Source organism: Ochotona princeps, chromosome 8, assembly GCF_030435755.1.
Source record: "Ochotona princeps isolate mOchPri1 chromosome 8, mOchPri1.hap1, whole genome shotgun sequence".
NCBI lineage: Eukaryota > Metazoa > Chordata > Mammalia > Lagomorpha > Ochotonidae > Ochotona > Ochotona princeps.
The window spans coordinates 15,492,949-15,635,736 of NC_080839.1; the positions used below are offsets into that span (position 1 = coordinate 15,492,949).

Sequence of the window (142,788 nt, forward strand, 5' to 3'; positions counted from 1 at the left end):
AGCCAGACTCCAGGGCCTATACCTGGGCTGCTGTCCGTCTGTCTGCTGGTAATGGTAGCTCACAGCCACGGCTGAGTGCGGGCACAGCAAGTACTGGTTCTGGTCCCAGCAGCGGCGCATGGCCTGGGTGATGGCCGCATCCAACACCGACACAGATGTCACAGCCTCTGAGAGCTGAGTGGATCAGAGTGGTGGCAATTGGGGTTGTGGCCAGTTTGGGGAGGAGACAGCACGCCTCTATATAGTCTTGTTCTTCAACCAGAGGGTAGAGGCGCTCACATATTTCTGGGGCCTGGTTTTGCCTTGCTTTGTTTTAAGGATTTACTTATTTGAAAGCCACAGTTACAAAGAGAGAGATCTTCCATTTACCAGGTCACTTCCCGGTGGCTGCAGTGGTCAGGTCAAAGCCAGGAACTTCTTCAGGGTTTCCTACATGGATGCAGGGACCCAAGCACACGGACCGTCCTCTGCTTTCTCCAAGCCATTAGCAGGGAGCTGGATGGGAAGTGAAGCAGCTGGGACATGAGCCAGTGCTGATGTTCAGGAGGTGGCTTCACCAGCTACACCACAGTGCAGGTCCCATGGTTCCTCTATGATTACTGCCCCCACTCCTGGGGGTGGGAACTCCTGCAGCACCTCCTCAGGAAGTTTTCCTGCTACTCTCAAAAAGGAAGACTCCTTTCTCCATCCTCCCCTGGTGTGGCTGCCTTCTTTGATCAATCTTTGAGAAGGGGGCCTGGCATGGTGTCAGACCAGGTTAAGTCTCAGCCTGTGGTGCCAGCATCCCACATCGGAGCCAAGTCGAGTCCCAGGTGCTCCACCTCCAACCCAGATCCCCGCTAATGTGTACAGGAAAGCAGCAGAGCATGGCCCAAGTCCATGGGTCCCTGCGATCACATGGGAAATCTGGACAAAGCTCCTGGCTCCTGGATTCTAACTGGCCCAGCTCTGGCCAATGAGCCATTTGGGGAGTGAATCAAGGCATGGAAGATCTCTCTCTCTCTCTCTCTCTCTCTCTCTTTCCTTCTGTCTCTATAACTCTGCCCAAAATAAATAAATCTTTTTTTTAAAAAAAGATGAAAATAATCTCTGAATGTGTTTTGCATGCTTATGGTAAGCTAAACACCCTGTATATGTATGTGACTATCATAGAGAACATGTGATGTTAGAAACTGTTTGTACTGCTACCTTCCCCCAGTAGAATTCACAAAAGACAGGCATGCATTTTGTCTTTTTATGTCCAGTACCTGGCATAGGTCCTGGTTCATAATGGATGAGTGAATGAATGAGGGAATGAATGAAGGGCATTCCAGCAAAGGGGGTGTCCCCTAAATGTGCAGCCAGGAAAGGAGTAAAGCAGAGGACCTACTGTCTCTACTTCTCTGTAACTCTACCTTTCAAATAAACAAATAAACCCTACAACCAATAAAACAAAGACAGAAAAGGGGCCGGCGTTAGGCCACCACATGTGACACCGGCATTCCATACAGGTCACAACTGGTGTCCTGGATGCTCCACTTCTGATCCAGCTCCCTAATCATGTGCTGGGGAAAACAGAAAAATACGGTCCAAGGCCTTAGGCCAGTGCACCCACACAGGGATGGTGTTACGGGCTTTGGCCTGGCCGAACCCCAGCTGTTGTAGCCATTTGGGGAATGAACCAGCAGATTAACCTCTCTAACTCCGCCTTTCAAATAAATAAATAAATAAATCCAAACCAGAAGATCTCATGGGATATGTTAGGGAAAAATTCTTGGTAGTCCCCCAAATCCTACTTTTTAAACATAAAATACCAATAACTAGCACTAGCTGGCATTAAAATAAAAGCAACCCTTCCAAATTAGACCTCTAGCACTCCAAGGAAATTAAAAAACAAAAGCAAACAAACAAAAAAACTCAACACACCAGGGGCTTCTGCTCATGTTGGCTGGACCAAGCAGCTCCCAGCTGTCCAGCTGCACTATTACAAGCTAACAATAGCAAAATCTTGTAAAAGTTACTGACAAGACCTATGCTACCACACTCTCTACAAAGTGCCTCAATGCATTATTTGACTCTAGTCACACAGCCCTGTGAGGTGGACTTTCCTATTACCCTAGGCTACAGCTGAGCAAATTGAGGCACAGAGTTCATGAAGTGGCTCAACATCTTGCCACTGGCTTAGGTTCAAGCAGCTGGAGCATGCTCCCTTCTGCTTTTCCTCATGCCGTGTAGATGTGCCCATCTATGCTAACTGTGGAAGCACCCAGTTCATGCCAGGTAATCAAGCAGCAGGTACCCTCTGCTCTCAATCAGATCTCCACCCCCTACCCTTGGATGTGGCCATGTCATTTCCTTTCTCTGGACTGGTTGGGTAGTAACTGACCTTACTGTGTAGTTCCTTAGGGAGGGTCAATCTTTGCGTCTTTTCAAACTGCTCCATGAGTGCTCTTGTCTCTTGGCTGTTGGAGCCAGACAGCAGCCAGAAGATCCTCTCCATGTTGTAGGGAACCTGGGTAGACAGGCAGAGTTCCCCCCTCCCGGGGACAGAGGTGGTATGCAGATCTCAGCCTTGTTAAGCTCCAGCTCCACCCAGCCAGCAGCTGGGCAAGCCTTGCCTCCCTTTGCCCACCCTACCCCACAGGCCCACCTGAATGTCCATTGCTGAAGCCAGGGTTGGTGTGACAGCCTCAGACAGAGAGAAGTCCCCCTGCTGGACAGCCCTGTGGATGATGTCATTGCGATTCACTGCCACCACCAGGCGGATGGGCAGCCCCATCTTCTGAGCAATGCACCCCGCTGAACGCAAAAGGGGAAGAATTTTAGAAACAGAAAAGAATCAAGTGAATTTGATTTTGTTAATGTTAAGAAACTTTTGTGTCTTTTGAGGCTTTCTGTGCTTCCAGATCTCAACAAATTGAAGAGATAACTGAGAATGGGAAAGATATTTGCAAATAAAGCATTTGATAAAGGACTTGGTCCTGCCTCTATGAAGAACTCACAGTTCACTCAGCAGGAGGCCAACAGACAGCAAAGACAGTCCCCATGGGTACCAAGGGACAACTGCAACTGTGCTGCGTTCTTCAGTGGCACATGTCAAAATTTTTAGCTGGTGCCTGAAGCTCAGTAAGTGGGTGACAACGTTAATTATTGTCCAAGGAAATGATCCTAATGCCAGGCAGCCACACAGCCCTTTAGCCTTTCAAAGTTCAGAGGCATTCACACCTGTCAGCAGTCCTGAGGGATGTGATAAGCCCTGTAACCTCCTTCCATCTACAGCTGAGGAGTTGAACCTAGGGGACCACCCCATAGCCCTTCAGCTAGTAAGGGGTGGGAGTTGGAGGAACAGAACTGGGGCCACAACCCTAAGTCCAGATCTCTCTGCCTCACACAGTGTCTGGGCCATGGCTCTAGGTGTCCCAGAGTGGGAACACCTTGTGCCAATCCAGCCATGTGCCCTCACAGCGGGTGGCTGCCCAGGGCAGGGGCTAAAGTCCATACTTCTGGGATAGCGCACTGCCAGCCAGACACAGCAACTGACCCTTGACCTCGATCACCCACACTTGGCTGAGTGAGTGAGGCACCAGGTCAGGCTGTCAGAACTCACAGGAACTAATCCGTGACTTCACTCTGCGGCCAAGAGCCCAAGATGTTCCCCCATGAAGTTAGGGGGTGAAGTCTTCCGGCAGAACTTCCCTTTCCCACTGCAGCCAAAGGACAGCTGGAGGGCAGCAGGTGCTTTTCAGGAAAGGCCCCGATTTGCTTACCTGCGACATTCCCAGCAGCCCCTGTTGGCACAACCACCTCCACGGAGGGCAAAGAGTGCGTGTCCAAGGAGGTTGCACACTGGAAGTAAGCAAAGAAGTGGTGGGCCATCTGCACCAGGATCCGGGACCAGTTGATAGAGTTCAAGCTCATCAGATTGTGCTCCTTGGCAAAAGGCACGTCGGCGAACACAGCCTTGATGGGCTCATCAAGCTCGTCGCTGTTTCCCTCCACTGTCGGGAAACGTGGGTGAGGGGGGTTATAGATCTCAGGGGACAGGAAGAACCCCACCTCTGCAGTGGCCACCTCCTGCTTGAGACAGGCCCTTGCAGGCTGAGCCCAGCATCCTGGGACCCTCACCCACTCATGCTGCTTCACTTTCCAGGTCTGGCCAGGCTGACTAGACTCAACCTCAAACACCTTGAGGAGGGCTCAGCTCAATTGGCTAGTCCTCCACCTTCAAGCCCTGAGATGCCATATGGGTGCCGGTTCATGTCCCAGCTGCTCCACTTCCCATCCAGCTCCCTGCTTGTGGCTTGGGAAACCAGTGGAGAAACAGCCCAAAGTCTTGGGACCCTGCACCTACATGGGAGATCTGAAAGAAGCTCCTGATTCCTGGTTTCAGACCAGCAACTCTGGCCATTGCAGCCATTTGGGGAGTCAAGCAGTAGATGGAAGATCTTTCTGTTTCTCCTTCTCTGTAAATCTGCCTTTCAGATAGATAGATAGGTAGATAGATAGATAGATAGATCTTTACAAAAAGAAAAAATTTTGCGGCAACTCATCTTTCCCCAGAACATCTGCTGTTTCTTGAGAGAAGATGTAGCTAGAACCATCTCCAATGTTCCTATCAGGACATAAAATATGATAAAAAGTATTCCTCTTCTGGGATCTTAGGGAAAGAATTTCTCTTATTATTCCCTGCCCTCTCCCCACACTTTTCTGCCTAGGGCAAAGAGGTATTCACCTGATGGTAAATGAGAAGGTAGGAGGCCAATGTTGTACTCCATCGACTGGACAGAGCTTAGGGTACCAACAGTCATTGTTCCCACATGGTTGGCCCTCTCACCCTCATTCAGACCACAGGGGGCTATTCTGCCCTTCTCTCCTGTATGCTAGGTAAGCTTGCATGGGCAAGATTGCCCTCCTTGATGCTAAGTATGTACAGTGGTTTCATTTCTAGGTGAATTATCAAAGAAGTTTGTGGGTGAATTAACTGTCCACTAGTTCATCTTATACACACCCCGCTCCACCCCCAGGACTACATCAGTCAGCAACCAATCCAATATTAAGTTTTATCTGATAGCTGGGTTTATTTCACCAAAAGACCCTCATTTGTAGAAGAGGGGGTTGAAATTCACTGGCCCAATCACCTATTTAGGCGTTTAGGTTATTCATCACTCTGTCCTTCACCACTGTGTAGCAGCATTGGGGCTGGGGAGCTGACCCCTGATCCACACGTGCACCTCTCATGGCCTGGTCCAGTCACGGCGACCCTATTCCTTTGCTAAACTAACCCAGTTAATGCCTGGCAGTTCTATGGGGTCAAGGGTTGGCTCTTACATGGGCCTGCTACTAAGTTCAGGTCATTGGGACCTACTGGCATTCTACCTCATGCCCCATTTTTTTTTCCCACCAAATTCAGGCAAGAGCCACAGGAGGAGACAGATTTGATTACCTTGGACAGTCTTAAGATTGGGGGAGGCAGAGCAGAGAATGGGAAGAACGTAAGCTCATGAGGGTCATGCAGAGACACAGAATCAGTAACTGAGAGCACACCACACCTCTGCATCAGAGCTACAGAGCTGCAAAATATTCTTGTTTAGCCTGATCACCTTGGGTTTTCTGTTACTGTCAGTCAAAAGCATCCCAAAGAATACCATTATTGAACACTTAGTCCTTGCTCATTCTAAGCCCAAGATGACTAAAAGACATTGATGATTTTATAAACCCAACCCGTGACCACACACACAATAATCCAGTGGTTGATCCCTACTTTCTAAGTGGGAATAATTCATAGCAACAAACAATGAATACCTACTTAAACAATACATCTCCCTTGAAGCTATACCAGGAAGCTCCAGAAAGGAGAGGAATTTGGATAGTATTGTTTACAAACAGAACTGATTTATTCCAAATCCAGTGCCTTCTTGAAACTCAGAACAAGTGTGTGTGTTTGCTATAGAGAAGAAATCGCTTTTCATTTGATAATCTTAGAAAAACAAAGCCCACGCGGGCTCCTGCCCTGGGCACCCACATACTCACCCGCAAACACGTGGACATTGTCCTTGAGCACTGTCGTCATCTGCAGCTCCTGGATCCTGGAGCAGTGACCCTTGGGCAACAGGACAATGATGTCCACGTTCTTTGCCCCTTGGACGCTCTCGATGGCAGCACTCCCTGTGTCCCCAGAAGTTCCTGGATGAACAGAAAGGGGAGCCCGCCTCTTCAGAACAAGAAGGATGGAAAGAGAAACACAGATGCTGGCAGTAAACATCTTGCTTCAAATACTTGGAGGATGGGGCTTAGATTTTACACAGGGACTGGCGTATGGCAGACAGAGTAAGCTACAACCTGTGATGCCTGCATAGCATATGAACACCAGTTTGAGTCCCGGCTGCTTTACTTCTGATCTAGTTAATGCGCCTGAGAAGGCACCAGTCTCCGAGGGACTCCATGGAGGGAAGCTCCGTCCTACGGGTGGGCACCCTACAGCCAGGGTGTTATGGCACTCTGCCACTTGGGTCCCCGACACGACACACACCTACAACCACGGTGACATGTTTCTGCCTCTTCTCCAGGAAGTACTGCAGGAACTGCGCTGTGCAGCTCAGGGACAGGTCCTTAAATGCGTATGTGACCCCATGCCAGAGCTCCAAGACATTCAGCCCGTCCCTCAGCCTGGACAGATGGACCACTTCTTTGTGACGGAATCTGCTGAAGGCATGGTCGATCAGATCTGTGCGGGAGGCAGAGGAAGAGTCAGGTTGAAAGACATTAGCCTGTGCTCAAGGTCTCCACCAGTGGAATTCTGAGTTTTTACTTCCTGCTACCAGATAAAAACAATACTCGTTTTTATCTTAGTGCATGTTATGTATGAGTATTAGTAGGGTCCATTGCAATGGCTTGGTGGCTAAATCCTTGTTTTGTGTGCGCCAGGATCTCATATGGCACCGGTTCATGTCCAACTGCTCCACTTCCCATCCAGCTCCCTGCTTGTGGCCTGGGAAAGCAGTAGAGGATGGCCTAAAGCCTTGGGACCCTGCACCTGTGTGGGAGACCCAGAAGAAGCTTCTGGCTCCTGGCTTTGGATCAGCTCAGCTCCGGCCATTGTGGCCACTTGGGGAGTGAACCAGCAGACAAATCTTTACCTCTGTCTCTCCGTCTCTCCTTCTCTTTGTAAATCTGACTTTCCTATAAAAACAAAACAAATCATTTTTAAAAGTACAAATAAATAAACTTAGAAAAAAATCTGTGGACCTGCATGGCGGCATATCATGCTAAGCTGCTGCCTGAAACCTTGGCATCCCAAATGGGCACTGGTTCAAGTCCCAGGCTGATCCATTTCTGAATCGGCTCTCTACTAATATGCCTGGGAAGTAACAGGATGGACCAAGTGCTTGGCCTCCTGCACCCATGTGAGACCCAGAAGAAAGTCCTGGCCCCTGGCTTCAGCCCTCCCCACTGTGGCCATTTGGGGAATGAACCAGTCCTTGCTCTGTCTTTTCCCAGACCTTGTAAGTCAGAATCTACTTTGCAGAAAGACCCCAACAGCAATTCACAGGCAAACTGCAGTTTGAGCTGGTTCAGAACATTCTTCAAGTCTATTCCAGAATTACCATTCAAAGAAATAAAACTGTAACCAGTCTATGCTAAAAGAAAATCAGATAGCACTCTGGAGGCCCAAGTGCTTTATATGCAGGAAGAAAACACTCAACATTTAAGATTGTGCAGTTTGTGGTCTTGAAGAAGTTCTTTCAAAATTAAAGAGGCTCACGGAGACTTTATGATGGACCATATCAATCAGGGGACAACCTCATCGAGCGAAACTGGCAGCGATTCATAACTGGAGAACTATTAACACCACTCGAGCACATATCTCAGAGCATGCCCCACATCCGGGACTTGGGGTGGGCGGGAAACCGGGTGGGGCTTCTCCCTCAATATCCCCCTTTACCTCAGATACATGATGGAAACAATATGGACATAATGATATTATCCACTTCCCTATCCCCCTGAACCTTTTTTTTTCTTTCTTTAACTGTAATTAACTATGTAAAGATTGTCAACAACAACACAATAAAATAGATTAAAAAAAAAAAAAGACTTTCACAAAAAAAAAAAAAAAAAAAAAAAATTAAAGAGGCTCTATGCAGACTATTTCAGCATCCTTCACACTGGAGGAGGGAACTGGGAACTCTTCTGGGATATTTCCAAATCTACATTTCTCCCCTCGTTTTGGGAAAAGTCACTAGAGACTTCCTAGAGAATGGGCAGTGGATTCTCAACTGCATGAGGGCTGGCTTGGGGGAGGGGACTACTCACCATTTAAGTTATCCCTTGGGATGAGCTCCGGGCCAATGAAGAGGGCACACAGCTCCTTCACCAGGCCCTTGTAAGACAGCGTGCTCCACGCACGCAGGGTCTCTCTGTCCAGGCGTGGGAGCTCCTCGGGCATGAAGAGGCCTCCATCAGGTGCATATCCAGAGAAGAGGGTCCCCTCAAAGTCGACCCGAGGGGAGATCCCTCGAGTGCTAATGTACCACATGGTCCTGGAGGGGACAGTAAAGAAGCACCTGTTCTCTAAGTTACCAGCACCCCATAAGACAAAGCTGAGGTACACACAACTCCACACAACCAGTCTTGAGTCCAATCACTCACAGGGGTGGGGCCCTGCCCATCTCAAAGTCTCACACCAGCTTCTCCTGGAACTGTGCAAATCCTAATGCCTCCCCAGATGAGGCAGCTCTACTGCCCCATTACCTGGGTGGGAGAAGAGAGGTGGAGAAGACCAAGCTTGGACCTCTTATTGGAGAGAAAGCTAGCCTTGGTATGGGACAAGACAAGAGCCCAGGAGGCAACCGCCATTGCCATGTCCCTCTTGGTACGCAGAAGACTAACACACCAGCTCCTATCCCATCTCAGGGGTGTCGGGGTCCACTTCTGCTCAGCTAACAACTCCCTTTGAGAATTACCTGGGAGAACTGCCTGTAACCTTCTCAACTTTGGTAGCTTGTTACATCAAATTGGAAGCATTAAAACAACAACAACAACAACAACAAATGCACCTCCCTGAGATTCTAGCTGTGTCAACTGAGACTCACTCCTGAGGCAAACCAAGGTGCAGCCACACCAAGACAGGACTGACCTGCTTTTCAAACTGAAAGTCCCAGGAAACCACTCAGCCCCAGGCACACTAGGGTAGCTGACCATCCTGGTTGGTAACTAGTCCTTCCCTACAGTGAAATCCTAAAACACTCTAGACGTGTTGCCACACTGTCCTTAGAACGCTCCTGTCATGGCCAGTTGGGCCTGCATGGACTCTGAGCTTTCTGGTTCTTGCATGGGGAGCATGGGGACCTTGGACCTAACCTCGGCCACACATTCTTATCAGCTGGGTTCGCAGGAGCTGGGTGCCAGGTCAAGGGGCAGCACTGCTGGCTTGCTCTTCTCTGGACCACGCTGGTACATGTAGGTACTCCAGTTTGGAAGCTCCTCGGTTAACTCTAGGGATGAATTTGAAATCAACGAAGCTCTCAGGATCAGTCTGGACTCTCAGGCAGAGGCTTAGAGGGGAACCCCTGCTTCCGGGGACACACAGGACCATCTGGTGCTCCCCCACTATAAGAAGGACAGGAGTGGGGCCAATGTGGTGGCTCAACATGCTAATCCTCCACTTGCAACACTGGCATCCCAAACGGTTGCTGGTCTCTGTCCCTGCTGCTCCTTTTCCCATCAAGTTCCCTGATTGTGGCCTGGGAAAACAGCTGAGGATGGCCCAGAGCCTTGGGACCCTGTACTAAGGAGACCCACAGGAGCTCCTGGATCCTGGCTTCAGATTGGCTCAGCTCCAACTGTTGTGACCACTTCGGGAGTGAATTATCAGACAGAAGATCTTCCTCTCTGTCTCTCTTCCTCTTTGTGTATCTGCCTTTCCAATAAAAATAAATAAATCTTTAAAAAAAAAAAAAGGAAAGGAAAGAAAAGAAAGGAAAAGAAAAGGCGAGAAGTAGTACTGAGCTAGAGAAATTCTTGCTGCTGAAACTGGCGCTGACACCCACGAGCCTGGTATGAGTCCTATGTGGGCTGCCAGGTCCCCACTCAGCCACTTACAAGTCCAAGTGCATCCAGTTTAGACTGAGACAAGCTTAATCATCCACATCAGGAATCTTTCCAATGTGAAGGGATACTTTTAACCCTGGAATGAGCCAGAATGGTCTCTGATAACTGGGACATGTGGTCACCCAGCATAGGAGACCACAGCAAAAAAAAAAAAAATGAACTCAGGGTGGCTCCCAAAGCCAGCCCCACTGGATGAGCAATGAAGACACAAGGTTTCACAAAGTGAACAGAGCCAGGGCCTCTCTGTGCCTTCAGTGAAGACAAGGGTTTCTGTGGCAACGGTGAAAGTCAGAGCCAACAGTCCAGGACCTTGAGTATGGCCATGCCACTTGGCAGGACCACAACAAAAACAATGTGACATCTGGGCAGCCGAGCTGCTGCAAGGAGCGAGGGCAGGGCCTGTGGCTCTGGCTCACTGGGTCAGATGATGAGTCCCTGTTTTGTCCAAGGGCTGGCAGGGCTAACATTCCCAGGACAACGCAACAATCAGAGTCCTCCTGATCCTTGGACCCCACATCCAAGTGCAGATGGAAAATACATCCCCCTGCATTCCCGCCACAATACAGTGCTGCGATGCCCACAGCTTTAACTGACATGGTACTGGGTGTGGCAAGTAATCTAGAAATGATGAAAGCCGATGGGAGGATGGCAGTGGGTTATGTGCACTGTGGTGGTGGATATAATACCATCTATGGACCTTGGCGTCAAAGGGGGTTCCTGGAATCTGCCCCACCCCCATTCCCAACTTCTCACCCTGGTGCACGTCCTCGGATTCCAGTTGAGGTCAACCAGATAGAAGCCTGGAAGAACCTGCTGCCCAGGACAGGGGGTGCTGAACCAGAGAACCAGCTCCCCCGGCCCCCACTAGACTGAGCTGATGGTTTTATCCGCTTGGCTCGTCTGGGTTCCCCTAGAAAACCTGGCCAGTACAAGCAGGAGACAAAGGAAACAGGCGCCGGAAGAGGTGTTAGATGCGGGCCAGCACATGGACACTCCCTTGGGTAGAAACTGCGCAGGTCCTGCGCAGGCGTCTAGCCCTTCTGGTCGGTATGCAGTGCGCCTCTGGTTCCACCCCTGGCTGCTCTGTTTCGGGATCAGGAGCTGCGGAAACCTGCCAAAGCTACAAAGCCCGGCAGGCCCGCGGCCCTCCCCGCGGCACCAAGTCCCCGAGCGCGGGACCAGCGAGGGGCAGGTGCGGCACGGCGCGCCCCGGTGGCCCGGCCGGGATCCGGGCGCGGAGAGCGGCGGGGCGGGCGCGCGCGGTTACCGGGTGCGGGGCGCGGACGGCTCGGCTGCGGGCAGGCCTCGGGCGTCCGGCTGGGCCGGCTCAGACGGCAGCCGGGGGCGGAGGAAGGGGCGTGGGAGGCGGGTACCGTGGCGCGCCCTGCCGACCGCCTCGTTCTGGCCTCCTTGGCCTGTACGCCCCAGCGGAACCCGAGCCAGCCTGGCAAACTGCACTTGTTTCTGCGACTGGGGTAGATGACGTCAGCCTCGCGCGGATAGCTTGCCTGGTCAGCAGTTTCTGTTAAGCTCAGACCTATTCTCAAAACAACGGCCTGCTCCCATTCGTTCGTTTACGAAAAAAGCAAGAATTGGAACCGAAAAGGCCTCTAGGTGGGCCCATGCGTCTCAGGATACTCATTCATGCTCCCAGTCAGTCCGCGGAGTCTCGGCCCACGGAGCTGGCAGAGTTTGGGTTGCTGGGTGGACAGGTGCAACAGAGGGTGGGGAGACTAAAGGCGTCCTCTACGAGATCTCTGTGGCCTGTTTTGTGCCCCCCCCCCCGTTTTTCTCCCACTTGGGGCAGTCTCCTGACCTAGGGTGTCTGTTTTTGTCAAGTTACCTATTCTCAAGTTACCGCCCTGGCATCTGCTTAACTTACCCGTGCAGCTCCACGCAGCTGCCATTGAAGGACAGACAGACTGCAGACTGGTCACAAATCAGCTGATGACCTGATTGTTGCAGCACCTGTTGCGTTCATACAATAAGTGAGAGTCTCTTCTGGATTTTATAAGCCACACACGGACCTACAAAAGGTTTTTTTGTCCCTCCTGATGTCCTTCAGCATCTCAGAGGCCAGGGAATGTGGCCCCGGTTGAAAGAAGCCTTGAGATTCCAAGTCTGTCACAGCATATGTGACCAGCTATGCGCCTCCGTAGCCACCCCACCCTAGGGACAAGCCTGCCCCGAGGCGCTACTGGCAGGCCCTGTGCCAGCCTCATGCCCAGCTGCAAAACTTCCTGGCTGTTCTGGGGTTAAGGGGAGACCCTAAGCTTTCTGTGTTGTCTGATTCCCCAGAACAGAGAGGGACTGCCTGGCATGGTGGGTCAACTGGCTACTGCTCCACCCATAAGCGCTGGCATACCATATGGGTACCGGTTCGTGTCCTGGCTGCTCCACTTCTGTTTCAGCTAACTGCTTGTGGCCTGGGAACACAGCAGAGGATGTCCTAATGCCTTAGGACCCTGCACCTGCACGGGAGCTCCAGAAGAAGGTCCTGGCTTCAAATCAGCTCAGCACTGGCCATTGCAGCCACTTAGAGAGTCAATCAGCAGACAGAAGATCTTTCTGTTTCTCCTTCTCTCTATAAATTTACCTTTCCAATAAAAAAGAAATAAAGAAGGGGGCAGAAGGCCCATGTGATCCCAGGTTTGACTCAGCAGCCAAAAACACTGAGAGCAGCTCAGCACAGACAATGGAAACCTCTACCGGCTGTGGGAGGGCGATAAGTGTTCTGAGCTGAGCCATGCGTCAACGTTTAGTTCTTACAGGATTAAAAAGTACTCCCCCCCTACACACACACACCTCCTTTGTGACCATGTTGGATACAGTGATTGACGTGTGAATTGGGCACTAGATTTTAATTTTTAATTTTATTATTTTTATTTGAAAGGCAAAAAAAAATTTGTCATGGGCATAAATATCCTGGTCTCCCCCTGGTGTGGGGACCAGCACTGTGACATCGCAGGCTTAGCTGGCATCCCGAGTGGGCATTGGTACGTGTCCCGGCTGCTCTACTTCCCATCCAGCTCCCTGCCTGTGGTCTGGGAAAGCAGTAGAGGACAGCCCAAAGCCTTGGGACCTGCACCCGCATGGGAGACCTGGAAGAAACTTCTGGCTCCTGGCTTTGGGTTGTCTCCACCCTGGCCATTGGGGAAATGAACTAGTGGATAAAGACCTCTCTCTCTCTCTCCTTCTCTCTGAAACTCTGCCTTACAAATAACAATAAAAAATAAACAAACCTCATCCTAGGCCCTAGTCTCACACAAAGATAGGACTTCTAAGTGCAGACATACATAAGGGGCACAGTGAGGTAACAACATTTATTCACTATGTGAGATGGTGAACACACATTCACCTGAGTGTGTTGCTCCACTGGGAGGAATATCCACTATGAATGGGCCAGAGGATTGCTCAGGGGGAGGAGGAGGAAGACGGTGAGTGCTTCAGTAGCGCCCCCAGCGGTGGTCCTTGACAAAATTGAGCGCGCACCCCACGAACTGGCCTCTCCTGTGGGGTTGGTGATGGTACCACTACATTCTTGAAGCCTCCAGGAAATTTTCTGATACTTCTTCAATTCCACATGGAACTTAATACTAATATTTTTATATCATCCTCCCCTCTAGGGCTCAGATGTAACAGATGCATCCTGGGAGGGGGATGACTTTCAGTGACAGGTAAGACATAACATTACATTGTGGTTTGCAGGAACTTCCAGCTCACTCTGACCTAAAGTAGCTAGCTAGTTAAACCACATCGGAGGGAGATCTCTTGTCTGATGGTTCACTTTCCAAATGTCTGCAAGGGCCAGAAGCCTGGGCTCCCATGTAGATGGCAGGGACTGGGCTGGTCTGAAGCTGGGAGCCAGGAGCTTCTCCAAGGTCTGTCACGTGAGTGCAGGAGGCCAAGGCGTTCTCTGCTGCTTCCCCATGACAAGAGCAGGGAACTAGATTGGAATCAGTGCCCATATGGGATGTCAGCACCACAGGCAGAGGCTCAGCGTGCTACACCACCTTTTTTGAAAAGGCTGTCAAGACCGTTGAGTGGGAAGAGAATAACCTTTCAATGCCTAGTAATTGGACAACTTAACATTCATTTGAAAATGAGTGGCTAATACCACTATCTCATACCATATGCAAAAATTAGGTTAAAACAGATCCAAAGATCTGAATGTAAGAATGAATAGGCCCAGGATGGTGACACAGCAGGCATCACGTATGGGTGACGATTCCAGCTCCCTGCTAAGGCACCTGGGAAAGCAGCAGCAGATGACCCAAGTACTTGGGCCTGGCCCAGCCCTGGTCTTTGTGGCCATTTGGGGAGACAACCAACAAAAGGAAGATTTCTCTCTATCCCTGTCTCCCTGTCCCTGTAACTCTGCCTTTCAAATTAGCAAAAAAAGAAAAAAAAAAAAAAAAAGAATAGACATAGAAAAATCTTAAAACCTAGGTTTAAATCTTTGTAACCATGATTAGGCAATGGTTTCTTAGATATGACTTTAAAAGTGCAGGCAATATCAGAGAAAATAAATATATTGATAAACTCCTGTGCATCAAGCAACTCTGTTAAGAAAATTTTAAAGAGACAACTTTAAATGAGAGAAAATATTTGTAAATTCACAAGTCTGGTAAAAGTCTAGTTTCCAGAAAATGTAAGAAGTTCTAAAGGCTCACTAGTAAAGACAAGCTAATTCCAAAGTGGCCAAAGGGGTTAAATATTTCTGTAGCAAAATGAAAAATGGCCAATAAGCACATTTAAAAATGTCCAATGTTATTAGTTACTAGAGAAGTTCAAAGGCAAATGAAAACCACAGTACCACTTTAGAAAAGAACAGGGAAGCATTGTCAAAGATGAGGCAAAATTGGAACCCTTACATGCCACGGGTGGGGATAAACACAGAAAACAATTTGTCGATTCCTCAGATCATTAATCCTAGAATTCTTATGTGATCCAGCAACTCTGTTCCCAGGCACATACCCAAGAGAGTAAAAAGCATACATTCACACAAAACAGTGTGTATGATGGGCAGGAATGGTGGCCCAGCAGATTAAAGCATTGTTTGGGAGGCCTGTGTTTTATGTGAGAATGAAAGTTGAAGTCCTGGCTACTTTGTACTTCTCATTCAGCTTCCTGTTAGCGTGCCGGGGAAGGCAGCAGTACTTGCGTGCCTGACACACACATGGGAGACCCTGAAGGAGTGCCCACGAAAGGCTACAGGTCGTGTTGTTCTGTTCACACGACATGTTCAGAAGAAGTAAAACCATAGAGACTTACTGATTGTTGGGCAATCGAGAAGAAGCCCGGGATTGTTCCTAGAAATCTGGTCCTTGTGAGCAGTGCTGATTCAGAATAATAAACAGAAGGTGTGAGGATAAAGAGACGAGAACGTGTATTTTATTGTAGATCGAGGCGGTAGTAGAGGGGTGTCTCGAGTACTACCATCCCAAGCTTAAAAAAAAAAAAAAAGGGAGTGGGGAGGCGGCACAATGGCTAAATCCTCATCTTGCATGGGCCGGGATCCCATATGGGTGCTGGGTCATGTCCTGGCTGCTCCACTTCCCATCCAGCTCCCTGCTTATGGCCTGGGAAAAAGTCAAGGATGGCCCAAAGTACTGGAACCTTGGCTTCTGATTGGCCCAGCTCTGGCCGTTGTATCCATTTGGGGAAAGAAAATCTCTCTCTTTCTCTCTATAATACTGCTTCTTAAAAATAAAATACAATACATTTTTAAAAGCAGAACACATCTGAGAAAAGTACTTATAGTTGTGTCCTTATTTTTATTTCCAGGTCTGCTCCTTGGCCATCTGAGTGGAGTGCATGTGAGAGATGTTTGCCGTTAGGACTGGGTGCCAGTTTCTTTTTGCATGCCTGATTGGTACCAAGCATTGTCCTGTGTGTGTGCAAGTGTCTGTGTCAAGTTCAAAGCTATTTTCTTCATTTAAAGAAGAAAAATATGGCAGCCTAGTCATCCCCACAGAAGCAGAGTTAAGTAAAAGCAGGGTTTGCATGTTAGCATTAGGAGTTTTACGGGCTGCTCTGCCACCATCCCCGCCCCGTCACTCTTCCCTCACTCTGCACACAGAAACGTCATTCCCTCAGTAACTCGGGCTCCTAAAGTGACATTCTCATCCTTCTCTTTCCCTATCCTTCATATCCAACCCATCTGTAAGGCCCATAGATTGTACCCACAATCTATGTGGTCCATTTCCTGTTAATTCCACTTCTCCCTAGCACCATCCCACCATCGCCTATGCCCTTTGACCCCACAGTATTCTCTCCCAGCAGCACAAATGATCCTAACACTCCAGTGCTCAAACCCTCAATGGTTGTCCTCACTATTAGAATTCAGTGCCGGTGCCTGGGGCCCTGCATGGGAGTTCTACAACCTCACCTTGAGACGCTGCACCCACGGATCATCACGCAGCTCTTGGCCCTCCCCTTTCTGGAAGAAGCCCAGATTCTCCATGTCTCTTGGCACCACTGGCCTACTCTTGCAGGGGCAGGATCAGCCCTGAGGTGGCCTTCTCAGGGAAACGTGCCCGGTCATCCTTTGTGCTTCCTCTGACCACCCGGGTTCTGCTGGGTTCATTGTCCACCTCCACCCGCTGCCCCACTGGGATCATCAGCTACATGGGAGAAGGACCCTGCCCCATTCATCACTGTGCCTTCAGTCCTTGGGCCACCGGCTGGCAACTCGAACTCTTAAAAAGGTGTAGGCTTTCGGAAGTTAGACAGCAACTATTCTTTTCTGGGAATCAGATGTTAGGTGTGCTTTCATGACTTCAGAATGGTCTGGGGGTACCCTGAGAACGCCCCCAATCCCATCCCCCAGTCTTTCACTATCATAGCCCTGAGTTCTATCCTCACAGCCCTTTCTGCTTGCTGAGTCAGGTGCAGTTAACTATCTTTCTTCCCTCTGTACTACTCTGGGCATTCCATGAGGGCAGAGCGCTTACCTATGGTCACCATTTCCTTCCCCGCTGGAGCAGAGGAAGGGCCACCAGGGCTCCGATCGGTAACATAGGGGATGATGGTTTTCTGAGCAGCAGCCTGGCCTTTAAGCCACAACATCAGCCCCTAGGTGATGGATAGAATCTTACGGAGCCACAGTTGTACATGCAGTTCTTTCTGGACCATGGTGTCACGTTGCATTGCAGGCTGTGTATCCCAGGTGTACTGCAAGGATGAAATGGACCTGCCGCTTCCCCAAACTCCAGGCAAATAAAGCAAGGCGTGAAACAAGAGCCTTACTCTCCAGGAACTCACAGCCTGAGAAATAGCTGGAGAAATACTAAGACGTGCACAATCCTACTGAGAAGCGTTCCACAGGAGGCGATCATCAGCCCCACAGAGAGGACGGGGCCAGTCAGGAGACCCAACGAAGACTATGTGGAGGGTGTGGCCTCTGACCGAGCCTCAGAAGCTTGGCTCTGCAGCCACAGGTAAGAGTAAATGGGAGTGCGTTTGTATCCCCGAGCACCAGGCAAGCAGCAGACGGTGCTGCCTGGTATCCTCTTCTGTAAGGGTTCCATTCTTTGTTTCAGCAGAAACCAAGGTGATTACATTCACTGCCACTAGATGGCAGTAGTTGGTCAAATGTGCTTGCTGCGTGTTTTATTGCAAATTCCATTGCTAGTTCTGATCCTGGTGCAGTTGAGTGACTTAGGAGTAACAATAGAATTTTCTACATTAAAAATGCACTTTAGGGCCCAGCATGGTAGCCTAGTAGCTAAAGCCCTCATTTTGCATGCACCAGGATCCCAAATGGGTACCAGTTCTTGTCCTAGCTGCCACACTACCCTTCCAGCTCCCTCCTTATGGGCCTAGGAAAACAGTAGAGGATAGCCCAGAGCCTTGGAGCTCTGTGCCCATGTGGGAGACTCAAATGAAGCTCCTGGCTCTTGGCTTCGGATCAGCTCAGCTCTGGCCATTGCAGCGACTTGGGGAGTGAACCAGCAGATAGAAGATCTCGCTCTCCTTCTCTCTGTGTATGTGCCTTTCCAATAAAATAAATACATCTTTTTAAAAATGTACCTAATTCATGAACTTGCATATGGCCTAAGTATTCATGAGCCAAGAGACTAAAATAACAAGGAAATACTTTTACGTAGGATACTATATTCACAGTACACTGAAATTACTGCTTTAAACAGAAAAAGAGGGATGGGCATATGGCACAGCAATTAAGCTGCATCAGGGGCATCCTCATCCCAGACCAGAATGCCTGCTGGAGTCCTGGCTCCAGCACCCATGACAAGGGGGTGAAAACCAACGCTGGACCACAGCGTTGCAAGGTGGGAGATGGCCAAGTCCCTTCTGGCTGCCAAGCTCCCACTGAAAAGGTTATAGAGGCTTCCAAGGTTCCTGGACTCAGAGTGGCCATGGAGGGTGGCTAAGACACACGAGAAGCTGGGTCTCCGCTTGTTGCTTCTCTGCTAAGGAGAGACTGACAGGCAGGTGCAGCGGAGACATGTCAGTCATGCCTGGGAACACCCTTGACAATGGAGATAACACACGGGTGCCCAGATGTGCACCTGAAGACCACCAAATAAGACTCTGGAGCCTTAATGTCAGTGGGGATAATCAGTTGACAAAGCTAAAAGGAATGAGCGGGCAAACAAAGGATGATTGAAAAACAATAATAGCATTTAAGAAAAAGTGGAAAAAAGGAACAAAAGCAAAAATACTTAAAGGGTGTAAGCACTTGTAATCATCTCGTCATCCTTAATGTTTGGGTCCTGAACTTTCATTTGTCCCATCACAAGGGGAGCTTGCTCAACATCTGGGCCGTGCCCTTGGGGACTCTGACCCTGTACGCCGGGGACGTACCCAGACGTTTGAGTGTTTAACCTGCTCTGGGGCTGGGCGGACCCCTTCGGGTAACTCTGCTCTAGATTCCATGATGGGATTGACTAAGGTGCAGCTCGTGCCTGGTCTCCTCCAGCTCCGCTTCTTTTTAGCTGGAGGACTTTGAACAAGTCACTTCACTTCTCTGACTTCACTGTAACAGCTAATGAGGAATTGCATTAATTAGGTCAAGTCTTCTTGAAATCCGGGGGTAGGTTAAGGCTGAGAATCCAATGAAAGCCTTAGAAGAATATCAGCAGAAATTCTGCACAGTTTTGGACCTCCATGTCCTTTATAGTCTTGGTTATAATTTCTCAGGGGAAATGTTCCCCAAAAAGGTGTCCCTGTCAGCTCTGACATTCAGGGTTGATCTGGACCCTGGGGGCTGGGGAGCAAGGACAAGACCCATTCTGGACAGCAGACTTAGAACCCCATCCTGTGGGATTTGGGGTGCTGGACATGGAAAGAAACACATGGCAGAGTGTGTGAGGCAGGGAGCTCAGAGCTTAGTAGGGAAGCCAGACAATGAAGTCAGCTCTTCATTCATACTATGCGGTGGGTCACACAGTAAACAAGATCATGTCTGGGAGCTTCAGGCATGTGAGGGGCACAGGCCTTGCTCGAAGGAAAGGACGTGGGAGAATCGGAGAGCACTTCACAGAGACCAGATGCTAAATGGGTTAAGAATAAGTCAATATCTGACCAAACGGGAATGGCGTTGTAGACCAAAGGAAAAGCTTGTGCTAAGCCAAGAGGGGGAGAGCGAATCACCCACGTGGTTAGAGTAGTGGGTGTTTTAAGGAAAGGGTGGGAGTAGGGAGAAGTGGGTTGGAAACACAGACCTGCACGGTTCGATGATGCTCTATGACAGTGGTTCCGGAGGGCATGTGCTCTCCCAGTTGGGTACAGATAGATCCGGAAGCATCTGTACCTAAACATGGGCTTCTAACTCCACAGGGAGGCTGCTGCTTCTCCTTCTCTTATGTTTTCAGTATCCAGATGAAGGGATGAAAGAAGTCTAGTGGGGGGGGGGGGAGGCAGCAGGCACAGTCGGTAAGACACTGCCTTAGGGCCTGGCACAATGGCTCGGTGGCTAAATCCTCACCTTCCACAAGCTGAGATTCCATATGGGTGCTGGTTCGTGTCCTGGCTGCTCCATTTACCTTCCAGCTCCCTGCTTGTTGCCTGGGAGGGAGGTAGAAGATGACCCAAAGCCTTGGGACTCTGCACCCATGTGGGAGATCCAGAAGAAGCTCTTGGCTCCTGGCTTAGGAGCAACTCAGCTCTGGCCATTGCGTCCACTTGGGGAGTAAACCAGTGGATGGAAGATCTTTCTCACTATGTCTATTTTTTTCTCTGTAGATCTGATTTTCCAATAAAAATAAACAAAATCTAAAAAAAAAACAAAAAACAAAAAACAAAACCCTACACTGCCCGAGACACCCACATTCTGTATCTGGTTGGCGTCCTGGCTCCTCCGTTTCCAATCCAACTTCCTGCTAATGGATATTCTTGGGATCAGAGGTGACGGCTCAAGTACTTAGGTCCCTGTCACCACCTGGGGGACCCAGATTGAGTTCTGGGTTCCTGGATTCAGCTTGGCTCAGCATTGGCTATTGCAGGCATTTGGAGAATGACTCGCTAAATGGGTGATCTATATAGATCTGTCACTTTGTCTTTCAAATAAAATAGATTGCTTTTTTAATTTTTTAAAGGAGGTCAGTGTGGTAGCACAATATACTGATCTTCTATCTGCAGTGCCATTCAAGTCATCTGCACTCATTCAAGTCCCAGCTGCACCACTTACCAGTCCAGCTCCCTGTTTATAGTTCCGGAAAGCAGCAGAAAATGGCTCAAATTCTTGGGACCTGGCACCCATGTGGGAGATCAAGAAGGAGTTTCTGGCTCCTGGCTTCAGATCAGCTCGGCTCTGGCTGTGGCAACCATTTGGGGAGTGAACCAGCTTATCAAAGATCTCTTTCTCTCTGTCTCTGGCTTTTTCTGACTCTTTCACCCTCTCTGGAATGTTAACTTCCAGATTAAATAAATAAATCCTAAAAACTTTTAAAGAAGTCTACTGGAATGAGATGCAGGGCAGGGAACAGGAGATACATATTTTGTAACCCTACATTGTAGCCTATTGTCTCTGGATTCTGAATTTTGGAAACCAGTAACACCATCAAAATAATCTACATCACACTGTTAAAATACAATAATAACAAGGATTATAGGTGATCTCATTATACCACAAATAACAGCAATGACGAAACAAGACAGGCATAATATCAGAACAGTTGGCAACCTCATTCTGCCATGTTCTAGAACCCAGTTATGGACCTAATTGTGGGATCTTCTGATGGGAAATAAGAGGACAGCAAAGTGAGAGAAAATAAACATCTTCAGCAGGTGAGTCCTCTGCTGTGTGCCCCACAGTTAAACCACCCTTTCCCTCCCCAGGTAGATGGCCTCTCCCGCGAGCTGGGAGGAAGGATGAGCTGTGCTCAGAGGCCCTGTGAGAGCACACGCATCCAGGCAGGCGCCTCCCAGCTCCAGCAGCCCCCAGCCTGCTCTGTATCTAAGAACGTGGCCCTGTGACTGTTAACCACCCTGGCCACGAGCTACTGATTCTATTAATCTTAAGAAGATTAGGAAGCGGCTCCTTTGATTGCATCCAAATAGGCTTGGAAATCAGCACTTAATACAGAGCGCTTAGGACTCCAGTCATAGATAGAGCCATAATGGGCCATGGCTCACCCAGAGGAAAGGTCTCCTTAGACTCAACAAAGACAGCCGAAGGCCTGTGAGCCTCAGACCTGCGCAGATCAAAGCACCCCAGCCTTCCTAGCTGATCTGAGCCCTCTCACACCACAGCTCTGCGCTTAGGTGCTTCTGGGTGAGATAAAAACTCAGCACAGCCACAATCCAGATCGCTTCTTGGGAAGATTTTGTACCTACCTAGAAAGCCCATGCTTCTTAGGATCTGAAGGTAGAGGATACAGTTTGGACCACTGGCCCAGGCTGATATGTTTATTTCTCTAACAGCCAGCTTCTCATACATGTAAACACTGTGGGATGCTGTGAGGCCGTCCCCTTATTTATGACCCTGGATATCCTGGGTCAGTCAGCACACCCAGAGGCTCAGTTACTTGATGAAGGTAGGGGAGATTTGCATCCTGGTTGTATCTTCCATACACAAAGCAGTAGGAGGTGCTCATTTGATAATCAACTATTGAAGTAACCAATGGGCTTCAAGAAAGTGGCATGAGTTACCCATTCTCCAAGCTTCCTGTTTCTGCCCCTGCAACTTCTACATAGCAACCCATGGGGTAAGGGGGTGCCTCAAGGTGCCAGGTTCCCCAGTCATTCTTCAAGAATCCTTTCAGCACTGCCAAAAGACAGCCAGAATTGACTCCTAGGATTGCTGCCCTCCTTAGGGGCAACGGCTCCAAGTCATGAACTGTTAGGAAACTAACAACGGATGAGCCAATTCCCAACATGGGGTGATTTGGTTAAACAGGTAAATGTCTGCTTCCTTTACAAATGAGAAAACTGTGGTCAGGGAGGCTGAAAATGCCTAGGAAATCTGCACTCTTTCCAACTCACAACAGGCTACTTCCTCTGCCCCCTGGAGAGTCAGCGTCAAGGCGAGGTGGGATTCTGGAGCCCAGCCCCACCCCTGGAGCTGTGAAGATGTTTGGCGGTGATGACCACACTGCATGGCATGCTTGTCTGTAACTGGCCCACCTGCCTGCGTGGTGGTCTTGTAGGCTCGTCTGAGCAGCACAGATCACTGGTGGATTCGTCAGTGGGGAGGACCAGGGGTCCACCTGCACAGCAAGTGGGGGATTCCCAAAGGGGAAGGAGAAGAAAGGAAGGAAGGACATGCCCCGGCTGCTCCTAAGAAGCTCAGGGAAGTACCTGAACACCAGCACCACCCTCCGCACTTTCCCCAGGCACTGCATGGAGCAGGCTTCGCTAATGAGGCCCCAAATCATATGTGCTCCCACCTCCCCTATAAATTGAACCAAGAGGGCCCTGCGTAGCAGCCTAGTGGCTAACATCCTCGCCTTGAACACACCGGGATCCCATAAGGGGCCAGTTCATATCCTGGAGGCCTGGCTTCCCATCCAACTCCCTGTTTGTGGCCTGGGAAAGCAGTCGAGGACAGCACAAGGCCTTGGGACCCTGCACTTGCATGGGAGACCCAGAGAAGACTCTGGGCTTCTGGCTTTGGATCAGCGCAGTTCCAGCCGTTGTGGCTGCTTCAGGAGTGAATCAATGGACAGATCTTCCTCTCTGTCTCTCCTTCTCTGTGTATATCTGACTTTGCAGTAAAAATACATAAATCTCAAAAAAAAAAAAAAAAAAACCACTTATGTGCTGGGGTAGCAGACAAGGTTGGATTCTACTTTAGGCCTTGGAGACCTAGTCCTGGCAGGTCCCAGCAGGGACATGGCACTCGGCACAACATCCCAGAGCACTGGTCAAAAGAGTCTGTGGCGAAGAAACAACCACAGTTCTGGGGTGCACCTGGAGCCCTAAGAACCAAGGAACTTGCTCTTCCTCGCTGGCTAGGGCCCTCCTGCCTAGCTCAGCTGATCTTGGAGAGCAGGAGCTTTAGGAAAAACCAGAGGTGACTGTCTAGAAACTTCTGAGGCAACGTACAAACCTCATTCATCCATTCCATAGTGGTTACTATGTTTAGGACCTACTACGCATCAGACACTGATTATAACTCTCTGGCCTAGCAGTCAAATTTAATAGGGATAACACCCCTCCAAAAAAATCCAAACCTGAATTGTCTGTACTTGATTAAAACACAGGTCTTGCCTTGCATTGAGAATGGTGATAGGAAAAGGAGGTATAGAAGAGAGCTCCTATCTTCTCAGGAGGTCTGCATTCCCTGCTGTTTCTTAAGGATGTGGCCGCAGGCAAGACATTTGCCTTTGTTGAACCTCAGAGTTCTAAAACGGAAGTCACTGGCTGCACCTGGCCAACAGGTGCTTGGGGATGAGTAAGTCTTGGCGATTCTAATCATCATTTGATTCTAGTTTTCTGAATTTGGAGTCTCCTTGACACAGTCTCCCCAACTTCAAGCAAAAAAAAAAAAACCCTCAACCAAAATCAGGATCAAGCGTATGTCCTCCTGCGCATGCTTGGACAAGGAGTCAAGTGAGGGTGGAGACCCTGACGCTCCCCATTCAGATGTCCTCTTCCCAGCGAACCCTGCCCTTTCTCAACACACTAGGGCTTCACTCTGTGGCTTTGGGAAATGGCTCAGAGCCTCCATTTGCTACGAGACAGCCAAAGAGGTCTCACAGCTTCCAGTTCCATAAGATTTAGAGAGCAGTGCAAGTAAACAACATTTAGTTGAAATTTAATGGCATTATCAAAATCTGTGGTCAAAGGAGATCTGCCCGGGGCAAGAGCTGGATAAATGTTCAAACACACACGCTCCTATCAGGAGAGAAGGTTGTTCACCTCAGCACACTGAGCGGCCATGTGGGTTTTGCAAGCTCACCCTGCATGTGGAGTCCTCTATTCCCCAGCCTGTCCCCTGTCAAGGATGGCGGCATTTCTGTGAAATGCTTATGAACATGTGGCCCACCAGACTCCAGGCCCTTCCTCGTAGATCTCCAATTACTCCCTCAGCTCCACTCTGGGCAAAGTGCTCGCTGGAGTGTGCATAACCAGAGCTCCTGCCAGGAGGCCCAGCTGGTTTAATTCACAACATTTGTTTGGTTCCTATCAGTTCACTCAGCCATTCAACAAACATCCCTGGGGGCCTTCTCAGTGCAGAGACACAAATAAAAACTCAGCAAACAGAAGCCCAGATGTCACCACAAACCAGAAAACCTCCAGGTCCAATTTTGTCATTGTCCTTGTGACTTAACATCGTGATTGTTATTTCCTGAAAGTTGAACTCTTCTCCACCAAAGATCAGTCCTCTGTTTATGAAAAACAGACATTTGGCTTTTTTGTGTTTCTACTCCTTCATCGTGTTTCCCAATATTTTAGAAAAAAAAAATGGACAGTTCAACCAGAGTTTGAAACCCAAAAGGAGATCTGAATTCAAGCAGCTCTAAGAGTCTTCCTTCCGTTGCAGATCAAATGGGGCCTGTGGTGTCTGTGTGTGCTAATCAGAGTCACACCTGAAAGGCACCATCCCTTTTTTTTTTTAAGATTTATTTATTTTTATTGGAAAATCAGATATACAGAGAGAAAGAGAAAATATCTTCCATCCACTGGTTCCCTCCCTAAGTGGCTGCAATGGCCAGAGCTGAGCTGATCTGAAGCCAGAAGCCACAAGCCTTCTTTGGGTCTCCCACACAGGTTCAGGGTCCCACGACTTTGGACCACCCTCAACTGCTTTCCCAGGCCACAAGCAGGGAGCTGGATGGGAAGTGGAGCAGCTGGAACACGAACCGGCACCCATACTGGATGGTGGCGGTTGAAAGGTGAGGATTTAGCCACTGAGCCATCGTGTGGGGCCCTTTCAGGGCACCATTCTTTGAGACCCAGGTGTGGTCACAAATTACATAGAATAGTTGGTGTGGTGTCATCCGTATGAGGCAGTCCCACATTTTAGAGACTGCACGCCTCTGGGAAGCTTCCTGACCAAGGGTCAACAGAGGTTCCTCCAAAATAGAGACATTCCTAGGTCTAGAATTAATAAAGAGATGGCTCAGAGCAGATTTGACCTTGATGGATCCATCTGAACAGATTTCCTAACAGGTTTGCTATTCATTTGGCACTTTAGTCTGTTTCGTGTCACTGTAACAGGATACCCAAGGCTAAGGCTATTTGAGAAGGTGGTTTATTTGGCTCATGGTCCTGGCAGCTGGAAAACCCAAACACGTGATGTGGTACAGGTCCTTGGGCACAAACTCCCTGGCTCCGTCACATGGCAGATGCATTGCATGGCAGGAGTTTATGGGAGAGACGCACGTGTCTGAGAGCTCACATGGTCAGAGGGAAGACAAGAGGCTACCGGTTCTTCGATGACAGCCTCCCTCTTTCAGGAACTAATCCTTTTCTGCCCATTCCAGAGGGGCCAGCATCAATGTCTTCACAAGAGCAGTCACCTGCCAGTCATCTCCCACTAAGCTCCAACCCTTAAAGATCCCCAAATCTCTCAACATCATGGACTGGTGATGCAGCTTCCAGCACATGGAGCTTTGGGGTGCAATGGGGGAGGGAAACCCATATGTAAACCATTGCATTGGGTGAATTGAGTCTGTCTATGAGAGAGTCATGAATCCTCCTGTCCCTCCTTCCTCCACCAAGTGCCTTCCCATTCAGTGGGAATAAGGAGGCGTGAATCTAGGGAGGTCATGAGAGAGAATGACGCAGTCATAAGAGTGCAGATCTGAAGCAGAGGAGTTTAGAGGGAGGAGAAGATACTGCCAGTTGCATCAAAACAGAGAAGCAAGGAGGAGGCCTTTCTCCTGGCATCATCTTCATCACTAGCACACCCATGGTGACCCCAGCTGCACACCTAGGGGCTTCAGCTCTGCTTCTTCTCTCTCACCCACTTGCTCTGTTACAACTAGAGAATAGCTCCCTAACTCAGGCCCTCCTGCTTACTCACCAGGCCAATTCTTCCTCTTGCCAGGGCTTTAGCAAGTGTCTAGATGAACCCCTCCACCCTGCTTCCCTCCTGTCTTTCCTGCTGACTTAAGAATAATAGTCCAGAGTCTCAGATGTCTGAACTACTCCTCTGCATGAGAACATGCTAACTTTTCCACTACCACAATTTTGCCATTTGCATATCTGCTTCACTATTTTATCTCGAGTCAGATCTACAGAGACCCCTGGCCCAGTTATTTGCCAGCATGGCTCAGCTCCTTATCCTCATTTCCATCTCAGAGGTTTGGGACCATTTCACTGGGTCTAGGAACAGAGGCACCAGCCAGCAACCTCCAACCCTGGGGAGGCAGGTGTCGACCCCTTAGTTCCAGCCTAGATGTCAACCTGTTTGAATCCCTGCTGCTTTTAACTCTTTTAACATCTGGACAAGTGTCCCAGTGTTCTTCCTTATTGCAACAAAATACCAGACACAGAGTAATTCGTGAAGAAGAAAGGTTTCTCCATCTCACTTTGCTTGAGACTCACTGGCACTGTGTCCACATCTACTCTGCCTGTGAGGAGGGCCTTCTGGTGACATCACGACCTGGTGCAAGCGTATGTGAGCATGGAAGGAGGACATGGTGAGAATCGAAGGCAGACAGACCCAGGGGCCCGGCTTGCTGTTTTTGTAACAACTTACTCTCAAAGGGACAAACCACGGTCCCACAAGAACTGTTCATCTTTCCTGAGACCCGCACCTGCAGTGACTGAATCACCTTGCATAAGACCCACCTCTTTTTAAAATGTATTTATTTATCTGAACGGCAGAATGACATAGAAAGAAGGAGAAACAGCCAAACGGCCACAATGGCTAAGGTTGGATCAGGACAAATGGAGGAGCCAGGAACTTCATCCTGGTCTCCGGGAAAGTGGAAGGAGATTAATGCTCAAATCATCTTCTGCTGCTTTTCTCAGGCCCGTTATCAGGGTCTAATTTAGGTCCCTGACTGCCATGAGACATGTGCGAGGGGACCCTGGATGTGCCTGTAATCCCTTGAGCCACTCGTGTGCTCAGCTGTGTGATGCGTGTCAGTGGCCTTGAGTTCTCAACATCCAGCCTTCCAGCTTCCTCCTGGCCTACGCCTGACCAATGGTCTTGGAACGTTGGTCCTGGACAGGGTTAGACGAGAGCCAAACCAAACCAAATGTCTGTGTACACTGCTTTGTAGGTAATGATCTCATGGCAGGTGCACACCAACAACACCTGCTAGTCAGGGATGCCAGAGACAGACCCTGGCACTGAGTATGTGGGTGGATGAGAGGTGCCTGGCTGGAGCAGTATTCCTGGATTCTGGAGCTTCGCGGGCAGGTGTAGAGGTGGAAGATATGATGAAACCCACCTGACTGGGCTGGCACATCCACGTTAGTCCCACACTCCTCACAATTGTTTACCTGTAGCCCTGACCTGCTGGGACCCTGCCTTGTGCCTATCCAGGACCTAAGGACTGCCTGGCTTCAAAAGCAGGCATCCCTAGCCAGCAAGCTTCCAGGTACAACGCAGGGAGACAGTCAGCTGGGTACTGAGAAGAGTAAACAGTTAGTGATCTAGACGATTCTGTTGTAAATAGGAATAGACAAGGCATCATCTCCCAGACAGGGGAGAGAAGTGTTCAAGAATAGAGAAAGCTAGAATTGGCTGCCCTCCGCTCAGCATGCACTGGAGTTCAAAAGAGTGGGTCTGCAGAGGAGAAAGAACATCCAGGAATGGGAAGGGAGGAGCCAGGTCTGGGTCACGCATTACCAGCCTGGTTCACATCCTTTCCCATTGAACTCTCAGTCAAGCTGCCCCACGAGCTAGACACTTAGATTGAAACACACACACATGTACACTAGAATATACGTAACCACACCCACCACACTGAAACACACACACACACACACACACACACACACACACAAGACAATCTCTGCTGCCTTCCCAGGAGTATCCACGGGAAGCTGGATCAAAAGTGGAATAACCAGCGCTCAAGTGAGTGCTCTGATATGGGATGGTGGTGCTACAAGTGGTGGTTTGACACACTGAGCCACGACATCAGCCTCTAGAGCTGGGTTTTAAAAAGCTTCCTAGCCCCACGAGGAGTTTGGGCAATGATAACCATTTTCTCCAACCGAAAAATGGATAGCTGTGGTAGCAGCAAGCAAATGCTGTTGGGCCTCATGGCCAGGACATGAGAGCAACACTAACTCCCCAGACCATCTAGGACCTATGGACTGGAGGGTCACACCTGGAGGAGTGGCACAATTCAGGCTTGGTGAGGATGACCTCTCTCACCACAGTAGAAGAGGAGGCCTGGGGCACAAAAGACTGGGCGCTGCAATGGAAGAGGTTGTACAAGCCCAGACAGAGAAGGAAGACAAGCAGGAGTATATGGCAGTGGGCATTTGCCTGGTAGCTGTGACACCCCTGTCCCACACTGGAGTGCCCATGTTTGATTGCGGGCCTGGTTCCCAACTCCAGTTTCCTGTCAGCGCAGACCCTGGGAGGCAGCGGTCATGGCTCCAATAGTTGGGTTCCTGCCATCTACATGGGAGGCCTGGGCTTTGTGCCCTGTTCTTGGCTTTAGCCCTCAGCTCAGCCAGGGCCAGTGCAGGCATCTGGGGGAAGAACCAGCAGAGCACTTTTCTCTATGTGTCTGTCACTCTGCACCTGCTTCTCAAGTTAAAATAAAATAATAACAGACATAGGAGTGTATGGAGGCAAGGGTACTTCCTAGGGCAAACCTGAATCCATGGCATTGCCTTACCTCTCTGTCCTTCCAAATAAGAAAGAGCACCCCAAGGTGCCTGGAAGCACTACAGTGCAGGAAGGCAGACGTGTCAGCTGCTGCCATGGTCTTTTTCTCCTGCTACCCTGTCTCTGCCTAACAAAATGCTTCTCAGTTGGTTCATACCTGGTGTGCAGGGCTGTCACCCACCTGCAGTGTGTTCTGGTCCAACACTGCCAAGAGGAGGCGGGAGGCTTCCCTCACCTCCGAGGAAGGTCCCGGGTACAGGAGGGCACCTGGTGCTGGGGATGACTCTGAAAAAACTGAGTTTGTGCAGTGATAAGAATGGGACACGATCATGAGGCTGTGTAAACAAGGTGAGGCTCTGCGTGCAGAGGGGTTCTTTGGGGTTTGTGTGTTTATAGGTATACACACATATGAGGGTGTGGAGACACAGAGGCACACATAGGTACATGCATACACATGTACATACACCTATATGCAGGTACTTTAAAATTTCATGAAAACATGAAATAAAAAAGAAGTTCATTTTGATGCAAAAATTTTGAAATCCATACATATTTTTTCATAATATGTAAACATTTTCTATGTACCTCATGCGTATCAACACATTTATTCCCACAATACCTGTGTGTGTGTATGTACACACACAAATACACACCCTAGGGATCTTAGAAAAGTTCAAGGATATGATGAAAAAACTAGGTATGGATTGCAAAATGTTTGCACCACGGCAAATTTATCTTTTAATGTCATTTCTGTACCTCTTTGATATATATGGGTGTATGTGTGTATACACATATATACACACACCCATCTGCTTACATTCATGTATTTCTTTTATGATTGGCTTCCTTTTAGGCTACAGGGCACAGGACCTTGCACTTGATTGACACTCATTAATGTTTGCTGAATTAGAGCAAACCTGTGCTCGGTTCATTCTGGTTTTTTTTGTTTTTTTACTTTTTATCATTGACCATTGCTCTCAGGAGTTAATGTTTGAACCTGGCCATAAAGAAATCAACGACTGCTGACCTGCAACCCATATTCAAAGGGGGAAAATCCCCCTATAAAATAACCCACAGTGGGCAGCCCAGACAGCAGAGCTGTGGGTCAGTGGTGGAGAGGGAACTAAGCTCATTGCCATCATGAACTTCACCGGCAAGTACCAACAGCAGAGCCAGGAAAACTATGAGCCCTTCATGAAGGCAGCCGGTGAGTGCTGGTCAGGACATGAAGGTTGTAGGGCATGGCAAGGAGGCTTAATGGTGGCTAGCCAGGGTCTGAAAGCTGAGCTGGGAGGCAAGGTCTGGCTATACCCAATTCAGGGGGTGTTTTTCCATCATCTCTGGTTGCCTATTGTCTCTCTCACTGGACAAGATCAGCCCATACACAGGTGAAAAGAGCATTAAACTAGAGTGTGACCTGGTCTGTTGGTGCTTCATTGGGTGACCCTGCAAGCATGCACGCATGCATCTATCCACACATATGGATTCAAGCTCAGCCACACACTGGGTGCTGTAAGGGGAGGACATCAGGGAGACAGATGGTGATGAGCCGCATTTCCAGGGGGGCACAAGTTAAGCAAGAAGATAAGAAATAAATGTAGTGAAATATGTAGCTTGAGGTGCATCAGTACTGAGTATGCTAAGCAAGCCCTGCCTCTATAATACCCTCATTTAATCCTTGACAGAGTTGGGGCCCTGGAGGCTCAGGAAGGCGAAGGACTCATGGCCCCGGTCGTATAGCTGGGAACATTTGAGTTGGGATTCTCAGTAGGCACTGGTTCCCAGAGAGCCCAGTTTAACTCCTTATTCTTCACAGGGTCAGGAGCAAGAGGGTGTGACACTCAGGGGGGCATGGAGGGGAGCAAGGTGGTGGAGAAGGGGCACGGAAGGCTGAGCCTTGGATGATGAATATGTGTCCACCGAGGGATCTGAAGCGAGGAATGTGTTCCAGGTGGAGGGAGCCGTGGGAGCAGAGGGCTCAGTGTGTTACAGGAGAGAGAGTGGGAGCAGGGAGGGGAGGACCTACGAGGCCCCCTGAGACACAGACCTTCCTTCTGTAGGCAGGTCACGTCACTTGTGTGTCTCACATTCATTTCCTGTGCGATGGTACCACTCATTCTCCCACCCTCCCACTCTCAATGCTTGCGATGTTCATGAACCTCCATTCGTGCAGGAGCATAGGCCTGCTCTAAAACTTCATAAAGCCCTATTCCAAGGCAAGAGACTTGACTGCAGAGTTCAAGGCGGAGACAGGTGAACATGGGTTTCCCAGCACAGCCCTTCTTTGGGTAGCTTGTCCTGACATCACATCCACAGCATTCCACCTGTGGAAACATGCTTCTACTCCTAGAGCAGTTAAAGGAGAAGGGAATGTAGAGAGGGTGAGCAGGGAGCAGGTGTCTACCAGAGCCTGTTTATCAATCAAGATAGTAGCCAGGCAGGCCTGTGGGAGACCTAAGCTCACACAGCTCCCAGGCCTCCAGCTTCTGTGGCCCCAGGAGAAGGCAGAACACTCTTGCCTTCTCCCCCCCACCACCACCCTGCCCATCCATGCCACAAGCTTCTTTGTCCTCTGTGGCCTTAACACCTATGTCCGACTCTGAGCCTCAGGTCCGTTCCCTCAGGTGTGCCAGCTGATGTCATCCAGAAGACAAAGGATGTCAAGATGATGTTGGAAATTGTGCAGAATGGGAAGCACTTCAAGCTCATCATGTCCGTCGGCCCCAAAGTGACCCAGAACGAGTTCACCTTGGGGGAGGAGTGTGAGCTGGACACTGTGATGGGCAAGTTCAAGGTAGGAGGGGCCCCTTCCTCTCACCCTCTGCTTCCAGAATTTTCCCTGAACCTGGACCCAGCGTTTCCTGTCTCCAGGTTCATCTCTCACTATTCCCACCACAGATACATAATCATTGGAGCCAGTATAGGATGGGAGAGGCACAAAGTCAGCTCCCAAGGAAGCTTTTCTTCTTTCCTGGGGGCTGGCAGGTGATGTTTTGACCATGTCTGCCCCAGATCTGAGCTCTCCTACATGAGGGACCACATATCCCCCCAGATCTGAGCTCTCCCACATGAGGGACCACATATCCCCCCAGATCTGAGCTCTCCCACATGAGGGACCACATATCCCCCCAGATCTGAGCTCTCCCACATGAGGGAAATGAGGGGCAAGATAAGTAGGTACACAACAGGACTCTGCCCCAGATTCTCCCTGGCTCAGCACTCAATGGATCTCCAAGGAGAGAAGCCAGTAAAGACCAGTGAAAACCCAAAACAAAGCCATAAGTCAACTGGCCTTTGTGAGCCCAGAGTTCCTGCTATTAGAGAGATGCATCTTAGAGCAAGTACTGGCAGCACCAGCATATCAAGACCCCAGGCAGGCACGCAGATCAAGAGATCTGGAGAGGGATGGTCACTGGGCCCCTGGCCTCAGCTCCCTTGTCTGTACAATCGAAACAGTCAGCCTTTCCAGACTGAACACAGGGGCCAGGGAAGCTTTCTCCACTGAAGAAGACATGGTCAAGAACACAGCAAGGGGAAGGCCATTGTGGGTTTTACATAGACCTTTTCCAATATTGTCCATTTTGGAGACAATTCCCTTAAATTTTTATTCACTTATTTTCATTTATTTAAAAGGTAACAAAGAGCATGAAAAAACTTTCATCCACGAGTTCACTTCTCAAAAGACCCACAACAGGAGCCCGCTTTGTGGGCAAAACTACCACAAGGCATTCCATGTGGATGCCAGTTCAAGTCCCAGCACCTCCACTTCTGATCCAACTCCCTACTAATACACCTGGGAAAAGCAATGGAAATGTGGCCCAACTGCTTGGGTCCCTGCATCAGTGTGAGAAATCTGAACGTTCCTGGTTCCTGGCTTCAGTCTGGCCCAACCTTGGCTGTGGTAGCCATCTGGGGAGTGAACCAATGAACCAGCAGTTGGAAGATGTGTGTGTGTGTGTGTGTGTGTGTGTGTGTGTGTGTGTGTGTGTGTCTGTTCCTTTCCATGTAACCATGCCTGTCAAATAAGTAAAAAAATTTTCAAAAAATGATTCCAACATTTGGGGCTAAATCAAGACAAAGACAGGACACGGGAACTCATCGAGGACTCTTACAGGGGTGGCAGGAACCCCGAACATTTAAGCCATCACCTGCTGCTTCCTAGGGTATTACACTGGCAGGACACTGGCACTAGGAGTGGGACACCAACCCAGCCACTCTGATATGGGCTGTGGGTGACCCACTGCTGTGCTAGACCCTGCACCTGGAAACACATTTCAACCTTGGCCAGTGTTTTCTACTCCCTATTGGATCTCTATGTTACCTCCTGTTGGATGTGTAAGGCTTGGGAAGAGAAAGAACCTATAGAAGAAATAATATTACCAAAGCAAACTGCATGTTCACTCAACTGATCGCCACCTCCCTCCGTGAACTTGGAGCACTGAGATTTGACATGACTTTACCTTTCGGTTGATGTCTGAGCTGGCCGAGGGGTCCTTTGCTTATAGTTAACTCACACGGGAGATCATAAAATTCAAAATTCAGAGAAAAGAAGTCCAATCTTTTTCTTTCATTGGCAAATGCATCTCCTGTGGAACAGGGGGAATGAGAGTGGTGGGATGGGAGGATTCTGGTTGTTGCAAGCTGAGACCCAGGCAGGACACCCAGTCTCCTTAGCAAGTGTCTCCCTCCCTCCACGGACCCTCCCCCACAGGCTGTCTCTGTTCTTTGCAGACGGTGGTGAAGTTGGAAGGTGAGAATAAACTGGTGACAAGTTTCAAAAACATAAAATCTGTGACTGAACTCAACGGGGATACCATCATCAACGTAAGTTGGTTCTCTGAGCTGTGGCTCCCAGAGCTTGAGAGGGAAGGGCAGCAGGTAGAGGAGTAAGTCACACTCCACCTCCAATTGCCCCAACCTCTCACTCTCTCCTCCCAGCCCTGTTTTCCATGGTCAGTACCCACAGCCACTCCCCAAGGACCTGCTACTACATAGCAGGGAAGATACGCACCTTGCTCGAGTCTCTCCAACAACCCTGACGGAGAGACAGAGGCAGGAAACAACTCGGAAATGGCAGAACTAGAATTTCCTGAAAGTGGGGGCCGGGTGGGGGGTCATCTGCCAGCCACACTTGTTTATAACATCAGCCTCCAGGCTCTGCAGGTGCTGGTGGCTGCCTGCCAGATGTCATCATACCTGTCCAGGGTCTTTCCCCATCTTCCCTGCAACGATCATCCATTTCCACCTGCTGCCTGCCTCTGCTCCTTGTTGCCCATGGCCTGTCTCCTTTTGGCACCCCCATGGGATGGAGTAAGGGTCATGTGGGGCAGGAGGGGGCACGGGGATGTGGCCAGCCATCAGCACAGTTCCCTTCTTGTCTGTTTCCTCTGGGAGCTCCGAGGGTGGGAACCCCTGCAATGCCACAAGGAGTGCCTAGGTCTCCCATGGGTCCAGGGAGCCCCACACTCAAGGAAGGCTCCAGCTGGCCAGAAGCTAGGATCTTCAGTTGACTTTTCAACGGACAACCCCTGAGTGATTTACATTCATACCTCTTCCCTTCTGTCTCAGGACTAAACCGCGAGCCATGGAGCCCTCTATCTTGCCCCATAAGCCCAGAGTGCTTCCTAAACACCCATGAAGCATTTACAGACAGAATCAGGTTGGCAGCCATGATGCCGGCTTGCGAATCTGATACACGCTGGGCATGCAGTTGGTCTGGCCGCCAGCTACGGGCTGCCTCCTGCCCCAAGGTGGGGGTGAAGGATGCAGCAATTATCCATCAGTTACGTCCCACTGCTCTTCGCACGTGTACTTTTAAGAGTCACAGAAGGTAGAGCACCGCCCATGGGGCTGTTATGACTGATGTATCCCCTTCAGCCAGGGACAGTGTGAGCAGCATTCACGGCCTATGCCGTTCCTACCCGTCCTGCCACCCTCACAGCACAACAGGGTGCAGAGCCAAGCTGCCCTGGACCAACTCCTGGCCCATGTGCTCTGAGGCTCTCCGGCTCACCCAATCCTCCCTCTTCTGTTAGTAAGCAGGTTATCCAATTCCCTAGTGAGGAGCAGGATCAGGGCTCAACCCCACTAAGCAGTAAGCATTGTGTTTCTGCAGAAGCCTAAGTGACCCTGTCCCCTACAAGCACATACCATGTTATGACAGCAGTCAGGCAGCCAGCAGGCGTGAAGGGAGCATCTCTCAGTGACCCCGGAGGTGACAAACACATCCATGTGCTCACCCTTGGGGAGGACAAGTACGCAGCACCCACAAGCATGCCATTCCAGGCCAGGTCCCCGGTGTCCCACCCAGCATGTGTACCCTGCTGGATGGTGTGCAAGTCCTATCTGGTACATAGCAAGTGCTCAGAGATCAAATTGGATTGGGCTGGTTTGGGTGACCTTGCCATCACAGCCATTGATGCAGAAAGGACTTCAGTAGAAGGCAGGGGGAGAACTCAGTGCATGAGAAGTGACTCAGTAAAGAACTGGCACTGGATCTGGGCAAGACTGCCAACCTTCCTCTGGCCCTGCTGTCAATAGAGGGATCTTCGAGTTGTTTCCTACGTTAGCATTGGACTGTTAGCTTTTGTGACTTGATTTTTTTTCTTCACAATTGAACATCAGATGAACATTTCCTTTCTTTTTTGGCTTTCAGAGCATGACATTGGGTGACATTGTCTTCAAGAGAATCAGCAAGAGAGTTTAAGCAAGCTGTGTCTCCTATTCTTTTACTGTGTAAAAAATACTGTAATAAAGTGAACTTTGTTTACAAAAAAAAAATCTTTCCTCCCAGATGGGTTCTGGGAGGCGCCGCTGCTATTTGTGCTGATGAGCACTGGTCACCTAGGCTTTGGGTAACCCTGGTCATTTGCCTGCTTCACCCCCACCAGGTCAGCTCTAAGGGTAGTTCTCACACACAGACCTCCAAGCTGAGTTTGCTAGGAATCCCAGGTGTGGCTGGATTAGCAGGGGGACCCTAGTCAGTCTCCTGGACAGAGGACCCAAAGCAGGAGGGTATGCAGTGTGCTGTCTTTGGGTGGGTGGAACTCCCCACGGGAGCAGAGAGTAGGAACACGGGCCATGCACAAAGGACAGCTATGACCATGAGCACTGCCACCTCAGCCTGCCTACCAGTGAACAGGTGCAAAGAAAGGTCAGGCACTGACCCAGCAGATGAGCAACTTCTCCTCCTGGCAGAAGGGGATCCTGGGATGGACAGAGAGAATGCCGTCCATGCTGAGGGCAGAGGCGGAAGGTGTCTTTGGAATACTCCTGCCTGTCAGGCTGTCAGGTAGTGTTATGGGTTGAACCCTAAGCCCCACAGTTCCAGGAAGCAAGTCGATTGGACATAGGCCATTATAGATATCCTGTGTGCTGCCCCAGACCCTCATCAAAGAGCTGCCAAGTCCTGCCACTTCTACCTTTGCAACAGCTCTCATTGCCCAGGCCTGGGCCCGGTCCCAAGGCAACCTTGATAAACCCCGTTATTATTTGGATTCTCGTGGGTGAATGAAGCTCACCTTCCTCCTTCTGTTTCTCCTCCTTTTCTCTCTGTCACTCTACTTTTCAAGAAAAATAAATAAATCTTTCAAAAGAAGATCTTTTATGAAAAGCAATAATATGGGAGAAAATATCTGTTGTTTACCCAACAAAGACTAATGAGCACAATATGAAAATTTCCTTAAATCAACAAGAAAGCGGACAAATCAAGGGAAATGTGGGTTGAGGACATTAACAAGCAACTCACAATAAGAAATACTTAGGAGCTAGCATGCTGGCTCAATAGGCTAATCCTCTGCCTGTGGCCCTAGCAATCCGTATGGGTGCTAGTTCACGTCTCAGCTGCTCCACTTCCAATTCAGATCCTTAATTATCGTCTGGGAAAGCAAAGCAGGACAACCCAAGTCCTTGGAACCCTGCACCCATGTGGGAGATCCAGAAGAGGCTCCTGGCTCCCAGCTTTGGATCATCCCAGCCCTGGTCACTGTGTTCATTTGGGGAGTGAGTCAGTGAATGAAAGATCCTCTCTCTCTATCTCCCCTTCTCTTTGTAAATCTGCCTTTCTGATAGAAATAAGCAATAACTCTTAAAAAAAAAAGACCCAGAAATACAGTTAGTCTCACAGTAATCAGGGTAGAGGGATATAAGATGAGACACTTGTAAAAATGTAAATGACTGTAGGTGTGATGAAGAGATCTAACTGGTGATATAAACTAGAGAAGTCCATAGGAGGCGCCACTGGATGGAATCTAGTTACTCAGTGCCCTTAGCACCAATGATACCGGATTTGTTATCCCTGGGAAAGTGTTTCATACACATGGGCCAGCCCTGCGGTACAGCGAGTTAAGCCAGCACCTGCACCATCGGCATCCCTTTTGGGTACCAACTCAAGTCCCAGCTGTTCCACTTGCTCTGCAGCTCCCTGCTGATGTGTCTGGGAGAGCAGCCGCAGATGGTCTCAGCACCGTAGCCCTGGCCACCCATGTGCAAGACTCAGAGTTCCTGGCTCCTGGCTTTAGCGTGGCCCAGCCATTGTGGCCATCTGGGAAGTGAACCACCAGATAGAAACTTTATTATTCTCTCTGTCTGTACCTGTCACATTAAAAGGACTTTCCAGTAATCACTTTCAAAAAGGGATGCAACAGTCCAAATCTGGAATTGAAAGCCCCTGAGTTAAAAAGGATTAAAAGAACTATATAGCCATCTTCTGAAAGAATTACATTAAACGAATAAGGTAGATCTGTATCTACACATACAGAAGTACCTCCAAGACAAAACACTTAAAGACAGCCAGCTTCAAAATGACTTAGATAATGCAGCACCTTTCATGTAAAGGAAACAAAACTATCTATTTATATAAACAGATGGATGAGAACATACTGGAAAAAGCCCATTGGCTAGAAGGGCTGGGGACAGAATTGGGAGGGAAAGCAAGAGTTCCTTGAAGGATGCACATGTATATAAAAGATTTACTTATTTATTTACAAGGCAGAGTTACAGAAAGAAAGAAGGAGAGATAGAAAGAGATCTTTCTTGCACTGGTTCACTCCCCAAATGGCTGCAACGACCAGGGCTGGGCTATTTCAAAGCCAGGAACCAAGAGCTTCTTTCTGGGTCTCTCATGTGAGTGCAAGTGCCCAAGAACTTGAGCCATCCTCCACTGCTTTCCCAGCGAACTGTATCAGAAATGAACAGCTGGGATTTGAACTGGTGCCCATATGGGATGCTGGTCACATGATATTAATATATATTATGTTATATATAATATATTAAATATAGATATTAAATTACGGATATTAAAAGCTTTGGCGATGAGCTAATTTTGTGGCATTATCTTTTTACTGAGTAATGCTTTTTAAAAAATGTAGTTGACAAGGTACACACATCATCCTTAAAAATGTAGATTGAGTTAACTAACCGATGGTTTTGGACCTCAGTTTTGTCACCTATAAAATGGCAATATAGCACTTAAAGCTTTTGTGCAGAGCCCATGAAATAGCACAAACCAAATGCCATCCTAATAAATCATTTCATGATCACTATTCTCATTGTTATTGCTGCTCCCAGTTCGTCGGGGCGTATCCAGTGGGTGCGACCTTCAAACTGTGAGTATAAATTTTCCTCTGCAGGCGAATGTAGAGGCACGAAGGGAGAAAGAACTGTGCCGAGTCCACTGGACTGATAAAGGGCAGAACTGAAGCTCTTAGGTTCCCCAGCCGTGAGAGGGCCACGAAGGGCAGACCAGTCTTTTCCTCGAGACCTGGTAACATCCTACATGGCTCCTCTTCCCTTGGCAACAGCTCAAGGTTTTGGTGGTGGCTGTTTGTATGTTTTTGCCTGAAAAGGAGAATTCATTTCAGATGCCGGACTTGGATTTTGTTCAGGTGCTCAGACAGCGCTGGGCCTGAAGCCCGCTGTATATAAATTGAATAAACAGCTGTGGATGGAGCCAGCTATTTTTAGCTGGATGCTTTTAAACCCCTCTCGGTCACCTCTGCCTGTCCTGTGAGCATCTCACCAGCAGAGGGCGCGCGTACCCTGTGAGAGCCACTGATTTGCACCCAAAAGCCACAACCTTTTGAAGCCAGAAGCCCACAACTCAACTGATTTCACGATCTCAACCAACCTTTTTAAAAAATATTTATTTATTTTTATTGTAAAGGCAGATCATATTTATAGAGAAAAGTAGAAACAAAGAGAAAAATCCTACATCCGCTGGTTCACTCTCCAAGTGGCCACAAAGGCAGGAGCTGAGCTGACACAAAGCAAGGAGCCAGGAGCGTCCTCTGGCTATGGATGTCTCCAAGACATTGGGTGATTCTCTCCTGCTTTCTCAGGCCACAAGCGGGAAGCTGGGTGGGAAATGGAGCTACCAGGACATGAACCGGAGCCCATATGGAATCCCAGCTTGTGCGAGGCAAGGATTTAGCCATGGTGCCACTTCAACAGGCCCCAGAGAGCTGAGACCAGCATTGTGGTGTAGTGGGCTAAGCTGCTGCCTGCTATTAAGCATCCCATGTGAGTGCCGGTTTGTATTCCCACTACTTTATTTCCTTTTTAAATTTTTAAGTAAGATTTATGGGCCCGGCATGATAGCATAATGGTGAAGATCCTCGTCTTGAATGCGCCAGGATCTCATATGGACACCAGTTCTACTCCCGGCAGGTCCACTTCCCATCCAGCTCCCTGCTTGTGGCCTGGGAAAGTTGTCGAGAATGGCCCAAAGCTTTGGGACCCTGTACCTGCGTGGGAGACCCAGAAAGAAGTTCCTGGCTCCTGGCTTCTGATCGGAACAGCACCGACCATTGCAGCCACTTGGAGAGTGAATCAGTGGGTGGAAGATCTTCCTCTCTGTCTCTCCTTCTCTCTGTACATCTGCCTTTCCAATAAAAATAATAAATAAACCTTTTAAATAAATAAATAAATAAATCCAGAGTTTGAGAGAGAGAGAGCGCACGTGCACTTCATCTGCTGGTTCACTTCTGAAATGGCTGTAACAGTTGGGGCTGGGCCAAGCTGAGCAGGAGCCAGTGGCTTCTTTCAGGTCTCACCAGCCCCCATATGGGATGCTGCCATCATAGCTGGTGGTTTTACTCATTAAGCCACAGCACAGGCCCCGCTGCTCCATTTCTGATCCAGCTCCCTGCAAATGACCTGATTTCCCAGGAATACGGTCAAGTGTTTGGGTCTCTGCCACCACTCGGGAGATCCAGGTGAGGCTCCTGGTTCCTGACTTTCACCAGATCCAGCCCTGGCCGTCTGAGGAGTGAACCCGTGGATGGAACATTCTCTTTCTCTCATTCTCTCCCCCTCCGCTTCTCCCTCCTTCTGTAACTCTCTGACTTTTAAATAAATAAATAGCTTTAAAAAGACGAAGAAGTGAGTTTTATATTTAACGATAATGATTAACGAGCCTGTTGTTCGACTTCCAGAATATACTCCCGGAGTGTGAGAATAATCAGGTCTATTCGCTATTACAAGGTGTTCTCTGATTTTCACTGAGGTCTTTGATAAGCACATATCAGTTGGTTTTGTTTAAACCCAACCCTAGGCACATCCCCACAGTACATAATCTAAGGAAAGCACAAAGCTCGCCCTCCGACTCAGGCTTGCAGATCCCCAACCTGGGCAACTGACTGGCTATTTCTGGGCTTCAATCCTCAGTTTAAATTTTCAACTAACCTCGAATGATTTCAGTCAATAAACTCGATCCTGAAGACAGTGAGGAGTCACAGAGGAGCTTTGAGCCCTAGTAGCAACACGATCCTAAACATGTTGTAGAAAAAAATTGCTTTGGCCAAAGTGCCAAGGACCAGGGCAAAGGGCTGTGGCCGAACCCGGAGAAACAAACAAGAGGAGCTGGTGATGAATGACTCAGGCAGGAGGTGTTGGGTGCTGAGCCAAGGCTGTGCTCGTGAGGCCAGAACAAAAGGTTCCAAGCCTTCAGGAGTTGGGGTCAACGGTTCTGGTGATGAGCATTAGTAAGATGTGTCCATCATGGCAGGTTAGCAGGGAACAAGGTATAGTCACAAGAGTTCTCCGGGTGAGGGTTTTAAAAGAGGACTGCTTACAAAGGCGTGGCTAGACTCAAGGGCACCAAGAAGGGAGGTAACACTCCTGCGGCCGGCAACCACAGGAAGCCACATCATCCCAAACCCAAAGTGTTAAGGCTGGTGACAGTGCTGCTGGAGCCCAGCAAGAGCTGGGATCATGAGGGGTAGGGTAAGGCACCCCACATGTGCTGAGCCCAGGCAATGCAGACAGCACCTCCTGCCATCCAACCTTCTGTCTCTGGTTTTCATTGACTGAGCAAGAAAGCCGAGGCCAGTCTGTCTGTGCACAAGCAGAGCAGAGAGGATGGGGAAGGAATGAGTGGATGGAGAAAAGCCACATTAGGAAGCCCTCTAGTTACGAGAGAAAGAACCCCACTCCCATGGGTTGTGCCAAAAATAAGGATGGGCAGGGAGCAAGGCTCGCTAGTTTGTGTAACTGGAGGACTCACTGGATCCATGTCGTGTCCCATTCTCATTATTTGTTCCTTCTTTCTCGCACCAGCAGATTCCACTGGGCCATATTCCACAATGCAATAGTAGGTCTAAGTGTCAACAGCTCTGGAGTCCCAAACTAAGGGCTCCATTCCCAGAGGGGAGCAGGGACTACCAGTGCAATCCAGGAGGGCCAGGTCCTCCAGCGAGGGTTCAGTGTCCTGTGTGCTGGAGCCGGCTCCCAAGTTGGCACCCAGCAACTTGCAACTTGACATCATCCACAGTTAGCAATATTTACATCTGGGAAATGCTATATGACCATATACTATAAATTAGGGCTCTTCTTCACATCGCTAAATATTTCCCAGCATGCCATTGACCCCATGGGCCATCACTGTCCGTTGGTAAGTGCAGTGCCATGAAACATTTAGGCTGGGTACAGCACCAGTGTTTTTTTCCCCCTAAAAAAAAAAAATACTGTCTTATGAGGCAGTTGATGAAACAAGTGGGAACCAGCGGCCTACAAGACCAAGCTTAAGCGCCTCCAAAAGACACAAATCTCACCTCTAAACGCCTACCTGCTACTTCAAATTACAGATCCCTGCAGCCCCACAACCTTGCCAGAAAATTCAGGGGCTGAGAGCAACACAGGAAGGTGTCAGGTTTACAAAGGAATTCCACAGACACTGTGCGTGCCCAGGAAAGGGCAAGCAGAAGAAAGCGGTGAGAAAGGGGCGTGACCCACCAAGTGAGAACTTAGGAACAACCCTGAATTAGTGAACAGGAAGAAAAAGAAGAAAAGCTTGAGTCTGGCCCTCAGGGAGGTGTTGGGCAGGATGATTCATTCAGGGATTCAAGTCCAACGTCTTCTCCAGGGCTGGCAGCTGTAGGGGCACGACAAGATGCATTAGCTGGCTTGATGGCAAGACTCTGGTAGGCAGAGGAGGCCCCCAAAGAAGTTCAGGTCCCAACCCCCCACTCCACCTGCCTCCGTGTTACTTTGCATGGCCCAAGGATGATTCAGGTAAGGACCTTGAAATGGGGAGATTATCAAAGTTGATCGAGTAGGACTGACTTTCACAAGAGAAGGGCAGGACACAGAATGTGATGACAGAAGCAGGGGTCAAGGGTATGTGATTACGGCTTGGGGCTGCGAGGCAAGGCCTGGGGGCCTCGTGGAGGGAGGCAGAGTGTCTCCCCATGTCTTCAGAAGGAGCATGGCCCTGCTGACACCTGAACTTGAGCCCTGAGAGATCCATTCTGGATTTACGACTTCCAGAAATGTAAGCTACCAAGTCTGTGTTGCTTTAAGCCACTGAATTTGTGGTCATTTGTTCTGGCAGAAATAGGAAACAAATGCATACTCCTCTAAGACATCTGGAGAACTAAAGCACTGGGCTTTGTGCCAGCTTGTCCTTGGGCCAAATTTAATGAGCTAGGGAGGCCAAGGCTAACAAATGAACCCTGAATTCTTGCCAGGGTCCGTAGAGCCGCACACTGGCTGGCAATCACGCTGCACATTGGGCTGTCTGTGATGGACAAGGTACGCTTGGTTCCGTTGAGACCAGGGGCTTTGTTGTAGCACTGGGCCAGGTGCGGGGAGTGGCGGGGGAAGAGCTCTGATCTGCTCCCACCAGATGGGATCCATTGGCTTAGCCAGAAACTTGCACCTGCAGCCACCCTCGGAAATGCTGTTCTCTCTGCTGTGTTCACCAGCTATATTTATTCCTCCTGTTTTCTTTAGGGAAATGAACCCTGAGTGATTTGCGGAAGCAGTGGCCACATCTGGTCTTTGATGTACGCATGTGCTTGTCAGCGCACTGGTGGTAGGGCAGGCAGGTGTGTTCATCAGAAGAGTAGTGGTCAGTAGTTGCCTCGCCTTACCCTAAGAGGTCTCAGAATGCAGAACTTTTTCCTTTCTTTTTCTTTACTTTGTTTTAAAACAATTTATTTTTATTGCAAAGTCAAATATACAAAGAGGAGGAGAGGCAGAGCGGAAGATCTTCCATCCATTGATTCACTATCCAAGTGGCCGGAATGGCCAGAGCTGCGCCGATCTGAAGCCAGGAGCCAAGAGTTCTTCCAGGTCTCCCATACAGGTGCAGGGTCCCAAGGCTTTGGGTCATCCTAGACAGCTTTCCCAGGCCACAAGCAGGGAGCTGGAAGGGAAGTGGGGCTGCCAGGATTAGAACTGGCACCTATATGGGATCCTGGTGCGTGCAAGGTGAGGACTTTAGCCACTAGGCTATCATGCTGGGTCCTGGTTTTTTTTTTTCTTTCTTTCACTTATTATGCCATGAATTCACAGAGAATGGGGTCCAGCAGCTCAGGCTGCTTGCCATTAGTTGTGACAAAGTGGAGCATGCAGGGCTGCAGTTGAACCCAGGTATCTTTCTCTTTGGCTTATTTTTTGTCTGATCGTTTTCTTTCACTTGTTTTAGAAAGCTGTCTCAGTTCTTAGAGTGTTTCATATGCTCAGTGCGCACATTTACCCTCTCGGTAAGAATCCTGCCCCTGACTCATTTGTTTACAACAATGCCAACAGCATACTGAGCAACATCGTCGACTCTTCCAGCTTTGCCATGGTAACATTTACAGGCATTCCTCTTTGAACAGCACCCTTGCCCTTGATGTCTACAATGTCACCCTTCCTGTAAATGAGCATGTGTGTGGCCAAAGGAACAACTCCGTGCTTCCTAGAAGGCCTGGAGAACATGTCACAGGGACCTCTCCTCTTCATATTTGTCATCTTAGCATATTACTGAAAGACGGTGGCTCCAGCCAAAAGGCTGAAGTAAGAATTTCCTTGATGTTCTTTGTAACTACCCATTCTGTTGCCCTCATGTGGCAAAAATCCCTCATTGATTAACAAGTTAATATGTCACAATGTGAAGCCAGTTACCGTGGTGGAACTCCAAGCTATCAATAGAATACCGGTGAAGGCAGAGTCAGAATGAGACTCTCTCATGAGCTAGCGCCAGATCCCAGCACTTCACACCTGCCACTGCCTCTCACCTGCACTTCCTAAGCAGGGGAAAGGCCACCCTAGCAGAAGCATGGTTAGAATTCCTTCAAACAAGAATAGCAATATTCACTGGACACCGGGCGGGGGGTGGGGGGTGGATCAGGCACTATTCCAAGAGCCTTGTTTGCATTTAGGAAATTTAACTCTTACAACAACAGCTGAAATAAAAATAAACTTAAGGGCTGGTGTTGTGATCTAACAGGTAAACCCAATGCATCCAGAGCACCAGTTCAAGTCTTGGCTGTTCCACTTCCCACCCAGCTCCTTGGTAATACGCCTGGGAAAGCAGCGGAGGATGGGGTCCCTGCATCCATGTGGGAGACCTGGTTCCTGGTTTAGGAGCAGCCCAGCTTTGGCCATTGTGACCTTTAGGGAGTAAACCACTAAATAGGAGATCTCTCTCTCTCTCTCTTTCTCTTGCTCTCCCTGTAGCTCTACTTTCCAATTAAATAAATAAATCTTTTTAAAAAGATTTTTAAAATAGAAAAAAAAGGATTTCTCAGTAGCTACACTTCTAAAAATTACAGCAAAATATCTCTCTAAAATGGTACAATCCAATATGATAGGCATTACCTACTTTGGTTAAAGATAAATTAATAAACATTAAATAAAAAAAAGATTCAGTTCCATGGTTATATTCAAGTGTTCAATAGTCACCAGTTGTTGGTGGTTACTGCACCAGATGTCACAAATAAACCTTTCCATCATCACAGTAAGTTCCATCAGAGAGTGCTGTTTTAAAAAATTGTTAGAAAGAAGCCACATCTATTTGCTTGGCAACAGAGAGAGTTTAATGGGCTTTGTTAATTGCCATAACATAATAATAAGTCAAAATACACAGTTTCATATCTCTTCTCTGAAATAAGTGAAATCATTCATTCACACATTCAATAGACATTTACTGAGCACTTGCCCTCTTCTAGTATCTGTGCCAGGCTCTAGGAGTGGAAAGATGAAGAAAGGGGCCAGCTTCTGCCCTCGAGGAGCTCACAGTCAGAAGGAGGAGGCAATGTTCTTGGGTAGTGTTCTGTGGAGGATCAGGTGTGGGAGGAGCAGAGAAAAGTTTCATTTGCACCTGTTGAGTTTGACGTACCTGTGGAACATCTGGGAAGGTGTGAGAGGCTAGAGCTCAAGGGCAAGGTTGAGCATACACAGAGTTGGTGGTGACCAACAGCTTTCAAGGTAGTCAGCAAGGGTCTGCCCAAGGTATGCAGGGAGCGTGTACAAAGTCAGATGCGTGTGGACCAAGGACAACTCCAGGAAGCGCCAAGGCATCACGGGCAGGCAGAGAAACAGCACACAGGAAGGGAACTGAGAAACCGTAGGAGAGGCTTGTCCCTGTGGAAGAGGGTTCACGGAAACCAACAGCTTGGGGTGTTGATTAATGCAGCAAAACCAAATAGCAGCAGGACTGAAAGATTGCCACCAGAGCCTACTTCAATGAGAGCCATTTTTGTGGAGGAGCAGCGTGGCCGCCAGCATGCCGTGGGTTCAGGAAGTAATGAGAAGTGAAGAATAGCAGAGAATAATCACACAACTAACAAAAATACTCAGAGCTGTGAGGGTGTTCATCCCAGAGTCCTCAGAGTGCTTCCTGACTGCGTTAAAGAGTCCCGCAGTGGGAGACACGCTATAGTACTTGGGTAGAGAAACAGTAAGAGATGGGGTAAGGTTTTGAGGACATAGTAGGGTAAGAGGTCTTAGGATGGGGAAAGAGAAAGAGAGAGAGAGAGAGAGAGAGACCCTTATTCCACTGGGCTTGGGGAGAATGAGGGAAGGAGAAGCACAGACACAGAACAGTTCATTAGAAACAAACACATTTGAGAAAGACAGGGTGAATCAAAAGACTGTAAGCAGGAAGGAATGACCCACAGTGGGTTGGTGAATAACAACAGAGAAGAGGCCTTGAGGTGGAAGGGGAGGTGTCACATGAGAGTGGAAGAGTAATCATCTGAGCGCCAGGTGAACTTCTGGGAAGATGTGGCCAGTGTCAGCAGGGAGCTTGGCTAGACGTCAGTCTTATTATAGAATCTTCTAGAGAAGAGAGTGACCTCGAGGAAGAACCAGATGTGAGGGACAAGTGTCCTGTCAAGAGGGAAACCATTTGCAGAGCTTTTAGCCACTGGATAGGATTCAGAGGGAGGCAGTGGGCCATTCTAGGAATGAGAGGGTGGGAACGGAGCAACCAACAGTTCTAGAAGAGATAACAAAGGCAGGGAACACTAGGCAGAGCTCTGCGCAGTAGTGCCAGATTGTACCTTAATGACTGTCCCCATGGGAGAGCTTTGCTTAAGGATCCTCAAAAAACATTGATGAGAGCCCCCAAGGCAATGCAAAGACATGGGTCATGCCTCTGAAAATATCCTAGACCAGGTCTACAAGGCTCCTGGTTACAGTGTCCTTCCAATGAGAAGAGAAGGAAGGTGCACACACAGGGGAGCCAAGTCAAGGAAGTAGTGGCAAGTCAGTCCTAAGAATGGGGCTTCACTGGGGACAAGAATAACACCGAAGCTGGCAAGGAGCCCCCAGACACATGTCACCCAATAAACCCCCCAAAGGCCAAATCTCCAGATCTAAGATCCCTGCTTCCTTCCAAGAAGACTTCGGCAACTCCAGCAGGCCAGCGGCTAGAATACTCCCAGATGCTGTCCACATCACAGGAAGTCACAAGGATAGGCAGCGAGGCCAGGGGAGGGAGACATTCTCTCTCTGTGTGTTCTAGAAGCATACCCAGAACTCGGACTTTGAGTGGAGGCCTCAGGTGTTCTGGGCAAGGTGCCTACATCTTTCTGTATATTTAGTATTCTGCAAGAGGTTTCAGTTCTCTGAACAGAACCTAACTGCCCACCATCCAGCCCCTTCTTCCCAACTTCCCACTAACAGGAGGACACTGGATATCACCATCCCAGGCAACCAAGTCCTGAGCATCTCAGCATGAGTCAGACAACCACACAGGTGAGTGAGCAGCCACCTGGGGGTCCTGGCATCTCAGCTCTGAAGTCTTCCTCTCTATGACACCCCTTGCCACTCTCTCTCTCTCTCACTTTCTCTCTCTCTCTCTCACACACACACACACACCAGACTCACACATTCTGTGCCAGCCCCTCTCTCCACATACAATTGACCACTGCATTTATTACTTTGTGCTTTAATTCTCCGTTGCCATCCTGCCATTCACTATCCCATTACATTTAGAGGTCCTTTGTAGGGTCCTCAGGTCTAGCACCCAATAAATATCTGCAGGAGGAGCTTGGCTGGTCTACAAGAGTTACTTTAGGCTAAAATGAATTGACCTGAACTAAAATGACAACAGTAACTTAAGGCAGGACATTCTCACAACAAGAGAATTACACAGTGCTCCATCTTCCTCACCAATGGTCTTCCCCAAGACCCACCACCTCCAGAATCGCTCCTCAGATCCCCAGCAACATTGCCCACCTCTCTCCCCAACCCCAGCTTGGAGGGTGCCTATTGCTTCTTGTGGAACAGAGCTGGAGCTGGCTCATTGCTGGGCTCGGCCATGACCTGCATGGGCTGGTTGTTGAGGGCAGCCTCCCGCATCTTGTAGTACATGAATTCATTCTGGCGGAACATGCGCAACTCCATCTCCGTCTGCATGCGCATGCCCTGTGGGACACAAAGACACCATAAGTAGGTTGACAATGCCCCAGGTCATGGTGGCCTTTGACTGACTTTGCGGTGAGTGGTTCTCAGGCATAAAAATTAAAATCTCCCCCTTGAGAACACACACACACACACACACACACACACACACACACACATCAGAAGTCTAATATCCTGTGGGGGGCCCAGCTTGTTGGGGATAGAGAGTCAGATTCCTGAGGCAGTGTCTGGGGGCGCAGGGAGGGGGAGGGCTGTCATTCTCATCAGGTGGGGAGGACTTGTTCTCAGGAACTGTCAGAATGGGGCTGGGGGGCCCAGTGGCGTGGCCTAGCCGCTAAAGTCCTCGCCTTGAATGCGCCAGGATTCCATATGGGCACCAGTTCTAGTCCCAGCTGCTCCACTTCCCATCCAGCTCCCTGCTTGTGGCCTGGGAAAGCAGTCAAGGACGGCCAAGGCTTTGGGACCCTGCACCCGCGTGGGAGACCCGGAAGAGGTTCCTGGTTCCCAGCTTCGGATCGGCGCGTACCGGCCGTTGTGGCTCACTTGGGGAGTGAATCATCAGATGGAGGATCTTCCTCTCTGTCCTTCCTCCTCTCTGTATATCTGACTTTGTAATAAAAATAAATAAATCTTAAAAAAAAAAAGAATAGGGGCTGGATTTGTATCCTGGCACTTGCATTTTCATGGTGGTAAGACCTCAGGCAAGTGGCTTCCAGCCATGAGGTGAATAATAAGATACCTGCCTCACTGGCAGTGGGCTGTGAGAATGGCAGTGTGAGACACACAGGCCCTCACTCTCCCACGCGAGGCTTTGGGTTCTCAGGGCACCACAGTGAACAGGACCGCAAAGGCTGCCTCGAGGAGCAGGACACAACACTGGTGGCTACTTCTGCTTTTCTTCTCCTTACTTGGTTCTCACATCAATTTTCCATATGATAGAGGAAGACACTGAGGCTTGGATAAGTAAAAGGACACCCATACTCCAGGTCACATTAGAGCTGTTCTACAAGCTACACGATGACACAAAAACCTGTTTTCTCTAGACCACCCCATCCAATGACCTCCCCTGTCACTCTCAGATGAGCTGGTCCTTTTTTTTTCTTTTTTTAAAGATTTATTTATTTTATTACAGTCAGATATACAGAGAGGAGAAGAGACAGAGAGGAAGATCTTCCATCTAATGATTCATTCCCCAAGTGACTGCAATGGCCGGTGCGCACCGATTCAAAGCCGGGAACCAGGAACGTCTTCTGGGTCTCCCACGCGGGTGCAGGGTCCCAATGCATTGGGCCGTCCTCGACTGCTTTCCCAGGCCACAAGCAGAGAGCTGGATGGGAAGTGGAGCTGCCGGGATTAGAACTGGCGCCCATATGGGATCCCGGGGCATTCAAGGCGAGGACTTTAGCTGCTAGGCCACGCCGCCGGGCCCTGAGCTGGTCCTTCAAAGCACAATGGACACCAGCAGCCATGGCCATCAGGCCACTTCCCAGGTGCAACTGTAAGGGCTTTTCCAACCATTCATTCATTGCACTCTCACCGCCATGTCATCCTCCTTACCCATATTCCTGATGTGGAGACTGGGCTCTATAGAGTTTAATCATTACAAAATCCCACAGCTCAGAAGCTTCACCAGCTGGAATGTAAGTTTGAGTCTGATCCCAGAAATTGTGATTCCCAACTGCACTCTATGTGGCCCAGAGCACTTTGTAAGATACGTTTATGCACACACACATACTCACCACTGTTGGGTTTTCTCAGTGCAGGCACGGGCCATCAAATTACTACAAGCCCAGGGTTCAAGTCCAGGCTTTGCCCTCAACCCCTGCTGTGACCACCAACAGATTGCTCCCCATTCCTGCACTCCATTTCCTCAGCTGTACAACAAGGGGAACTGGCTGAAGTACTCCGAGTTCCCTCTGGGTTACCTGCCAATCCCTGGACTTCTTGAAAACAAAGTCTAGCTGAACCTAGCTCAGCACCTTCAGAGAGCTGAGACTAGGCAGGGAGCACTGAGCCCCAGCTGTTACTTGCCTCTAAGTCCTTGGTGATGGGATGCGAGGGTCCGTGTGTCACCAGGAGAATGGCATAGGCTTTGCAGATCATCCCATGCCCCACCTCAATGTTGCCAGCGTGCCAGTTGGTCAACCCTGCCCGCATCACGGCCATTCCCAGTTGGGCATTGTTGGGGTGGTAGAGCTTCCTGTGGGGGTAAATAACCATGACACATCATGGCATCCATCTTTACAGGTGCACAAGCTTATGAAGAGCCAATACTGGTAGTCCTTCCGCTTCTCCCACTACTGCAGCTAGGCCTCTGTGGCTGGCCGAGAGGACACACAGGTGCAGAGACTCGCCAGTTGCCATCTGTGAGGAGGCTGTGAGAGCTGGTACACAGACCTGGGCTACCAGGCCAATCCTTCCTGGGGAAATGGGATGAGGATGATCCTCAGAGCTTGGGCATAGGCAGCGGGGAGCTCTCAGGGCTGCCTTGGCCTCCTCCCTGGAGAGTGATAGGACTTGAAGGTCCCCTTGAGGTGGTGTTGGTATTCTCACCTCTGTGACACCTCTTGGCAAGGACTGCTTTCAGGACACTGCAAGGCTTACCTGCACTTTTGCCTGACAAGCTGTCTCTCCCAAGAAATGCACCTTCTTGTGCCAACTTACTCATTTGGCTAGAAATTCAGTCACATGCCAAAGTGGGTACAGAAGGCCAGAGAGTGCTATTGGCAGAGCGAAGGCAAAGGAGTCGCATTTTACAATTTATAAACAAGGACATCTGGTGTCTCTCTTGTGTTATATTTTAATAAAAGACAGCTCCCAATATTGCTCATGCCAATAGTTAAGAGAAAAAAACACACATACACAAAACCCTTTCCCAGCACTTAAGATAAAGCTGAACTTGGAAGGAATTCAACAAAAGCACAAGATACTGCCCAAGTGGTAGATAAGCTGGAGAATTTGGGAAAGCCCAGGGATGGCAAATAGGTTTCCTTCAAGTACCAACTCCGTCTGGGCATTGTACTTGGAGGGCCACGATAAAACAGCTCAATTACAAAGAGAACCATGATCGATTACTGATGTCTGTGGTGGGTGCAGGAGGAGGGGCAGCAATGTGTGTGTCATCTCCTGTTTGTGTTCCCTGGAGTGGACCCCACACCCCACCAGACTCTGGGAGACCCAGGACTGTCACTTACATATAGCCATCCACCATCCTCTTGGCATAGTGTGAGGCCTCCTCAAAGGCCTGGAGGTAGGACAGGACCTCGGACACGATGCTCAGCATCCGCAGCGTGTAAAGGTTGGTGTCGGCAAACACGGGCTCCTGCTTCTGCAGGCACTCGCGGCATAACTTCACAACCTGCAGGGCAATGTGAGATCTGTCCATTACCACCGCACCAGTGCACATGCTTAGTTCATATATGGAAGCGCCATGGATGTGAGGGCGATCTGTCACCAGGGTGGAATTGGCTGATCTGGCTAGGCGGGTGGCCCCTTCCTCCCTCATCGCTCCATGTGCGGCCCTCCCAAGGCTGTGCTTGGTTGAAGAGGACGACCATCCCCGCTAGAGGAGAACCGGTCTTTGGTCAAGGGTATACGAGTAGCTGCGCTCCCCTGCTAGAACCTCCAAACAAGCTCTCAAGGTCCATATGGAAGCGCCATGATGACCTTGGACAGGAATTCTTCTAAGGGGCTGGGGAAACTGCTGAGGGAGGTGGGGGAGTGCATGTTTGTGATCTAAAGTGGTCCTCTATGGCTAAGATGTAGGGATGGGAAAGGTAATGGTAAGAGATATGGCTGACAGCTAAACACATTGTTTCCCACCACAATGCACTAAGATGGGTATGACTAATCTTTCCATTTTGCCAAAGAGACTGAAGAGGTGGTGAGTACTTCAGCAAAGTCAGAGTTAGTCAACAACAGATTCACCCTAATCAGTCAACCTCCATCTTAATCACCATCCTGGCAGTTCTTCACCTTGTGCATTGAAATCAGCTGGAAATAACTTCAAACACATTATCTCAAATTCATTTTAAAGACATGTCCTAACTCAGATTCATTGGAACTGAGTGTCTGGAAGAGTGACCCTGGTTATGTCATTTACATAAGACCCTCGGTGGTCCTACACATAGGAGACTGAACAATCAGGCCCTGCTGGAAGCATATGAGATGGACGAGCAGAGAAGGGAGTTCCCAGGAAGCTAAGAGACCCCGCAGAAGGATGCTGCCCTGGCCCTGTGAGGAGTCGGGTGGGCCTGAGCCCACTCCGTTTGGAGTCAGGATCTTCTGCCTGATGCGTGTGTAGACCTGGGCTTGGGCACATCTCCACGAAGTCTAATGCTCTCTGGGTTGTAGTAGTCCTTTGTTCTCCTTTTCTTGTCTTGTTGCTTTCATGGGAGAAAGTGGACATGACTTTTTTGGGGTGGGGGTTCTAAAATGAGTGAAAACTAATATTGCTTTTGAGGCATTCCCAGAACTCATGTAACAACTGACAAAATGAAGACTGCCAATAATTTTATCCTAGAGACAATTCCCTAAACTCCATGGGGACCATGTCCTGCCCTACATCTGGCACTACCAAATTTGAATGGTGAAGAGGGAGAAATGAGGAGGACTTAAAAAAAAACCAAGGGGAGGAGAGCCCATGACTTGTTCCAGCTCTTAACTGGTGCCTGACACCTGTCTCCTCGCGTGACAGAATTCCTGGGGGACAAGGAGCATGTCTTGGGTTGCTCACCCCAACAAGGATCACAAATACACACCGAATTAGTAAAGGAGGGAGAAGAAGAGCACAGGGAAATGAACACAGATTAACCTCCCTTAGGTGTCCAAACCCAGCTACACGCTGGTTCGCTTAATGAACCTGGGGGAATATGCCGACTCCCAGTACTTGGGTTTTGTTGATGACACATACAAATCTGTATTTACAGCAAGCTGCCCAGATTATTCAATATAATTGGTTGGCAAGTCAGGGCTTGTCAGTGGGTCCCAATTCAGAAATCACCTAAGGGCTTTTAAAAAATCTCCATAACTGGTCCCATTTCCAGAGACTGCAGTGAAATTATCCTGAAGGGTGGGGATGCCAGCATTTTCCAAAAGTTGCTCTAATATCCTGCCAAGTGAGAATCTGCAGTACATCGGGAGCCACTGTTGACCACTCAGTTGGAGAGACTGGAAGCTGCAGTCACACAAGCACCGGCTTACAGGAAAGCAAACCACCCACTTGCATGGTCTCCTTTCCTCCCTCTCCGACTCCCCCAGGGACTTTGTCAGGCTGCCATGGGCAGTCACCAAGAACGCATCCCTAGAGGTACTCAAAGCTGAAGGGCAAGAAGAGTTAAGGTCTCCACAAAGGGGACAACTTCAAGAAAAAACAACCTGTTGGTTGGCCTCTCCATCCTCACCCCAGCCCCCTCTCATCCCTCCTCTGCATCCTTCTCCTCTACAAGAGTGAACCCTTACCTCATGGTACAGACCCTCCGAGCGAGCCTTGTCTATTTTCTCCAGAGTATCCTTGCAGTGCTGTGTCATCTCTTTCACCTGTTCCTGAGATGGCTGGAAAAAAGTGAGACCTGGAATCAGAGACCCCTTCGCAGAGCAACCCAGCCTTCTGAATAACCGTGACCTTTTACTGAGTGCAACACAAGGTTAATCCCTTCCTCGTTGAGTACTTGGTGTTCTGTGAATACTGCTGCAGAACCCCAGAGCTGTTCCAGTTCCCTCCTCACACAAGAACTGCCATAACTAAAAAAGCTAGTTCCCATTAGGACATCATATTAAAAAAAAAAAAGCACCAATTATTTTTTCAAAAATCAAAGAAAAATTCACTTACTATAATTTTTCATATCAGAGGCTCTTCTGTGAAACATTTTTTTGGCTTAAAAATAACTTTATTAATTATCCTAAAATATAAAATGACATTTATAAGCTACAAAAACATTGATGCAACATGAAAAAAAAATAGAAAAAAGTAAAAACATCCTCAAAATCTACCCAAAGATGGTCAGGTTAGCAATTGGGGGAGTATTTTTTTATATCTAGAAATAATAATTAAAGTATTCATGTCCAACCAGTACAGAAGAAACACTGCAGTAGACTCAAATATTTCTTTAAAAAAAAGATTTATTTATTTATTTTTATTGGAAAATCACAGTTGAGAGAGAGCGATTTTCAATCTACTGGTTCACTTCCCAAATGACTACAACAGTCATAGCCAGGCCTATGAAAAGTTTCTTCTGGCTTCTTCACTTGGGTCCAAGAGCCCAACTTCTTGGGCCACCCTCCACTGCTTTCCCAGGCCATAAGCAGAGAGTTGGATCAGAGTGGAGCAGGCCCATATGGGATGCCAACACTTCAGCAGAAGCTCAGACTATGTACTATGGCGCCAGTCCTGGAGCAAATATTTCTTAACTGGAAAAACATCATAGTTTTGTCTATGACATGTTTTATTTACTCAGTTTATTACAGACATTTCCCTGCATCTGTGTAAAAATATCTACAGCATCATTTTTAATAAGTAGGGTTTTCTCCTGCAAGAAGTTGGAGTAATTTCTCCAACCAGCTCCATGGTTGTCCAATGTTTTCACTATAAGAAATTGGGCTCAAATGAGCCCTTGAGGTTTGCTCCTCATATTGTTTTGCAATGTCACCCTCAGAATGCGACCAAAAAGTAACAGGAGAGTGTTGGGTCCAACAACCACACATCCTCTCCGTGGATGGAGATCATGTCTCCTCCATTTCCCAGTGAGCATTCCACAGCAGGTGCTGATGCTGCAGGGTTGCAGGTTCCTGCCTGGCTCCTAGGGTCAGCAGCTCCTAAGCAAAGGGACATGATACTTGCTTTTATGCCTGCCTCACTCCATTCAACTTTTGTAGTCCTCGCCTGCCCCGTCCTCCTTCCCACATTCCTGTATGTCTGTGTGTCTAGCTCTCCTTGTCACATGACCTGACCCTCCCTACACACACACAGTGGATGTGCTCACCAGTGCTCTGATGCAAGTCGCCTTGGCCTTGACCTTAGAGCTGAAGGAATTTCAGGCTTCATACAGCCTTCCTGTCTGCTTCCTTCCTGCTGTTTCCACTCCCAGAATGTTGTTTGTCCTCTGTTAAACCGAATCTTGCCTTGGTTCTAGGTGAGCTATTTCAGCATGTGTCTGCTTTCCTGCACTTATTTGAATAAAGTGTTTTAGTAAAAAGGGGTCTGTCTCTGGCCCAGTTGTACAGAATTCCGTGGCGAGTGGTCTGGAGGTGGATCACCATTTGTCTAACCTACATTTTTAGTTTCATCTATAGCTTGTTGTCACCCATAGTAGTGGGTGACATAGTAATGACTTATTTTTTTTAATGCATTTAGGTTATTATCATCAGAACCCAATCTACTGGAAGTCTCATGATCTTTTTTCAAAAAGTTCAAAATTTGTAGGAAGCTTTCTAGGATCATCAGTAGCTTGCTAGGTAGAGAATCTCAAACAGAGGGGCCGGTATTGTAGTGTTACAAGTTAAGTCTCCATCTGCAGTGCCAGCATCCCAAATAGGCGCCAGTTCCAGTCCAGGCTGCCCCTATTTCCAATCCAGTTCCCTACTACTGTGCCTGGGAAAGCAGTGGAGGATGGCCCAAGTGCTTGTACCCCTGAACCCATGTGGGAGACCTGGAAGAAGCTTCTGACTCTTGGTTTCTGGCCATGGTGGCCATTTGGGAAGTAAACTAGCTGATATAAAATTCTTTGTCTCTGTAACTCGGCCTTTTAAATTTTTAAAATAATAAAAGCAAGCAGTTAGATATTAAAAGTCCAACTCAGTTTGGTATAAGAAAGCTCTAGAAGTGAATCCTTTTTCTTAAAAAAAAAAAGATTTATTTATTTTCTTGCAAAGTCAGATATTCAGAGAGGAGGAGAGACAGAGAGGAAGATTTTCCATCCGATGATTCACTCCCCAAGTGAGCCGCAACGGCCGGTGCGCGCCGATCCGAAGCTGGGAACCAGGAACCTCTTCCGGGTCTCCCACGCGGGTGCAGTGTCCCAAAAACCTTGGCCATCCTCGACTGCCTTCCCAGGCCACAAGCAGGGAGCTGGATGGGAAGTGGAGCTGCCGGGACTAGAACCGGTGCCCATATGGGATCCCGGGGCGTTCAAGACGAGGATTTTAGCTGCTAGGCCACGCCACTGGGCCCGTGAATCCTTTTTTTTTTTTAAAAGGAGGTTATTTCTAAGATTCCCAAAATGACATAGCAGAAAGGTTACTCCTTAGTAAATTCAAAATGTGATCAATCTATCCTGAGAAAAGAAACAAGGCCACCCCACGTGGCTCTACTTTTCTGAATAAAGGCAGGAGCCTTCACATTTACAGAGAGGATTTAAAGAAACACCACAATGGAACAGTGTTCTCTCCAGCAGCATCGAAGTAAATAGAAAATAAAAGAAAGAGCAAAACAGGAGGGGCAGCAATGGCCTTGCCTTGGAGGAGGAGAAACTGGAGGGAGACACACAGAGGAGACCGCGAAGGGAGCTGGAGAGGGTGGAGACCCAGAGAAGAGAAGCCAAAGGAGGCAGCAACAGAGTAAGAGAGAAGTCGGTTGCTCAACTTGGAATAAACAAAACATTCCTACTGTGAAAACCACAGTTAAAGGCTGCAAAGAACAAAAGAAACCCCTTGGAAGCCTACACACAGACACAGAGCAACAACTGAGGAAAATGCTACAGCCCTCAGAAGGTTCCAGTCCAGGGGCCAACACTAAGCTGCCACTGAGGACAATGACATCACATATGGAAGCGCTGGTTCAAGTCCCAACCACTCTGCTTCTGATCCAGCTCCCTGCAAAGGCTCCTGGGAAGGCAGCAGGAGATGGGCCAAGATGGCTCAAAAGGGCAGGAGGCAACAGAAGATGGCTCCTGCCACCATGTGGAAGCCTAGGATGGAGTGCCTGGCTCAGTCCTGACTGACCGTCACTGCCATCCGGGGAGTGAGCCAGCAGATGGAACTCTTCCCCTCCTTCACTCGGAAGCTCTGCCTTTCAAATCAACCCTGTCGGTAGTGTGAAGACTTCTGGCTATCAGAATTGTGAAACAGCTTTGTGTCTGTGTTATAGCAGCCCTATAAACATACACATGACACTATTTGGCTCCTTAATTTCCCCCTTAAGGCCTGGTGTTCATGGGCCCAGCACGATGGCTCAGTGGCTAAACCCTCGCCTTGTACGTGCCGGCATCCCATATGGGCACGAGTTTGTGTCCCAACTGCTCCATTTCTCCGCTGATGGCCTGGTGAAGCAACAGAGGATGGCCCAAGTCCTTGGGACCCTGAACCCATGTGGGAGAAGCACACGGCTCAGGCTTCAAACCAGTCCAGCACCAGCCACTGCAGCCATTTTGGGAGTGAGCCAGAGGATGGGAGATTTTTCTGTTTCTCTCTCCTTCTTTCTCTGTAACTCCACCTCTCTAACTAAAAATAATTATATCTTTTAGAAATAAATAAATAAATTTGTAACCAGAAGTGTCTGGAACCTGAAAGGTATGAAAAGGGAGAGATAAGTGGAGGAACAGCATCGTTTGAGCATTAGCGCTGACATCAAGTGACCAAAGGTATTGGCAAAGGGCTGTGCTTTCGTACCAAGGAGACAGATTTGCCTGAGGTCTTTGCTCTGCCTGGAAGCAAATTTTTTGCCCATATGCAGGATGTAGAAGTTTATTTAGAAGTGTATTTGCATTCTAAACGCACTGGTAGATTGTCAGTTATGTAAGAACTAGTCAGTTCTCCCACTTGGGCTGGCTTCTCATTTAAAACCCCTGTGTGATTCCTCAGGCCTGACCCTAGGCAACTGCAAAGGCTTCATTCATCTGGCAGGTTTCACAGGGCAGGAAGGCAGAGAGGCTGCCTTTCCTACAACAGATTTGGTGTTCGCAGTGTCCAGGGGGTTCTGTAGTCAGGGACCAAGGCCACCTGCCTGGTCATGCTCTTCCATGGAGTCGCTCTCTCTCTTTTAAGACTTTTTTTTTTTTTAAAGATTCATGAATCTTAAATGCTCACATGCTCCCACGTGTGAAAGAGATCGATTTTCCATCTAGCTAGTTTACTACCCAAACAGCCACAATGATCAAGGCTGGGCCAGGCCTAAATCAGGTGCCAGGAGCTTCTTCCTGATCTCCCATATGAGTGGCAGAGGCCCCAGTACTTGGGTCATCTTCTGTTGCTTTCCCAGGTACATTAGTAGAGAGCTGGATTGGAAGTGGAACAGCCGGGACTCCAACTGATGCTCATGTGGGATACCATCACCACCGGCAGTGGCTTAATCTCTTGTGCCACAACACTGGACCCCGTATTTGTACTCCTGTGTTTCACAGGCCCTGGTTGAGATTCCCTCAGGCTCCCAGTTCACGAGTAAATGGAACAACTTCCCCAAACACACCTGGCAAGAGGTGATGCCAGGACACTGGCTGGGGAGTGCCTGCAGTGCTCACAGGCCGGCCCTGTCACTGGAAGCTAACGGACAGGGGCACATGGGCCGGCTGTGAAGTCCACCCTGGGCTGGCTCTGGGAGAAGATGCAAGCCCTAGGAGGATGGCCATGTGTACCTTGGGGTTGTCCTTCACCCCCAGGAAGAGGTCATCCTTCAGCCCTTTTTGGCAATGCTCGCAGGTGCAGTCAAAGTAGTACTGCTTCTTCAGCTGCTTCTTGCGTTCTTCGCTCACACTGAGGAAGTCGATATAGGACACTGTGAGCTCCTCCCCTTCTGAGATCTTGCCCAGGGCCCGCAGCTCAATCCTGGAGTGGAGTAAAAGGAAAAGAGTCGGTCAAGACCAGGCTTCAAGTGATCAAACCTCACAGGCATCAACAGAGAAAATCCCCATGCCGCCCCCCACCACCAGGAAAAGGGGAAATCATAACAGTTTTCTGAAAAACAAACTTCTTCTCACTAGAACAGTCAAATCTGTTCCATTCAGTTAATCGCTGTCGATATTTCAGAGTCCAGTTTACAGCTGAACTTGGTCATGGAACCCTACATAACTTCCATGCTTGCTGTTCTCCTTGCATATTTAGCTGCTAATTTTTTTTTAAGATTTATTTATTTTATTGCAAAGTCAGATATACAGAGAGGAGGAGAGACAGAGAGGAAGATCTTCCGTCTGTTGATTCACTCCCCAAGCGGCCGCAATGGTTGGGGCTGAGCCTAACCAAAGTCAGGAGCCCAGAGCCTCTTCTGGGTCTCCTATGAAGGTGCAGGGTCCCAAGGCTTTGGGCTGTCCTTGACTGCTTTCCCAGGTCACAAGCAGGGAGCTGGATGGGAAGTGGGACTGCCAGGTGCCACCCATATGGGATTCCAGTGTGTGCAAGGCGAGGACTTTAGCCACCAGGCTACCGCACCGGGCCCCTTAGCTGCTAATTCTAACAAAGGAGTGGGAAAAAAATGAGGAGCAAGCTCCGAGGAGACTTGAAGATCATTTCTATGTAGTCCAAGGACACTCTCAGAAAGACACATCTCATAACTCACGGTTTCAGGCCATGTTTTTTTCTAACTTTTTATCCTGAGTTTAGTTTGATGATTCAGGCATATCTTACCTAAGGTAGAAGTGACTTAACCCCTGCCTTGGACAAGTCTCTTCTCACCCTGAACCCCAGTCATCTTCCATCTCCAACACTCTATAATTCTAGAGTTGAACTGAGTTGCAAACAGGCAACTTATTTATTTCTTACAGAGCTTAGCAACAGAGCTCAGAGCAGAAGAGCCCAAGAACTACAAAAATTTCAAGAAAAAATTCTCTTGATCTTCACTCTACAGATCTAGAACTCAAACTCAGAAGATACGGTGAATTGTCCAGGAACTTGCGGTGGGCGCCGACACAGACTGGGCTGCACCAATCACTACTATCCTTGTAATGCAAAGCCTAAACTTCTACATGGAGTTTTGTTCTTAAGAGTTGATTGAAGACCATTTCAAGGGCTTTCAAGTTCAATCTGAGGAAAAGATTACCCTATGGCCATTTGGTTGTCATGGAAAAAAAAAGTATTGCAGATTTGTACAACTTCTTCCAAAAAGGTCTATTCAAATGATTTACCTATTTTTAAATTGAATCTTTTTTCTCACTGTTGAGTTTTGTTGCTTGTTATACATCCTGAGCAATAATTTGTAAATGGTTTCTCTCACTCTGTTGGTTGTTCACTGTGCAGAAGCTTCTCAGTATGAAATAATCGTATTTATCCAGTTTACTTTTTGTAGTCTATACTTTTAAGGTCATATCCATAAATTCTTTGTCCATATCAATGTCCTAGAATGTTTTTCCTGTATTTTCTTCCAGTAGCTTCTTAGTTTGGGGTTTTACATCTAAGTCTTTGATCCACTTTGAATTGATTTTTGTACTTGGTGATACATAGGGATCTAAGTCATTCTTTTGCATGCAGGTATCAGTTTCCCAACATCACTTATGGAAGAGATTTTCCTTTTGGTCAAAGATCACTTGGCTGTAGCTGCATGGATTTATTCCTGGGTTCTCTATTCTGTTTCATTTTTCTATGTGTCAGTTTTATGCTGGTGCCATACTGTTTGGGTTATTATCTCTTTATAATGTTATTTGAGATCAGATGATGTAATCCCTCCAGTTTGATTTTTTTTTTTGCTCAAGATTTCTGTGGCTATTCAGAGTCAGTTGTGGTTCCATATGAATTCCAAGATTTTTTTTTCTATTACTGTAAGGAATACTATTTGTATTTTGATGGGGATTACACTAAATCTGTATAACACTTTAAGTAGCATGAATATTTTAATAAGAAAAGTCTAAAGTAAACTTCAATGTAAGCTACTAACTCATAGTTAGCCGGAAGCAGTTAGCAGAATCCTATGAGTAAATATCACAGTTAAGGGTGCTATTCTTAGAGTCCAGTCTGGGTGAGAAGTTGAGAATTATAATCAAGCATGCCAGTCTTTAGTAAATCAGTAACATCAACAGACCTCATTTCACAGTGAGCAGGTCCAGGGGACAGAGGTTCTTGCTAAGATGATGTGGACTAAAAGGTTCATGCTGAAAGACTGGAGGAGCAAAAGTGTGAAATAAAGAAGGGACAGGAAAGAAGCAAAATTATGCAAAGGCAAGGCAGGTGGTGGGTGAGCAAGTAGCAAATGGTTAATGCAAATGCAGTAAAATACACAGCATTCCATGAAGACTATAGATCCTAGGCTACAGAAGGGCGTTACAGCCCAACAGCAGCCACAGAGTCTTGGGAAGGGGAACAAGGGAAACCCAGCAAACCAGGCAAGTAAGGGAGATGGGTCAGAGGAGCAGGGAGGTTTGGAAGGACTGACCCACCTCATCTGGGTGTGAAACATGGATTTCACTGCCTCATGACTGAAAGACAAAACAGACACCCGAATGGGAATCATCAATACCATTGGCTGAGCCAGTATGGCTAGCAGGCTACACAGCATTCTGGGTTATACAGTCAAAGCTTTGGCCGTGACAACAACCTTTACCCCGGCCCTTTCCAGCAGAACTCACATGACAAGGGGCAGAGTGCACTGGGTTTGGAGTGAGAAGTTCTGGATTCAAGGACACTCAGCCGCCAACAAGCTAATTCCTTCCCTTAGACCTGTTCATTCTTGTAACCTGGTAAGGAGTGAATTCTGCACTTGAAAGTGTAGTGCTAAGAAACGCATGGCATGTTTTTCCACTAACAAGCATCCTGGATGAATAAACATCACCTCTTCGGATGCCTAGCTTGGAGGAGAGTTTGAATTGCATGTGACGACTAGTGAAGTCATACAAATAGAATGTTAAAAAAAAATATTGGGATTAAAATTAATATCCTAACATCACGCCCAGGCTTCTTTCCACTGCAGTAGGCAGCTAGGCCGTGAAGACATCTTCTCTTGCACAAAAGCCACGAACTCTAGGCAAAACGTAGCTGCTCAAAATTAGTAGATGCAAGAAAGCCAGAGCAAACACCAGAGATGACCTGAAGAAAGTGTTCCCAGGTTCCCTGACTGTTTCACATGGTCACAGGGTGAGCCCTTGGCCACCACTGCTTAGGGGAACGACTTCTAGAACATCTGGCTCCCTTTGTGGATCAATTTGATCCTCCCTGCCCGCCAGGCTAGCCCAAACAGCAGCCCCTCAAGCGAGGATTCCAGGGGTCCAGGCAAGGGACCCCTAGAGCAGGAGTCCAGGCAAGGGACCCCTAGAGGTCTAGAAAGGGAAACACAACAATGAGGACGTATTATCATCTGCACTCAAAATAGACTTCCCTATCCTAGGTGACCTTCTGAACTACTTAAGAGCCTGGTGTCAGAAAAGGGAAATTAAGGAGTCTGGTCATATTGGGGCTGAGATCTAGTTCTCAGCTAAGAATCAGAAACCCATATCTTTTGCCTCTAGGAAGTTTTGGGAAGGAGACTTGTCCATTCTGGGTGGATCCAAGTCATCCGGCACTGTCTTCGGATCTCAGCACTTCAAAGGGCACAAGCAGCTCATATCGCTCATGTCTCCTTCCCTCAGCCAGCCCTAGCCACTGTCCAGAACAGTTGGGGTTTAGCCACTTACTGATTCTTCTCCATTCATGCCCCACCCCTCAGAGCCACTCTCTGCTCTTAGGTCTCTAATCTGTGACTTCCAGATGAACAGGGTTGACCTCTTAAAGCTGCCATCACCCAGCTTGTTTTGCTCTCTGGCCTCTGGCTGGGTTTTGGCCAAAGGGGCGAGATCCAAAGCTGAGAGGAGAAAGAGATGGGGAATATTAAGCCCATGGTATAGGGAGGCCCTGGTTTCTCTAAAGTTATAGCTGTGAGCCACAGTGGAGCTATTGGGGAGCACCCTACCATGGCCCAGCTCTCACTATGTCTTCCACTTGCCCCTCTAGGTCTAGGGATGTTAGTGGATGTGTTACCCCGTCAAGTAAGGTCCGTAAGAGTGTCTTTGGATTCCTGCTGGGACCTGGGCTGAGCTGTGTCCCTGTCAATCCACTCGTGGTCCACATTGCTCTGCAATAGCTCTAGACGGACAATGTCAGGGCTCACATTTGTAAATAGTCTTAAAAGTCAGAGGCATGTCTAACAACATCTAGGTAACCTCAAGAAACATGCAGAGATTCAGATCCATGTGGAATCCTTCGCTGTCCTTTTTGTTACCTTCCTCCCAGTCACAATTATTCTGGAATGAGATTTCCTATCTGCGGCACCTTGGAAGCCCATGCTTATCAGGTTCAACAGGTGTAGCGCACACACCATCAGGTCTCCCCTCCACCATCACACAGTTCCAGCAGAAGATACTCACTTGCCATTGTTAAATATGACAGTGCAGTTGGGCCAACAGTTGTGGTTCACCAGGCCCAGGTTAGGGAAGATGCCCACACCCACAGCCTGCAGGCCTCTCTGGTCACTGAGAGTGAAACCATTGCAGTTGATCTGCCAAGGGAAAGGATACAAAAATGTCAGTCAACAGACACAGATTAGGAACAGAACACCATCCTAATAAGGGAAGCAGAAACTAGTAGACCCAGGCCAAAGATGATGGAAACGTTGGCTCCCTTTCTGTGCCTGGGTTTAATATGAGTATTCCTCAGCCTCTGGTCTGGTTTTTCTCTCTGTGTCCCGATTTGTATGTGTGTCCGCTTGTCTCTCCCCTGCTTCCTTTGTCTCAACTCCTCTAGCTGCTCATGAAATATTAATTAATGTTCCTTTTGGGTTAGTTTGTACCTGTCCATAATTTTTTAAATACGATGAGTGCCTATCCGGCACGGCAGTCTAGTGGCTAAAGTCCTTGCCTTGCAACTGCCAGCATTCCATATAGACACTTGTTCATACCCCGCTGCCCCATTTCCCTTCCCTTCCAGCTTCCTGCTTGTAGCCTGGAAAAGCAGTAGAGGATGGCCCAATGCCTTGAAACTCTGCCTCCGCACAGGAGACCCGGAGGAAGCTCCTGGCTCCTGGCTTCAGATCAGCTCAGCTCTGGCCATTCCGGCCACTTGGGGAGTGAATGAATCAGCAGATGGAAGATCTTTCTCCCTGTCTCTCCTCCTCTCTGTATATCTGCCCTTCCAATAAAATAAATAAATCTTTAAAAAAATATGATGAGTGCAAGATTTAACAGTTATCTGGCAAATTGAATTAGTTATTATTGATATAGCATTTGGATGACTTTCTTGCAAATTGAATTAGTTATTATTGATATAGCATTTGGATGACTTTCTTTTCTTTACATTTGAGACACTTGCATTCCATATTAAAAAGTGTCTGGATGAGTCTTGGATCCGTTTTCAGTTCCAACTTCCTGCTGATACACCGCCTAGGAAATATCAGGTATAGCTCAAAAAGTTGGGCCTTCTACTCCAATAGAAGATGTGGGTTGTTTTTTATTCATGGCTTCAATTCAGCTCATCCCTGGCTGTTGCAGTCGGCCACATAAATCAGCAAATAAGAGATGTCTCTACAGGTGGGAGATGTCTCTCTCTTTCATATTAAAAATTGAATATAACCTAGAATGTATTGAGTAACTATGCACAAAGTTCTACCTTCTATATGAATACACACTGTACCTACTATAAACACAAGCACAATTACATACTTGCATGACTGTTTACTATAGCTATAGCAGAGAATAGACTCACTTTCTCCATTTAGTCTTATGGGACATTTAGCAAGTACCTGGTGTTAAGCTGTGAATGTCATTAGCAAACCATATTAGTTCAGGCAAATTCTTTCCTTTTCTGAGCACTGGCTTTCCCATCTGCAGGTTGAATAAGTTGGACTGGAATAAGACTGTTGGGATCCTTTTGACTATGGGCCTTGGTGATTCTGTGCTCTGTGTCTCCAACACCCAGCATGGGTCTGTCACATCAATTTGCCCTAAGCCTGCAGAGCAGAGTGATTAAGAGTAGAAGCTCTGGCATCAGGCAGACTGCCCCTGGGTACTTTGGGCACCACTGATCATATGATCTTTGGAGGTCATGTAACCTTTAGAGGGCCTATTTTCTGTGCGACAAAAGAGGACTATTACATGTTGGGCTCACCTTGCATTGCAATAATACATGGAAAGCTAGGATGGCTAATTTTGCATGCCAACTTAGGGCTTAGATATTTGGTCAAGCAGTATTATGCATATTTCTATGAAGGTGGATTTTTTTAAAAATGATATTAATATTTAAATTGGTGAACTCTGAACAAAGTCAAGTGCTCTCCGTGATGTGAGTGGACCTCAGCCACTGAGTTGAAAGCCTTAAGACTGAAGACTGAACTCCTTCTGAATAAGAAGGACCTCTGCCAATGGACTCTTTACATGCAACACTAACTCTTTCTCGGATCTCCAGCCTGGCCTATCCTGCAGTGGATGTACACAGCCTCCACAACTGTGTGAGTCAATTGTCTAAAATCTCTTCTCCTTGTCCTTACCCTCACATCTCTTTCCTCTTCTCTGTCCTTGATGAAGACTGGGTGGATGTTGTTGTTTTAACAAGAACCTCCCTCCATGAATCCTCATCACAACACAAAGGGCCTGCCAGGTGGAAGACCTCTATCCCCAGACAAAAAGCCTGCACCTCCGGATCCACCAAGCCCCCCTGAACTCTCAGGGGCTCTGCTAGATTTACTGATCCCATCACTGAGTCCTGACTACCTTCTGCCTGATTCACATGGCTCCCTGCTCCAGGATCCCTATGCATCCTGCCAGGCAGACCTGGACAAAAGAAGGGCCTTCTTTCTAAAGTGATTGGTGATCAAGAAGAGGTGGCCATCAGGTCTTTGTTTCCAATGTGGAAAGCAGGAAATTTATAAAGTGCAGATGGGCAAGAAGACACATTCCCACTCATATGTGCCATTCAGAGTTGATAAATAGTTTGTAAGTTGGATGCCCCATTTCATATAGGGCAACAGTGAACTCAGTAAACCAGACTGGACATAGCAGGAGATGAGAAGGCATCATTATAAATTTCTTTGCCCCCCAAGTCCTTCTCTTGGCAGCCCTTCCAACTTTGGTCTAGAAGCTTCTGGAAACTTTTCACATAATCCCTGCTGTCTCTAGTACTCCTTTATAAGGAATAGTATTCTAGAATCTCTGGATATATAACTTGGGTCTTTCAGAAGCCTGCTCCCAGGCTCTGAAAAGAAAGGGACTGTGAAAGTCTACATAAACAGAAGTCAGAGTCCACCAGAATTCCTGGCTGCCTAAGTGAGGCCCATTTATTTATTTATTTAGACAAGACAGAGAGCTTTTATCAGCTGGTTCACTCTGGGAGCTGAGAACGCAATCAGGTTTCCCAGGCCATTTAGGAACCCAGCTACTGAAGCCACCAGCGACATTACCTCCCAGTGTCTGCATTGGGAGGAAGCTGCAACACAACAGAGCCAGGATTCAAACCCAGGCACTTGGGTGTGGGATGCGAGTGTGCTGATCAACCTCTTAACCGCCCGACTGCTGATGGATGATGCAGATGGGATTTCCTCCTCATGGATCTATTCACCTCTGGGAAGCACCACTATCCCAAAGCAGAAGGAGAGAAGGAAAAACACAAAAAGGCAGGGGGTGGGAGGGGACATCCCTGGGGAGGGAATGGGCAAACCTACCACACCAAAGATGTGTGAGATGTACTGCATGCTGAACTGCTGGCTCTGCGGCGGCCAGTACTGCAAGAACGCATCCACGTCCACTCGCAGCTCCTTCTGCTCCTCCTCCCCAAATTGATCCACGTGGTTCTGCAAGTCATCCACAGAAACCAGGCAGCCTTCCGTGAGCCCCGTGCCCTCTCTCTCCACTCGCCACATGATGCGCGCCGCCAGCCTGCGGGAGAAGGCAGCATTAGGGAAATGGCCACTGCGTTCATTCATTCATTCATCATTCATTCATTCATTCATCATTTCCTGTGTGCCTAATGCATGCCAGGTGCAATGCTGGGCTTAAGATACAATTCTGAGCTGGACAGATGGACTTTTCCTATCACAACGCTTCCTGCAAGGAGGCAGGTATGTGTACGCACAATCATATTAAGTACTGTTGAATTGTACGTAGACAATAAAACCAGAGGGCATGATAGACAGGGGCAGATAACACTAAGGCCATTAACGGAGGGTTCCCAAGAGAGAGACTGAAATGGACAGAGGAGTCGGGTAGGAGAGGTTAGAGAAAGAGCAGTGAGTTCCCAGTCCTTAGTGAAGGAACAAGTCGGGTGTGATGGAGAATGAGCAAGATACAAAGGTGATGGAAGCACCTGCAGCTAGGGGTAGAGCCGATTCAGATGGAGAGGTGGCAGCAGCTGGGTTGCACAGGGTCTGGGGTGAAGGGTTACAGAAGCTGGGTGTCTCCTGACAGTAGGCTCACTGGGGCAAGCAGTGGATAAGGAATCTCATGGTTTGGATTTCATTGTTTCCACTTCTTACTCCCTGACCTTGGGCAAGCACTTGGTCTCTTTGAAGCTATCTGGTGATCTTTATCTCTGCCATCCTTCCTAAAGGTGTTCAGAAGACAAAGTGAGGAAAGGGACAACCACATGGTGGCTACATTGATTTGTGTTCTTATGGAATGGGTAGAGGAAAAGGTGAAATAGAGGGTCTATGTAGAGAAACCACACAAGCCAAGAACCAGAGGCAGTCGTGGGTGTGGCCTCTGCAGGAAGCAAGGCAGGGCCTCGCTTGGCTGGAGTAGAGAGCTCCCTGGGAGGCAGAGTGAGGTAGGGAGGGGGCCCCATAAAGCTCCGGGCTTTTACAATGAGTCAGAGTGGGGTACTTCACCCTGTCAGCCTCCTTGCCCAGCTCCTAAATCAAGCTGTGCCTTGGTGACATTTTGACATCTCTGCCACTCGGCCTGGACTGCGTGCTGTCTACGAGCCAAACAGGGGTTGCTGGCCCGCACGAGGGATTCTTTTGATGAAAACGTAGGTCTTTGTCTCTTACTCTTCGAGTTACAGAGTTACTTCTGGAGCGATGACTGTGGGACCCCAGGAGTGTGGAAACTGAGATGCCCCTGCTAGAGTCTGGGATGGCAGTAAGGGAATTAACACTCTGGATAAGGTGTAGGCAAGATCTGCTGCCTCCAAATACTTTGGAAATGACCATGTATGGCAGAAACAGAAACACATGGCATGAATGATTTCAACTCAGTTTCAGAAGTCCCAGAAGTTACAACTGGGACTGAGTAGATGGAGCACCCGAGCTCTCACTGCAGGGCATGACATTCCTTGAGTCTTGAAGAATGTGTAGGATTTCAACAGATGGATCGAAGCAGGATGGGGAAGCTCGTTGGGCTATTGCAGTCTTCCTAAAGATTCCCACAATAGAGTCTATTTTGAACTCCAACGTCACAGCCTCCTGGCAGGGTGAAAATGTCCCCAGTCATCATCTGCATCTCCTCTACTCACTGTTGCCTCCCTAGACACCTTACTACAGTTAAGCCAGCCCTGACCTGGCAGAGCCTGCAGGATTTGGAAGTTCTTACACTGGGGATGTCAGGTACTGAGCCTGGGATTTCTGGCCATGATCACCAGTAGAGGCAAATCCAAAAACTTGCTGGTGTTTCAAGTGTGGAGGGCAGAATGTAGCACCACAGGGAGTAGTGGGCATTCAGTGACTTGGGAAACTGTATTTTTAAAAAATGATTTGGGCCATTCATCGTAGGAGATGAAGTCACTGGCATGCCATGTGGGCACCAGTTGGTGTCCCAGCTGCTCAGCTTCCAATTCAGTTCCAAGAATAGCCCTGAAAAGTAGTAGAAGATGGCCCAAATGCTTATGCTTCTACACCCACTATGGGAGATTCAAATGAAGCTTCTTGGCTACTGGCTTTGGCCTGGCACAGCCTTCACCATTGAGGGCATCTGGGGGAATTAACAAGAATGTAGAAGATCTTTCTCTCTCTCTCTCTCTCTCTCTCTCTCTCTCTCTCTCTCTCTCAGGGCTGAGGGAGTGCCAGTCATTGTTTCCATTTAGGGAGTGAACAAGAAGTGGAATACTCTCTCTCTCTCTCTCTCCATTTCCCTCCCTCCCTCTCTTTCTCCCTCTCTAATTCTGACTTTCAAATGAATAAATAAGTCTTTTTTAAAATTTGTCTGATTTATTTGAAAGAGAGAGGTAGACAGAGATCTTCCACCCACTGTAATTCTTCAAAATGCTCACAACAACCATAACTGGGCCAGGAACAGAAATAACCTGGATCTCCCTCTTTTGTGGTAGGAGCCAAAGTACTTGAATCATCATCCACTGCCATCCAGGGTATACAATAGCAGACAGCTGGAATTGGAGGTGGAGCTAGGACATAAACCCAGACATCCCAAAATAGGATATAGGCTACTAGTATCCCAAGCAGCAACTTAAATCTTGCCCCAGAAAACTGTATTTTTTTTTTTTTAAGGAACAGAAGCTATCGCTCTTTTGGCTTTGTTTTTACTTGTTTTTTTCTTTTTTATATGAGAAGCCAAAACTCATAATTGTTCAAGTGTACAGTTCTCCAATCTTTAAACATTGGCAGGTCAATTTTCTTTCAAGTGAACACTGGCTCATTTGTACAGTTCATAGTAAATCACAAAAAGATGGTATAAAATGTATGGTAAATGAAGGGAAAAATCATTAACTAGTAATAATAATAAAGTAATACATTAATGAACACTAGAGAGCCATGGAGAAGACAGCTATAGATTGGTTCCATCCAGTGCTGTGGTGTGGACACCCACATCCTCCGCTTAGACCTAAACGAAGTCTAAGAAGTCACCATATCCAGCCTCAGAGGCTCCTGGCAGATCTGTGCCAAGCCTGGTGTTCTGAGGCCTGGGAATGCTGTCCCTGCCACCCCTCAGCTGACATTTGGGGACCCCCATGCCTGGTTCTGACCTGATGTTCTCATTAGGCACCTTCCCATGTCTCTTGATGGCCGAACACTCATTCTTGTGGTTCAGCCAAGCGTCCTTCTGGCAGGTGCGGTCACAGTAGTGGGCAAATTTGCACTGCCCACAGCGGTGGAGCTTCTCCTGCCTCTTGAAGCAGGTGTGGCACACAAAGTTAACGAGGCTGGAAATGGAGAGAAAGGGCATGTGACTGAGGGTATAGTGGAAAGGCCACATCACACTGGCCACTGGAGACTCAGGCCCCATTACGGCTCCAAGGCCAATCTTTGTCTTTCTAAGCTTCTCTGGGTGAGAGATTTGGGCTTCCCAAGGTTTCCTGCAGATGTAACTAGTCCTCCGGCTGATATTTTTAAGTCATCTCAAGATGGGAGACCCCATTGCCCTCTGCCAGGGAGCCCTTCAACTCAATTCAGCAAGGGTAAATTCATAATGTAAACATGTTAGAGAATCCTTGACCTTGTAGTCCCCATGTGATGTGATGAGTGCTTATAGAGGAGTACGGAGCACATTCAGTGCAAGGGAATGGGTTAAAATTTCAGTTTCCTTGCCGAAAACCGTGGGCACTAAGTTATGGGAGGGGCATCTTGGGTGAGAGGTTCTTCTCACTGTTGAAACATGATCACTCCTTCTCAAAAGAAAAATCACAGAAGAGTATTTCACACAAAAGGAGTTGCACATGCACCAACAGATGCCACTGCTCTGTGGGTTTTGCTGGAATCACAAGGTTCCTGATGTTACTGATGACATCTGGTGCATTCTCTCAGTTCAGAGAAGTGTGTGTCAGCATTGCGGGCGTGGGGGGTTGGCATGAAGAATCACACATGCGCTGTCGATGGGTACCGCTCTCATCAAGTATTACTTCCAGCCTCCCAGTGTCCTCCACTAGAAACTGTGTGTTCTCCATGTTAAATGTGTTGTCCCAGGGGCTTCTCAATTCCAAAACTGTGTGCTCCTGCAAAGCGGGTCACTGATTCACACTGAGTCACACTGAGAAAACCTGGCCACTGACTCACACAGAGGCAACACACTCACTGATGTGCAGGGAAGCATGCGACTCCTGGGAAGAAGCACTCACATTGAAATAACTAACCTGAGCAAGGATCTCAAACAGACACACAAGCAGGGGCTTTTAGGACCACAGAGTTCTATAGCTCAGATGATGAAACTCGTACAGAACTAAAAATACCCAGGGTCCATTCCCAACCACCGATTTTCCAACTCCCATGGTGGAAAATTCTACTGCTTCTGAAAAGTTTGTTGTTGGTCAGTCCATATTATTTGCTTCAAATCTCCTCCCTGAGGTAAACTTGAACTTGAACTTCCCCTCCCGACTCCTCTGCATTATGTGACCCTCTGGATCTTTGCTGGATGGAACCAGCCTGATCATAGCAGGTCTTGCAGAATGCCTGGCTTCCCCTTTACTTCCAATCTCTGGGTTAAACAGTCACACCATTCTAGTGGGCTCTGATGTGCCTACAGCAGGTTCCTGCAGCCACAAAAAGGTGGGTCTAGTAGAACAGCCATGCATGATCTACCTGCTGGTGCTAGGAGCTCAGGCTATAAGGCTAACCTAAAGACCATGTTCAGTGGTCTCAAGATGGCAACAAGAAAGGGAGAGACATGTAGAGCCAGCCGGGAGCACTTCATGGGCTGCTGCTGATCTAAGCTAAGACCTGAACTTAACAGAGTCCCACAGGGTTCAGCCTCAGGCTTTCTCCACCAACAGCAGCATCCCTATCTGCCACTAGGTGTGTTGCTGGTAGTTCCTTCATAATTATAAAATATGCAAGGACATGAAAGGTCAATTAGAGTTGGTTCAAGGTTATCCCCATAAAGTCTTCCTTGCTCTTCACACTTGCATTCTCTTAAGCCTTCCTAGTGAAAGAGGAATTGAATTACACTAGCATACTTAAAATCGCACGGATTGTTTTAACTATGCCGCAGAGGGTGTGCTCTGCTTGGAAAGGTCATTTGTCACAAGTGCTCAGAAGAATACACAAGTTTCACATGGGACCTTGGCCATTTAGTAGAGTTTCCAAACACTGGAGATGGGGAGCAAAGAGTAGCAAACATCTGTTTCCAGCAAAGGCTACATTATCTGTCAGGAATGTGAGGTTAGTTAGCAGGCACTGAATTGTTAAGGAATCCAAGAAACTAGGTCCTGAGAAGGCTCCCAGTCTAGTCTCCACCCAAAAGTGAGATCCTGGGTGATGGCTTTTACAATTACAGTGCCAAGAAGAAAATATCATATCCACATGTGATGACATTTAATTTTCCTGGATCTCAGTTGTGGGCTAATTTTATTTCTTTAAAGAAAAAAAATCACATGAATTTAAGATCAAACTACAAATACAGTCAATAGGACCTACCATGCTTTCTTATTGACACAGCAAGCCAGCCAGGGCAACGTGGTAAGCCTAGAGGCTAAAGCCCTTGCCTGGCACACACCAGGATCCCATATGGGCACCGGTTCATGTCCCAGCTGCTCCACTTCCCTTCCAGCTCCCTGCTTGTGGCCTGAGAAAGAAGTAGAGAATGCTCCAAAGCGTGGGGACCTTGCACCTGCATGGGAGACCTTAAAGAGGCTCCTGGCTTCAGATTGGTTCAGCTCCAGCTGCCGCAGCCCCTTGGGGAGTGAACCAGCAGATGGAAAATCTTTTCTTTGTGTCTCTTCTTCTCTCTGTAAATTTGACTTTACAATTAAAAAGGAAACTTGAAAAAAAAAAAAAAAAAACGCAGCCAGTGTTCCCCTCTGTCCAACCAGCAATACATTTTTCTAACAGATATAATGGACATACACTCTCTGTACATGCTGTACTTAAAAGGGACACTTTGCTAGATCTTGGCATATGTATCCAACCACAAAGCTGTTACATGGTCTAAATATATTGTCACAATCAAGATATATGTGAGTGAATTCAACCACCACTCTCAAGTTACCCTATGACATGGAATGTTTTGACTTAAGTGGAGTCTTCATCTGCCTTTACCTACCCAATTGCTTCAACATAGCATGCGCCATTAACAAGACTAACTTGCACTTTCACTCTGTCATCTTTGGTATTGGTATGCTAAGTACTGAGTTATCTGGGGTTCTGAGAACATGTCTCAGCTTGGGGTTATGCTTTGGGTGTTGTTTGCCCCCTCTTCCCAAAGCTCCATATGTTGTAATCTTGGTTCCCAAGGTGGTTGCATGAGTTTGAGGTCTAGTGGGAGGTCCTTCAGTTAACTGGGGCATGCACTTAAAAGAGATGAAGGTGTTTGTAGAGGGACCCTGATATGTTCTCATCAGTTTACCCATCCTCCTGCATGTGAATAGAAAGGTTCCCATCGTCTTCTATGGAACTCACAGCAGAGCTTGCACCATGCTGTTTAGATTTCCATCCTCTAAAACTGTGAGCTAAATAGTACTTTTTCTTTGTAAAGTTAGCCTGTGTCACGTATGTCATTATCACAATGAAAAGCTGACTGAAACAGTTGGGCATGAGGACTATAGTCAACGTATAAGGTCAAATAGTTCTGAGCTTTCAGAACTTTGTCTCAGTCAACTGAATTAATTTTTATTCAGAATACAATGTTTATTACAGATAAGTTGCTTTTTGTTTGTTTTTTGAGAGGCAGAGAGACAAAGAGATCGAGTTTCCTACAATAGTCAGAACCGGGCCTATGACCAGAACCAGGTAATGAGAACTCAATCCAGGTTTTTCATGTGGATGGCAGGTACACAATCAATTGAGCCATCACCTATTTCAGTGGGTCTACACTGGCAGGATTCTAGAATTGGAAGCCAGAGCTGAGGACAGAACACAGGTACAAGAATGTGAGTCAACTTCTTACTCCAGGATCTAGGGACCCTGTGATCTTGAGCTAGTACCCTGGCCTCCCTGAGCCTTTGGTTCTATTTGTGAAAATGGAAAGAACAACAAATAGAACCTAAGATCTCTCAGGCTAATGATCAATGCTTTGAGATAGCAGATGTATAGGGCCTCATCCAGCCTAGGATTACAGGGGCTCTCAGAAGATGTCAGCCTGCTCTGCTTACTATGCCAGGTGAGGACAGAGCAGGAACAGGTGCCTCCTTAGGAGGAAGAAAACCAGGCTACAGGGGAACCTCTGCAAGGGTGCACGGGCACTTCCCAGACAGAAATACCACCTCTGCTGCTATTACATCCCCCCTAATGTGGAAAATATGCAAGAGACACAACCCTGAACCCACTTTGTGTATTGCAGAAGAAAGTGTGTTGTCACAGCCAGGCCGAGCAGGATGCTTTCAGCAAACATCACTTCCCCTGAGGTTCATGCTCTCTAGCAACATGAGAAGAGATTAACCCCCTTTTGCTCAGCATTTGGCAATTTCAAAGAGATCTTTGACATGACCACTTTTGCATTGGTATAATATCCCCACGGGGACATTATTTTCAAAAGGGGTTGTGAGGCTGGACTCTGCTTCCACATGCAGGGAAGATGCAGCACTGAAAGCGCCCAGACCGGACAGGCTGGTCCCCACCCACTAACCCTGGGTTCTATCATCTGTCAAGAGGGTTGAGCTGCTGCTCAGCTCCTTGTATGGAAACTGCCAGCTAGTGGACAGATAACTTCAAGGACAAGCCACCCGCATGCTGGGCAAGCCCTCCCAAAACACACCCAGAGAGGGAGGAACCAGAAATGGTATCTTCCCAGGTTGCTTAAAATATCTCCTTTCAAAGGGGCAAGGCGTCTTAATAAACCTCCCATTCTCCAAATATCCGGACAAATTCCTTTGCCCATCCCCCCTTTCTTTGCATACTTCCTTTCCTTTCCCCTTCCTTACTTCCTTCCACATGCACTTACAATGAGTGAGGTGATGGAGGCACTTAGAGAAGACACAGATCTTTGATGCTGCACACATGGAAAGAAGATGGGCCACACCGTCCACAGGTGTAGGTAACTCATTGTGAGGTTCAAGAAAGGGAGATCTTACTTCCATTAAGACTGGGGAGGTAAAGAAGCCAAAAAAGCCACCACCTAGAAGGCCCAGTGACATTGCCCTGACCCCCAGAGATGGGCTGTCTTTCCTCAGAAAAGGCCAAGTTCTCCCAGGAAGAGGTGCAGATGAGCCAAGGCTTCTACAGCAGGGGACAGGAGGAGGGGGACAGGCACCTATGAGTTGCATTAAATGATATCATGGGCTGTACCATCTTGGGAAGTGATGTTGGAAAAATGATCAGAAAGTGGGGGACCCAGAATGCCAATCTCAAGAGTATGCCTTCATCCTGCAGTTAAAGGGGGAGCCCCCAAGGGCATTAGCAGGGAGGAGCAACAGGATCAGAGTTGAAAAGCTCTTCCCATCTTCCCAACAGGATCCACCAACATGGTTTTGAAATGAGCCATGTGAATTCTTGAAGGGCATTCCTGGGTTCCTATGAGGGCATCCCCGGATTCCACATTAAGGGGGATATAATAGGAGCAGTGGTATTTCTCTCTGGGAAGTACCCGTGCACCTATGACTTCATCACTGCTTACTAATATATGTCTCTTAGCAGAAGCTAAGTTGTATTGCTCCTTGGATCTAGCCTGGAGGTTGTCTCTCTTTTTAACATCCCTTTTTATGAAAACACCAGTTCTCAAGGATTTCTTGGCCACAGCTCATGAGCAATTCCATACACCAGCTGTCCACACCTTTCCTCTCATGTTCAAAATATGTCTTCAAATGCAATGAAAGAAGATGACATCATTATGAGGCAAAATATAGATAATTGAATCCACCTTTAAAAAGTTATTATTCCCAAATTTCTGAACATAAGGCTTAGTTGATAAAATAGAGCAATACAGATCACAACAGGTCATGTGCTTGTCAATGTATCTTGCTTCCATAGCTAAAAAAAAATGCCTGATTGCAGGCATAATTCTGTATCTACCCTGATTATTCTGAATATCAAGGACAAATATTTGAGAATGCAATTTGAACACTTCAACAAGCATGTATTTGTTCATTTTCTGAACTAAATGTTCAGGAATTTCTCTAATCCATCAATTACATTATTTCTATTTATAGCATCATTTGTTCCCCCACCACCCACCCACCAGCTGCTATCAGATTAAAGGGAACGTGTGTGAGGATATGCCAGAGCTTATCCTGGCCTTCCAACAGGCTCATGCAGAATTATGTCCACCTGTCACCACTAGGCCTGTAGAAGTCCATAACTGTTTCAATTTTCAAAAACAGCCTGGCAGACAATAATTTCTTTAAAAGTACTGAGCTTCTTCTTGTTCTTCTTGAATCCTTTTTCCCATGCACATTCATATACACAATCTCCTAGGTATTTTGAACTCCTTAACCAGGATTGTTTAAGAGCAGGTCAAGTTTTTATCTAACTCTGTTTTTTTTTTTTAAAGACTTATTTTACTTGAAAGAGTTACAGATAGAGGGAGAGACAGATCCACCAGTTCACTCCCCAGATGGTCTCAATAGCCAAAACCGGACCAGAAGCCAGGAAGTTGCGCCGAGTCTCCCATGTGAGCTCAGGGGCCAAACGCCCTGGTCCATCCTCTGAACTCAGGTCAACAGAGGGAGCTAGAACAGAGGTGGAGCAGCTGGGACTCCAGCCTGGAATTAGCCTGCTATGAGTGGCCCCATATTTAAAGAACTTTTTAAAAAATCCACTAACACTCCTTTCTCCTCCTTGACATATTTTGTGCTAAACTGAATTAAACCAAAAATTCCTACTATTGATTGGATCAGGCTGTTTCACAGGCCTCCCAATGAGCTTTGTCCTAATTTCCAGGACCTTTCACAGCCAAAGGGACTTTGTCAATGTAATTAAGAACTTTGAAATGAGAACATACCCTGAATTAACATGATGGGCCTAACGTAACCACAAGGGGTCAGAGCGGGAAACAGAAGCAGGGAGCTGGTCATGAGCCAAAGGACGCGGCAGCTAGGAAGGACGCACTGAACTGTGAGTCCACTTTCTGAAGTGCAGGACAATAAATCTGTATTGTTGTGAGCCATTGAATTTGTGATTATTCATTACAGCTGGCATAAGAAACTGTTCAACTGATTTGTTGCTATAAGGGCATTTTCCCCTTTGTAACCACAAGTGTATTCCAGTTTTCTGCCTCTGAGCTTCTGTCTCTAACCATCCTCAGGACCCAGAACCAGCTTTTAACTCTTCCAAAATTGATGGGTAGATGCCCTTGATTTTATGCAGTCTAAATGCTATTAACTAGACTGACAAGAATGAGAGAAAATCAAGTGGGCAATGCTGCGAAGTTTGTCTGTTGGCTGGAGAGGCGGGTCACAGTGGGAAGTGATGACTGCAGGACACCCAAGAAAACTCTGTCCCATCTCATCATTCACTCCTGCATGACCTGGAAGGGCCCATTATCCCTCTAAAATTCAGTCTCCCCATATGTCAGGGATGCTTGAATAAAATGCTTTTCTGGATTGGGGACCACTGGAGAGGGGTGAACACTACAGCCTTGCATACCAAGAAGGAAAGCATGTGTGCACATCCACATAAACTCTGATCCTCCAACTATGGGCATTTCCCAACGTAAGGATCCAGAGATTTCGGTTAGGATGCTTTGGGCTAGGTGAGCTCTAAATTCAGGACATGTTAGTCAATGAGAAAGAAATCATTGGTAGTATTTTGGCTCCCACATTCCTATGCCATTCCTTATATTTGATGACTAAATGCGACTCGGACCAAGTTCCTTTTCTTCATTTACCTAGCACTCCCTCTTTTGCTGCACTGGAGTCCTTTATGAGGCTGAAGAAATGATGAAATCCACAGAATCCCAGAGTGAGAGACATCATTGAAGTCCTAGGATTCAGTTCCTTTTCTGCTACCCAATTAACTATCTGGTTCAGCATCTTCGCCACGTCTTCACCAGGGAATAGTAAAGGGCTCTTCCCATCTGAGACAGCACCGACAGGTCCATTCTAGCCACTGGACAACAGAAGTTTAGTACCAAGGGCCTAAGAGCTTCTTTAAATTAAGACCATACTAAAATCAGATTTTTACAGGTTTAGTTGGAAACTACAAAAACATGAATGACAGCTTTCTGTGCTGAGGAGACTGACACAGGCAGGCAAACCCCAAGTCGACAATCGGGGAAGATTTGATCTCCTGGCAAGGGATCCTTTGCAAGCCTGTACAAAAGCCGTGGAAATGTTTTTTGAATCAAAAATTTCTGCTTCTGAAAGTTTAATATATAATCAAAGATAAGTGAAAATTTCTGCTGGAAAGAAGCAGAGAGCCTCATTGATATCCTAAAGATAACACCTGGTTAAATTAATACACACAAAAAAAATCAGGAAACTGTCCAATTACTCAAATAGTGTATAAAGATATCAACACTTTGGAAAGGTATTCACAACACATTGCGAAGTAAAGAAAATGGGCGACAAAATAATCCCACGTTTCTGAGAGAAAAAAATATGCACAATTTGATTACATTCAATCTACAATTTTTGAACATACCACTGAATAATCTGCAATTATTACATTGACTAGGTGATTATAAATGGACATTTTTACTAGCCACTAAGAAATAAAAACAGTTCACTAATTAAACATAAAGAGTAATAGATTTTAGGTTATATCAGAGACATTAAAATGAAATGTATACCCAGGAACGGACAAAATACTATACAAGTTCCATATTCCTTGCATTCTAAAATTAAATTCTTGCTGCATATCTTAATATACTGAATTTAGGGATGTGTGTTTCAGTCGAGGTTATGTTTAACATAATATTTCTCATACTATTCTCACTTCACCTACAACTCCACTGAATCGAAACACTATTTTATTTCCATTATATAAGCATTAGACAACTGGGAGGATATATATCAGAATGTTATTAGTTGTCTCCAAATGATAAGACTAAAAAGAATTTTTAGTTCTTCTTTCTGGGTTTCCTACAGCTTATGTTTTCTATAATGAACTGTAAGGAATTTACACAACAACTGAAAAAATACAGCAATGTGAATGCCCAGTTGGGTCCCAGGTTATGTAAAATCAGGCAGGGACACTTGGGCTAAGGTGCCGTGTCCAAGAAAGGCAACTCCTCGGTAAGCTGACCTCACCTGTCCACTTCACCTTCATTCCCTTTCAGTACCCAGCCAAAACATCTGAGAGGTGGGGCAAGTTCCAATTGGTCAGTGGTGTCTACCAAGAACATCTTGCAGAAAAAAGATTTTGAGGCTCAAGTGGAATGCAGAAAAAAGGTACAGAAAGGCTCGTCAGCATCCCTGTTAGAGAGTATGCATGGTAATATATGTGCTATATATAGCACTGCAATATATGTGCTAGATCAGAAAAAAAAAATCCTACTTCTATTCTCACTCTTAGCTTTAAGCAGAACACCTGTTTTTCTAACCAGCAACGTTTAACAAATCATGGCCAAGGACTACAGCACAAAGGGTTAGATTTTTACTGTTAATATTAAGCTAAGCCTATTCTAGCAAAGACATAATTCAAAGTTGCAAACCAGCCTGACAGTGTGGCATTCTATTACAAACCTGAATGTCACACACATTTATGATCCAGTGATCCCATTCCTAGGACACATGCCTCTAGTTCCCAAGAGATAGGAACAAAAATGCTAAAAACAATCTTTTATGTGAGATTGGAAAAGTACACTGTGGTTGATACACTGAGTTTATTCATTGTATCAGTCACACAATCATACTGCAATCATTTAGGTGAAATAAACAAAGGGCATAAAATTACAAATAATATTGTGCCTTTGCTTAAAAAACCAAACACAACAAACGAATAAAAATTTTTTAAAATTTTAAACTAAAAAAATACTAAAAACTAAACTGTGTATTGCTTACAAATATGTGCCAATGTGACAAAGCTGTTACTAGCAAGGCAGAGAGGGTGGGCACTTGGCCTAGCGGCTCAGCTGTTGGGTAGGATGCCTGAGAACCACATCACAGTATCTGGACTCAGCTCCGGGCTCTGGCTGCTGCTGACAGCTTCCTGCTAATGCAGAGCCTGGGAGCTCAAGTAGCTGGGTCCCTGCCACCACACAGCAGGCCCAGATGGAATCTCTTGCCCCTGGCTTTAGTTACCAGCTGAGTGAACAAGTGGATGAGGGCAAGCTCTATCTCCGTCTCTCCGCCTCCAAATAAATAAAGAGTTTTTAAAGAGTGGAATATATAACAAAAACCCCTTAGGATAGTAGTTACCATGGAGGCAGGCATAGGGCAGGATAGAGAAAGAGAGATAATACAAGGAGGTAGATTATACTATTTAGGTTAGTTGGTGATTTCACAGACGTTCATTTATTGCCAAGTCCCCTCCACTCTCTCTCTCTATATATATATATTCATAAAATAAAATACTTTTATTATTGGAAATAATTTTTTACAAGATTTTTTTACTTTTATTTTTATTGGAAAGATAGATCAGATTTACAGAGAGAAACAGAGACAGAAAGATATTTAGTCTGCTAGTTCACTTCCCAATCAGCTATAGTGGCCAGAACTGAGTTGATCCAAAGCCAGAAAACAGGAGGCTCCTTTGGGTCTCTCACACAGGTACAGGGTTCCAAGGCTCTGGGCAAGCCTCTGCTGTTTTTCCTGGCTATAAGAAGGAAGCTAGATGGGAATTAGAGTAGCTGGGACATGAACTGGCATCCATATGGGATCCCAGTTCTTACAAGGCAAGGATTTAGCCATTGAGCCATTGTGTCGGGCCCAGAAATAATTTTCTTTTAATGCAAGTGCTTAACTAACAATAAAAGCTTTCCTCATGCTTGTGATGCCAGGACAAAGCAGAAACATGTAGTAACATGGATTAAAAGAACATGGTACTGGGGCCCAATGCAATGGCCTAGTGGCTAAGTCCTCACCTTGCACACTCAAGGATCCCATGTGAGCACCAATTCATGTGCCACCTGCTCCACTTCCCATCCATCTCCCCACTTGTAACCTGGGAAAGCAACAGAGGATGGCTCAAAGCCTTGTAACCCTGCACAGGCATGGAGATCCTGTCTCCTTGCTCAGAATCAGCTCAGTTCCGGTCTTTGCAGCCATTTGGGGAGTGAACCAGAAGGTGGAAGATCTTTCTGTATCACCTTCTCTCTGTAAATCTTCCTTTCCAACAAAAATAAATAAATCCTTAAAAAAAAAAGCAAACAAAGAAATGCTACTGGTATACAGTGACTTTTTGCTGAAGACAGTCCTATCCCCCAGCAAGTTTTCACCCAGAACCCACAATGGGTTAAGCTTTCCTTTGTCTTCTCTCTGTGCTGCCTCAGTTACACCTGAAGAAGGAACAGCTCTTCATCTGTGCAGTGACAAGCTTAAATACAGCATTTAAAAGCCATCTCTTTTAGATATTTTTAATCACTTTAAAGCTCACTTATCCCAAACATCATACATCATACATCATTTTATATGGCAGTTAATCAGCAATGATGCTCTGGTGTTTTTCAAAGTGATTGCTTCTAATGAATGATAAATTGTCAGGCAGGTCACCCCAATTTTCGGCTCAGAAAATAATGTCACTCTCGTGTAATCATACAGGTTTTTTTTTTAACATTTGTCACTTTATTTAAAAGTTTAGTAGTAGTTCTGTATGGATAAGGTTGTAGGGGAACAGGAATGTAGATGCAACTGAGCCTCTTTGGAGAGTTTCTTTCAAACCACAGCACAGCACCTTCAGCAATTCCTCTTCTCATCTCACACCTAGCATATGTGTCAACATGTACAGTTCTGTACATAGTAAAAAGAAACATATCTTCTCTAAGGATTTAAAAGAACTATCAATGGACTTAGCATTTTCATAAGAACAGTATCAAAAACATGCTGATTAAGGAAAAGAGTAAGTTCTAAAATGACAGCTGAGATATGGTACCACTTCTGAAAAATAAATGGACAGACTACAGCTACCCATTATAAGTGCAGGTAGCTGTCTGCAAGAGTACGAGAGCATTCTCGCAAGAAACATATTAAAATCTTACGTTACTCCTGAGGAAATACAGAAAGGAACTGAGGTTGGCTGATGTTCTACTTTTTCAAAGCTAAACAGAAGCCTGTGTTACCTGAGGATTACAATGATTTTTTTTTTTAGTCTCCACAATTACTTCATCCTCTCAGATATTATATCAAAAAAAGCAAAACATAGGAAGTCTTTTTTAAGAAAACATTTTCCCCAGTTCTACACACACCATTCTACCTCCAGGAACACACTCTTATTTAAGTTCACTGGTAGCAGGGGCAAGTGGCCCAAAGCCTGTGCTCAACTGAAGCCCTTTTGGGTTTCACAAAGCCAGAAATTGCTACACCAGACATGAGTCACCTGTAAGAAGCACTATTCTGTTCAACAGGGTCACATGAATCCATCCCTCTCCCTGATGAGTTTGAAGGCAAAGCATTTTAGTTCAGCACGGTTGGGCGGAGGAACTCCCCCAGTTACATACCTGTCAAAAACCACTGCTGAGTAAGCCCGCTCAGCGAAGATGACATCAGCAGCCCAGAACTCCTTCGTGGCCTTCAGCCCCCTGCCCTTGCCCTCCGAAGTGAACACCTCCACGTTCTCCATGCTCCCTATTGTCATCTCAAGAGTTTAGCAAAGCCACAAACTGGATGTTTCACACTGAGCTCAGTCTCCTGTCACTGCTGCTATTTCAGCATCCCAAGGAACAAGACTATAAATGGACAAGCCACCGCCCCTTCCCTACCATCACCCCCCCTCAGCCACCAGGCCTCACCTGCCCCTCCTCCTCTTTCCCTGGTGGCCGGGGTGAGGCAGGCAAGAAGACTGCCATCTGACAAGGGGCTCATTCAGCACCCAGTAAAGCTGCCACAGCAGAAAACAACCATAGGCTACTGTGATTCTGGGACTGGGTCTGACAAGTTTGGAAAAGTTGCCTTGCAGGGAAGGAGGAACCATCGGTAAGAGCAAGGTTCTGGACATGCAGCGGAGTTTAGCTTGCATTGAAATAGGGAACACTTGGTCAGTAGGGTATTTTTAGCATCCAGATGCTGCTATCAATCTACAGCCGACAGCCGGAATGGCCTAAGAGAAGAAACAAGGTGATATCACTGCCCTGGGACCCTTCAGCTGTCAGGCCTGCACTTTCCCAAGTAAGATGGGCCCCTCATCCCAAGCCCAGCAGCCCTTCCTGCAGACGACCAGCTGACAGCAAGCACCAGAAGCTGAACTTAGTTCACTGGCAAATATGTAACACAACTATTTAGGCTCCAGGGGCACCCCTCCTTACTAATTTCACCTGGGACTCCCATAACGCCCCTTCCCCTAGGCCTGGAGTCTGGGAATTCCCTGTTCTCAGTACTGCTGACGCTGTGAGTGTGCAGTGTGCAACCTGGATCCAGAGAAGACAGGCAAAGAAAGAGCAAGCCTCATCTCTTTCTACACAATTTCCCTTAAGAGATATGCCTGCTGCCAGGAAGCTACCAACAAGCACCATCCTTTGGCTTGCCCAGGAGTGAGGATGTGGGAAAGTGAACCCCAAAACACCCACTGAATTCCATACTGCCTTTCTCGGCTACCAGGCTGTTCTCGCTGAGGTTGAAAATGAAGACACCTACAGCTCCGGAGCTATGATCTGTCTTCTGTGTAACGTTTTAGTTTCTTGCCATGAATTGAATGCATCTTCCAAAAGATCGTGTATTAGAAATCTGGTCCCCAGTGCAACCATGTTGGGAAGTGGGGTCAGAGATCTGTACCAAAGCATAGTAGATTAAGCCTCTGCCTGTAGCATTAGCATTCCATATGAGTACTGGTTCTAATCCTGGCTGTTCCACTTGTGAGTCAGCTACCTGCTAATGTGTCTGGGAAAGCAGTGAAGGTTGGCCCAAGTCTTTGGGCACATTACCTACACAGGGGGCCAAGAAGAAGCTCCTAGCTCCTGGCTTCAGATTGATTCAACTCTATCTTTGTGGCCATTGAGGGAGTGAACCAGTGAATGGACAATCACTCTGTTCCTCTTTCTCTCTCTGTAATTCTGTCTGTCAAATAAAGGAAGGAAGGAAGGAAGGAAGGAAGGAAGGAAGGAAGGAAGGAAGGAAGGAAGGAAGGAAGGAAGAAAGGGAGGAAGGAAGAAAGAGAGGGAGGAAGGAAGGGAAAGGAAAAAGTTTAAGAATTTTTCAAAAAGTTGATTAGACCATGTCAATAGCAGAATGATCGACTTATGTCTGCTTATGAAGGACTACTCACTGTAATACTAGAGGGGAAAACAGCGGGGTGTGAGGACTTGGGGAGGGGACGGGAAGTCCCAGAGCCTATAGAAATGTATCATAAAATAACAATTTCCTTTTAAAAATGGGTGTCCAATTAAAAAAAAAGTTGACTAGGTCATGAAGGCCCTGTCTTGATGCTATTATTATGGAAGTGGGTTCATTATCTCAGAAAAGGGCTCCTGATCAAAAGGTGACTTTGGGGCCTGGCGCGATAGCATAGCAGTTAAGGTCCTTACCTTGAACGCACCAGGATCCCATATGGGCGCCGGTTCTAATCCCGGCAGCCCCGCTTCCCATACAGCTCCCTGCTTGTGGCCTAGGAAAGCAGTCGAGGATGGCCCAAAGCCTTGGGATCCTGCACCTGTATGGGAGACCCAGGGAAGGCTCCTGGCTCCTGGCTCCGGGTTGGCTCAGCTCCAGCCATTGTGGCCTCTTGGGGAGTGAACCATCGGACAGAAGATCTTCCTCTGTGCCTCTCCTCCTCTCTGAATATACACCTTTCCAATAAAAATAAATAAATCTTTTTTAAAAAAAGTGACTTTGGGTTCCTTCCCTGCTGTCTCTTGCCCATCTGATGCCTTTGCCGTGTTATGATGCAGCAAGCAGGCTGTCACCAGATACGGTTCCTTGATTCAGGACTTCCCAGCTTCCCTCAACATGAACCTGTAAGATGTTGCTCATTGTAAGTCACTCAGATGTAGATACCCTCCTATAGCAGCAGAAAGCCACATCTCTGTATGGGGGCTCGTGTCCTGGACCTCCGTGACTGTGGTAGATCATCAGTACTGGTTTCTGAGTGCTGTAGGTCTCAGTCTGAGCTCCGAGGCTCCCATTACCACCCCGGTAATCAACAGGTGATCATTTCTATGTCACTAGATTGCTGCAAGTGTTAAGTGAGACAACATGTATAATGGCCATAGTGCAGCACTTGGTGCTTCATGGAACACTCACTAAATGACAGCAGCTTCTTCATTTTTCTTTTCTTTTTCTTTTTTTTTAAGGAAGGTATTTATTTAGCTGAGAGTTAGAGCTACAGAGAGAAAAGAGATCTTCTATCTGTAGATTCACTCCCCAAATCACTGCAACAGCTGAGGCCAAAGCCAGGAGCCAAGAGCCTTTTCCAGGTCTGCCAGGTGGGTGGGAGGTACCCAAGCACTTGGGCCATCTTCTGTTGCTTTCTTAAGCACGTTAGCAGGGAGCTGAATCAGAAGTACCAAGACTTGAACCGACACCCACATGGGATGCTAGTGTTGCTGATAACTGCTCAACTCACTGTGTCACGGCAATTTCTATTTAGTTCTTTGCTCATATTATCCTCCCAAAGTAGAATAACTGACAGAAAGACAAAAATGCAGGTTGATGTGGGAGATGCCTACACCATAATCAGCACTGTTACCTGTGACATGATTTTCTGTAACAGTAAAGGACTAATAGTGTCATATAAAACTCCCTTGGCTAGCAAGAAATAGGGTTCCTGGAAAAATTCAGGGTATGTTAAAAGTTTACAAAAACTTCTGTATAGTTACCTACAAAACACAGACTCAGATCATTATAAGCTGGTTTCTCATCTGCCGAAGCTGCAGAACAAACAGTGATTCCTCATTGCAATGAGCTGTTTACTGTTTGCTAGTCTAGCATCCACATCTAGGATCAGTGAAACAGAAGATATCAGCATTGGTTCCCAGGCTGGTGATGAGGGAGAGGGCACAGAGCTCGATGATGCTCCACAAGCTCCATGATGCCTACCTGCCCTTGCAAGAAATTCTCCCAGCTTCCTCCTTCCTCACCCCCACCACTGCTAGCAGCCAGATTTTTTCTAGTGGACTTGGTCCCTCTAACATTAAACCTTTAACATCCCCCAAATGATTGTGAAAACCAAAATTCTTCTTCCTTTTCACAATCATGTCTTTATAGATGAGCCCTTTTCGTTCCCAAGAAGATGGATATCTCACTATATTGCTAGTGATTTTAGTAGGCATCCAATGTCTTTCTTTTGTGTTTGAGTAAAGTAGGGTGCTGAGAAATGGAGAAAAATAAAACCTAAGCCAAAGGGTCCCTGCTTCAGGCTGAACTGTGATATTCCAAACACGGGAATGACAGAAATAACCTCTGTGGAACAGAACATCCAGATCTTTCTACTTCTATATTAGCTGAACACACACAGACACATAGTCCCATGCATAAACACATCCCCAAAAACACTACAATGGCTAAAATTTCCACACCCTAAACACCAAACAAGGTGACTGGAACAGGATATACTAAACAAATATTATGCCAGACCCTTAATCACATAAGACTAGCAGTAGACACTGTTTTGAGAGAACTACCAGGGTAATGTCCCAAGACTAGACATGGGCTTCACGTATCCTCTTACTTTAAGGAGGGGCCCTACTTTTTAACTTGCTTGTTGAATATACTCTGTCCTCTGATGTCACATTGCAGTCCCCCAATCTTTAATCCTAGCCTGCATTCACATTATTGTCTTGAGCATTTGAGCTGATCACCTCAGAGGCATTGGCTGGATATGCCACAAATCAGAGAATACACACAAATAAGTGTGAAGACAGAAACATAAGGTAAACCCATATGGTTTATAATAAAGTTTTAAAATCTTGGAATAGTTTGTGTGCCTTTATGAATACCATAGTTACTAGTACCCTGGGGAACCCCCAAGTCATTCTGAACTAGCTGATGGCTGAGCCATGCACCTGCAGGGACCACCATCTAGTGGGGAAGCAAGGGAGCTGCAAGACTTTAATCCAAACATCAGCCCTCTATCACCCGATCCCACTGCCTTCCTGCCTGGTGCTAAACTTCATTTGGAACAGGGATTGATAAAACTCTATTAGGCCTGGGCAGTAAGAATCGTTCCTAAACCCACCTCCTCCCCGCCCCTTGAACAGTTGGAGTGTGGGGAAACCAAAGCACTATTTTGTGACATGTGAACATGATAAGAAATTCAAATTTCAGTGACCATACACAAAATTTGGTTAGCAAACAGCCACATTCATTTGCATATGACTACTTTCACACTCCAGCAGCAGAGCTGAACATCGACAACAGAGCTCCCATGGTGCACGCAGCTGGATATGTACTTGTTTACCAGCCCCTACTTGAGCTAGAAATAGGTTAATGCTTGGCCCGAACCCCTCCCAAACTCGCCCAGCTGCAATATCTTAGTGGCAGGGCGGAGCTAGGATTTTAATATAGTTCCCAAGTACCCTCATGGCGGACTTATCCTGAGGGAAGAGCTCTCTTGGGTCCTGGGGGAAGCCAAGGACTCGTTGCAGTGTCTTTGGCGTGAGTCCCCAGCACTGGGTCCAACCCGGAGGGGGCAAACCCCACAGCCGCCACACTGCAGGGAGCAGCAGTTGCCCCCAACCCCAAGGTCTGAGTTGATGCTTGGCAATACCAAACAGATGGGGGGAGGCTCATGGGCACTCACCGGCTGATTCATAAGTTTCCTAAGAGACACGAAGAAAAGGTACTGTGCACTTCCACCAGCCATGTCCCAGGATTGAGCACTACATCCTACATAATCACATCACTGACAATCCTTCACACTTTCCCCTCCTTGCATTTTTACCAAATAATGTGCTCACCTTTATCTTTCTCCCTCTGGTTCCCAAAAATCCTTAGCCACACATTCTGCACCCCTCCCCAATAAATTCCTGAATGTATGCGCTCCACCTGCATTTATTAGCAGATGTTCTCTGTATTCCAGAAGCAAAGAGGAATAACATGTATGCCTTGTCTTCAAGATACTGATCACTTATATGGATTATGGAAGAGAAAGCAAAGATGCTAGAGAAGGAGTAGGCATAGAACAAACCATATCCGAGGCAGCCTGAGGTACCAGAGCAGCCTTCAGAAAAGGAGACGGGACAGGCAGATGTTGTGGCATAGCTCGGAAAGTCACTGCTCGCACAGCCAGCATCCCATATGGGAACCAGCGTGAGTCTTGGCTGATTCACCTCCCTGCTAAGGCGCCTGGGAAGGTAGAAGAGTGCTTGGGCTCCGGCACATACTGGAAGAGCTCCTGGTTTCTAGTCTATGGCTTTTGCCTGACTTGGCCCTCTTTGGGTTGCCTTCCAGAGAATAACCCAGTGAATGGAAGATCTTTCTCTCTCTGCAAATCTGTCCTTCAAATGCCTTAAATGGAAAAGGAGGTAGCGGAACCCAAGTGTAGAGTCAGAGCTGAAAACAACCACTTCAGACCCAAAGACACAGCAACAGGGCTGAGATCTGAAAGGGAAGCCACAGCACCAAATGCACAATTAAAGCTGGCTGAGTTACGGGGCCAGCTGAAAAGCACCGCCGATCTGCTTCTCCTTAATGCCCCAGGATTTCACATACATTTGAAATCTATGCTAACACAACAAAGTTTGAAATGTTTGAAGTTGTCCTTGACTTACTGCTGTTAAAGCACCCTTTCAAGTGGGTATTACTACCATTCTAATGACTATGTTGTATGTTATAATATGTATTCAAGGCAGTTTTAAAAACTGCATCGAAATGTGCATTATCTTTTAATTTTTTTCTCCCCAAGAACTTTGTGACACCTGCTCATATTTGCATAATCTGAAAGAGGGGAGAGGGTGAGAAAGGTCATTTGCCTATCAGCTGTGACCTTACCTCAGGACCAAGGACCAGGCCTACACCGGCCTGATCTGCTTTTACAATTAAAGACTACAACGAAGTTGTACGTCTGAGAAACTGGGTGTGGAATCCGTAGGTTTCCAGGCTTCAGCCTTGGCTGGTTTCAGACCCGCTCTCCCAACGCGAGTAAGTAGCTCCTCTGAGTTTCCCTTTCACCTCAGGGCGGCGGGATCGGCTCAGAACGCTCAGCTCAATTAGAGCACATCCCGGAAATGGCGGACGCCCAGGGCAGGGCAAACAGGGCGGAGGGACTGACGGCGCTTTCGTGGGAGGGGTGTTCTCTGCGCAAGCGCACCAGCGCTCCTCGCCGTCATGGCGTCGGCGCCGTCCAGTCATGCGCCAGGGGTGGCGGCGACTTCCCCTCAGGAAGTCGGGTCTCCGCCTCCTCCGCCTCCTCCTCCCACCCCGCCTATTCGGCGGCGGAGGCGGCGGCGGCGGCAGCGGTTGTTCCTGCCTCTCCGCCACCTCCACCGCGGCCTATCCGCCCGGCGGCGTTGGCGGGGAGGGGGACTGTAGTTATAGACGCCCGCCCCTGCCTCAGAGAAGGTGAGTTCCCGCCCCGGCGGCGGGGGCAGCCCGGCCTTGAGCCCCTCCACTCCCGCGGCCCAGTAGAAGGGCCTGCGCGATCCGCAGGCTGGGCGCGGCGCCCCGAGTGTGCGAAATGGCCGCCCGGGGCGCGTCCGGACTCCCTGGGCGCCCCTCAGTACCCGCCGCCCCGGAGAGGGCGCCAGGGTCCCCCGGACCCCCAGCCGGAGTGTGGAGGGGCCGGGGGACACCTGGGCGAGCCGAGGAAGCCGAGGTCGGAGTGGGAAGAGGCGACCCGGCAGGCGTCTGTGGAGCTGGAGTGCAGGGAACGGGGAAGGGCGGGATGACGAGGACGATCAAATTCCAAGATCGAGGGAACAGAGGAAAAAAAAAAAAAGTAAAAAAAAGTGAGGTGCGGAAGGGAGTAAAGTTGCGTTTGGAAAACGTAGCATCCTGGAAAGCCGAGACGTCAACGTAGAATTCCTAGGAGAGGTGGCAGCCAAGTGGCGCCTTCAAAGTTGCAGGGACCCTGGCGGGAAGAGGTGAAGAGGTGGGAGGAAGGGTCTTGAAAGGTCTGGCTCTTTTCTGTGAGAACAGCCCCCCCCCCGCCCCGAAAGACAAGTTTTTAGGAGTTCAGAGCCCAGCTTGATAGTGGCTCGAAGACGTGTCTGCCAGTGTAAAGGTAAACATGAGTTAGAGCGCTGCAAACATTTTATTCTTGGGGGGGACTTGAGGGGTAGAGCTGGGCTCCCCTGCGATTTGGCTGCACTGTGGAAAAAAGAGGATTAGGGGGTGGAGGGAGGGAGGTGGAAATGACAAAGGATTTGTCATTAGTTAGCACAAGTAGGCCAGCTGTGCCTGCTGACTGGGCTCCTCTGGGCCTGCGCTCCTTGAGGGGGGACACTACAGAGCTGTCACACATACACACACACACACGGCAGAGGGACAGAGAAGGGTGCCACACCTGTGTACCCTTTGTAAAGGGAAGTCGTTCTGTCAGCAGACCGTACTTTTTTTTTCAAACAGGAATGCAAAAGGAGGTTATGATAAATTTTGGTCCAGAACCCTTGCTCAAGGGTTTGGAGAAATTTTAACACTTCTCAGTATATTTTCCAAACATACACATACAAACTTTTTTTTTTTTTTTTGGAAAGGCAGATTGACAGAGAAAAGTTTTATTTCTTGACCATCTCAACACTTTTGAGTTCCTGCAAATAATGATAGACCTGTTGCAAACTGCTAAGCTGAAGCTTTAAAGCACTTGGGAAATTATTTTAGACAGCAGTGCTTCAATTGCCCTGCAGAGCTCCATGATACTCAGTTCAGCTTCATAGTGTTTAGTATTTGCTGTGTTGTTTTATGCTGTTTTTGCTCCAGAGTGAAAGTTAGTGGAAGCCAGAATATTGGAAAAGACTTCAGATTGCTTTTCCCAGGAGGAACACCTGTAAATAGCCCCATAAAAAGAATTGCCTTTCGATCCTTTCTCATGATGCTCTGTGGCCTGTTTCATCATGTTTTACGTATTGCACTTTGGAGAAATGGCACATGGGTGAAACACATTTCTTAAAACATTTTTGAAAGGATTCACTGAAAAGGGAAATTAGAAATTAATTGCAAACAAATCATTAAGACAGCCTCAGAAGACTAAATTTGAGGTCTTACAGTCAGTAAGTCTAGGTTAGTGCTAAAAAGTGAAGTAAAATTGATTTCTATCAAACCTTCTTGTCACCAACAAGTAAGAATGAGCATTTTATAGGTGTCACGACTACACGTTCTGTTTGGCTGTCATGGAAACTTAATTGCCTAAGGAAAAACAACTTTTTGTTAGATCCAATTTTTTTTAATGAGTTGCATTATGAACAAAAGACTAAAAAAATCCTAGCATTAACTTTTCTGTATACCATTGCGGAATAGAAAGTGAGAATATAATAGTAGATTATAGTATTAGTTTTTTGACCAGCTAAATGATCCTGTAAGTCCCAAAGTTTCTGGGCTTTTGACTTCTGTAGTTGGTGGAATTGGAGAAGGCCAGGGGTTCTCAACAAAGGATGATTTTGTTCCCCAATGGATTTTTGGCAGCTATCTGAAAATAGTTTTTGTTGTAGCCACTGAACAGAAAAGAACTTAGCACAGGTGCTACCCCCATCTGTTTAGTTGTATTTACAAGAGGTGCCACTAACAATTCATACAACAGCCCCTCAAACATACATACACACGGAGAATTATCCTACCCAAAATGTTGGTAGTAGCAAGGTTGGAAAATGTTCTTCTAACCAAACCATGAGGTCCTTTACTGCTTTAAAATTGTAAACTGATTGACAGTTTTGATATTCCCTGGCAGGGCTATGTACATGGAACATATAAAACATTGAGCTGTAATCAGACAGCATTCAAACAGTACAGAAATCATTTTTTCCAGGTGGGTTTGCAGCTAGTCGTTAGGATTTGAAAATTATTTTTTTTAGCCTTCAAAATGACCTCCTACTTTATTTCAGGTAAATATATTTCACAAATAGTTGATTAACTCCACTTGCTACATGGTAAATATTTGATGTTACACTTTTCCAAACACTTTCAGGACTCTTGGTTATAGGAAGTTTTAAATGATTGCCATTTGTGATCATGAATAAGCAAAGCAGGGAAAAAAACATTGCTTGCCACTTAACCAGTATCTTTTGTTTTTCCTAAGTTATTTTGGAGGGAATTCTTTCAAAAAGTAACAAAAATGTCATACTTTCAGTACAATTCAAGTATCACCTTGAAAATGCTGATGGGACCATTAAGATAGCTTTGAAGTGCATCTGTTAATCCCTTCTCACTTGTGGCTATAGCACCTGTATGAGGAACTCCTTAGGAGCTTGATAATGAGAAAATGTCAGGCTCAGGAAAGATTTAAAAAATGGTAAGCAGGGAACATATAGAAGGTATAAGGTCATAGAAATGACACGGAGGAACTCAATCAAAAATGCCAGAGTAACGCGTGACCAGGCTGATGTGAAAAGAAGTACACATACTTAGTTTATGATCATGGTGTCATAGGACTTTTCCAGGGCACAGCAGTTAATTCAGTAAAGGAACAGTTTTAACAGTTCCTACAGTAAACAATTGCTTCAAGTAATCATTTCATAATGAGCATAGAAAAATAAACATTTTCTATCTCTGGAAGGAAAAAGTTGAGTCAGCTGAATCTTTAATCCATTTATATAGCAACTGCTTAATATTTTCCCTGTTTTCCATGATACGAAAGCAGAGATTCAAGTCAAATGACCCAAATTAAGTTAATGCTATAACGATTTCAGTAACATATAGGGTAGATTAAACGGGGAGAAGAGCACATAGTAAATGTGGATTCGAGTTTTTAAAAAGAACTAGACTTCTGAGATAACTGGTTTGCTGTTCCATGTAAATAGAAGCTCTACCTATGATGTGTTTGCTGTGGGCACATAAGAGCATATGTTGGCAGCCAGCAAGAATGGGGAGGAAGAGAGAGACACGAATGGTTTTTATTAATTTCAGATCTGCCTTTACTAGGTGTCAATATGTAAAAATACCAAGTAGGCATTTGAAGACAATTAAGGATTGGTTCTGTAGATAATCACATGGATCTTAGGGCGTATGGATATTCCCCCTGCTGACCTGTTCACATTCACTAACTAGAGGGAATGGCATGCATTGATGGCTTTCTAATGTAGGAGGTCTCCATGAATCCTGTTCAGACTACCCAGGCACGATCCCTGAGCCAGGCAGCCGAAGAGCACATACAATTACAGACATTTAAAAACAAAACCACAAATTTGATGTGGTTTTAACTAGTATGGCTTCTCAGCCTTCTGGTCAAGATCTAGCGTAAACTTGTAACTAGTACTCCAAATTATTGATTACACTATCATTAGAAATAGACCAGTTTTTTTTTTTGGTGTGGTGATTAATCTAAAATAGAACATGTCAAATGCCGAGTTAGATGCCAGTCTCATTTCCTAAAAGGAAAAGTTTAGTAACTCATGAAAGCTAAGAGTATACATAATGCTGACAGCACGTCCAGCACAGTCATCCCTGTAAATGCTGGAAATGAAGTGTGACGTTCAGGGGGAAGGAGTAAGACCACGCTTCAGCAGAGAACAGAATCAGTTCTCTGCTAACCCGGCAGGGGGAGGGTGAGACTGGGCTCTGCTTGGTCTTCCCTAAACGCATAAGTGTTTGTAGAGTCCAAAAGAAACCCAGTCTCATGACTATTATTCAGATCCTTGCCAGTGCTTTCAGATGAGGGGGTTCTGGGGAAGGTTTACAGGGTGGAAAGAAAGAATACTGTCAGGATTCACAGATGATACTAACATACATGGAGAAAACACTAAAAAAAAAAAAAAAAATAGGGGAAAGCTACTGGAAACATTTTACCAAGGATGTAAAGTAGAGAAATAATTAGAAAGTCTTCTAAGTGTGTCACATGCATTAATTTCTCTAAGGAACACAATAATCCAAGGTGTATGTTAATGTCCCTAGAGATGAGGAATCAGGCCTAGAGTGTTTGACAAGGGTGACACAGCTAAGCTACAGGTCTGAGTCCCAAGTCCCTGGCATCCCTGTGTCTGTCTGGCTCCAAAGAGCAGTGAGGTAAGTGATATGACAGGAGGTAGTTCTGCTTACTAGCTTTTATTAATGACTTAGCTTCTATTAATAAGGGGCGTGAATGATCTTCCTGAAGCAAGTCCAACACAGGGATCAGTTTTAAAGTTGGAACTAGAATTACCTCTTGTGTTGAAGCTTTGAAGCTCTAAACACTTTGCTGAGGTAGACTTACAGTAAACCACATGTTTTAAGTGGACAGTTCATTGATATACAAGTATTACCTTGTAACCCCCAACCTAGGCAAAATGTCAGATACTTCCATTAATACCAAAGTTTCCTTAAGCTCTTTGTGATCCATCCTTCCCTTGGCCTGTTGCCAGGCAATCACTGATCTGCTGAAACTGTAACATGTTTATAAGACCAAAAGGTCTTCAAAATTTACTGGAAATGCATACTGTGGAGAAAATTGCATGGATTTCAAGACTTTCTGCACCAAAATAATCTTTTCATTCTATTTTCCTTGTGACTTAAAAGTACCCAGAGAAAGTAGATACTCACTGGTTTCTGTCACTTGGCATGATTTCGGTATTCATCTAAGTTTACGGTGCTGTTTTGTTCTTTTGTATTGCTGAGTAATTCTGTGGTATGAATGTACCACAAGCTGTGATATGAACATGGTTTGTTGCCCCAAAATTCACAAAAGTCTTTAACCTCAAAGTTTTAAGCCAGAGCTACTAAGAGAATGGAAACTTAATCTAATTAAGGTGTTTAGAAATGGAGTTTTAGAGAGTGGTTAGATTATAGGTTGTTAGGGTGTGGCCTTACTGAATCCTTCCTCAGGCACACATGTCATGATTTGATGTGGTCAGGTGGGAGGGCTCGTGGCAGAGCCTGAGTCATGCTGCTTGATTTGAACTTTGAGCCTCTAGAACTGTGAGTCTAAATAAACCTCTTCATTACAAAGTAGCCTGCATGAAATATTTCATTATAGGAATGAAAAGACTGACTGTTACACCACATTTTCTTACCTATCTCCCATCGATAGACAATAGGCATCAACTTTTAGCTATGACAAAACTGGCTCAGAAAGATTTGGGAAAAAGTGTAATTAAAAGATGTGCAACTTTGTGAACATTTTGCCCTCTCATGTTTTCCTAAAGAATCTTCAATTTTCCCCCATTTTAAATTTAATTTGCTTTAAAATTGAGCCACAAATGTTTTTTTTTTCTAGATTGAAGTCTTCTGATATATAAGATGAGATTATTTTTCCCCACTCTGCACCAAATGGAAAGAGACTATGAAACCTGGAGATTAAAAAATATTTCTTTTTAAGAGAAACGGATTAAAGAAAGTAGATTCAGAATTTTTAGATCGTTAGTTAATAACCAGTTCTGGAGCGAGACTCACTACTACTTTGGACATGTTCCTTAACCTTCTATGCCTCAGTTATTTCTATACAATAGATAACCCAGACCATATAATAGTACTCAGCCCATAGGCTTCTTATGGTGGTAAAAAAATAGTTACTACATACAAGTACTGAAAAAGTATTACATAGTAAGGTCAATGCTGTATAGGTGTGATAGAACTAGTTATTAATAGGTAACTTGGAAATTAAAAATTTGAAATAAACTTCAAAATGCAATATTAGTTTACTGAAAACACAAGTCATGTTACTGCTGTTTCTTTCCTGAAAGATCTAAAAAGAGATTAGAACAATGTTGTGGGACCCAATTCTTCAGATTTCCTGGGGTTTTTGAGATACTCAGCAATGTGCCAAGAAAGTTCCTAAAACTTAAGTGGCACATTTTATGCATAGAACAATGACTTTATCTCAAACAAAAGTTGTAACACTAGTGTTCAAGAGGTTGAGTTTTTAAGGTGATTTATGAAACCTGGAATACATTGTGAATGTGTGAGAAATAATTGATGTGTTTAGGCTGTGCCTCCAAGTCCTGGTTGAAAGAGTTCGTTTCCATCTGTCTACAAATTACTTTGGTCAAAGAGATTGAGATTTACAACCATTGCTACGATGGTTTGAATTTAGAAGGGCATGTCACATGCCTTTCAAATATCAGCAAAATGGGAAAATAAGACTTGACTGTCAGTAGATTTGGGTGATCAGACCCATTAGAAAAGTGGGGAATGTCCCGGAATACAGCATTTGAAGAGATGTCACATTTGATTTTCAGATAAGCTTAGATCTTATCAAAGTGTTAATGTCCTTCTATTACACACATAGATCGCTAACAAAATTGACCAGGATGCAGGAGTAGAGTGGATGCTTTGTAGCATGCCGTAGGGAATGCCCAATTCCTGCTTTAAGTTCTCAGCATGGACTTGAATACATATAAACTATATATGGAAGACAAAAATGTCAATTAAAATTTGATTTCTCCTTAATGATTTATTTGTTCTATTGATTTGAAGGAGAGTAGCAGAGAGAAACAGATCTTGGATCTGCTGGTTTGCTCCCCGGATGCCAACAATGGCATGGTGAGGCAAGACTGAAACCAGCAGCCCAGCAGAGCACTGCATCTGACCTTCCACTTGGGCCATCAGCTGCTGCCTCCCTCACATAGCAAGGAGCTGAAATGAAAAGTCAACCCACTGTGCTAAAATGGCTACCCAAGAATTTGAATTTTTAAGAATCCTCACATTTCGGGGAATGGTAACAAACCAGTGACAAGATAAGGTATTATTAAATCCCTGCGTTTAGAAATCTCTTACATCAGCACCACAGTAGAAAATAGCCAGTAAGAGGGAAGGAATACTACCTCCAGCATTACAGTAGAAACCAGTAACATGATCCCCATTTAAAAATGTTAATGTTAGTGGCCAGCACTGTTGTGTAGTAGGTAGAACTACTGCCTATAATGCTGACATCCCATATGGGTACTGGTTAAGTTCTGGTTGTTCCACTTCCAATCCAACTGATGTGTCTGAAAAAGTAGCAGAACACGGCACAAGTCTTTAGGCCCCTGCACTCACGTGGGAAGCCCCAGTTTCCTGGCTTTGACATGATGTGCTCCCAACCATGTGGCCGTTTGGGGAATGAACCATCAGAAGGAAGTTCTCTCCTCTTCTCTTTCCTACTCTTTCTGTAACTGCCTTTCAAATAAATAAATATTAAAAAAAATTAAAAATATTAATGCCAAATAAACAGAATATTAGCCAGAGGAAGTGATTATTTTCACTGTCCACAATATTCGTAGCTTGATTTTTTTTTGCAAATTGTATAATGCTATAACTTAAATTGATTAGGTAGTAATCATTATACAAATGGAGTAGAAATAACATCAAATTTTTCTGTGAGAAGATTTCTACAAACAAAAATTTACTACCAAACCTTTCTCTTCTCTGAGGTGTCTATTGTCCATGTGTACTGAGAGACACGTATTCAATTAGTTCAAGAACTCAACCATCTTAACTGTAAAGAATTTTAGGACACATCCCTTCTAGTTTCACCTGCACGACTTGAACTCATAGAGGAATGAGGGAGGAAAGAACAGGATGTTATGAATTTGCTACAATTTGAGTTTATTCCAAAAATAAAATGTACCATCTCAGAATACTGCTCTTTCCCGTTCTTCCTCCCTCTCAGAAACAACAACAGCAACAATAACTGGGTACTGACCGACAAAGGCAGCTTTACTCAGGATCACAGATTTAGAATTACCTGTGTTTCTCCTCTCTTCCTGCTACCTGCTCTTATCCCACTTTGCACCAATACTACCTCTGAATGTCTTAAATTAGTCTCATCCACTTTTTTTTTAAGATTATTTTCTTGAAAGAGGAACTTAGATCTTTCATCCAAAGGTTCACCTGTCTTGTGGGTGGCAGGAACCCAAGTGGTAGGGCCACCTTCCTCTGCTCTTTCCAGACCATTAATAAGGAGCCAAATTGGAAGTGGAGAATCTTAAACAGTGCCCATATGGGATTCTCACATCACAGGCAGTGGCTTTACTCAAATCATCACAGAGCTAGTCTTTTTCTACTGCCACTTGATACAGCCTGGCAATTTTTTACGTAACAGTTTCCCCATTTTGAGCCTTTTGTCTCTAACTGCAAAATTAAATCCTAATGCCCAAGTAAGACTTGCTGTGAGTTGGCCCCCTCCACCTCTAACATGATACTTTACTACTTTAATGTACTTTTGTTTAAAGCAGAAATGTCATTTCTAACATCCTTCCCTCTCCACAACACCATTTCCTCATTTTTTTTTCCTTTAAATTTTACTTCTCTCTAAAAAGGCCACTCAGAATCCCTTTTTTCTCCACAAATCCTTTCCCATCCCTCCCAATACCCTCAGCAAGAAGATATACCTTCTTGGGTCTTGTAGCACTTAACTTTCATCTTGCGTCGTAGCACTTGTAAAGCTGTAAATTCCTCAGTGTTACCAGTTATTTGTACATTGATCGTTCTCAACGCATAGATCTAGCTTTATCAACACACAGGGGAAGGTAATGTCTATAAGTCCCAATATTATAATCTTTAAAATATGAGAAATTCCACTTATTTTTACAGAGGTAAAAAATATTCCTTTGTTTGGCAAAGATTAAATGTTCATCTTTTCTTTCCCTAATGTTTCCCATAGTACCCTGATAATAGCTAAAGACAAAATTCAGCAAGTAGTGATAAAGTTTAATAGCGCTTAAAGGCATGGAGAACTTGAATAAAGCATTGTTATGGGATAGGAAAATGAAGAAATAGCTGGAAATAAAAGTCAGAGTAGCTAAGACTTACTAGAAAACTGACAGAGAGCTTGAGAATGTGGTGCTAGTTGTTAGAGATAAAAACAACACCTGCTGGGTGAAGTAATTCATGGTAACCCCAAGTTTCTTGCCTCAGTTTACAAGATTGCTTTTTAGAAATGGTTAAGTCTGATAATAAGGGCTGAACAGGGAGGGATATTATTTTTCTATTTTAGACTGTCGATCTGAATGACTAGTCTTTAGTAAGCTTTCCACTTAAGCTTTGATTGCCACCATAAAACAGTATTAATCTGTTTTTATTAGGGACTTACAATTAAAAAGCTAAACACTATCACCATGAATCCTGAATCAAGGGAAGTTTCTTCTTGCTTTGCTGAGGCCAATATATTTATTCATTTTTAAGCAGCTCAAAATGTTGGAGATGCCATATATAATAAATTTAACATCTAAAGTTATCCATCATTTTTTAAAAAAAAGATATGTTTATTTGAAAATCAGAGTTACATAGCCTCCACTCACTGGTGCACTCCCCATGGAAAGGCTGGATCAGACTGGAGCTGGTTCTTCTGGGTCTCCCACATGGGTGCAGGGGCCCACTCAGTTGAGCTATGTTCTCCTTTCCCAGGCACATTAGCAGGGAGCTGGATCAGGAATGAAACAGCTAGGACTTGAACTGGAGCCCATGTGGGTGCTGGCGTTATATATGGTGGCTTTACACGCTACGCCACAATGTCAATCCCCTATCAAGTTCTTTTCAAAATGTTTCTGGCATGCAAGTACTCTCTTGAGGCTTATCATACATTTAAGCAAACCTATTTAACCTATATACTGGAGCTAAAATTACAAAGACCAGTATAGCAGTTTATGGAGCTTTAAATTACAAAGTCATATACTTTTGTGAAAGTGAATTCAGATGTGTACATTGAGCAAAGTATTAAATGTTCTCTGTCCCTTGCCTCTCACGTCCCAGTTCCTTATTCCCTTTAGGTTTAGTAAAAAGCTTTTCCACTTGTCCCGCTGTTGATGTCTAGCTAACAAAAATGATCAGTCTGTCAGATATACTTCATAAATCAGTATTGTTATCCTTCATCTGCTAATCACTTCAAGGATACAAGCAATGGCAGGATTCAGGTGAGGCAGGGAGGTGTTCGGTACATGGAAAGTGACTCCTCAGACCATGATTTCCCACTCTGGTCCAGAAAAACAGATGTTTCTAAGTAAGGTTTCCAGAGTCATTTCACACTTGAATCAAGCATTGTTTTGGGATAAAATAAATGAAGGGAGTGTGAACCAAATCCATATTATAACCCAGGGAGTTAGATGATGAGACATTGTTCAGGGAGCTGTGCCTCACAGGTTTTGGAATACTTATTATCAGCATTTATTTCGATTTATTTACCCTTAGCAGGTACATCTTGCTAAGGGCATATTAGAGGTAAAACTCTTTTCTTGATGTAAGTATCATCAGAGTGTTCACTATGATAATATAGAAAATATAGATATAAGCAGAGGTCTAGATTTCCACTTATCTTTCCATGACCCCAGTAAAAGAAAGTGAACAGATCACAGACCAGCTGCATTAATTCCTTCTTTATATAAATACATATGAATACATTTAACTTTAGGTTGTGTTTGTTGAGTTGTTTATTACAGTTGGATTTTATGATCAATACAATGATAGAAAAATAGATTCTTACATCATCTTTTCCCTTACATGCAGATATTTTGTCATCACATGTGATGCCAATTCATTTAAAGATCAACCTAGAATGAATTTGACACCACATGATTAGCTTCTTAGTCCATTTTGTAGAATTCTACAGACTAATTTATGAAAAGAAATTTATTTCCCACAGTTCTGGAGGCTGTGAAGTCCAATATCGGGGTGCTTACATCTGTGAAGAGCTTGCTCTGCCATCCCATAGCAAGGGAAGATGAGAGGGTGATAGAGCCCGCACATGCACACTCAGGAGATGCAACCCACAGCCTCCAGACCTTACGTAATTGGCATTGATCCATATGGAGCTTTTGTGACCTAAACACTTGGCCCTGTCTCCCAACAATATTTGTTGAGGATTAAGTTCCTAACACATGCCTTCTGCAGGACGCATTCAAACTGTAGCCATATCCTACTCCAGTCAACACTGGTTGGCTATAAAATAAATGCAGCCCAGTAAAGAGCTATAAATTATTTGTAGACCTCAGTGTAAACCTAATAGTTTGGGAATAAATTATGACAATGATGAGAAAAACGTAAAGAAAGCTGGCTTTGAGAGCCTGTCTGAAACATAAATAACTTTCTGTAGCCCTCTGTTACGATGAGACAAAGTTGCCAATCACAGGCAAATGTGGTTTGTGGCTCTATCACATGGTTCTCACATGAGATTAGTGGAGTTCAGTTGTCCCTTATATAAAACGACATCACATTTGCATTTAACCTACACACATGCTGTCACATACCTTATAGTTGTGAAGTTGTATGTCTACAGAATGATGTCAGAAAGTCTACATATTCAATACATATGTAGTTTTTAAAAAATATATTTGCAATGTAGAACCTGTGGACACAAGAGACTGATGGTAACTAGGATAGGTAGCTAACTATCTTAAAATGATTGCATTTCTTGAGATTGCTTGCTTTATACAAACCAACATGCCAAGACTGGATTTCTGAGCCAACCCTTTCAATATTGGTACAACAGCTCATTTCCATAAAGACCAAGTAAATTTCCTTCAGAATGATATTTTCTGGGCCCAGTCAGTTATGTTATCATGTTAAGTGTTAGAGACTTAATAGATGCTTCAATTTTAAAGTTGCCATACTAGTGAGCCTTGAGAGCAGTTAGGAAGTCCAGGTTTCAGATGGTACTTTTAATGATACATACTACTTGTTGAAGATTGCAATCACCCTAAATGGCTAATACGATGTCTCCCCACCCTGTGTTTCATTTGCAGATCCACACTGGATGAAGGGTAAACTTGTTACAGATTCTCTCTTTAAAAGGCATCTGTGCAGTAGTACAGTTTGAATAATAAAGTATTTCACTTTAAGAGGTAGGTGGAAAATAAGGGGCATGTGTCCTAAAGATGCTTTTAAAATATAGCCAGCAAACTTCATATTCTTGATTTTGTTTAATCCTTCTGAGAGCCATGCGAGGGGGATGGGATTGTCCTTTTCATTAATGAAGAAGCTAGCTCAGAAAAGGAAATTAACGTGCTGACTTATCTTCAGGAGTTCAGATTTGAATCCAGGAGTTTCTGACGCAAGCTTTTCCTTGCATCATTCTGTCTTGTGCTGTATCCAGAAAACTACCCTGTCCTTAACTCTTGTAGTCAACATAAAAGAAGCATTATAAAGCTTACATAGGAAACTATTAGCATAAATTGAGAGATATTAGAGCCCTCCAGAAGCTTGTTTTATAGGAGTTGAAAACCATAAGCAAAGTCTGTAGCAGTCTTATTCATAATTCTCATTCTTAGCCTTTCTTTTTAATATCTTTTAAAATTTATCTGAAGGGCAGAGTTACAGAGAGGAGAGACAGAGATCTTCCATCTGCTGGTTCACTTCCCAGATGTCTGCAGTGTCCACGACTGAGCCAGTTGAAAACCAGAAGCTTGGAGCATCCTCTGTGCCTCCCACATGGGTACAGGGTCCAAGGACTTGGGCCATCCTCTGCTACTTTCCCAAGCCATTACGAGGGAACTAGATTGGAAGTGGAGCAGCCAGGTCTCATACTGGAGGCCGCAATTGCAAGTGGAGGCTTAACCTATGTCATAGCACCAACCCCTCCCTAATCCTTCTATTGAGGCACAGAATTATAGGGGCTAGAGTAAGACATAAAATGTCTGGTGGTCTTCCTTCATTAGCTTATAGCTGAAGAAAGAGATCCACACGAGTTGCCATTCTGCTTGACTTGTCCTGGGCAACGAATGAGATCTGATTCCAGCGTTCTTTATTTTCATGCCATATAACCTCTCAGTCTTTACCATCTTTCCTACATAATGGTTCCCTACAGAAGGAATAGTCTTTTGTATACTACTATTTGTGTATACCACATTACCCTAATCTTTCCTACTCCACTCTTTCCTTGCTCTTAGACATGGCTCAGCTTTTGAGTCTCTTGAATCCCTGATATCTGGAACACTAGAAGTATTAGTTGTATTTACTTATGAAGAAACATAAAGCCAGGGTTGGCATCGTGCTGCAGCAGGTTAAGCCACTGCCTGTGATTTTGGCATCCATGGATATCCATTACATCTCAGCCGTTCCATTTCCAACCTCGCTTCTCAGTAAAGCACCAGGGAAAGCATGATTCCCAAGTACTTGGGCCCCTGACACCTACATGGAAGATCTAGATGGAATTCCAGGTTCCTGGATTCAGCCTGGCCCCATACCACCTTTTGTGCATCTCTGGCCATTGTGGCTGTTTGGGGAGTAAACTGGCAGGTGAAAGACACCTCTTGTGTGCTCGCTTGCTCTGTCCCTTCCTCTCTCTCTCCTTTTCCTTCTTTCCTCCATCTCTCGCTCTCTTCTCTCTATATAATTCTGCTTTTTAAATAAAAATAAAATAAATCTTTAAAAAAAAAGCATAAGGTCATCTGTGCTGTTTCAGAGAACTCATCCAGCTGGTTTTCCTTACTAGTAGTAATCTTGCTAGACATTGCAAGTTTGAGATCAGTGTACACTAGTTATAGTTCTGTCCTAGCCTTCAATTGAGCACTCAGCTTCACCATGATTACTGGACAGGTTACTTATTTCTCTGAGTGTGTTTAGCCTGCTGAATGATAGTAGTCATCTCTGTCTTGTAAGAATCAGGTGAAACCAAATGTTGAGTGTATCTAGTCTATTCTTACTGCCCTGAACCCCGAGACCTAAAGTTCATGAAAAAATAGAAGCAGATACCTTAGACTTAAAATCTTAAAAATAGCTCTTAAATGATTGTAAAGTAATACTGAATATAGGAAAATACTAGTGTAAACAGATACAAGAAAATAAAAATCATTTCTAATAATGCTCAAGAGGCATTCGTTTCCCCATTTTCCCTATATTCATATTTTAGCTTTTTGGTTTTTTTTTTTTAAAGGTTTATTTATTTACTTTACTTGAAAGAGTTCTAGAAAGAGAGTGTCTGAAATCTTCCAACTGCTGGTTCCCTCCGCAAATGGCTACATCAGCCAGAGCTGGGTCAGTCCAATCCAGGAGCCAATATCTTATTCCAGTCTCCCACCTAGGCACAGGGGCCCAAGGAATTGGGCCATTGCCACTGCCCTCCCAGGCCATCAGCAGGCAACTGCATTGGAAGTAGAGCAGCCAGGACTTGAACCAGTGCCCATATGCCAGTGCCACGGGCAGATGATTGTCGTGATATACTACTACACCAGCTCCTCCACATTTTAGCTATTTTTTAAAATATTTATTTTATTTTTATTGGAACATAATATATACAGAGAGGAGGAGAGACAGAGAGGAAGATCTTCCACCCACTGATTTACTCCCCAAGCAGCCACAGTGGCTGTAGCTGCACTGATCCAGACCCAGGAGCCTGGAGCCTCTAACAGGTCTCCCACACAGGTGCAGGGTCCCAAGGCCTTGGGCCATCCTGGACTGCTTTCCCAGGCCACAAGCAGGGAGCTGGATGGGAAGCAGGACTGCCGGGATTAGAACAGGAGTCCATATGGGATCCTGGCGCAGGCAAGGCAAGGACTTTAGCTGCTAGGCCACCACGCTGGGCCCAGTTATGATCAGTTTTAAGGTTTATTCAGAGGTTATTTTCTGTTAGGTTATTTAAGCCATAGGGCTTCTCATAAGAAGTTTAGAATTAAGCAGGGCTAGGATGCTTTCAGAGCTCCAATATGTTAGGCAAGAGGGCTCCGGGTGTCTTCTGTCTGCTTCTGTGATGCTGGCTTCATTACTTATGTTCCATAATAACCCCAGGCATGGCATCTTCATTCCAACGATGCGAGAGAGAATCCTCCTGGAGTCCTAGAGAACACTCCAGCTCACCTCTTATTGATCGGACTTCATCCATTTAAGCCACCTCTTGCCTTAAGGATGGCTAGGTACATTGCCTAAGGTTAATAAGCAAGAAGGAAAAGTATGTTGAGAGGCAACTGGTAGTTTGTCTCACAAACAAGCACCTAAAAATTATTGCAAATTATTTTTTACCAGAACTGATACTTTGCTTTGAAAATAAGAATATATTATCAAACTCTGGATTCACATCAAATATTACTCATCAGTGCTATTTCAAGCTCAGAGATAATGAGATATGGGAGAATTTTTTTCAGTATACACAATATTACTTTTCCAAGGTAAAAAAAAAAACATTTTCAAGAAGTTATTTTCATATTTATAAGAAAGTAAACTAACAGGAAAATGAGGGTGGATTTTTGTGAATTTTTAAGATGACTTGCCTTATAGACCAATTATGTAACTAAACTTGTGAATCATTTAATCTTTATTACAAGATTGTGTTTGGTTTTAGATGAATAAGAGTGAAATATTGGACAGAAGTAGATTTTATAGTCTCTGTATCATGGTTTTTAGCTCAACGTCACTGTTTGCAGAAAATTTCATGCTGAAAAACAGAAGCAATTAATGGATGAATATGACCAGATTTCTCCACCGAGTTCTCAGCCTGCTAAGGGTAAGGCTCCATTCGCTTCTTTGTTCACATTCTTGCTTTCCTGTGGTCTTTAAGGACTGGCTTCTTCCACTGTAATATAGTACTGTGTATCAGTACTACATTTTACTGTTGAATAATATTCCATTGTATGCGATAACCACGTTTTGCTTATCCATTTAACAGTTGATGACCATTTGAGTTGCTTCTGATTTTTAGCTTTTCCAAATAGTACAGCCGTGAACATTTTTATACAAGTTTTTGTGTGAACACAAGCTTTCAGTTCTCTTGGGTATGCATATATATACATATATATATATAAAATATATATAATATCTTGGGCATACATATATATACATATATATACGTATATAATGTGAGAGGTGGAATCGCTGGGTCATGTAATAACCACATGTTACTCTCAGGAACTGTCAAATTATTTCTGTACTATTTTACTTTCCCATCAGCAAGGTCCTTGTCAACACTTAATAGCATCTCTTTTTGATCACAGCCATCCTAATTTATATGTACTAAAATATTCTTATTCTCAAAAATTTTCAAACATCCTCAAAAGGAGAAACAGTGCAACAATGAATATCATATACCCATTATCTGTTCTCAACAACTATTTTTAATCTTATTAGTGGCCTTTAAAAAAACAGCTTTATTGAGGTATATAGTTGACATACTGTATAAATAAAAATATACAGTGTCACAGATGTGGATATTCAGGAGAATGGTCACTGCAGTCTAGACAGTGAACACACCATCACCCCCCCAAAAAAATGACCCTTTCTATTCCCTTACTCCTGCCTCTTCCTACCTAAATCCCAACCAACCATTGTTATTTTAGATTTTCATTTTCTAGATTTGTTTTTGTGAATGGAATCATACAGTAGGCTTCTCTGACTTAATGTGTTTGAGATTCACCCATGTTGTTGGCTGTATCGCTGTATTTGCCTTTATCCCATTGTATAGTTATAGCACTGTTTAATTTACTAACTCACTGGTTGATTGCCATTTGAGTTTTTTTCCCTTTCGGGGGCTCTCACAAATAAAATCACTATAAACATCCATATGTAAGTATCTGGATAGACAGATACCACTCTTTGTTTTAGGCATTTACCGGAGAATAACAGGGTCATTTGGTGGTGTGTGTTTGACTGACTTAGAGACTGTACCATTGGGCACTCCTGCAGTGACACAGGAAGGGTCCAGGTGTTCCTCCTTCTCATCAACACTTGTATTGTCAGTCTTTCTCATTTCGTCTATTGGGTATGATGAGCTGTCTCATCAAGTTTTAATTTACATTTGATGATTGATGACTTTAAACATCTTTTCATACGTCTTATTGACCATTTGTATAAATCCTTTTCTAAAATATATGTTAAAATACTTTATATATAATTAGTCAAGTGTTACATTTTTATTCTAGTCAAAATTTTACTTGAGTGGGGATTTAAGTTTTCTAATTCAACAGGTTAGACTTCATAACACTTTGTTTTTACAAATTCCCAGAAAAAAAAAAATAGCTGAGAGTTAGTGTCTGGAGTGTCACATCAGACTTCTGTTTTTGTAAAGGAAAGAAACATTTGGTTCTACATGAATAACATCTCCTAATTTAGGATGCTATGGCACCCAAAACAATCAGCACATTATCCCACACTAAATACATCTTCTGCCATGTTGGTACTTATGTGTGAGTTGAGGAAAGGGGGAAAAAACAGAAATCAGGAATGATGTCGCCTCTCCCCCTCAACAAAGATTCGAGCAAACAGAATCTCTGGTTTATCTACCTAAGCATCTCTACCTCAGCATGACGCCTCTAAGCATCAGCCTCCATTTTCTCTCTTACCCCCCCCCCACCAGGATTTAAGGAAGAACAAACCAATGGGCATTCTAGAATGCTTTTCTCACCAATCAGAATTAACAAGCCCTTCACGGAAGGCACAGAACTCTGTGTCTTCCTCACACTCAATACTAAAAAGTAGTTTTCATCTCATAGCTTATTTTCTAATCCCCACCACCCCCAGACCATTTTACAAACAACCTTTTATTATTTAAGCCTTAGAGTACACTCTAGTCAGGTGAGTATGTGTATTTATTTTATTTTGTTCATGTGAACTGAAGATTTAAAGATCAAATAACTTCTGTGGGTCTGTTACTTTTCTTAGAAAACATTATACAGGAACGGATTAATCAGAACTTGAGAAACTGTCTGAACATCCATATCAAGCCCCCACCACCAGTGTGTGGTTTTCACCCCTACAAGTCGTACATTTTTTTTAGTCTTGCCAGCATCTGATTGGTCAGTTACTTGCTGCCCTCTTCTGAGAGGTATTAAGTTGTGAGTCGCCTGGGAAATACTTGACCATCTTGATGCTGCTTTTTAATATATAATGTCGTGATAGGCAACTTACACATTTCAGTAAGTTTGGATTTGTTGAGGCGTCTTTATTTTTTGAAATTCTTTTCAAGAGCAAAGAAAGTGTTCAGAATGGAATAATCTAGTAAGGATTTTCTTCCATCTTCTCTGCAGAAAATCCCTTTTTATCAGGCTAATGAAGCATTCAAAGAAGACATATGACTCTTTTCAAGATGAACTTGAAGATTATATTAAAGTACAGAAAGCCAGAGGCTTAGAACCGAAGACTTGTTTCAGAAAGATGAGAGAGGACTATTTGGAGACCTGTAGGTACAAAGAAGAGATGGAATCCAGACCCAGGTACAGGATGTTTGATCAAAGACTCGCACCTGAAGCCATCCAGATGTACCCAGCATCATGCAGTGTCTCACCAAGCATGGAGAACCGCTTACCCCAGTGGTTACCAGCTCACAGCAGCAGGCTGAGACTAGACTCTCTGAGCTACCGTCCGTACACCAGGGACTATTTCTCCCAAAAGCCAGTACCCCTACACCTTAGTCAGCAAGGATACAATTACGGCCCCTGCAGTGTAGAATCTGTAGGCTACAGGCACCTCTCCTCAGAAGGCAGCCCCAGAGCCTATCAAGCCAGTCACAAACAGAGCCATCCGATGAGGACAAGGTGTCCAGAGGAGGAAGGCGGAGAAAGACCAGAGGAGGGACGGCCCAAGCAAAAGAGGAAAAGAAATTGGGAGGACATGAATGTAGACAAACAGAAGAGCCTTCCCCAAAATAAAGCAGATGTGGAATCAGAAACTGCACAGGTCAGTACAGAAAAATTAAAGAATCGGAAGGAGAAAAAAACCCGAGATGTAGCCTCTAAGAAAGAGGAACGTAAGCGTAGAAAAGAGAAAAAGGAACAAGGCAAAGAAATGACCGAGGAGGAGATGCTGTGGGACCAGTCCATCCTTGGATATTAAAACCAATCATTTCTCCTGAGGTTAAACTGAAAACATAGTTGAGGAGTTTGGTTTTATGATGTTCATGTTCAAATCACTCTTTTTATGTGAACGGGCACTTTAACTTCTAACAAAGGCCAAGTGAACAGGAAGCATGCTCTCCAGCACAAAAGAGACTTTTCCTCATTTTCTAAAAGCACTGTTTCATTTTTTTTTAACATATAATGTAACCTCCCCTTATGAGAGTGGCTCTGCTTTCATTCATCTAGATGCTATGATGGTGGGATTCTTTTCCCTTGGGAGATCATTAATTTTTAAGTCAGAGGATTAACAGGCTTTGCAGAATCTATGTCTTGATTGGATTAGTTTGGGTTTTGAGTTGGGTGTCTTTCTGTGCATTGGTTTTTCTCTATGAAGCAATTTAGGTTATTCTAACTTTGTTGGATCTACCTTGCAACATATTTTCTAGGTTGGAAAGTGGAAAATAAATAAAAGATGATAATAGTTTAGGTTACTTATAGTATTAAAAGTTTCAAAGATTCTTTCTATAATATCAGTTTATATTCTGGAAAGGTTTATAATAAAGACTTCTAATTTCTGAATATTGTTGTTCTGTGTCCATGACCTGTTTGTAATGTGGGTCTTGTATTACAGCATGTTAAGCCACTATGTGGGATCCTGCATCCTATATGGAGTCCTTGATTTGAGTCCTGGTTCCTTGCAAATGCACTTGGGAGGCAACAAATGATGGTTCAAGCACTTGGGACACTGCCACCCACATGAGAGATACAGAGTCTGGGCTCATAGCACTGGTTGTTGCAGGCATTTGGGGAGTGACCAGAAAATGGAAAATCTCTCTACTTTTCAAACACGTGAAAATTAAAATTAAAACCAATGGTCTGCTCCCAGCCAACAGTTATTTCCTTTTGAAGGAAGAGCGATAACTGGATAGATTGTGCTTTAGAGACAAATCTTTCAGAGAAATCATGCTTTAGTGTTATAAAAATTCCTCTCTACCAGGCCTTCTCAAATTTAAACCCGGTTTTGAGGATAGAGACCTAAAACTGACCACAGTTTTTTCAAGTAATTGAAACTGAAGAGAGAGAGAGAAGAAACTGAAAAGAGAAGAAAACTGTAACAACTAAAATGCCATTAAATTATTCTGCTTTGGGGTGGGTGTTGTAATGCAGCCCATTGAGCTGACACTTGGGGTATCTATATTGGAGTGGTCAGTTCAAGTCCCCTGGGTTTTGCTTCAAATCCAGCTTCTGCTCATACTCCTAGGAGGAATGATGACAACTCACTCAAGTACTTAGTTCTTGCCACCCACATGGGATATCCCATGGAGTTCCTGGCTCCTGGCCTCAGCCTGGCGCAGCTCCCCGTTGCAGCCATTTGGAGAGTGAATCAGCAAATGAAATATTTCTCTCTTTCTCTAATTCTGCCTTACAAATAAATAAGTAAATAAATAAATCTTTAAGAAATTTTCTGTTTTAGTAATACTATAACAATATTCATACATATAAATATATGTCACTAAGTGTTCCAGCCATTTGGAGAATGAATCAGAGAATTTAAGATTCCGTCATTCTGTCTTTCAAGTAAATCTTAACAAAAAAATTATAACTTGGTGTCACCCTGAGAATATTCAACAGCATACAAAATTACAAAGGTTGATTCTTCATAATGATTTTTATGTCAAGGATCAGTGGTTGGACAATTGAGTGTCAACACAGACTGAATATATCATGTAGAATGTTGAGCAGGGAAGAATACAAGTCCATGTGATGCCAGTGATGGTATTGAGGGAGACAGAACCATGGTTTACAGTGCCAGGAGTGGGGAACATGTGGCCCTCCGGCCATCTAAGGCCCACAAAGTCATTTGGGTTGGCTTTGCTAAGGCAACCACACATAGGACTCAAAATTCAGTAAATCTATAGCAGGCGAATTTTTAAGTTGATAGCCCACAAATGATGTTATAAATATATAAAGGACCTTTGGCAAAACAAAGGTTTCCCGTTCCTAGTAGTTTTCAAAAACCTTAAGTCAAATCTTTTACCATGTAAATGACCCGATTGTCCACCTCCTCCCTCCATATACAGATTCAAGCATAATTTTCTGGTTACGCTGAACCCTCCAGGGGATATTTCTTTACATTTCTGTCTCTAGGCACCTTCAAGGAGTATTTCTAAGGGAGCAGAACCTAAAATTAGTAGAAGGATATAGGGAAGAAAATTATAGCGAAATTCAGAAAAAAGTAGAATCAGGGCTGGCAGTGCACCATAATGGATTAATCCATAAACTGCAGCACCAGTGTATCATGGGCACCCGCTCAAGATGCAGCTGCTCCACTTCCAATGCAGCTCCCTGCTAATGTGCTTGAGAAAGCAATGGAAGACAGCCCAGGTCCCTGGATCCCTGCCACCCACGTGTGAGACTCAGAGAAGGGTCCTGGTTCCTAGCTTCAGCCTGGCCCCTCCCTGATCATTGCAGCTCCTTGGGGAATGAACCAGCAAGTTAAACATCTCTGCTTCTCTGCCTTTCAAATAAAAAAGTAGAATTGACTAATTTGGATAAGAACTGGGAGCCCACATGTCTGCACTGTACCAGGAAAGCACCTGAGAAGAAGGGTTAGTACTTGAGCTGTCATCCTCAGGTCAGAGATCCAGGGGAAGTCAGACAGCCAAAGGAGAAGCAGTCCCAGGTGAGACAAGCAAAGCAGCATGGGAAATGGTAACTGAGGGGACCAGGAGGAACTCGCTGAGTAGGAATAGGCCTTGGGCTAAGACATCACAAGAGATGGGACCAGCACAGTAGCCTAGTGAGTAAAGTCCTTGCCTTGCACGCACCAACATCCCACATGGGTGCTGGTTCTAATTCTGGCAGCCCTGCTTCCCATCCAGCTCCCTGTTTGTGGCCTGGGAGAGCAGTCCAGGACAATCCTTGGGACCCTTCACCCACATGGGAGACCCGGAGTTTGGATCTGCGGAGCTCAGGCCATTGCAGCTGCTTGGGGAGTGAACCAATGGACGTAAGATCTTCCTCTTTGTCTCTTCTCTCTGTATATCTGACTTTCTAATAAAAACAAACCAATCCTTCAGACATGATAAGAGACACCTAATCAGATGCCCACAGAGAATCAGCTCCTGTCTTCAGTGAAAAAGAGGTACCACATATGTCATGGTCCAAATTTACCAAGTTAAATTTTCCATGAGAAGCTATAACAAGTCACTGGAGTTAGGGCTAGAAAGAAAGCCAGTCACCTGGAACCATACTAAAGAACTTGGATTAGCCTTGGGACTAAAGGCTCTAAGCAAGTTCCAGTTTTCTTTTTTTTTTTTTTTTTTAAAGATTTATTCATTTTATTACAGCCAGATATACAGAGAGGAGGAGAGACAGAGAGGAAGATATTCCGTCCGATGATTCACTCCCCAAGTGAGCCGCAACGGGCCGATGTGCGCCGATCCGAAGCCGGGAACCTGGAACCTCTTCCGGGTCTCCCACGCGGGTGCAGTGTCCCAATGCGTTGGGCCGTCCTCAACTGCTTTCCCAAGCCACAAGCAGGGAGCTGGATGGGAAGTGGAGCAGCCGGGGTTAGAACCGGCGCCCATATGGGATCCCGGTGCTTTCAAGGCGAGGACTTTAGCCACTAGGCCACACCGCCGGGCCCTCCAGTTTTCTTTTTAAAAGAGCACTTTGTGGGGCTGCCACTGTGGCTCACTGGCTAATAATCCTCTACCCTTCAAGTGCCAGCATCGCATATAGTGCCGGTTAGTGTCCCAGCTACTGCACTTCCCACTCAGCCCCATGCTTATGACCAGGAAAAGCAGTGGAAGATGGCCCAAAGCCTTGGGACCCTGCACCCATGTGGGAGACCCAAAGGAGATTCCTGGCTTCTGGCTTCAGATTGGCCCAGCTCCAGCTGTTGTGACCATTTGAGGAGTGAACCAGTGGAAGGAAGATCTTTCTGTCTGTAAATCTGCTTTTCCAATAAAAATAATTTTAAGAAGGAAAAAAAAAAGCACTTTCTACACCATCTGAGCCTTCCCACTACTGGACCTATTCCAACATGGTCTGATCCTGTTACCTCTCTGACGCTGTTCTTGTCAAGGGCTCCAATTGACAAAGCTAATGCACACTTTTGTTTACTTCAACTCAGCCTTCGAGGAGCTTCCCTCTGACTGGCCAGTCCCTCTTCCTCTCTTGGCTTCCTCAGTGTTGCCGTCTTCATATATCTCTGTCCCAACTATCTACCAGTGCATCCTGAGCAGAGCACTGGGATCCATTTCTAGTATCTTATCCTAACTGACTCGTCCAAACCCACAGCTTCAATTTGACCTGTATGTTGCCAACCTCCACATTTCTGTTTACACTTGACCTTCCCCCCTGAGATTTAGTCTCCCCAACTGCCTTCCTTGATGTTTCTACTCGGAAAGCCAACTGAGTGCTCACTTGCCTCATCACCAGTCATGCTTTTCTCCATCTTTCCCATCTCTATAAATACTTAACACCAACTCAGTTGTTCAAGCTGAACATTGCTCCAATCATCCTTTCCTTTCTTCTCCTTCATCAGACCATCAGCAGTTCCTCCTGGTTGTATCACCAAATTATCTCTCCTTTCATTCAACTCCCTCCATCATCACTGCTACCAACCGATTCCAGACATTTATCCCCATACTGAACTGGACAAACAGATCTGAGATGATTTGCAAAACTGGAAGAAATACACAGGTTCTTGGGTATGGGTAAATGCAAAAAATGAATGCAGAAGAGAGATCAAATAGTGATGTGGTCAAGGGTTTCAGAACATTTAGGAAACATTTCCTTCCAAAGCACAAGTCTCTGAAAAGTAAACTGCTACACTGAGGAACCCAGCTGAGCAGAGTGGGCATCCAAGGAGTGAGGCAAAGCAGCAAAGGGGAAGGTTCCAGGTAAAGCTAAAAGCATCAAGAAGAGAGTATCCCTGGCAAGCAAGGCATGAAGACTTCTAGAAACAGAAAAGCCTCCTGAGCCAGGCTTAGCCCTGAGAGGGCCAGATAGAACCAGTCTGAACTTTCACAATAACAAAAGAGACAGTCCTCAAAGAGCTGCAACTGGGAAAGAAATGTCCTTCCTCTAGTCCAAGGTAACACATTTCATTTGGATTTTGGAAAGAAGGGGGAGAATATGATCTAGCCCCATGTACAGTTGCAAGAAAAAGGTAAAAGTAAACTAATTTTTTTCTTTAATTTTCATTTATTTGAAAGAACAACAAAGACAGAGATCTGGGCCCAGTGCAATGGCTCAACTGACTGATCCTCCACCTCTAAGCGCTTCCAGTTTACTGGACAATAAAAAGTAGTTCAGGGCAGATAGTTAGCCGAGTGGTTAAGACATCATCCCACCATCCCAGTACTTTGGTTTGATTCCCAACTCCAGTTCCAAATTTCTGACACAAACCCTGGGAGAAAGTCATGGTTCAAGTAGCAGGTCCCTGCCACCAACATAGGAGACTTGGATTGAGTTCCTGGCCCTGGCCCCAGCCCAGCCGCAGCTGTTTTGGGCACTGAGGAGCAGCTACCACATGAGAGCCAATGCTATCCTTTTTTCCACCTCTCAAATACAGTGCAGCAAAGAAACAACAATTATATTGTTTTTTTTTCTACCAGAAATATTAAGAATCACATTTGAGAGACACATTGCATCTACATCTGTTCAGACTGCTATGACAAAGTATTGCAAAGCGTTTAGCTTCTTTTTTTTTTTTTAAGATTTATTTATTTTGATTGGAAAGTCAGATATACTAAAAGGAGGGGAGACAGAGAGGAAGATCTTCCATCCACTGGTTCACTCCCCAAGCAGCCACAATGGCCACAGTAGCGCCAATCCAAAGCCAGGAGCCTGGATCTCCCACGCGGGTACAGGGTCCCAAGGCCTTGGGTCGTCCTTGACTGCTCTCCTAGGCCACAGGCAGAGAGCTAGATGGGAAGCAGGGCCACCAGGACAACCACCACCCCCACATATAGGATCCTGGCACGTGCAAGGTGAGGACTTTAGCCACTAGGCTACTGCGCCGAGCCCAAAGCAAGTAGCTTCTAAGCAGAAATTCTGGGTGCTGGCAAATAAGTCTCAAATGAATGTGCTAACAGATTCAACACCTTGCAAGCTACATATTCTGTCACTGTGTCTTGACATGGTGGAAACTAACTCTCCAGGGTCTCTTTTCTAAGGACACAAACACACGAGGGCCCTGTCGTCATGCTTAAGTCATCTTCCAAAGCCCCCCCCCCCCACATCACCACCTTGGCAGTCAGGATTTCAACATATAAAGTTCAGGAGGACACAGACATTCTCACCATAGCCATAGTCGCTCACAGGAACACAGGGGGAAAAAAACCAGAAAATGCAAAAATAATTTCAGAAATATACACTAAAGTAAAAGAAATACTAGGGGAGAATGCAAGAAGACATCATCAGTGGGGCAATTAGGAAAATAAAGGATGCAGGTAAGAAAATGAGGAAGGCATTCCAAAAATGTGATGAAAACATGCAGAAGACTTGAAGAAAAATGATGAAAAAGACAAGCAAAGGAAATCCAGAGTTCCTAGGAGTGTCTAAGGAGGACAGGAAGCCACGAGGGAGAGCATCTTAAACTGTAGTGAGGGGCCCGCCTTGTGGCACAGCAGGTTAAGCTGTGGCCTGTGACTCTGGCATCCTATCAGAGTCCTGGTTAAGTCCTGGCCCTTCCATCTCCTCTCCAGCGTTCCTGCTATTATACATTCCCGGAAAGCAGCCAAGAATGTTCCAGATGCTTGGACCCCTGCCCTACCCTCCTGGGAGGCCTTCATGGAGTTACAGGGCCTGGATTCCGCCTGGCCCAGCCCCATTTGTGGCCATTTGAATCAATGCAGTAAAAGATATCTCACACTCTCTCTCCCTCTCTCTGGGTCACTCTGCCTTCCAAATAAATAATTTAAAAACAAACCAATTTAAGAACATTTTCCACACTTGATCTTAGCCAAAAGGCTGAGAAGTGATACATTTTTTTTTTTTTTTGCTAAAGATACATTTATTTTGGGACAAAGTGAAAAGCAAATACATGGCACCTGGCGCAATAGCCCAGCAGCTAAAATCGTTGCCTTGCCTGCACTGGGATCCCATGCGGTGCTAGTTCTAATCTCAGTGGCCCCACTTCCCATCCAGCTCCCTGCTTGTGGCCTGGAAAAGCAGTCGAGGACAACCCAAAGCCTTGGGATCCTGCACCCGCGTGGGAGACCCATTGGAGGCTCTGGGCTCCTGGCTTCGTATCAGCTCAACTCTGGCCATTGGAGAGTGAACCATCAGACAGAAGCTCTTCCTCTCTGTATGTCTGACTTTCCAATAAAAAACATAAAATTTTAAAAACAAAGCAAATACATATGAAGTGTTTTTTAAGCAATGTACATTTTCCATGAACTTCTTGAAGCCCTTTCATACTTTCAATGAAATGAGAGTTTAGGAAGAGGAAGATACGCCATCTAGAAAACTGATGGTTCAGCAAAAGAAAATCATTATGAGGATACCCTAGACAATGGTGAAGGGAAATACCAGGATGATAGTTAAACAAACACCCAGTCCACAGGGGTGCTGGCCAGAAGGATTTATGAATATAAAATTGAGAAAACAGCATTGTGGCACAGTGGATAAGCCACTGCCTGCAACACCAGGATTTCATATGGATGCTGGTTAGAGTCCTGACTGCTTCATTTCAATCTGGCTCCCTGCTACTGTGCCTGGGAAAGCAGTGGAGGATGGTTTGGTCCATGTTCCTATGCGGGATGCCCAGATGAAATTCCAAGCTCCTGGGCTTTTGCCTGGCTCAGATCTGGCCACCGCAGACATTTGCAGCAGAACCAACAGATGGAAGATCTTCTCTCCCTCCCTTCTTCTCTGTCTCCCTCCCTTCTTCTCTGTCTCCCTCCCTCCTGCCCTTTCTCCCTCCCTCCTTCTTTCCCTGCTCCCCTCTCTCCTTCCTTGCCTCCCTCTCCCCTTCTCTGTAATACAAATAAATTAATCTTTTGTTTTTTTTTTTTTTAAAAAACAGGCATTTGATGTACTGAGAGACACTCTGGGACCCTGAGGAGAGTTGGGGGATGAAGACATTAGTGACAAGCACAGAAAACTAAGCAACTGAAAGAATAAGACAATGATAAACTCCAGAGAAAATCAAATGTAAAGTCAGGGGAAAGTGATTCTACTTTTTAGTTAATATACAGAGCACCAAATTTGAGTCAGACATGATTTAAGTCCATAGAAAAATAGACTGAATCCCTGTCTCAATGAAATGACGTCTTAATGGGAAAGCTAGAGAACAGAGGGTGAGCACAGCAGATCACTAAATTGGTGGTCATGTTGCAAGGTGATGCAAAATAAAGCGTGGAAGAAGTCAGAGGATGTATACTATATAACCCAACTGCCCAGTGTTTCAACAACACCAAATGTAAATGCTTACTGAGGCAGGTGTTTACCCTAGCAGCTGAGATGCCTGCATCCTTCTACATTACAGTGCCTGGCTTACATTTCCAATTCCAGCTTCCTGACAGTGTGAGGCTAATAGCCACGCATGCGCTAGACCTGAACTGAGTCCCCAGCTGCTGGGTTCTGCCTGCCGAGCCCCCATCTCTGCCCGTGGATGGGCGGGTGTTTGCTCTCTTGCTTTTTTTCTCTCTCTCCCTTAAATAAAAATCCTTTTAAATGTATGTATTTATATACATGCTTATTGATAGTTCTGAGGAATAAGAAGAAAAGTTTCAGGAGAGGATGCTAGAGGAAGAGAATCCTCCGCTTAACGGGAAGGTGACATGACAGGAAGTGCCTATGGTTAAAACATAACACTGTCAGCATTTATATAGAAATCGATCCAAACCTGTCAAGATAGCTGAAAACAGGCACAAGCAAGAGGGAAAAGGGAGGTCAGGGAGTACTTTCTTTTAAAAAAAATAATAATGATAACATATGGAACTATTGATTGGTTTGGCCACCTGGTAAGGCTGCAAGGTGGAGAGGGTGGCATACACGCAGACAAAGGATCGCATGAGGAACCCGGCAGCAGCAGAGAGAGGAAGCGCGCTCCTCTGTACCCATCTGGGATCTGCTCCTGAAGTCACCATGATTCCATCCTGGGGACTCCCACCCTCCCACCAGCAACATAATCCAGTGTCACAGCTTCCCAGTGTCTCTGCCTTTAACACCATAATTGGATTAAAATCCGCCCTTAAACCGTTAACCATCAATAATACTTAGGATACCTAGCCTTTAACACACAGGCTTCTGGGAGACACTCAAACTAATATTCAAACCACAGCAGTCCCTATTCATGATTTCATTAGGGTGATATCTACCACACTTATCCACTATGAAGTGGCTTTCATCTTTTTACCTGAGTGGTGCTTTGAAATTCTGCAAATATCCACTGATCGGGAAATAATAAATTTATATTATGAATTTAATAACACTTCCAAGTTGATCTGTGTTTTATTAAAGACAACAATATACATATGCACTTGCAAATGTGCAACTGATTGTTATCTTAGACAATGCATAGAATGTTCTGGATTCCTAGCTCCTGGGCCATAACTCTGGGACAGTTTGGAATTTTCAAGTAAAACAGCCTCCATTTTGCATTCCAGTTGCACACTCACAAGCTATGGGTGGTAGATTGTTGGGGGGATGACAGCAATAATTCTCAATCCCTGTAAGCACCCTGTGACACTCCCTTCCCATAACTGGCTAGGCATGACCATGTGGCAGGCTTTGGCCAAGAGAGCTGCAAATACGATGCAGTGAGACTTGGAAGTTCCTGGGCTTCATGCTGTTCTGCAGGACTTCGTGCTGCTTCTGAAACTCAGCCACTGAGCTGAAGCCCTCAGAAATGAAGACTCAAGTCCATGTCTCCAACATCCCCATTGACCTTAACCTCCTCCTCCTTGCCCCACGCAGGGCACCGTTTAACCACCTAGCTCTCATGGACCCAGCCTGACTAACTCACAGAATTGTTGAGAAATAAACTGGTTGAAACTTCTGAGTGGTCTCTGTCACAGTCACAGACCACAGGATCTGCCTATCCACAGTGAGTTTCTTCATCTGAGATTCAGGATGGACATCAGGGGACCTGTATTGCTTGGGGGGACTAAATAACAAAATATATGCGACGTGCTCGGTACAGCATCAACACACAACACTTGAGGTAATAAAAACAATCTGGCTGCAACAGGGGGTGATGCTTAAGCTGGGGCACACTGTCTTGGCGTTTTACGACTAAAATGTCACAAATGTCTGAAAGATCTAGAAGGATGGGGCCACAGAGTTCGGCAACCTTCCCGCCTTGCCATCCCCTCCTGGACAGGAGGGATGCAGCAGGGGGTATCAGTGTCCAGGCAAAGGAAGTATGCACCGTGTGGACAAGAAAATGGCAGCCGGCCAGAAGGGTGGCCCGATACCCCACAGTGGTAGCCCACCCGTGGACAGAGAGGAAACTCAAGCCCTGGGTCTGAGAGACCGAGGCTGGAGAGACCGGTGCCAGGCCTTGGATTTGTCACAGGGCTGGATCTGCCCCTGGCCTGAAAAGAAGGGGGGTCGTGACAGGAGGCTTCTCCACAGAAAGAAAGGGGTTAGAGTGGACGCCTCAAAGGTTCCCCCCTCCAGCCCATCCCCCTCCGCTTGCAGAGACTGGAGTCAGACTAGGCCTTCGCTGTGGCCTGGAGCCGGCTTCCTTCCCCGGAGCCTCCCGCCACCCTCACCCCCGCTCAAAGCCACCTACTGGCCGAAAACCTCAGGCCTGGAGCCAGAATCCCCTCCCAGCGCTGGAGTCTGGCCAGCGGCCTGAGGGACTCCTCCGGGCCCAGCCCCTGCCCCCCGAGGCCGGGCGCACCCACCGGCGGACAGTTGGCGGCCGGCGCTGGCCGAAGCCTCAGGCCCCGGTCTTCTCACCTGGACCCAGGACGCCAAGGCGGCATCAGCTACACCATGTTTCCTTCCGGGGAGTTCTGACTGCTCCTTCTCCCCTAGACAGCTTCGTTCCAGGCTCTTCGTTATATGGCGCTGTTTCCCGCGCTGCGCTCCAATCAGCGCAGAGCCCCATAGGAGCTTCCCAAGGCTGCCAGCAGCTGTGGGGGGGCGGGGCACGGCCCAGGGCTTCTGACTGAGTGAGATGGAGGCGAAAGTCCCTAGGCAGTCAAGAGCAAATCAAAATGACTGTGAAGGAAGCTAACAAGTGTCTTCAAGGTAATACCTGAAAGAGAAAGGAGCGTGTTAAGCTGCTGCTTGCAAGGTCGGCATCCCACATCAATTCCTATGCAGCTGCTCCACTTCCTGACCAGCTCCCTGCTAATGCCCAAGTGCGTGGGCCCCTGCATCCACGCAGGAGACACAGTTCAGGTTTTTGGAACTGTGATTCACTATTGAAGCCATTTTGGGAGGTGAATCAAGGAATGGAAGATCTCTGCCCCATCCTTCCCTCCCCACTTCCACCCCCTCCCCACGCTGCCTTTCAAATAAATAAATCTTTTTAAACTGATTTTTGTTTTTTGGGTTTTTGTTGTTGTTGTTTTTGTTTTTTTGGACTGAGAGTGAAATTTTTCACAGGAAAGTAAAGAAAGATGTGTAGACAAGGGAGGACCTAGAAGGAGAGGAGGGTAATTTGCATTGTCTCTATTTATTGGGCAGAGATCACATGTTCTGTCCCTCCTTGCATGAGATTCTGAGTACATGGACATAGGGTGAGGTGGAATTGGGGACTTGCTTTGCCTGCTGCCACCACGTATAAGCGTGCCTGGTTCAAGTTCCAGGCTTATTGGCTTCCGATCCATCTTCCAGCTAATGAGCCTGGGAAGGGAGGCAGCAGGTGACCCAACAATTTCACGTCACTTGTTAAAAACCAGCACAAGAAACTGCTGCATGAGGTGTGCAGATGAGAAGTAGTACTTATTTCCCCTGTGTAGATAAAAAATAGACCCAGCAAAGTAGGGCTTTACCTGGTTATTTGAACATTCAGCATCCAGGGAAGAAGGTGAACCTATTGACACAGGGACATCTTACGGAATCAGAGAAAGCCATGGAAAGAAAGTACAAGGGCCTGGCCCGGGGTAATGGTGTAGTGGTTAAGGTCCTCGCCTTGCGTACTGCAGGATCCCATATGGTCGCCGGTTCTAATCCGAGCAGCCTGGCTTCCCATCCAGCTCCCTGCCTGTGGCCTGGGAAAGCAGTCGAGTACGGCCCAAGGCTTTGGGACCCTGCACCCGCGTGACCCTGCACCTGTGTGGGAGACCCAGAAGAGGCTCCTCGCTTCGAATTGGCTAGGCTCCAGCTGTTGCGGCCACTTGGGGAGTGGATCATCAGATGGAAGAGCTTCCTCTCTGTCTCTCCTCTGTGTATATTCACCTTTCCAATAAAATTAAAACACCCAAGTTACATCAAACAATGATAGCTCCACCCTGTAAGTTTTTGACAGTATTGTGGAGAAGTGTGTTAAGCTTCGCTCTTGGATACTGAGCACCAGCTGGAAGCCTGGCTGTTTCACTTCTGACCCAGCACACTCTTAAGGGGCCTGGGAAAGCAGAAGAAGATGGCCCAAATCCTTGGGCCTCTTTACCCACATGGGAGACACACAGGAACTTTCTTACTACCAACTTCAGCCTGGCTACGCCTCAGCCTATTCAGGTATTTCAGAAGTGAATTAAGAGATGGAATCTCTCTCCCTTCCTCTCTCTGTCTTACCCTCTGTTAGTAACTCTGCCCTTCAATTAAGCATTTTTTAATTAATGAAAGTATTTAAGATTTTGATAAAAGAAAAATGCATAAAGTAAGAAAATGACCTCTTTGCTGTGGTTTGTTTTAGAGCTGAAAGAGCCTTAAGGAGTTAGGGTGGGTCAGGGCTTGTCCTATCACAGCAACAAAAATATCCCATCTTGGTGAGTTTCAACGTGGATTCTTGGCAATGGCATCAAGAAGGGATTTGACAGTTAAGGTGCCACTCGGATACCTTCATTTAATTTATTTGAAAGACAGAAACACAGGAACTGAAAGTTCTCTCACCCAGTGTTTCACTCCAGTATAGACAGCAACAGTGGGGGTTGGGGCCAGGATACTTGAGCCTCCAAGGTGCACATGAACAGGAAGCTGCAATGTAAGTGGAGCTGGGACTGAGCCCAGGTAAATTTGGAATACAGGCCTCTTAAGTGACACTTACTCTCTGTACTGTCTCTTTGTGTAAGCGCTGAAACGTCAACATGTCCAGTCACTGTAGATTGATTTGTTTTGAAGTGGATGTTCTGTGAATCTTTTTTAAGGTAAGCTCTTCACGCTAGATTTAATAATACCAATTAGATTTTAGACTGAATTCCAAGGCATGAACTTGGGTGTTTTTAAATCAGATTAGGGTGTGACGTGAAAAACCAAAGACTTACGGAGGCGTGGCCAGAAGTGTGAGCAACTGAGCCAACGGGAGGCTGGAAAATTCTGGAGCTCATAAGAACGCTCCCAGCCAGCATACGGGCTCATTACTGTGAGGCTGTAGTCAGGATCTCTACCCCGGGATCCCTGAAAGTTCTTACACAACTGCGGAAACCAAAGAGGAAGTGAGGGTTTTCTATCCGTTGATAGAAATTTATCTCAAAAAACTAATGCATGGTGCTTTCAGGTAAGAATGGAGTCAAGCATGTTTCATGTTGCTCTAATGGTTGGTTGTGTGTGGTGTGCTAGTCGATAAGGACAATGGCTGAGGTGCCAACAGGAGGGGTCCAGGACCACACCTGAGGCTGCTAGGACCCCTCAGTTCGGGAGCTCCTAGTGGACCTGAACTTAAGACCTTATTCACGCAACAGTTATTAGGTGGCTAGTCTGTGTTGAGCAGATAGGACAAGGAAACAGCCATGCTTGTGGCAAGCATATATTCAAGCTTTGTGGGACAGGAACTGGACCAAAGTAGGTGGTTGGCTCCTGGATGCTCACACTGGTGTGGGTGCGAGAGCATCAATGTCACCTGGGAGTTTGGACCAGAATCAATATCTGGAGGTGCTATGTTAGGTGGTGGGGCTCACAGGAAGGAGAGTGGGGAGCTGATAGTGGGTCTTATACCTTGAGTCAGGGTCCAAACTCTGAGGTGCTGGCATTCCAGCCAGAATGAGGAGCAAGGAATCTTTGGGTGTGAGTAAGAAACTTTGTGTGTGGAAGAGACTCAGTACAAAGGTTATGGGGCTGGGTGTACCTGTGTGGAGCCTTACAGCTAGAAGACAAAGGTGGTTGGCAAAGTGGAGCAAGGGGAAGGCCATCAGAGAACAATCAGCAGTGGGGTGACCCGTGGCAGGCCTCACAGGCACATGGGGGTGGGGAGAGGGCTGGGTTTCTAGTGAATTAGGGAGGGAGCAAACACCTGATGGTTTTGAGCCGCCTTGACATTGGCCAGGATCCTGTTACACCAAAAGGATTATCCCAGCTGCTGGCTCAGAGGTACTCAGTGAGCAGGAGGTTGGAGACCCGTTAAGAGGCAATGGTGCTGGTCCCCAGGCAGCCTGGAAGTCAAGCCGGCAAGGTGAGCTCCTGGTGCTATTCAGGAGGTGTGAGGAGAGCAGGGTCTCCTCGGGCTGTGGTACCAGCAATGGAAGGCAGGATGGGCCTGCAGGACATGGATCATTTGCAGACACAACAAGCTCCCCAAGCTTCCAGATTCCCTTGTTGGAAGATAGTGGGTTAGAGGCTTCTGGCCTGAGAGAGCTCTGAGCAGAAGGAAATGTCTCAGAGAACTTGGTTCAACTGGTCTTTAAAATATATATGTATTTATTTGTCAAAGATGTTCTATAGTAGAACTCTATTTGCTTACCATGGAATACCCCAGGTAAGAAAACAAAGCAGAGAGAGCATGGAGTAGGATGGCAGAGGTCGGCTAGAGAATGACAACCTGGCAGACACGTATAGGCTGAGCAGAACTTGACTGGGCAAGGGCCAGGTCTGGGAACCTGGAGAATGGCCCAAGCAGATGCTCCATGAGCCTGGATCTCCTAGAGGCTAAATAAGAGAGCGCAGCAGTAGGGGGAGGCTCTCAGAGGCTGGAGGTGGTGGCCTGGAACCTTGAAGCGGGGGGGGGGGGGGTGGGGGGGTGGGGAGGAGGGGCACCTGGAAGGGTCTGGCCCGAGACAAGGGGGAAGTTCTGGGGATGTAGAGGAGAGAAGCTAGGCCAGATGTGGTGGGCTCAGGGTACAGCAGTATGTGAGTCTTCTTCAGGCAGATTCAGTAGTGAGGAAAAGAAAACAGCAGGTGTAGCCACTCTGCCCAATGTCTCCTCCCTTCACATCCTCTCGATAAAGCAGACCAGGCCTCCCCTCTCTCCTCAGCAGACCAGATCAAGGTTATGCTGCTTTATTTGGAGTGTGGAGTTGCCTGTTATCTGGCCATACAAGACTGCAACACCTCCAAGAAGGAGAAACAGGTGTTTAGTTAGCCCATCGGCCCAACACCAAGTGCACATCTCCCAGCTCAGATTCTGTGCTCTGCGAGAATGTGTGGTGCACTAAACAGAGAAAGCCATATCCTACCTAGTTAAATCTCAGCCACAGGGTACACTACAATGAACCCATTGGGATCCTGCAAGAGTAAGACAGTTACACAAGTCGGCACACGTGGAAGTGGCCAGTCAGGTTCCAAATCCATACCATCCTGGAATTATGACCTGTCCTGTTGCTTAGGCTGGGATTGGGGCACTGAAGCACCTACATCTGTGCCCCAAGGGGAATCCTTCCTTTTAAGATTTTACTTTTATTGGAAAGTCAGATATACAGAGAGGAGGAGAGGAGACAGAGAACAAAGAGGAAGATCTTCTGTCTGTTGATTCACTCCCCAAGTGGCCACAATGGCTAGAGCTTCACTGATCCAAAGCCAGGAGCCAGGAGGGTCTTCCACACAGGTGCAGGGTCCCAAGGCTTTGGGCTGTCCTCAACTGCTTTCCCAGGCCACAAGTAGGGAACTGGATGGGAAGCGGGGCTGCTGGGATTAGAATTGGTACCCATATGGGATCCTGGTGCATGCAAGGCATGAACTTTAGCTGCTAGTCTACCACACTGGGCCCAACGGGAATCCTTTTAAGGGGTGAATACCCCTTGTGCCCTGACATCTTCCTCTGCTAGAATACCCTAACCTCCATCCCATACTAACAATACCACGGGGCGGGCCCGGCGGCGTGGCCTAGCGGCTAAAGTCCTCGCCTTGAACACCCCGGGATTCCATATGGGCGCCGGTTCTAATCCCGGCAGCTCTACTTCCCATCCAGCTCCCTGCTTGTGGCCTGGGAAAGCAGTTGAGGACGGCCCAATGCATTGGGACACTGCACCCGCGTGGGAGACCTGGAAGAGGTTCCTGGTTCCCGGCTTCGGATTGGCGTGTACCAGCCCGTTGCGGCTCACTTGGGGAGTGAAACATCGGATGGAAGATCTTCCTCTCTGTCTCTCCTCCTCTCTGTATATCCGGCTTTCCAATAATAATAATAAAATCTTTAAAAAAAAAATACCACGGGGCAATCCAATTTTTCGCTATTCCCTTCTCCTTCCATATTGAAAAGGTGACTTAAGCCAACTCTGTTTTGTGTTTTTGTTTTCTTTTGAAAGACAGAATTACAGATTGAGAAGGAGAGACAGCGAGAGATCCTTCATTCAATGGCTCACTCCCCAAATGGCCCCGACATCCCAGAGCTAGGCTGATCTGAAGCTGGGAGCCAGGAGCTTCCTTCTTCCACTGCCCTCCCAGGCCATCAGCTAGGACGCTGGACTGGAAGTGGAGCAGCTGGGACTTGAACCATCTCCCATATAGGATGCTGGCCCCACAGGCGGAGGTTCAGGCTGTACAACACACTGGTCCCTGGCTACTCTAAAATCTCATTTCACTTTGTCAATTTGCAATCAATTTATAACTCTCTACATAGGGACTATACCCCTCTTTGGCAAATCCAGGACCATTCCTAGACACTATTGAGGGTACTTCAAACAAAGCTTATAGAGGAGTGGGCATTAGGCTAGCTGTTAAGATGCCCATGAGCCACATTAGCGTGTCCGTGTTTTGATACCTAACTCCTAATTCCAGCTTCCTGCCCTCATAGGCCGTGGGGGCAGCAGTGATAGCGTAACCAGTTGGTCCCTACCACCCGTATGGGAAACCCGGATGTCGTTCCTGGCTCCCAGCTTCTGCCCCGTGTAGCTCTGGCCAGTGCAGGCATGTTGGAAGTGAAGCCATGGACAGAAATACTCTCTGTATCTCAAATTGAAAACCAAACAAAAAAGGGGCAAGTTCACAGAAAATGGAACCAAGAAAAAAAATTTTTGATGTAGAACAAAAATAACCTAAATCCCATGCATCCTTTTTTTCATAATAATATCCCATGAACTTTTTGAAGATCCTGCACATACACAGAGGCTAGTGGGACAACAGCTAAGATGCCATTTGGGATACCTGCAGCCCAGGTCAGAGCGCCTGGGTTCAAGCCCCTGCTCTGCTTCTCATTCCAGCTTCCTGTTGGTGTTCACCCTGAGCGGCAGCAGGGGACCTTCATCGAGTTCCAGGCTTCTGGCTTCGTCCTGTCTCCTCTCAGCTGTTAGTACTCTTTTGAAGAATAAAGCAGCAGATGGAAGCTATTTTTCTCACACAAATTAAAAATGAAATAATAAATTAAAATGTTAGCACCCCGGCAGGATTGGTTTCCACAAACTGCTACAAGTACCCTCATAGTTTAGGATCAAGTTGTCAGATCTTCCTAAGAACAGGGCTCCTGTCCCTGCAGCCCCTCCCTGTGGCTGACCTTGTGTGTTTCCAGAGCTGAAAACCAGAAGGAACCACAACCTGCAGGCCAGACAAAGCCTCGCAGCCCAGAGCTGCTGCGGCACACCCAGCATCCCTCTTAGAGGTGAGGTCTGTCCAACACACCCTGAAATAGAACACAAATCTGAACACAGTCAGGCATCGCTTCAAAAGAGAGATGTGTTCTGACACAGGCATCTTTAGGCGAGCTCGTCATTATGCCAATGCCACTGAATGCAAACACACAGACTGGGACAGCGAGAGCTCACCAGGTGATAGAACCGACGGGGCAGTGCTGTGCAGCCTTGTGTTGACTGAACCATTGTTAGGAGATACAGGTTGCTTGGAAAGAAAAAAAAATACCTAAATTGTATGCCGTGCTATCCAATCTGACCTCACACGTAGTTGACGGGCTCTAGTTCGGTATAGATGAATCTATCAGAGCAGCAGTTTCCTCTGGAGAGTGGAACTGGGGAGAATTTGGCGCTGCGGGCCTCCTTCCAGCATCCTAATAACAGACCTATGAACAGCTAACCCTGATGCCAGCTGCGTGCCAGCACTGCGCCAAGGCCTGTGCTGCTCAGCACACATGGAGAACAGAGAAGAGCAGTGGTTCCTGAGTTATTGTTTTCTCAAAGAGGAGCACAGAGGGGGCTGGCTGGCTGGCTGGCTGGCTGGCTGGCTGGGAATCTGGGTACCTCTCTTCGATAAACATCTTAGTTACCTCGTGGCACCCTGGGATTCCATGAGGACCTCCATTTTGGTTTCACCTGGATACACGTTGAAGCTTATTTCACATCAGTGGCCTCCAGTACATTTTGTTAAATGCACCGCAGCTATGACACTGGAGATAGGAAGGGAGTGTGTGTGTGTGTGTGCACGTGCGCACCAGACCTTGGACTACGCCTCATGGTCTGTAATTTCCTTCTGAGCATATAAAACACAGAGCTAGCCAGTTCTGTTTTCAGAGAATTTACAATTAATTGCAGCTTAATTTTCATTCTCTTTTTCTTTAAAATGACTTGATTTTCTTAATGATACAACTAATGATTTTAAAAAATCAAGACAATGAAGTGAGAAAGACTAACAAAATCCACAGTTTCCAAGCCTGGGATAACAACTGACAATCCTTCTTTATCATTTTATTTTTATTGGAAAGGCAGATTTATAATGAGAAGGAAAGACAGAAAGATCTTCCCTCTGCTAATTTATACTCCCCAAATGGCCACAACAGCCAGAGCTGACCCAATCAGGAGCCAGGAGCTTCTTGCCGGTCTCCCATGCCTGTGCAGGGGCCCCAGGCTTCAGACGGTCCTCCACTGCTTTCCCAGGCCATAGGCAGGGAGCTGGGTGGGAAGCGGAGCAGCCAGGACAGCAGCCAGCGCCGATATGGGATGTGGGCACTTGCAAGTTGAGGATTTATCCATTGAGCCATCGTACTGTGCCCCAGACCCATTTTTCTTAGTGCATCATATTTCTCAAATCTGTCTATGTAAAAACAAGCAAACATTTTTCAACATGACAACATGGTGCTCATAGTAAATGGTACAATTCAATCTCTCTTAAAAAATTTCATGCTGATATTCCCTTCGGGACAAAGAAAACAATTCATAGCAAAATAATGCACTCAACGACAGCAAGTTTCTCCCCATTCTTCCAGCAGAGCGCCATCCATGGAGAAGATGAAGAACTGCGAGACTCATGACTCTTTCCAGTGTGAACTGGAGACTTACATTAGAAAGCAGATAGCCCGAGGTTTACAACCAAGGCTCTGCTTTAGAAGCCAGGTGCCAGAAGCTACTGCTCATCCAAAGAGAGGCCACCTGGGGCCCAAACCCCTAGTGTTGGCCCAGGGGTCGGTCCCCTCCTGGAGGCTCCCCCAGTTCCCAGCCCCCTACGGAAGCCTAAGGCCCTCACAAAGTCAAGTGCATCGCTGGCCTGCCATTGGCCACTCGGCACAAAGACGGGGCTTCTTCAACGGTCCACAGAGGTTCCACCAGCCCTTGGCAAGCACCTGGCTCCCGAGACCCCACGGTGGAGTGGAGAGCTGGGGCTACACAGGTGCGCAAAGCCTGCAGGGCTCCACGCAGCCTTGCTGGGAGGAGGGCCGCCACCTTGGAGGCGGAAACCAGAAGCAGGAGCAGAAGGAGCAAGCAAAACCCAAGGCGAAGCCTCAAGAGGAGGAAGAGACCCCCAGAAAGCGGAGAAGGGCTAAGGCCAAGTCACCTAGACGCCACAGCCGCAAACGGGACCTGGCCAAGGAAAAGAAACGGAGCAGCCGCAAGAAGGAGCCGGAGAGAGACCTGTGGGATGAAGCCATCTTGGGCGGGGGCTGCTGAGGTCTGCCTCTCGCCCCACTTCAGGCGCAACCTCGGGAGAGAGACAGATCTCTGCCCCACGACCTGGTCAAAATGTAAAAGTGGAGTAACCACGGGCCCACTAAACACCGAGTGTGTCAGCGCCACCAGAAGGAAACAGGAAAGCTGGGAGCGCCGAGGGGCTTGCTAGAGACCAGGGCCCTTTGCAGCTGGAATTGCCAAAACGTTTGACCTTCCTGTCAAGCTGCTGTTTGCAGAGGAGCATTGGAGAGCTGCGCAAGGAATGCCAGAGGCCAGCTGACAGCTGTGAAGACATGGACAGCGTGGAAGGGGGAGGGGCATGAGAGGTGGACTTGGCTACTTGGCTAAGTGTGTGTTTTCTTTGAATCATTGAGGATTTTTCAATAAATAATCATTTTTAAAAGGTGTATTTGAAAGGCTGAGTTACAGAGTGAGGAAGAGAAATTTTCCATCCACTGGTTCACTCTTCAGCTTGCCAGTTGGTGCACATGTCCATCTCTGCCACTAGAGGGCACTGCAGCCACTGTAAGGCGGAAACGGAAAAAAAGGTGGGATTTTTGCTTCCCCATTTGCGGTGGCTGCAGGTGCAGGGAGGGGTAGCGAATTGCCCTGCCTTCCTTGTCCACTTTCCCTCGGTCCCGTAGGAAGGTGTCGCGACAGGCAAGCTACCACCTGCAGGCCAATTTCACTCCATTGCCTGTTTCTGTCCTGCTGAGCGTGGTATGAACTTCACCTAAGCAAAATGTTATCCCAACAAATATGAGTTTGCTCTCATTAATAGAACTGTGTTGTAAAAATGTACTCATTGTTTTATTCTGAATTTTTTATTTCCCTACGTTTTAAATATTTATTGTATGTATTTGAAAGAGTTCCAGACAGAGAGGGAGAGAGGGAAAAAGGGATTGTTCATGTGCTTGTTCCCTCCTCCCCCTACCCCTCCCACCCCCAGGGCTGCACTGGGTCAGGTCACAGCCAGGAGCCAGGAGCTTCTTCCAAGTCTCACCTGGGTGCAAGGGCCTGGGCATTTGGACCTTCCTCTGCTGCTTTTGCAGGCACATTAGCAAAGAGCCAACTTAGAACTGGAGCAGCAGGGACTCCATACTGAATCAGTGCCTATATGGAATGCCAGCGCTGTAGACAGAACTTTAACTCACTTACGCCACAGTGCTAGCCCTTACTCTGAATTTGTTTCCATATTAGTACCTGCATAATATATTTGACAACACTCCCTGGCTGGCTCTTTACAAGAAAACTTTGCCCACCCCCACCTTAGAATCCTCTTGGCCCCTCTCTGTAGTTACCCATCGTTGGCTAGTTGGCAGTTCTTAATATTTCACATGTTCCTGGCTTCTGTTTCCTGAACTGGCCCTGACTGCAGGAGCCCTACTTTTAATGAGCAAGTGGTTCTATCCATCAGTAAGAAAATGTTCACAATCCAATAGGAAAGCAAGTATAGGCCTAGTTCTGCAGTCAGTGATATACTGGATTCCAGGCTTTGTTCCAGGTTTGGGATACACAAGAGAAGAAAACGAAATAAATGCAAGCAGGGGAGGAGGGAGGAAGGCAGGGAGAGAGAGGGAGGTGTTAATGTGGAAGTAGAGCCAGCTCCAGGCCTGTGTCTGAAAAGCATGGGCCCTGCAGGTGGCAGGAAGTGCCTTTGTCCAGCGTTTGTAGTTTTCCTGGCCTCCCTCTGCCCCATCCACTCAGTGCCAGCAAATCCCTCGCCCCAGTCAACAGCAAGATGATCACCCCGTCGCTGTGGGTCATCAGACATCCGCAGAGCACTGCCTGCCTCCTCCCAGGACCCAGCCCTTCCTTGAAAGCTCACCTGAGCAAATGAGTAAATCAGACCCCTGGCTGTCAAAGGCGCCACTGAGACCATCATAGCAGAAAACCCCAGGCCTCAGGGGCTGGAAGAGCCTGCTGGTGGCTCTGTCCAGCTCCTCCGAGACCCAGCTCTCTGTTCTTCCCACCGGCGCAGTGCCCAGAGGAGAGCAGTGTTCAGGGACAGGAAGGCTGCTCACTTTGCAGCTTGCCTCCCCTCCTTGTCCTCTGCAAGAAGTCTTGTTTTTCAACTCTTGCCTGCTGACTTTAACTTTCATTGCATTGTGTTTAACATTTGCCATCTATTTACGACAAGTGTTATTAGATTTTAACAATTATTTTTATTGCCTTATGTTGTTCATGTATTTGAGAGTGAGAGAGTGACAGCCAGGAGTGAGAGGCAGGGACTCTTGTTGGCTGGTTCCCAAACAGCTGCAACGAGCAAAACTCGCCAGGCTGAATGAAGCCCAGCACCAGGAACACAATCTTGCTGTCCCACTTGAGTGGCGGCAATCTAACTCAGGAACCAGCACCAGGACCCAAGGCTAACCACTCCAGTGTGAGTTGCAGGTGTCCCACGCCTAAACGTGTTTTGTAAGGGTCAACATGGATCCAGAGCAATGGACCTCACCTTGCAAGTACCGAGATCCCACATGGGTGCCAGTTCATATCCTGGCTGCCCCACTTCCCATCCAGCTCCCTGCTTGTGGCCTGGGAAACCAGTTAAGGATGGCCCAAAGCCTTGGGACCCTGCACCTTCACTCCTATCTCCCGGGGTCTGCAGGAAGCTGGAGTCGAAAGTCAGGACCAGGGCTTGAACCCACGTATTCCCTGTACGAGATTTAGGCCCCCAAACTTGTTCCTCACCCCTCAGGCCAGATGCCTGCCCTGAAGCCATGGCTCTGGACTGGGCCCCAACATGGCCAACTAAAAATCAGAAAGGAGCCAGCCATGCTGGAATTATGCACGCTCAAACCAAAACTCAGCTGTTCACTTGACCTTCCAAGAAACCAGGAGAAGGAGGAGGTAACAGATTTCCCAAACTGGAAATTAGTCCTTGCATCTTTAAATTCTTACAAAAAGTGACTTTAGTTATTTGTGTATGGCTTCATCCCATTTTATAAGGAAGATGACGTTGAAACAAGCCAATTTGACTCTCATTCTTTTGTTTCTGCTTTTTTTTTTTTCAGCCTTTCCTTGTCTGTAAAACCCACCTCCTTCACTTATAAAAGAGATTCTGCCCCACAGACCCTGATGCACATGGAGAACAGGCAGTTCACTGGGTACGTAGCCAAGGAGAGAACAGAGCAAATTAGACAACTACCCCAACAAACATGGACAGCAAGATCTGGATGAATGGAGACTTGAGGTTGACTATGTCAGCCAGTGGACATCAGGTGGGTTGCCTCACCCTTGGATCACTGAAATTGACAGCATTTCAGAACTGTCCAAACCACTTGGGCAGAACCCTCAGAACATGCACCACATCAGGACCCTGGGTTGATACAGGGTGGCGGTTCCCCATGCCTGGGTACTGGGACATTTGGGAGGCTGGGTGTGGCTTCCCCCCTTATCTTACCCTTCCCCCAGAGACAAGAAGAAATAGAGAATTTGGAAACAATGATTTCACCTACTTTTCCCTAATCCTCGATCCTTCCCACCCTGGTTAAACATGTAATCATCATCAATAATAATACTTTAAAGAAAGAGAGAGATTCTGTCCTTTGGAACAAAGTGTTACCCAAGTCTAGAATTTTTAAAATGAAACTAATTATTTGTTTATTGTGTATCTGTCACACAAGATCATCTGCTCCCTGTCTGCTGAGCTCAGCACAAGGCCTGGTACAACTAAACACACCTTCAGCAACCATAGGTGGTGCAACAAGCCTGGAACATGGCGCCTAACACACCTGTCTGCTCCCAGCCTCATATTGCCTTGTGAGATTGGGGTGATCCATGTGATAACTGCAAGATGCAGATAGCAGAGCCAGCTGCAGGTGAGCCGATAAGTGGCCAGTGCAGGCTCAAGTTTCCATCTTGTGGACAGGTCCAGGATCACAAAATAGAGGCATTCAGTCATGTAGGTAAATGGGGGTGTGGCTGTAGCCACCGCACTACTACTGAGCAAACCGCTAAGACTGCATCTCTGGGGTTGGTCAGCATTGTGGAGTATCAGAATAGATCCAACAGTGTAGCTGGGATAGCAGAGGCCTATGGAGCCTGTTGAGAAGAGGCTCAACAGGGAAGAACAGGTGGAAGGCCTCTCACCCAGAGTGCACTTTGTCCCCAGTGAGTCCTTGGATGTGCTTTCCTGCTTCCCTGATATACGGCAAACATCTGTGCTTCGTTAGCCTATTATGCTAGATCAAAGTAGTGCTCCTATCAATAGCTCACACCAATGGTGCTTTGATCTTGGTGCCTTGGTAGCTCTCCTGGAACACCCTGCTTACACACGTGTGACACGAGTTGTATATCAAACCTGATCTTTGTAACCAGTGTCAGAACTGACCTATGTTTGAAGCATTGCTTTGTTGAATGTATATAAACTGGAACCCTGGAAATAAACTTCGTCAGTTGCCTAAGAAAGCACTGTCCCCCCATTTCTTTTTGGTTGCATTTCTTCCCCAGGAACCCACAAGGTAAACTTGCAGTGGAGTAGCAGGTAGAGCCATTGCCTGAGATGCTAGCATCACATGTGGAAACTGGTTCAGGTCCCAGCTGCTCTACTCTATCCAGCTCCCTGCTACTGCACCTGGGAAAGCAACAGAGGATGGCCCAAGGGCTTGAGTTCCTATCCCATGGGAGACCTGGATGAAGCTCCCCACTTCCACCTAACTCAGCTCTGGTCATTATGACCTCCTGGGGAATGAACCAATGGATGGTGAGCCAATCCCAATCCTCACTCTCTGTAATTCTTTGAAATAGCATAAAAATCTTTAAAAAAAAAAGGGGGGGGCTACAAACTGGCTAATGATGAGAAAATTTGCATAACATGAACTTATTTTAGGTTCATCTCTCAGAGACCATTTTGAGTTATATAAATGACATAAATGCACATGCACACACATATGTGCATAGAAATACAGACATAGGGGACTTGAACAAAGCCCCATCCCTTTACTGGATTCATCCTGCATCCCCCTCAATACTTACATTTGTGCACAAAGGAGGAAAAGAACACACAGAGGGTGGTAAAACTGGTCTGAGAAACATTTAAGTAACAGGGTTTATACTGAAATAAGTTCTTTAATTACATACAGAATTTGTAGATATCTTCTAGACAATGACATAAGCTTGAGATTAGTGTTTCTACTGCATCCACATTTTGGGATCTATATCAAATAAAAACCACAACCTTTTTTTTTTTAAGATTTATTTTATTTATTTGAAAGACAGAGTGACAGAGAGAGCAGATCTTCCACCCCATTCATTCACTCCCCAAATGGCCATTGCAACCAAGACTGGACCAGACCAAAGCCAGGAACACAGACTCCATCTGCCTGTCCCACAAAACCAGCAAAGACCCAAGTGCTTGGGCCATCTCCTGCTGCTTTCCCATGCACAGGGGCAGGGAAGTGGAGCAGAAGCGGAACAGTGGGGACTGAAACCAGCAAACTGATTTGGGATGCCACACGACAAACTGTGTTGTAATTCACAATGCCACAATGCAGGCTCCACTTACAATAACTTTTTAGTCCTCTAAAAGCAGTATTCAAATGTATGACTGTTCTACCACAACATGAAATAGTAAGACAGTAATGCCTCACCTGGGCTGTAAGGGATCAACAGCAGCAACATATAAGCCAAAACTCGCTTGCTGCCTTCCAAGTAAACTGTTTTCATTTGATTTGACATAATTAGAGAGCGGGAAAGAGAGAGAGAGAGAGATCTACTGGTTGGTCTCTTCCCCCAAATGCCTATACAGGCAGGTAGGAATCCTGAACTCCAGCCAGGTCTCCCACACAGGTAGCCAGGACCCAGGAGCTCAAATGCTTGGATTATAGCCCTTGCTTTCCCAGGCACATCAGCAGGAAATTGGAGTGAAAGTAGAGTAACCATGATGTAACCAGTGCTTGGACGTGGGATGACAGCCTTACAAGTGGTGGCTTAACCTTACTATGCCACAATGTCCACTCCTACACTTTTAACAGGAGTTGACCAACCACTGGCCAGCTCTCCGACTTGGAACCAGACTCTTCCTTCCTTTATTTGGAGAGATATTTATTTGTTTGTTTATTTATTTATTTATTTATTTATGTTAGAAAGACAGATTTACAGGGAGATGGAGAGATAGAGAGGGAGAGATCTTCCATTCACTGGTTCACTCCCCAACTGGCCACAACAGCTGGAGCTGAGCTAATCCGAAGTCAGGTGCCAGAAGCTTCTTCTGGGCCTCCCACAAAAGTGCAGAACCCCAAGTAATCCCACTAATTTCCTAGGCCACAAGCAGGGAGCTGAATGGTAGGTAGACCAGCCACATACCACGATCTGATGCCCATATTGGATGCCAGAGCTTGTAAGGCAGAGGATTACCCTGATGAGACATGGTGCCAGCCTCTATTTCCTTCTTAAAATATTTGTTTATTTGAAAGACAGGGTCACAGAGAGGGAAATGAGGCAGAGAGAGAGAGAGAGAGAGAGAGAGAGATCTTCCATCTGCTGGGTCATTCCTCAAGTGGTCACAAGAGCTAGGGATGTGTCAGGCCAAAGCCACGAGCCAGAGATTAATCCAGGTCTCCCAAGCGGTTGTAGGATCCCAAAGCGATCTTTTGCTGTTTTCCCAGGCACATTAGCAGGGAGTGATATTAGGAATGGAACAATGGTCCATATGAGATGCCAGCATTACAGGAGGCAGCTTAGCCCACTGTGCCACAATACAGGCCCCAATAAGCTTTCTAAAGATATTGTTTGCTTTGCTTTACACTTCATGTGCTTTTTCTGAGTAGGAGGAATTCCATTTCCATTTACCTTATTTGTAATAGTGGAATCATAACCTCTAATTGAAGAGTTCATTCAAGAGCTATTCTTTTTCTAATTTAGACTGCCTTTGGCACTTGCAGATCTTTCCTAAAGGGACTAGAAAAAGAAATCTAGACTATGAGGGAATCTCAACTGAACTTGAGCTGTGGTTATGCAACAAGGTGGAGGAATCCACCATGGGAGGAGGGCTTGGGGAGGGGTGGGGAGAATCCCAATACCTATGAAACTGTGTCATGTAATACAATGTAATTAATGAATAAATGGTATTACCCACTTTCAAAAAAGAAAAAAAAAGAAATCTAGACTAGTTGTCTCATTTGACTTTGAACTGTGAAATTCGCATGTGGGAATTTAATGCCAATTGCATAAGCTTTTGCCTTACACAGATGTTCCCAGAGACACAGTTCATGTTCCATGTGGAACACATCCAACAAGATAGCCAGGGGAATAGAAGTCTGTGGGATCCTATTGAGAAGAGATTCCAGGAGGAGGAAACGAAGGGCCCCTTGCCCAGGGTGAACTCTGGGCGCTACGACTCCTTGGATGTGCTTTCGTGCTTTCCTGACCAGTGGCGAACATCTGTGCTCTAGTGAGCTGATCATCCAAGAACAAAGCGGTGCCCGCTATCAGTACTCCACATCAAATGTGCTTTGATCAAGGTGCTGTGTTAGCTGTCTTGGAACTCCTTGCTCACCTAGGTGTCCCGAGCTGCTAATTAAAACCTGGTAATTGTGACCTAAGTTTGACTTGTGTGAATTAAGTTTGAACTGTTGCTCTGCCGAGGATATAAAAACTGGAGCCCTGGAAAAAAATGTTGTCACTAGCCACCAGAGCACTCTCCTCCCTGCCACCCCATTTCACTTCAATTGCCTTCCTCCCAGGGACCTGCAAGGTAACCTGCAGTTCCGGACATCTGGTTATCAAATCAAACTATTTCAGTAATTACATTCATCTATCCTTTCCTTCAACGCTTACGAGGCTATCTCCAAAAGTTCACGGAATATGGAATTAAAAGTTAAGTTTATTTGGGGAGGGAGAGAAGGGAAGTATCACTGTATTCTTAGAATTGTACCTATGAAATACATGAAAAGTTAAGTGTATTTTGTATGCCAAAATTTTTGAAATGGATCATGCATAGAAGGAGCCTTCAAAAAGTTCATAGAGGGTGCGGCCTCTGTGACATCACCAGAGAAGTCACTGTCTGTGACATCAGCATCCCATATGGGCACTGGTTTGAGTCCTGGCTGCTCAGCTTCCAATCCTGCTCACTACTAATAATGGCCAAGTGCTTGGGCACCTGCCACTCACATAGGAAACACAGAAGAAGTTCCTGGCTTCAGCCTGCCCCAACCCAGGCTATCGCTGGCATTTAGGCCAAGCCACTGGGCACTAGCATTTGGGCCATCCTCTGCTGCTTTCCCAGGTATAATATCAGGGAATCGATCATAAGTGGAGCAGCCAGGCCTTGAACCAATACCCATATGGGATGCTCACATCTCAGGCAGCAGCTTAAACTATTATGCCACAGTGCCAACCCCTAACCAGAATAACTCTTTGTGGGACACTGTCACTGCCCTGAAATAAAATTCCCAAAATATACCCTATCTAGTCAAATAATTCAGAACAAATCAGCCTAAATTCTAAGTTTTAACATAAAAGAGGAGACAACTTTATAATACACTGATGAATATTTTAATCACCCAGCACTCCAGCACCATCACAAGAGATAATACAACGAGTTTCCAAATCTTGCACTGACTTACACTGAGCAACTGTCTGCTGAAGCACAGTCAGAGGGTGGGCTGATCTGCAGCAAAGACCGGGAATTTGCAAGAGCAGAAGTACACCTGGCTACTGGACTAAAACCCACCATGTAAACCTGAGAGTTGATGTTCATAGAGAAAACAGGCTGTGGGTCCAGATCCAGACAAAGAGGTTGCTCACTTGCATAAATGTTCAAGGGCATACTTGAAAGTCACAGGAAACACTTGAGCTAAGCACCTGGATCCCCTAAATGCCCACAGCCAACCCCCATCACGGAACCATGTCAAACTTCAAAATGTCTCTTTAAACTCTTAGAAGAAAGTGATAGTCTGATTGTAGAACCAACTGAATGTGTGCCCGGAAGTTCATTCAACAAGAGATAATAAAGCCAATTTAGAGTTTCTCTTGGCCCTGAAGACAGCATGTGTGGTGTTTCATCTTCACTGATGAACTCACAGCCTGAGTGTGACCTGAGCGGGATGGGAGGACGTGGCAGAGAGGCAGTGCTGACCACACTTTCTTTTTTTTTTTTTTTTTTTTTTTTAAAGATTTATTTTATTTTTATTACAAAGTCAGATATACTGAGAGAGGAGAGACAGAAAGGAAGTGGAGCTGCCAGGATTAGAACCAGCGGCCATATGGGATCAAGGCGAGGACCTTAGCCACTAGGCCACGCCGCCAAGCCCATGACCACACTTTCTGCTCAGTGCTGTCCATGTACTAACATGGACTTTCCTACCCAGTCACCGGTTACACTGTATCTTCTTCCAACCCCACGCCACCCCCCCCCCTTGCAGTTGGGATGGGTCCATATGACTAAGTTCTGAAGTGCAAAACGACACTTCGGAGTGACACTGACATTGGCAGGCCCAGCCTCTCCGGCTCATGCTCTCTTCCACACCCACTAGGTCTCCCAAACTCCCCACAGTGATCACTGGGTCCTTGAACTGAAGAAACCACAGGATAGGAAAAGCCAAGGCCCGTGCAGAACTGAGTGGCCAGATACTGTCTCCCCTATCACAACTATAACTGAATGGCATGAAGCCATGCAGTGGGTTTGTACAGAGTTAAACCACTAAGATTCAGAGCCATTTACCACAAGAGCAAAAATTTCCTTTGCTAATGCATCCAGAGATGCACGGTGTGACTTTAGACAACAGGACGAGTCATCCAGAATGTCATCCCTTTACACAACGCTCCAGCTTCTAAGCAAGAGTGGGCAAAGTGTGTTTTTAAGCAACAAATATTTTCAATAGACCTTTAAAAAAATACAAGCATACAGCAGCACAGGAAAATGTGCTCAATATTATCAGTCATTCAGGAAATGCAAATGAAACCACAGTAACATACCACTTCATACTCATTAAAATGGATTAAAAAAGAATTAAAAATAAAAAGTAACAAATGTTGCCATGGATCTGGGGAAGTGAGATCCCTTGTAAATTGTTGGCTAAAATGGAAAATGGTTCACTTGCTATGGAAAACCAGCAGGCAGTTCCTCAAAGGATGAAGCCTACAACACTGTATGGCTAATAACTAAATATACAGGTATAAAACAATGGAACAATAAAGGAGGAGACAACTTTATAATACACTGATGAACATTTTAATCACCACAGGGAACCAAGCACATGCTTGTTTGTGGATGTTTATAACAGCACTGTTCCCAATAGCTGAAAGGCAGGCATAACCCAAAGTCCATAGGGATATGGATGAACAAGATGTGACATTTCCATACAATACAGCATTATTTAGCAATAGAGAGGAATGACAAACACATGGATCTAAAAACGCTATACTAAGTGAGAGAAACCATCCCCTAACAGGTTGTCATTTGAGATATCTAGAATAGGTAACTGTATAGAGACAAAATGATCAATAGTTAGTAACCAGGACTTTGGAGAGGGGGAGCAAGAAGTGGCTGCTTCATGGGCACAAGAATTTTTAAAAATGTATTTATTTTTATTTTAAAGACAGAGTTACGGGGGATGGGGACAGAGAGAGAGAGAGAGAGAGAGAGAGAGAGAGAGAGAGAGAGATCTTCCATCTCTGGGTCACTCCACAAACAGCTGCTCCTGGAGCTGCACTACTGCAGCAAGGCCAAGAGCCAGGAGCTTCTTCCAAGTCTCCCACATGGCTGTAGGGACCCAAGCACTTGGGGCATCCTCCACTGCTTTCCCAGGCACATTATCAGGGAGCTAGATCATAAGTGGAGCAGCCAGGACTTCAACTGGTGTCCCTTTGGGGTACTAGAGCCACTGGCAGGTGCTTAACCTGATATACTAAAGCAGAACCCTAGAGGTACAAGGATTTCTTTTGGGGAGCTCTAGGTGCCTTAGAGCTAGGTAGAGGTAGTGGCAGCATACATGGTGAGTGCACTAAATACCACTGGAATGGGCACCTTATAATGCTGACGCTGAGCTACGTGAACTTCATCTTTTAAAAAAATTTCTATGGTATGCTCGTCCCAGGGCTGTCTGCCCCATGTGTGGCCCAAGGACAGGGCTCAGGGAAGCTCTGACAGGGTATAAGACCAGTGTGTGCTTAGGATGCACTCCCACACTGATCTGGCTTCCCTATCAATGCTTTTAACTCTGCACCCAGGTCTGTGATGTCTGATGCCAGCAGTGGGCAGAGAAGCCGGGGCAGGAGTGGCATGGAAAGAAAATAAGACTTGGGTAGTGGAGGTGACTTGGGTAGTGGATACCCTTACCCACCCCACCCCCTACTGTCTGCTTTAGCCCTGGAGTGTCATACTTCGCCCTCTGGGATAAGCTTGGGGCTGGCAATGTGGCCACAGGACTGGCTACACAGTCTTCATCCTTGTTGATATTCACCACCTCCCTGGGGTCTCATGTCACAGTCCTGCCCCAGCTCCCTCTGCCCCACAGACTGTTAAACCTCCAAGGTTACTACTCCCAGCTCTTGAACCTGCTTCCTTGCCAACTCTCTTTGTTGGCTCAAGCCGCTCCAACAGGGGCTGAGGTAACCCAGCAGGCAAGCCGGGGAAAGGGGGTGCAGAACACCACAGAGCAGGACTGGCTAATGACTAAAAAAAAAAAAAAAAAAAACCGTCCGGAGGCAGGGTCAGGATCCACCCGCACTCCTGTGGGACCTTCAACATCCTTAGCCTCAGTTGTCACTTGCGGCCACCTCCCTTTCCCGAATACCTCCGAGGGCAGGAAGCAATCGAGCCGCGTGCACCTGCTGGGTGCAAGTCTGCGGCACCACCTCCTTCCCGGAAAGCAGAAGGTCCGAACTGTTCTTCTGAAACGCAAAAGAGAGAGGGTGAGGGCGGGGACCTCGAGCTCCACAACCCAGATTCCCGCCCCCCTGCCCGCCCCATGTCCGCCTGGCTCCACTACCCTGTCAGCCCAGTCCCTGGCTCAGCCCGGGTACCGGGTACCCGCCCACCTCACCCCCGGCTGTCTCCCCGGAGCCCAGTGGGGACCAGGTGTCTCCGGAGCGCCAGGATGCAGCCGTGGCTCTGTCTCCTCCTGGTCGCGCAGCTTCTAGGTAAGACAGGGAGACCGGGCGGTGCAGGGCCCTGTGTTTGACACCCGCCGGGAGAAGCGAAGGTCAGTGCTAGCAAGACGGGCGAGGGACCTGAGGGCCCCCGACCTCAGTAACCCAGGATCTGTGGAGCCAGAGGCTAGGGCCGCCGATGCAGAGAGAGGGAGCAGGAGAGAGGAAAACAGATAAGAGAAGGAAGACCCCAAAGGCCCAAGATCCGCACAAGGAATTGACTCCAGGAAGGTGCCAGCACCCAGTCTGGTCCTCTTGCCGAACGCTTCTGGCTAAGTGTCGTGTGTGGGCACAAGTCTCATTTGGGGGGGGGGGAGTTTGGTTAACATAAGCTGGCAGGCACGACTGCCACCAGGTCCCAGACAGCACTGGCAACCCATCTCTTCTTTGACTCACTGATACAACCACGGTCCCCACAGTAGGAGCATCTGTGTAGAGTGGTTCCCATGACACATGCCTTAAGAGTAGAACATTGAACTTGCGTATTGAGGCAAGAGTCCAGGGTGTCCTTCTGACTACCTTTTGGAAGAACCCCCTCCGCCCATAGCACCCTAAGCTGCCCACTAACCTGCGGTTGCTTTGCTGTTATGTCCCCTCAACCCCAAAGCCCCAAATTGCAGCTCCTGGCTCTGACCTGGTGAGCTTACCAAGCTCATCAATAGAAACAGGTGTAGGCCACTTGAAGCTACTCCACCTCACATAGGGCCTTCTGGAAACAGCAAGACACTCAGAACAGAGCGGCTCAGTGGGGTTATTGCTGGGATGATGCTCCGTGGAGTCACTCTGGCCTCCTCTCTGGAGGGTTCAGGGCATCAGGGTATTTGCTACTTGCTGTGTGCTTTTGAGCCTGTAATCTCAGTGTCTCAGAGAGCTCCTGATGCATCACCTTAGGGGCTCAAGGCTCAAGTTCGAAGGTCCCATGACTGGCCGTGAAGCTCCATGCACAGAGGCCATATAAACTTGAGTACTTACTTTCCCTCCCTGAGCTTTTGCCTCGTAGTGCATCCAATGAGTGCGAGATGGCTTCTGTCCTACAGGCTTAGTGAGGACCAAGTGAGATGAGGTATGTGCTGTGGCCTGGAGCAGCTCAGCACTTAGTAGTGACAACCATTCTTAACTCCCCTGAGGAGGCGGGGACCCTCAAAATGGAAAAGCTTGGCTCCATGGAAAAGTAAGGTTGGTATTTGGGGGAACAGAGAGAAGGCCCAGCAACCAGTTGGGGCTTTGCTGCATTTTATTCTCCATGCAAGCGAAAGTTTAGAGTGGTGTTGGAGAGGGATCAAGTTCAAATTTGTTCCATCAGGAAGCAGTGGGGACTAGGGAGCCAGGTAGGATTGTGAACACAAGCTCCTAATTCGGGTAGCCAGCTCCTCCTGGGCATGCCCTCTCTGTCTCTCTCTCTCTGTGTCTCTCTGTCTCTCTGTTTCTCTCTCTCACACACACAGCCCTCCTCTGCCTACCCAGGTCTATGTCCTTTCTGCTTTGTGGTTCCTGTCTTGGTCTGCAGGGTCTCTGCTCCCGGGTCCGATGGGGTTTGTCGGAGTCTCGGTAGCCCTGACCTTGGCCATGAAGGAGACCAGTTTGGCTTCATTTCTAAGATTTTGTTTACTTCCAGGAACAGTACTGAATTGAGAGAGGACTTTACAGTTGAAAAGTAATGTCTTAGACATCTTTCTGTCTTTTTAAAGGGTTTATGTGTTGATCGAAGATGCAT

At 46.5% G+C, this 142,788-nt stretch overlaps 5 protein-coding genes, 1 non-coding gene and 1 pseudogene across 12 annotated transcripts in view; 3 read left to right on the plus strand and 4 right to left on the minus strand.

Moving 5' to 3' along the window:
• Positions 1–11,568, minus strand: part of THNSL2 (threonine synthase like 2) — a 12,185-nt gene extending 617 nt beyond the window's left edge. The window contains exons 1-9 of one of the 4 annotated variants that reach the window (XM_058667648.1): positions 11,354–11,568; positions 9,337–9,470; positions 8,290–8,516; positions 6,509–6,703; positions 6,010–6,162; positions 3,747–3,977; positions 2,630–2,778; positions 2,366–2,491; positions 23–174 (exon numbers count right to left, since the gene is read on the minus strand). In XM_058667648.1, coding sequence (XP_058523631.1) covers positions 23–174; positions 2,366–2,491; positions 2,630–2,778; positions 3,747–3,977; positions 6,010–6,162; positions 6,509–6,703; positions 8,290–8,512 — 1,229 coding nt within the window. In that variant the 5' untranslated portion in view covers positions 8,513–8,516; positions 9,337–9,470; positions 11,354–11,568. The remainder of the gene's footprint in view (positions 1–22; positions 175–2,365; positions 2,492–2,629; positions 2,779–3,746; positions 3,978–6,009; positions 6,163–6,508; positions 6,704–8,289; positions 8,517–9,336; positions 9,471–11,353) is intronic. The other 3 variants (XM_058667647.1, XM_058667649.1, XM_058667650.1) reach the window with 3 other exon arrangements.
• An 18,706-nt stretch (positions 11,569–30,274) lies between these two features.
• Positions 30,275–36,599, plus strand: FABP1 (fatty acid binding protein 1). Of its 2 annotated transcripts, XM_004590736.3 has the most exons (4): positions 30,275–30,503; positions 31,921–32,090; positions 34,028–34,120; positions 35,952–36,599. In XM_004590736.3, the coding sequence occupies exons 1-4, from the start codon at positions 30,437–30,439 to the stop codon at positions 36,000–36,002; spliced, it is 381 nt and encodes a 126-aa protein (XP_004590793.1). In that variant the 5' UTR covers positions 30,275–30,436; the 3' UTR covers positions 36,003–36,599. The 2 variants fall into 2 exon arrangements, with proteins under 2 accessions (XP_004590793.1, XP_058523383.1); XM_058667400.1 differs by lacking the exon at positions 35,952–36,599 and having other exon boundaries at positions 34,028–34,789.
• A 7,471-nt stretch (positions 36,600–44,070) lies between these two features.
• Positions 44,071–44,530, minus strand: LOC105942121 (large ribosomal subunit protein eL21-like; annotated as a pseudogene).
• A 3,335-nt stretch (positions 44,531–47,865) lies between these two features.
• SMYD1 (SET and MYND domain containing 1) lies at positions 47,866–82,863 on the minus strand. Of its 2 annotated transcripts, XM_004590734.3 has the most exons (10): positions 82,651–82,863; positions 70,217–70,393; positions 66,966–67,179; positions 63,682–63,812; positions 61,723–61,761; positions 58,996–59,185; positions 53,891–53,983; positions 51,625–51,788; positions 50,462–50,630; positions 47,866–48,433 (listed from the first exon to the last, which is right to left on the minus strand). In XM_004590734.3, exons 1-10 carry the CDS (start codon positions 82,785–82,787, stop codon positions 48,275–48,277), a joined length of 1,473 nt encoding a protein of 490 aa, XP_004590791.2. In that variant the 5' UTR covers positions 82,788–82,863; the 3' UTR covers positions 47,866–48,274. The 2 variants fall into 2 exon arrangements, with proteins under 2 accessions (XP_004590791.2, XP_004590792.2); XM_004590735.3 differs by lacking the exon at positions 61,723–61,761 and having other exon boundaries at positions 82,651–82,856.
• Positions 82,864–89,489: 6,626 nt separating this feature from the next.
• On the plus strand, positions 89,490–109,449 carry KRCC1 (lysine rich coiled-coil 1). 2 transcript variants are annotated; one of them, XM_058667651.1, is made up of 5 exons: positions 89,490–89,641; positions 101,857–101,955; positions 105,449–105,548; positions 107,814–107,952; positions 108,064–109,449. In XM_058667651.1, the coding sequence occupies exon 5, from the start codon at positions 108,086–108,088 to the stop codon at positions 108,866–108,868; it is 783 nt and encodes a 260-aa protein (XP_058523634.1). In that variant the 5' UTR covers positions 89,490–89,641; positions 101,857–101,955; positions 105,449–105,548; positions 107,814–107,952; positions 108,064–108,085; the 3' UTR covers positions 108,869–109,449. The 2 variants fall into 2 exon arrangements, with proteins under 2 accessions (XP_058523634.1, XP_036352238.2); XM_036496345.2 differs by lacking the exon at positions 107,814–107,952.
• A 6,235-nt stretch (positions 109,450–115,684) lies between these two features.
• Positions 115,685–115,866, minus strand: LOC118760799 (U2 spliceosomal RNA). Its single transcript, XR_004996996.2, has one exon. It is a non-coding gene; the product is annotated as a U2 spliceosomal RNA (small nuclear RNA).
• Positions 115,867–140,868: 25,002 nt separating this feature from the next.
• The window catches only part of CD8B (CD8 subunit beta), a 13,927-nt gene continuing 12,007 nt past the window's right edge, over positions 140,869–142,788 (plus strand). The window contains exon 1 of the mRNA XM_004590733.2: positions 140,869–141,065. Within this exon, the coding sequence (XP_004590790.2) occupies positions 140,894–141,065 (172 nt within the window). The 5' untranslated portion in view covers positions 140,869–140,893. The remainder of the gene's footprint in view (positions 141,066–142,788) is intronic.

Coding starts and splice junctions, on each gene's coding strand:
- KRCC1 (XM_058667651.1), top strand. CDS start 108,086: ATGAAGCATTCAAAGAAGACATATGACTCTTTTCAAGATGAACTTGAA.
- FABP1 (XM_058667400.1), top strand. CDS start 30,437: ATGAACTTCACCGGCAAGTACCAACAGCAGAGCCAGGAAAACTATGAG. Junction 30,504..31,920: donor GCCCTTCATGAAGGCAGCCG/GTGAGTGCTGGT, acceptor CCGTTCCCTCAG/GTGTGCCAGCTGATGTCATC. Junction 32,091..34,027: donor CTGTGATGGGCAAGTTCAAG/GTAGGAGGGGCC, acceptor TGTTCTTTGCAG/ACGGTGGTGAAGTTGGAAGG.
- SMYD1 (XM_004590734.3), bottom strand. CDS start 82,787: ATGACAATAGGGAGCATGGAGAACGTGGAGGTGTTCACTTCGGAGGGC. Junction 70,394..82,650: donor TCAGCAGTGGTTTTTGACAG/GTATGTAACTGG, acceptor CTCCATTTCCAG/CCTCGTTAACTTTGTGTGCC. Junction 61,762..63,681: donor GTCATATTTAACAATGGCAA/GTGAGTATCTTC, acceptor TTTGTCTTTCAG/TCATGAGGCAGTGAAATCCA.